This window comes from Chenopodium album, chromosome 21 (assembly GCF_948465745.1).
Source record: "Chenopodium album chromosome 21, dcCheAlbu1.1, whole genome shotgun sequence".
Taxonomy (NCBI): domain Eukaryota; kingdom Viridiplantae; phylum Streptophyta; class Magnoliopsida; order Caryophyllales; family Amaranthaceae; genus Chenopodium; species Chenopodium album.
In genome coordinates this window covers 10,882,117-10,989,671 of record NC_137854.1, presented here as the reverse complement: position 1 = coordinate 10,989,671, position 107,555 = coordinate 10,882,117, and the positions used below count along the sequence as shown (strand labels likewise).

Genomic DNA, 107,555 nt, shown 5'->3' with positions numbered 1-107,555 from the left:
GATTTTAAAATTTTCGACCAGAAATTGTCATTCATAATGTAGACAAGAAATATATAGCTATGCGAAATATTGTAATATTTTTCTCCATGTGTGATTTTTTAGTATCAATTTTTTTATAATTTTTATCAATGTACAATTAAAGATATTGATGTGCAAATACATGTCTTGAGACTGTGAATTGTATTAGCTTAGACACTATATTATGTATGTAATAGCTAGGGGTATTAGATATAATTTAATTAGAAGTACTATTAGCTTTTGCTTTTAGGATCTTGCTAACAAACGTCCCCTGGGTGTAGGATAAACATTTAACATATTTCCTAAAGTATTACCAATTTAGGATTGAATGCCAAATCACTTGTCGATCAGTGTAATTAATGTTTATTTGAATTGAATATTTCTACTTTTAGTTTTCTTATTTAACGCTGCTGGGAACGTTCATTAGCTTTTGCCCTTTATAAATTACTTTAATTACATATGTTTGGAAATTAAAAGTCAATGTGAATCTAATCAACAAAATCTCACATAATTGTATAGAGACATACATTAGGCCCTATTCTTTTGAGCTTATGGGCAGAGCAGAACAGAGATTAGCAGAGCATAGCAGATTTTAGTTGAGCATAGCAGGGATTCCAACACATTGCAAAGCAGGGCACAACAAAGCATGGTAGAGTCGAACAGATTTTAGCAAAGCAGAGTAGAGCAAAACATACGGTTCAAAAGAACAGGACCTTACTCCGTAATACATATCAATATTTTTTATACGAGTACAATTTTTGCTTGAAAAAAAAAATTATCCACCCACTATATAATACTCCCTCCGTCCCAAAAAGAACGACCCGTTTGGGTTGATTACGCGGGTATTAAGGAAGTTAAGTAAAAAGAAGTAAAAGTATATTGGAAAAGATGAATTTACATGGGGTTTGTAAAAAAATAGAGAGAGAAAGTAATAAAATAACATGGAAAATCAAATTTTTATATGGAGAAGCTAATTTTGCACAAATATTGTACAGCAAATTGGTCGGTGTTTTAATACAAATGGGTCATTCTTTTTGGAACAAAGTTTTGACCAAATGGGTCGTTCTTTTTGGGACGAAGGGAGTACTACTGTACTAAATATTTCCCATAAACTTTAGTACCTAGTAAAACTAAACCAATCAAAGCAAATGATTTTCGCAAGGTACAAGGAAAATATTGAATTAAAGTGCAATAATTTAATTTAATTTATAATTACATTAAGGTGTAATTAATTGGAAAAGAGAAGTGTGGGATAGATTCCATAATTCTATAAGGGTCTGGGTATCTGTGACGTGACTTCAAGTCCCAAGGCCAACTAATAATGACATGAGAGAAAGAGAGCAACGACAGTCCATTAAGTTTAAAATTAATACGAGTATTAAGATTTTTTTATTAATTCTCGTATTTAGGAGTCTTATTTATTAAGCTGCTCTTTTTCTTTTTCAATTTATTTCCGGTCTTCGACAACTTCAGTACGGCCGCTCTTTTCTTTAACGGATTCATATACCACGAGTCAACTGGACAAGTGTACTATCTTGGCTTAGACACCTTAAGTCCTTTTAGGATACGACCATGTATACAGGTGCATCTATCAAGCTTGTTTGGTGAAGATGGTGGGAACTCGACTTTGAAAATTCAAGATTAAACTCCACGTCCCCAATATCTAATTTTGTTTAGGAGTTACGGGTTTATTTCCCTCTCTATTTGCTCTCAAGTGTTGATCTGTATAGCTGACTTAGGTGAGACCATATTCTTTAGAGTCTGCTGAGTCCTGCTCTACTCTGCTTAAAATTAATAGTAATAATTAATAAAATAATTAATACTTAGTAATAATAATAATTTAATAATAATAAAAATAATAATAGTGATAATAAAAGTAGTAGTAATAATAAAAATAATGCCGTAGTAGTAGTAATAATAATAATAATAATAATAATAATAATAATAATAATAATAATAATGTGATAATAATAAAAATTAACATAATTAAATTTAATTTTTAATAATAATAATAATTGAAATTTAATAATAATAACTAATATTTAAAGATAACAATAATATAATTAATAATAATAATTATATTTAATAATTATTAATATTTAATAATAATAATAATAAATATTTAGTAATAATAATAATGCGATAATAATAATAATAACAATAACAATAATAATAATTACACCTTAATGTAATTGGAAAAGAGAAGTGTGGGATAGATTCAACTCTACTTTACTGACCCCTGCTTTGCTTTGCCCAAAAGCTCAAATGAACAGGGCCTAAACTAACATGTGAGATGTGCTGATTCAATAGGGTCACTCTCCTTACCAAGGAAAAAAAATGCATACGAGTTTATGTAGAAAATCTTCCAACAATAAACAACTTTAATTTTTGAAATTACTTGGTATTTCTTTCCAAATTAAAAAAAAAAACCAAGTTGAATTATTACACATCTAATCATCAAAAATTAGTTCAACTAATCAAGAATAGTTTAATTGGCTTTCCTCAAAAAAAAAAAAAAAAAAAAAAAAAAAAGAATAGTTTAATTGGTAGAATATAAACGCATTTTAGTAAAACCTAAGTGAAAATTAAGAGCATCAACGTAGGAAAAAAATTGATCTCATGGAATTTCATCCATGAGACCAGATAATTTTTCTCACATGTTGAGAAATTCTTTAAATTAAAACATGTGCAATTGAACCCCTTAAGGGGGTGTTTGGTTCAAGCATATTAGGTATAAGGTATGGATTTGGAATGATCAAAACCCATACCTTGTGTTTGTTTCTTGAAATTTCATTTTTCAAACCCATACCTCAAACCCCAAGGTATGGGTTTTTGAAACCCAAGGGGGGAGGTGGGTATGGCTCATACCCATATCTTTAAGTTTAAAATTAAAAGGAAAACTATCATTCCTAGATAAAAACCAAACACATGAAATCAAGTATCAAGTTCCAACCCCATACCACCCAGGTTTCATTCTTCATTCCAAACTCATACCATAGTTTGAACCAAACGCCCCCTAAATAGTCTTTAGTTTATTTAATTCTTTCACAAGAGCTTAATAGACGGAAGTAAAGGATGACAAACTTAACGACGGAATAGTTCGCTAGACTATTTAAAAGAGCTTTACTAGCTCCAATGTTACATAGATTACAATTTATTTTAAACTTAAGTACTTCCTCACAAGAAACCGCCTTGAAAAATCATGAATTTGCTTTTAAATAAACATGCCTCAGTAGATACAAAATTTACCTTTGTTGGCTTTCGATCCCCATTTTCCATGAGTTTTCTTAAAAAGAACGGAAAAGCAAAGAACACACTGTTGTTAGTATACATTTACTTGAGCTCAAAAAGACATAGAGTCTTTAACGTAAGGTAAGAGGAGTAGAAAACAAAATAAGACAACCAAAGATTAACGACACAATTTGAGTCGCTTTTACAAGCGACTCGTTATCCTTAACTATTGGGTGTCACCATTTTTCTAAAGAAAACACCATTACCATACTTAAAACTCTCAAAAGGTCTTTGTGGGAGCCCCCATTTGGAGAGTAGGGTTAAGATAATAAAAGATTTTTCAATGCCATTGATTAAGAATCCATTGCTAAGGTGAAACAAAGCTTACCAATAGAAAATCTTTCATTACTCCGTTGACAGTATATGTCAAAAGGAGTAACAACACACAAACAAGTGAAGACCATCCCTATATACCAAGGACTGACCATATGCTATAAAACAAAGCAAAATAAATTAAAGTTGACAATTTGAAATTACGCATTGAGATACCTCAAATAAGATCTTACAATTAATCCTTATGGTTCCTTGACATTGATTTTAATAAAATTATTTTTCTTAAACTTAATAATTATTTGTCCTTGTTGAAAGCCTAAAATTGTATGGGCAATATGTACTGCTCTTGAGCTTATTATTATAGTGTATTTCTTGAAATGTTAACTAACAAAGCTAGCTACCAAGTTAAGCTTGGTCTCATGGTAAGGATTGTACCTTCTAACTTTAAGGTTGGGAGTTCGATCTCCACTAGAGGCACTGTGAGGGTGGAGATCCCTTACTCTTTCCCCCTCACTCTCAAAGTATCTAACCCGCAAATATCGGACTAAAAAACCGTGAGGGTTGAGGTTTGGTCAGGATCCTGTTACCGTTAAAAAAAAAAAAAAAAAAAAACCTAACAAAGCTAGCTGACACCTTTAAATTTTGTATTTTCCTACATTTTCAAAAGTATCACTCAACTCTTATGAATAGTGTCGAGACTAATATATCCCTACCTTTTCAAAAGTATCACTCAATGTTGAGACTAAGGCCCTATTCACTTCACCTTAAAAAAAATAATATTAGATAAAAATAATTCTAGTTCAGTAAAAATAAGTTAAGTTCACTAAAATTTATTTCAGTTCAAATAAGTTCAGTTCATTAAAATTCAGTTTTCTTAAAGAAGAATTATAAAAGAAAATATATAAATAATTTCAGTTCAGCAAAAATAATATAATTTCAGTTCAGTAAAATTAATTTAAGTTCAGTAAAAATAATTTAAATTCAGCAAATATAATTTTGTTTCAGTAAAAATAATTTCAATTTAGCAAAAATAAGATGAAGTGAACGGGGCCTAATATGTCCCCTCAAAAAGTTCATATACATACTTACCCATATATTTTTGCTTTTACATTTTTAATAAGCATGATGGAGTAGTTAAGGAAGGCCAAAAGACTTGGTTTTATCGCTTAATAAAATTAGCATTTAAGTTGCTTGTGTTGATTTATTTGCTTTTTTAAAATTGTAATTGTAGCACTTGATTATGTAGGCTAGGGTGACCAACAAGCACTTAGTATTAGGGCAAATTTTTATAATTCGACCATAACAACTAAATATCTGCGCACAACGTGCACACAGGCTACCTTAGTTAAAAAAAAATACACTTATAATGAATGTCTTCTCTCAAGACTAGGGGCCTGTTCACATTTACTTAATTTCAATTCAGTTCAGTTCAGTTCAGCTCCAATCAGTTCAGTTCAGTTCCAATCAGTTCAGTTCAGTTCAGTTCAGTTCAGTTCAGTTCAGCTCTTAATTAATTTCCCTCTTACATAAAATATTCATTTCAGCTCAATTCAGTTCAGTTCCAATCAGTTCAGTTCAGCTCCAATCAGTTCAGTTCAGCTCCAATCAGCTCAATTCAGTAAATATGAACAAGCCCTAAATGTAAATGTACATTATCAAAAGAAATACGAGTACTAAAAAAAATTTTTATTACGAGTGAATTTATATCTTGATGGATTTGACAAAGATGACCAATTGGTGAAGATAGTCAAGACCTTTAATGAGCACCCTAAGGAAAACCAACAATGAAGAAAAAGGGGAGAAAAAAAAGAAATAGAAAAACAATAAAAGTAGCGTACTTGGGGTTTGGAGAAGATGGTCAAGACCTTTGTATGTTGACCAAACAAACAAATTATTCAAATAAAAGAAATGGTAATAGCTCTGCTCCCCAGATGGTTAAGAAGGACAATGCCATAAGATTACAGAAAATCTACAAATCTGAAAGTTGGCAATGTCAGTTGCTAGCCTAGACCTAGCAATTAGCATAATTACACTTAGTACGTTTTTTAATTTTTTATCCTAAAGTTCACACTTAAGAATACATACAATCAACTAGATTTTAATTATTTTTTTATAGTATCATAACGTACAACTAGTTCTTAATCTTCATATAGTCAATTATACTAGTAGTCTAGTACGAAACGAAACAAAGTGGTAATACTCCGTATACGGAGTACTTAACCTTTACCGTTGCGTGAATAATGTATACTCGTACTGATTTACTTTCTTTGTTTTTATTTGTTTGTCCCATAGACAAAATGTGCTTTACTTCGTATGCAATACTTATAAAGATTGAACTAAAACATTGCAAATATGATGAGATGCCTTTGTCTTTTCACTTTTACAAGTGTATGCAAATGAGATTAATGGTGAGACATTTTATTATACAGGTACAAAAAAATGAAGCAATATTCGCTCCAGCTAACACTCTAAGATCATATTGGCTTAAATGAAACACTACTTATAAAGTACAAATATGAGACAAACAAATAGGGACGAAGGGAATATGTTGCACTGCTACATACTTGCATAGTTGCATGTAAGATGTAACTATTGTAACGTTGAAATTTAATACAATATTCTTGTACTAAGAATGTATTGTAAAATCACGCATCGATCGATATAATTAATGTCTGATTTCGACTCTTATCTAGAGTACGCCATGTTCTTTTGGACTTGTTTTCAATTTAGCTTAGTTTATTATTCTATTTAAATTCAATTCAATTTAAGCTTATTTCATTATTCTATTTCATTTCAGTTCAGTTTAGTTCAGCTTAAACACCGCCTCATTAGCAAGGAGGCTAAGTACATGTACATGCCCACATCATCAATTATTTAAGTAAAAACTTGAGATTAATTATGTTGACAGTAGCAGTGGCGGTGGTTAATCATCAAGAGCTCTCTTTTTAATGCAGGCGTGGGTATAAATGCAGGACCTTTGCCATTACTCTTTCTCTTTTCTCTCTCTAGCTTCTCTTCTTTCTCTCTCTACTAAATTTTACATTACCTTTTGCTTAATTTTCTTTTCTTACCAACTAATTATTTTTTCCTGGACTTTTATTACACAAAATATCAGCTTCTGGGCAATTCAAAATTCATATAAAATCACAAGAAAAACAAAGAAGAAGGTGAAATTTTGAAGCACCCCCCCAAAAATAAAGCCAAAATTCAATAAAGTTTCTTCAGTAAAAAGCTTCAATGGAGGTCAGAGTACTAAAAGTAGCTCAGAATCTGAAATGGGTATCTTTTATCTTCCCACTTTTAGTTCAATTTCTTTATGATTCAGAGAAAAAAGAGGGGTATTAATTTGCTCTGACTAGGGTTTATGTTAATTTTGATTTTTATTTTCTTCAATTTCTGAGGGGTGTTATTTAATATGCTGAAATCAATGAATTGGTACAAATTGACTGCACTTATAGTCTTTTTTCTGCAATTTCTGGGTGTTTGAATAGATTCTTATTGAGTATTAATTGGTGGGTGCCATTTTTAGTTGCTGTACATGTTTAGTTCAGTCATTGCTTTTATAGAAGTTGTTGTTTGGCTGTTAACATTGTGGTGTTGATCTTAGTACATGAAGTGGGTACACTGGGGTTTCGTCTTAATGATGTTATGTTGCTATTAGACCTGGCAATTCGGGTAAACGAGTCGTGTTCGTGTTTGGTTTCGTGTTTTATTTCGGATAGATAGATAGGTACACTGGGGTTTCGTTTTAATGATGCTATGTTGCTATCACTTCATTGATTGAAGTAGGTAACATGACTTTACTCTTTCCTTCTATTATCTGGTTTTGCTATTACTAGCGCCGTAGCAAGTTTGTCAGTCTACAATAGTAGCATTTCTTTGGGTTCATTGAGCTTATTATGTTCGTTGTGTGTGGTGGTGGGGGATGGGAATCTTTGTCATTGTCTCCTTGAACTTTTTTTTGCTTGATTTTTAAATTTAATTTTCAAATGGTTATTTTGTATTGTTTCATTTGATTTTTGAGTTTGAATTTTTGGTGGGTTGTTGTTGGCTTTTCAGGCTTCTGATCTTAATTCAATTAGGAAATTGGGGTTCTGGTGAGGGTTTTTTGGTTCTTTCTCCCGCCTGTGTTAGAACTTAGAAGTTAGAATTATTGGAAGCAAAACCCGAAAACCTTGAAGGATTAAACAGGGTAGGAAGAAGAAAATAGGTCTGTTGTTGGTTTGATTTGGACTGTTGTTGATAGTTTGAAGTTGGTATGGAAATGAATGATAAAGATAAATCGGAAGTTGAGAAGAGGAATGAAGAACCCTTGAGTTACCACCCCCCTAGTATATCAGCTGATTGGCGATATGACATTCCTAATTACACTAATTCATCAATGGGTTTGGTATCGAGTGGGAATTCTATGGCTGTTTGTGGAGATGCAGTTGGTCCTTCCTGTTCCTCAGGTTCTATGGTGGATTCATTTAGTCCAACAGTTTGGGAGCATTCTGTTAACACAGCACCCTTAGGCTTCAGTGAAATGAATGTTCATAATGGCGCAGGCGTTTCTGATCCACTATCAATGCTCAAAAGTGGCTTGTTTTTACCAAGCATGTCAGGGATGCTGCCTCATAGCTTATCTCAGTTTCCTGCAGACTCTGCTTTCATTGAGCGCGCGGCTCGGTTTTCTAGCTTCAGCGGGGGGCATTTTGGAGATATGTTGAACCCTTTAGGCATCCATCAGGATAGTCCTTATATTCGAGGGGGGGCAATGATGCAAGGTCCACAAGAGGTCTTGCCAGGAAATGCCTATAAAACCTTGGCTGGTAGACACCCTCAAAATCCAGAGGCAAGCTTAACTGAAACCTCCAAAGATGTTTCCGTAACTCCAAAACATGGGGCTGTGGAAGGGAATTCGCCTAAAAACGAGACAATGTTAGAAAGATCTCATGAAGAGGCTAAACAAGCTGTTTCGATGTCTGGAAATGACTCTGATGAACCTGAGTTTAGTGGTGGTGCTGCCCAAGAGGAAGGGGTACGTTTAACAGCTAAAACTGCAGGTGCAAAGAAAAGAAAAAGGGGTAACCAGGTAACAGAAGCTAATATATGCCTTCATTTTTGCTGCTTATTGTCGATTTATATGGTATTGATTTGCTTTTCACTTTAGGATGCTGAGGCTGAGCGCTCCAATGGAACTCAACAGCATTCTGATGAAACTAGGAAGAACAATTCAGAAAATCAACAGAAGGTAGAGCAGAATTTAACACCAACTAGCAATAAGTCAAATGGGAAACATGTCAAACAGAGTTCTCAGGCTTCCGATTCAGCAAAGGAAGAATATATACATGTGAGAGCACGAAGAGGGCAGGCTACTAACAGTCATAGTCTAGCTGAAAGGGTAAGGATTTTCTTAGTGATTATACTAGTAGAATATTAGTGTCTCTCTTTCTTAATTACTGATGATCGATGATCATTTATCTTGATTATAGGTTAGGAGAGAAAAAATCAGTGAGAGGATGAAATTTCTTCAAGACCTTGTTCCTGGTTGCAGTAAGGTGATTTCTGAACCTATTATCCTGTGGGTTTCATCTTTTAAAACTCTCAACTAATGCTCTGTTTCGCAGGTCACGGGTAAAGCAGTTATGCTAGATGAAATAATTAATTACGTACAATCGTTACAGCGGCAGGTTGAGGTACAGAATTCAGAAAATATTTTTACCTTGTCTTACTTTCAGTTCTTGTCTTTCTTGGCTGTTTCTGTATACTTCAATGCACCAGTGTGTTAAGTGTTTGGTTCCAACACTGATCTTTCAGGATATTGTTTTTCCTTCTATTGGTTAGATAAATTTTGTGTAATTATTATGATGCATGAATTTTTCAACTGTCTACAACTATCGTCACTTTTGTTTCTTCAAACATCTTGATCATGGCTTATGTTTCTTTGTTTTGCTGTTTTTTTACCCCAGTTTTTATCAATGAAACTAGCAACAGTTAATCCTCGACTGGACTTTAATATTGAGCGTCTTCTCGCAAAAGATGTAAGTACAATCAAATGCTTTTTAGTTGCTAAATTGTCCGAATGAAGTGCATGTGTGAACAGACTTATTAGTTATAACAAACCTGGTTTTCCTGATCCTGTATATAAAAAATTTTACAGCAGATGTTTTCAGCAAGAGCTGGTCCTTCTTCTGGTCTTCCGTTTTCTCCAGAGATTCAAATGCCTTACCCTTCCCTAAATCAAACTCAGCCATCAATTATGCCTCCTAGTCTACCTGGCTCTGGAACCTCTTCTGATATACTGAGGAGGGTGATTAGTTCGCAATTATCAAATATGGGAGGAGGGTACAAGGAATCCGCTTTGCAGGTAAGACTGTTCTATTCAAGTGAATGTCTCTGACCCGTTACTTGATCTGAATCAGTGATTTACGCAACCTGAATCCAAATTGTGCCTTAATTGCAAACACAGATATAACCGTATTGATCCAGAAAATATTTCGACATATTATCTTTTGCTTTATCATACTGTAATATGTTAATTGATAATAGACTCAAATACTACCTGGCCAAAATAGTATCAAATGACTTACTATTGAAGCAATTGACTCATCATATGAATACAACCTGGACCAAAGAGTGGCCTGAACCAAACTTGATATGAATCTATGAACAAGCTGTTTTTCTTCTCAAGATAACACACAGAGCCTCCTTTGAGAAATCCTTTTTGTCCCTTCTAAAGTTGGTTATTAATTTGTATGTGTTCAAACAGTTACCTAATGCGTGGGATGGCGAGCTTCACAATGTTGTGCAGATGGGTTTCAATGCCAGTTCACCCCTTGACAACCAAGAAACAAGCGGTAAGAGTTCTCAACCCTTGGAATTGTTCTACCACTACTGTACTTGCCTGACGTTTCCCTCTAATATCTGCAGGTTCCGCGCCAACAGGTCAAATGAAAGCCGAATCTTGATCTTTGTTTTTGAGCAACCTTTTCATCAATATAAACATTTAAATGCTGTTCATAGGAGTTCCCTCGTCCACTCTTACCGGAGATTGGATGCCAGACGTTGAAGGAAAACCATGATTTGAAGAAGCTTCAAGAAATCCCCAACTTATCGCCTCAAGTACAAGTTGTATATTTCTAACAACTCTGTTTCTTGGAGAACAGATTCCATCACAAGCTTTTGATGCTCTTTGTACATTAAAATTTGAAGAATATATAATAATGGCTTTTAATGGTTAGCACAACTCAGAAGTTGGAGAAGCATAAGGTAAGGCATACCTTGATGAACAACCTCTAAAATGTCGGAATGTTGCAGAAAATCATGTGGCTAGTTATGGGGTTATTGATCCTCTTTTGCTTTGCCATGAGGGGAAGGGGGGGTGGGACTAGTGTTCAAATTTTTTTCTTTCTCATCAATTCATCATATATTAGTATGGAATGTAAAATATATTTATCATTCTCCTTAGTTATTGTAGAATGGTGTATTTTTTGGTTGTTTTGAATTATAGTAGCTATGCACAGTTAATTTGGTAATCCTACAAGGCTACAAGAACCGTGGACCAAAAAAAAAAAAAAAAAAAAAAGAAGCAAATTAATACTTCCTCTGTCTTTCACTAATTGTCTTCTATACTATTTTGGTTAGTCTCTAAATGATTGTTCTGTCACCTTAAGGCTTTGTTTGTTGTGATGCAATACATTTTATGGAAAAATGATTTTCCACGGAACTTTTTTTTCAAGGAAAAACACATTTGTAAAAATGATTTTCTTCTATCTGCTTCAAGAATATTATAGAGGGAGAGGAAAATGGGAGTGGAAGGAAGGTAGATGAGGAGAGAAGAAAATAGATGAGGAGAGAAGAAAATATAAGTGTCCTACATAAAAGTGGGCATTGTGCCGTGCCGGGCCACCGCGGGCCGTGCTTGGGGGTGGATCATGCCGGGCTGTGCCAGGCCAATTTTTGGCACACCCCAGCCCATGTGCCTAGCAGGCCACGCCTTGCCGGGCAGCGTGCCACCCTGTTTTTTAATTTTTTGTTATATATATATATATATATATATATATATATATATATATATATATATATATATATATATATATTATAAAAAAATCAATATGTATATTTTTTTGAACAACTTTAAAAATGAGTTTATATAAATAATTTTATTAATATATGTTTATGTTTTTGTATTACTATATTACTCCGTATTATTTAGCAAGAAACAACAAAGCATATAATTAAAAAATTTACGAGTGCGATAAGTCAATAAAAAAAAAATTGATGAACAAGTTATTTTATTATATGTTGGTACGATAAAATCGATAATACAATAATTTATAATGAATAATTAGTGAATAACTTCATTTTATTATATGAAATACAGGGTCCGATAATACAAAAATTGTACATTGTAAAGAGAAAATGGCTATTGGGGAAAACGGCTAGTTCTAACGGTTATAATGGCATGGGCCGGGCCGTGTCCGTGCCAATTTTTAAAATATTTGTTCGCGGCACGGCCCACGGCCCACAACTGGGCCACCGTGCCGTGCCGAAATCGTGCCGGGCCCATGTCGCCCGCGTGTTGGCGCGGCTCATGCCCACCTTTAGTCCTACATTGGATGAAAAATAGAGAGTTGATCACTTTATAATGCTAAGGGATTACTTTTTCTATTGCCATATGGGTTTGGACTTTTGGGATGAAACCTTTTTTGATCTTATAAAGTGAATTCTCTTTCTTGATGATGGGTGTGGTCCAGATCCATATTTAACAGGGTGCTTAATTGTTTATAGTGTGGAGGAAAACATGACATTCTTTCTTTTCACAAGTGTTTGATGGAAAATCACATTCATGGAAAATATGAGCTTAAATTAAAAATTCTCATCACCCAACTTTTTCAACTTTGTATTATATATAGGCTCTAGTGCTCTACCATTAAATCTTTCTCTTTCTATCGATTTTTTTCTTCTTATTGTTCCACTGTATACTAATAAGTTTATATATTGTTTAGTTGTTTTATCATCTATTTTAACAAGTAATATGTACCCTTAGGGATGTCAATGGGGCGGGACGAGGCGGATGTTGGCCTTCCCATCCCCATCCCCGCGGCGAGTCTAATATTCATCCCCATCCCCGCCCCGGCGGGTACAACTCCAAAACCATCCCCGCCCCACCCCCACTTGGATATCCATCCCCGCCTAATCCCCACCCAAGACCCACCAAATTTCCGTATCTCGAATACACAATCCTACATCTTATAATATTAAAAAAAAATTCTTAATATTACACATATTTTTGTTTATAATATAAGTGTAGTACAAAATATTATAATTAATATTTATTTCACGTAATTATTTTATAAAATAATATAAAAGTATATAGATGTGGGTATGAAGTGGGGATGGGGCGGGTACGAAGTGGGGCGGGTGGGGCGGGGATGGGGCGGGTACAACTTAAAATCCACCCCGCCCCATCACCCATGGCGGGTATCGTTTTCATCCCCATCCCCGCCCCACCACCCGCCAAATCGAGACCCATCCCCGCCCCATTACGGGGATGGGGCGGGTCTCCTAATTGACCCGCCCCACTGACATCCCTATGTACCCTCAAATGTAAGAGGACAATAACTTGAGAACGAAGGGAGTAAAGAAATCAATGCTTTAACTAAATTTAGGAAGCGACTTGCATCTCGACTTCCAATCTTCTATACATTTACTATGTATTATTTTTTTGCTAGATGATACTTGGAATAATAAGAAGTTCTAGCTTTGTCCTTGTAGGTTTGTAGCTATAAGAGTAGGCATTGTTATTTAGGATTTGTTTATCATTTTTTTAATTTCAGTTCAATTCAATTCAATTAAAAAAGTTTCTTCTCTATATTCCAATTAAAATTCAGCTCAATAAATGTCAACTGGCATATTTAAGAGGTACTTGTACTTATTGTTGAAGAATAAAACCTCTCAAGTCAGTCACCACATGTAAGTGTCCCACATTGGTTGAAGAAGAGAAAATTAAACACTTTATAAGGCTAAGGGGCTACTCCTCCTATTGCCATATGGTTTTGGGATGGAACCTCCTTAGACTTGTGAAGTGGACTCTCTCTCTCTTGGTTTGCGGGTGCGGCCCAAACCCGCGTTTATCACTTATCAAATTAACTACTAGGCGAGAAATGTTCACCAATAACTACAATAGTTGTTAGTTTATTAATAAATTTTTAAAATGGTAATTTAAGATCTTTGAGATAACATACACTATTTTTACAAGCTACGAGCCTACGGGTACACTAATTAGCACTTGTATTATGTTGAATAACAAGTTTAAATATTAAAATATTTTTCAAATGTCATTGCCAAATACGCCCTTAACGACAATATTATTTATGGCTATAGAGGGCCCCCAACTCCTAACCAAACTTATCAAGGGGTAAATTTGTAATTGCATAGTAACACCTATCTTGCTTCTTTAACAGTTAGCAAACGATATAGACAAATGCCTACACATTGTTAACTCAGGGTAACGGTGGGTAGCAGTGCCAACTTTGCATTTTTATTTTAATTATTTTATCATACAAAAGTTCTTTTTATTTTCATATTTACCACTTTTTTTTAATTCCAAACAAAATTTCTCTTAAAAATACAAATATGAAAACCAAATAATATTTCCCCGCCACATTTAACGGTCAAAACACTATGTCAACAACCTCAAACTACTACTCTTCAATCCTCAAAAAATGTTGCGAAACTCTAAACTTTAATCTTGTAAAGAAGCTTCATTGCTTTATCATCAAAACCCAGAAATACCCAGAAACTTTTCTGTCAAACACTCTAATCAGCACATACAATCACTTCGGAAATTTGGTTTATGCACGCCATGTGTTCGATCAAATGCCTCAGCCAAACCCCTTTTCTTGGAACATTCTATTGTCGGCTTATTCCAAAGCGGGCCGTCTTGTCGAAATGCTGGAGTTCTTTCATTCTATTCCAATCAAAGATGGTATTACATGGAATGCGTTTATTTCAGGTTATGCTAATTGTGGGAAATTTAATAGTGCTGTGATAGGTTACAGGACTATGTTGGAGGAGGGTACAATGAACTTGAATAGGATAACTTTTTCGACGATGCTTATATTGTCGTCGAATATGGATTGTGTTGATTTGGGGAGGCAGCTTCATGGGCAGATTGTAAAGTGTGGTTTTCTTTCTTATATGTTTGTGGCTAATCCGTTGGTCGATATGTATTCCAAGTTGGGTTTTGTTCGTGATGCACAACGGGTTTTTGAGGAGGCACCTGAGAGGAATTTGGTGATGTATAATACTATGATTGCAGGGTATTCGCGACTTGGGATATTTGATGAGTCGTGGTGTTTGTTGCATAGTATGCCATATAAAGATTCGATTACATGGACAACTATGATTACAGGACTTACTCAGAATGGGTTTGACAGGGAAGCTGTTGTTCTGATGAGAAAGATGCGAGAGGAAGGTTTTGCCATGGACCAGTTTACTTTTGGAAGTGTTTTAGCTGCTTGTGGGAGAATGGGATTCTTGAAAGAAGGGAAAGAACTTCATGCTTACATTATACGAACAGGATATCAAGGGAACATTTTTGTTGGTAGTGCTCTCATTGACATGTATTGCAAGTGTAATTGCATACAGTATGCAAGGACTGTATTTGAGAGAATGACCCACAAGAATACTGTCTCATGGACTGCAATGCTAGTGGGTTATAGTCAGAGTGGACTATCTGAGGAAGCTATTAAAACTTACCTCGAGATGCAAAAGAACTCAATTGAACCAGATGACATTACATTAGGAAGTGTTGTTAGTTCGTGTGCTGATTTATCCTGTTTGGAAGAGGGTGTTCAATTTCATAATCAAGCTTTATTATCTGGTTTAATATCCTTTGTTGCTGTTTCTAACGCACTCATTACCTTGTACGGAAGATGTGGAAGTATTGACGATTCTTTAAAATTGTTCAAAGAGATGAATGTCAGGGACGAAATCACCTGGACTGCATTAATTTCTGGATATGCTCAATTTGGAAAGGCCCGTGAAACAATGCATTTATTTGAGGAAATGCTTTCTCATGGACTTAAGCCTGATGAAGCTACTTTTGTCGGTGTTCTTTCAGCATGTAGCAGAGCAGGTCTAGTAGAAGAAGGAAAACAGTATTTTGACTTGATGGTGAAAAAACATGGTGTAGCTGCAACTCCTGATCACTATACTTGCATGATTGATCTTTTCAGTCGTGCTGGTAGGTTAGAGGAAGCCAAGAGTTTTATTTCTGAAATGCCTTACGTCCCTGATGCAATTGCTTGGGGTACAGTCCTGAGTTCATGTAGAGTCTATGGGAACATGGAAATCGCAAATTGGGCTGCTGATTCTCTATTTGAACTAGACCCTCAACACCCTGCAGGTTATGTCTTGCTTTCCAGCCTATATGCTGCTGAAGGGAAATGGGAACATGTTGCTCAGTTGAGGAAGGGAATGAGAGATAGAGGCATAAGGAAAGAGCCTGGTTATAGTTGGATTAAGTTTAAGAATAAAGTACATGTATTCTCTGCTGACGATCAGTCCAGCCCGTATTTGGACCTGATATATGCTGAGATGGAAAAGTTGAACCTGAAGATGATTGAGGAAGGTTATAAACCTGATTTGAGCTCTGTTCTTCATGATGTTGAGGATTCCGAAAAGATGCAAATACTGAAGCATCACAGTGAAAGACTCGCAATTGTTTTCAGCTTGATATTTGTACCGCCTGGCCTCCCCATTAGAGTGGTTAAGAATCTTAGGGTTTGTGGTGATTGCCACACTGCAACAAAGTTCATATCTAAAATTACACAGAGAGAAATACTTGTAAGAGATTCTGTCCGCTTTCATTTATTCAAGAATGGAACTTGTTCATGTGGAGATTTTTGGTGAACTACGTTATCAAGTATGATAGCGAGGATATTGAGGGTTTTACTTGGTTTCTTACATCTTTATTATGAAGTCTTTGCACCTGTGGGGACAGTGCAATGTGGAAAAGGTTATATGAACAGCCTAGTTCAGGTAACAGTCTGAAGCATTTGCTCATGTAAATGCAGTTTTTCTTGAGGCTAAAACAATAGAGGAATGCTTGGAGCTTGTCAGAGATTCGTGACTCTGATTGCTTCCATTCAGAGTGGTTTCACAATGAGAGTTTGAGATTTGCTTTCAGCTACGCTGTTACTCATGAGGCTGCTTGCTGAACTGGGATACAACTCTGAAAAAGGACTGCAAACATCGGTGGACAAGTGAGCCTTTATCCTTGTTTGTAACTTCAGGTCAAATTTTTTTTTTTTCATATTTCCATGGGTACTTATCTAGAGTATGCACATAGGTAGAACATCATTCGACTTTCATACTTCATAATAGTGTTCACAAAAGTACACTTTATAGTTTCATTAATACCCTGATCTATAAAGGTTAACAACACACATTGTTTTGGTACTGAGACTACTGACATGAATAAACATATGATTCTATCATCATCAATGAAAGCTGATTCAGTCAGTATCAATAAAATTGTTCAATTTTGGAATACAATGGACTATATAGTATATAATATGTGTTAATAATTAACTGTCCTATACTTCATAGCTGCTGTCAAGTAATAGGTCTGTAGAATGTCTTTTCCAATCTAGAGTTGAATGAAACATCTCTGCAATTGCTTGATGAGGTTTCATATGCTTCAATTTTTCTCTAGGCGAGCCGCGAGTGTCTTACTAAAAAGTATTATATAATGTAATGATTTGTATATTGTTTGGACAAATTAAAATTGAGTATTAATCTGTTATTTATAACATAAGTTGATGATTTGAAAATTCATGTACAGATGAACCTAACAAGATTCCTAGTGACTGGAAAATTCATGTACAGATGGTCAAAGTGAAGGATATGAATAGTGTCAAACAGTCAATATTTTAAAACTTAAAAAAAAAAAGAGGAGAAAAGCATAACTTAACAAAAACACATCTTAAGTTTACAGCTAGTGGATACTTAACAAAACTTGCCTGATGGTATAACCCTAAGTAACTCGGAAATGAAAAATCTGGCTATCCAATACTCAATTAATAGCTTGGAGCCTTTTGGCTGAAAGTAGTTTGATGGAAGAGATCAACTGCATTGTATAAATGTAAATATGATTCATGGTCTCAGTTCCTTCTTGATTGCCTGTTAAATCCAAAAGAAAAATAGTTTTATTTACAAGGGAAATAGAATTCCTTTCTCACAGTGATTTCCTGTATGCTAGAGAACAATAAACATCTAGTTAAGTCACCCGAGTCTATACAAGTGTTATTTTCAGACTAATATCTATTTTCTTCATCATTCACTTTATTTCTAGGATCACCGTGTACTTAATCTCTCTAAAATTTGAACTGTCACATTCACCATTGAAAAAATCAAGTGGTAAAAGTGCCAGTGAGACTTGGCATCTTATCTAGGTACCGTAGAATGTTTTCTGCCGTCTGTCTTGTGTATGCATCTCCATGATGGAAGGCAGTCACCACTGTAATATAAAATAACTTATCTTGTGATACAAGAGACAAAGATCTTTGCCCACCTTTCACTAAGAACCTCTCAATCATCCAAAATGCTTTCTGCCACAGAATTTCATTCTTATGATACCGCACTGCTTTTAACACTCGTTGTATCGTATTCATTTCATCAAGTATGTTCACACTCTGTTCCACATCAATGTTATCATCCAGTAATGTCGATAATGCTGATAATGCAGCTTCAGCCACCTGAACATTCTGATGATCCAGGCATAATAAGAGTCTGTCAACTGCCCCTGCTTCAATCAAGCAAAATGTATCTTTTTTGGAGCAAACACCTTTATGAACTACACAAAGTTCCACTTTGGTTTTCCTTGATGACCCAGAGGCTAAAAACTTGGGCTGGTAGAAAAGATTGAAAAACTTCTTTCTCTTTCTTTGTGATGGGCCTGGTGGCTTTGAGAGACGTGTTGATTGTGCTGAGAGTTTCTCTAATCCTGTGGAAGCTAAGATCTGTACCTCATCTCTTGATGTTTCCAATAACAAATCAGTTAAAATTGCAGTGAAATTGTGATTTATTGCCAAAAACAACATTTGAGAATCATATAATGTTGCTGTAAATCTGACTAGTACTCCCACTAGCCCCTCCAAGTACATACAGGCATACCTGTTTTGTCTTGTTCCGCTTCTTTGGATTTGACTTATTGATTGCAAGATTTCAGGGATTGTGTTCTTACTGAGTAAGGCCTGATTGAGAGTGAGGTTTTGATGAGGAAGTTTAGCCAGAAATGAGACTGATAGAGCTTGCCTTTCAGTGATCTGACTAGAGTTGGAAGGGATTCGGATAAGACCCTCAGGTTGGCCATTTAATTTGCAGAGTCTGTCAATTAGTAAATGCCCTATGTGGGATGAGAGTAGAATTAGAAGTTTTATTGCTGCTACTGCAATTTCATCACTTGGGTTGTTAATGAGTTCAATAAGTGTGTAGCTTGCTTCACCTTCCCTGACAGCTGACGTAATTGGGTTATCTGACTTCATAGATTTTGCCATGCAATAGAGGATTCTGATAAGATTCAGATTCAGATCATCCGGGGTGGAATTTTTGATCATGTAGACAATGTTGAATACGACATAGCCTGAAACCATGGTATGGCCTTGACTATTTACAGTCAGATTCTCAAATCCGATCCCAGATTCGAGGATATTTGCTAGAATTGCCGAAGCTTCTTTAAGTGAATCCATCGGTTCACTATATATTTTTTTGGTAAATATTTCTTCAATCATATCTCCTACAATTCCAGCTTCTACTAGTATTCTACCACTGGCTGAGTAAGAGGATATTTGAACAAGGGCTTTAAAGACCGCTTTTCTAGTCAAGGGATTTCCGTTGTGCAGCATTTGGATGAGAACAGGAGTTGTTCTCTCTGCCACGTAAGTCTTGCTGTCATCTTCAAGTACAATTTCACCTAGGTAGGTCATCATTTCCAACTTCCTCTCCTCAGATCCTGCTCATAGTTTCAAGATTTTTCATGGTTTAGATCATGTTTTCTAGATGCATTAAATACTTCTAGTTAGCTACCTTTACACAGAAAACTTAGGGAAACTGGCATGATTTGTGAATGATAACTCAAAACAATGAGAAGTAAATATTGGGTTACCTTCAATCAAATTGCTAAGAAGAGGTTCCAAGTATCCTATTTCTGCCATGAACTTGATATTGCTGGGACACTGCTCCATATTATTCAAAATTTGCTCTGCTGCTTCTGAAGCAAAGGTGTCAATAGATCTGTTGTATTTTGTTTGGAGCAGAATCAGGATTCCTCCAGTAACACGACCTATTTTCTCTGAGAGAAAATTAGACTTGGAAAACTCGATTAAGAGTAATAGTGCAGCGTGTCTTATTGGTTGGTAGCTGCTGGACAGCATTTTGATTGTTGCAGATATCGCTGGTGTCTTCGCAATTTGCTCCTGCTCATCCAGTACTATGAGTCAGATGAATAAAAAAAGTCTTGTTAAAAAATAATTAGCTGCTTTTTGTGCATTAAATGCAACTTTTGCTTGTCAAAAACTACTAGGCTGAAGAAATAAGGATTTATAATATCTGTACCATTTGGTTCATAAGCTTTGGATATCTGTTTTTCTTACAGCTGATACATTACTTCTCTTGGGTCTTTCTATTAGCTGATCACTTCTCTGTCCTTTTGCCTCTACTATCTACTTGTTAGCCAAATCTAACGTACATTTTACCTTGGATATTTCAATTCATATGGATAATAAGAGGAAAGTCTTCTTATTAAGGGAAGGTGAGGAAGAGGGAGAGAAGGGTCGTACTAACCTTTGCTTCACCTTGCTCAACTAATAGACGAATCATTCCCAATGTTACACATCTCACAGTTTTGTCTCTTAATTCCAGAAGCCTGACAAGCAATGGTATTATTCCTATGTTGTACACTTCCTTTATTTTATTGGGATTCCTTTGGCAGAGGTTCTGCAAATCCTTCAATGCTTCAAGTATCATACTCTCTGTGCTGCCAATGGACAAAGCTGCACGTATGACTTTGAGTCGTGCTAAATCATTTCTGTCTTTCCACTCATGTACTATGCTTCTTAAAGCTATATTGGGACTCATAGCCCTGCTCTGGAGCTTCTCCCTGGTGATAGGACAGTTAACTTCTTCTGAATTCCCAAACTTTTTGAAATACTCTGTGATTGCCCTCCTCTCGTACGTCAGTCCGCTACTTATGGTCACTGGGTCATCCATGACCTGGTTAGTAAGTGGACAAATGAAACTCTTATACATTGGCTCGATATGAGTATCAACTTCTGTCATACTTCTTGATAATCTGTTACTCATGTTTCCAACATGTCTATTGCTGCTTTCACTTGCACTTCTAATGGCTTCCATTATCTGTGGAATATCCGATACATGAGAGTTTTCTGAGCAGACTACCATGCTGGTTGAATAGAGGTCTGATTCTATTGTCATTGATTCTACATTTGGATGATCCTCCAGATACGGTTGATTTGTTTTCTGTTGATTGGGCTTGGTTTCTTGTACTGGACTGATCTCAAAACGAACATTTCTCATCTCCTCTGAGAGTGAGCTGATTGTAATATCTGCATACTCTTCATCCTTAAATGCAGATGGTGGTATTAAACTCAAGTCATGGCCCATTTGATTAATAATTTCTTCTAGCTGTTTTATCATGTTCTTCACTTCATGATCCATGATAGTTTGTTCATTTTGTTGAAGTTTTCCTAAGATGCCTTTCGCCATATCACTGCTTTGAGATAGAGATTGTAGTATCTCAGTTTCATTAGCTAGGCTGTTCTCTGAACTCTGAAGCCCCCTAATAGCTGAAGAAGTACGGTAGAAGTAGCTTGCTACAGCAAGGAAGTTGTTATGTTCTGGAGTTGCACTTGGAATGGATTCTATTATTTCTGAGAGCGATGCCAATAACTGTTTGCTAATACTCTTGAAATGCTTTACATCTCCGTCACCCTGAGGAAACAAAAGAAAATAGAAAACATTATACTGAATATGTGTGATTTCATTCTTTTCTTTGTGAATGTACTGTATGAGATGATTATAAGGCATTGGTTTGCTTCTCTTTCATCCATCTCTTTCATTGTAAATTTTAGCTGGAATTATGTTTGAACATATTGTGGCTACGTAATAACAGGGAAGTTATATGCTCTTGGGTTGGAATTGGGATGAACTGAATTATGAAAGAAAGTTTGACTTCCTTATTTTCATAACGGAAAACATGTTCAACTCTTTTCTTGAAAATGAAAAAATATTTTCTGTACAACCAAACTGATAAATCCTTTATGTGTGTTCCTATGTTTCATAACTTCTTCTGTTATGTTCCTATTTCAGCTGTATTCTCTTCTGCTTTCATAGTAAGATATCAAAGAAACCCCCTCCCTTTCTTTTTAGTTTCATCCTTTTGTTCTGCTGTAGCTTCGTGCAGTCTTGCTGAACTTAGTGCTGATCATTCTGATCTTGCCATAAATTGTTCTGCTATAGCTTCGTGCAGTCGTGCTTAACTTCCTTACATATTAACAAATTTTATCAACACAGCTATATTGTTTCTTATATGAAAATTTTTAATGCTTTTTTTTCAGTCCAAAAATATAAAGGAAAATGAAAGAATGATAAGAGTTCACACATATATACACACAATACCAACAGAGTAGATGGGCTGATGTTATGCTCATCTATATTGCAAACTACTCAATATCATTCCTTCATTCTCTACCATATTTTTGTTCCGTGTGATTAATGTTTGTTATGTATTACTTATCCTAACGTTTGTAATTTTGTGAACCATGTAATGTGTTTGTGAATTGCAGGATAGTTGAAGGAGCATACTGCATATATAAATGTAAGTAAAAATTAGAGAGAAAAGGACTAACAAAAATACGTACCAAAACTTCATCGGATCTGCTGGTTGACATGGTGTCTGTCAGCTTCCTTTATCAGAGCCTACCTTCTCATTTCTTACTCGGTTCTTGCTCTTGGAGATGTTTCTTAAGGTAAGAGAGTTGTTCTTGAATTAGTCACCGGTTGTTGTTTTCTAAACTAATTACAAAATTCTATTGAGGTAACTTGGTGGCACTCATTTTCACAATTCATTTGACTCAGTCATATCCTAGTTGAGCAAAGTCTAGGAGCTTACTTATATTGTTGGCTGTAAGACTTTTTTCTGATTTATCTCTAATTCTGCACTTTACTGTCATCAAAGAAGATTGTAAAATACTAACTGACATCAGGCAAATTCATATAAATAAACTGGTGTATACAATAATAATATGAACCTAGCCTGTTGTCTCATATCCTGTTAAAGTTTTCATGCATTCTCACTGTAAACCTATATCACTTAAGACTTGTTCTTGGTTCATCAAGCCTTGATTAATCTCAATGCACTCCATTTCTCATTCTATGGTTTTATGTCTGATGCATTTCTCGTTAACAGCAGTATCCATTCTTTTAGTCTTCAAAGTATAGTTGCACTTTTGTTGCACAATAAACTACTCCCTCTGTTCATAAAGTAATCACTTTGATTTATCTTTATTGATTTCTCATCTCAAGACCTCCCATTAGTATATCTTCACAATTCTTATTTCTTAGTTGAGCGAATTAGTAGGGGTGATAAGGGAAGTTTTAATTTTAACATACTAAGGTAAACGGTCTTTGCATACATGCATGGATTTTACTTTACAGCTTCAGCTTCACAATTAACCCCTTCCATTATTGTTGTGACAGGTTCTAGGCTCTTACCAAGCTTTGGTCTGTCGTGGGCGTCTCTTCGGATTACAGTGGGTAGTTCTATCAGACTTGAATGCTTAAACTGTGTAAGGAGACTTGGTAAGCGCAGCTTTGACATTTTAAGACTTTTCCTACAAAATTACTGTCTCATGACTTCATGAGAGGGTGGACATTATTCTAACTGATTTATTGATAACTTGATAAGCAAATTATATTTAAATGATCAAGTTGCTATCACCTTGTTGCATTCCAAAGTAGAAGTGCATAAGCATGTTTTATTTATTCAGTGTATAGTATAGAAAGTTCAAGTTTACCACCTCGATAAATAAAAAGTGTTTATCAAGTAACAAAAGTGTAAACAAATTAACAACTTTTTATAAAACAAAAAAATATATATCCCACAATCATTATATAATTACAACAATATCATGCTAATTAGAATTTTTTATTAATTTATTTACTATTTTACCACTTGATAAACTCAAGGTAACTTTAAAAATCCTAATCTAAGAAAAATTAAACTGAAACAAATTGGGGACTTGACCTATTCAATTGAAAAAGATATAGTGCAAATAATTTTGTAGGTCAAATAATCAAATGAGGATTGTTCTTGGGAACATATATAAAACAACAATGTCTTTTTCACTTCAAATTCAAATTAAATGGTTAATGATAACCATTCTAGCAACTAGGATATTGAAAATTTGAAACAGATAACAAAATAGGTAGGGAGGAAGAGGTCAAGATTTAATTTGAAAAAAAGGAAGAATTATTTGACATAATTACCTGCTTTCATTTGAAATTAAAAAAAAAAACTTGCAGGTCCAATAACTATCCTTTACTGGTTCAACTACATGCATTACAAATTTACAAGTTGTTCCGCAAACTTGTAACTTTGTACTTCCGTCATGATATAATTTTTTTTTTTTTTTTTTTTTTTTTTTTTGTCATAGTAAAATAATTTATTTTGAGATGGAAGAAGTATATAATAAGGTGATACTGTATTGCTTCTACATTGTTTGATTTATTTCAGCTTAAACAACGCAATCGACAAAGATGCAAAGAAAATGGATCAAATAAATTCATACTCATTTACGGGAAAGTACAATGTTCAAATTCATCCATTCACTATACAAAAAGTAACAACACAATTCAAGAGTTGCATCAAATGTGATGTTCAGGAAAACTCGAATATTCTTAATACAAGATACTTCCATGTCAAAAAATTTGTTCCTACAACAAAATTCTACATAGCTCGCAGAAAATTTCGTATAATTGATCAGAGAGTGAGAGAACACTATATACATTAGTAGCACAAAGGCGTATATGAACCTATGCAGACAACAATCCACCTATGGATATAGTCGCTCTTTATTCTGTGAACTGTCCCATAAATAAGTAATCGCTAATCAGTTACAAAAATGCCTGGCACCTAAGTATTTTTTACCTAAGGTGATTTTTGCATCACCACCCTGTTGATGCACCCGTTGACACATGAACAGCTGCTGTCTAATCTGCTTACTGCAACTGCCACAAGTTTCCTTTCCTGTTTTCCATCAAGGAGCTCTCTTTCTCTGTTTCTCTTTTTATTTTAGGCTCAAGATACATAAAAGCAGGATTCCCAGCAAAAAAAACACAGAGGGAACAGCTCTAATCCAAGAGACTAAGCAGATCTGCATCATCATCCAATGTGCAGGCAGATGGTCCAAAGAGACTTCTTTCCTTTCGCCATCTCCATTATCACATGTGGGAGGATAGGAATCCAACACTTTCCTTAGTTAATGAACGAACCAACAAATACCGGGAATTTTTTTTTTATTGGTTCATCATCATCATCTTTGTGTGTGATCAGGTGAAGGCTATATACTAAATAAATGAATCATGGACTCCTTTTTGTCAGACTAATTGAAGAAATAAGGAGACTCCAGAACCTCTCGTAAGTCAAAATCTCCACGTTCAGGGAGAGGAGGAAATTGTAATGTTGGGAAAGATTCTTGAAAGCTCTCCAACAACTGCACACATATATCCCTCAGTTATATATAGATATATCAATTAAAGCAAATAAACTAAAGGTTGGCTGCAATCAGCCAAGTTCAGGTCCAAGGGGTCCATTTGATGGAACAATAGATTTCTAGAGTTTATCAAGACAGTAAAATAATAAATAAAACCCTGAAAATGAAAGTTCTTTGCTTTTTCCTACTCAAACAGACCCAAATATATACAGAAAAAGAAACACAGCTTTTATGGGAGACCAAAACTTCATGGAGCAAAAGGGTAATCATATATAAAAACTTACATTCTCGAGTATAGGTTGTTCATAGAGCTCAACAAACTTCTCCCTTAAAATCTGGTTCATTTTGTCAACATCACATGCATGTGTCCAATATGAATCATGAACTCCTACAAAAACAAGTAGACCAAATTCCTTGTTAGAGTGAGATATGCATGAATCTCCTTTAGCCAGAATACTAAAAAGTGGAGCATACAAAACAGACCTGCAAAATTCATGCCAGCCTTTTTGCAGGCAATAGCAGTCATCATCATGTGGGAACCATCAAGGGAGTGAACAAAATTTGGAGGAAAAGCTGTTCTTTGGCGCTTAGCCATAACCTAGCATAAATACATAATAATATATCAGCCTTATACGAAAAAATAAGCACACAACTGACTGCCTGTGAGATGGGGGGAAATGGGGGGAGGGGGGATACTGGAATAGGAAAACTTGTGGACTATAACTTTACTTCTATAGAGTAAGGGTTACCTTATCAGTATCACAGCGAAGGGTTAAAACCTGAAGCGAAGTTTTTACCTGCAATCATACCAACTGCATGTTAGGAGGAAAAGACAAAACTTCAGAAACAACTAGTAGTCAAAAGGGCAGGAGCTTAGAATGTTACAAGTCGTCTTCCATGATTACGATAAGGTTGAACAACAGGGAGTCCAAGGGGTGTTGACCATCGCACAGGCTGGTTTTCAGATGCTATGATCTGTTTTACAGGCCAAAGATAGACTGACAAAATGAGTTTACAAACACTAAATGTCTTAAACACAACATGGAAAAAAAAAAAAAAAAAAACCCTAAACTAAACTAGATATTTAACACAATATTATTAAAATTAAAAAAAAAACACAATAATAATAAAAAAAAAAAACTGGCTCTTTGTTAAGTTAAAATATTTTCTTTCAATAACAGTAACAACTTACAGCTCAAAATCACAATTGCTTGCCTACATAAATTTGTAGCAGGCAGGTAGGTCAGAAATTACAAACCTTTGCACAGTCACCAAGCCAGCCCATTATGCTACGTGCTGCTTCAAACATTTCTTCTAGTGCAGTCATGGTCGTCTGCTCATGCAAAAGAACAAAAATACAAACAAATAATGTAAAAAAGGCAATTCAGGTGAAAAAATAATTCACAGCTAAATACCAGTTTGATTGATCACTGGAAGAATACCACACCAGCATGTATAATCTCAAGATAGGTGGACTATTATCAACTTTACACATTGTACATGCAGACTATAGATGATAGACCACAGCAGAATATTTTTCGCCAGAAGGGAAAGACCAATATTATCGTTCATCAATGCTTTTTACATCCTCTCTACTATTCACTCGCTTAAGTCCTGAATTCCTGATATAGTCCATTTCCTTTTTATTTCATTTCTATGGCCCAATCATGTTGCATTCCCCTTTGTCTTTTTCACCAAGTCTTAACAGAACATTATTCCTTTAACCTTGGTTTGATAGTGGGTGTTTATAGTGATTGTAGTACAATACTTGGGCTTCCACAACGCATGAAGCATATCCTATCTTGCCAGATTTAAAGGTTGAACAACGAGTGTCTGAATTAGACTAAAATATACATGTATAGATAACAAGGTGCCCTCCCTTGAATCCTTGATGAAACTTAAAACAAAAGCAACACAAAACAAGCATGCAGTGATTGCATTTACTGACCTTAGCAGCATAGCACGATGCAGCAAACAAATCATTATCATCTACAATGGCATCACGTTCTTTCAGTCTCCTTTTAATTTGATCACGAGCACCAATATAAGTGACACCATACACCGATGTCATCACAGTCTGCTTGACCAGCTTCCTATCCACCTAAGTTTTGGCATCAAATTGGCCAAGTGTTATTCAAGGTTATCAGCTATTCAGATAAAAAGAAAGAGCAGAACATAAAATGTAGAGATTATATGCAGCATAAGAATATTGTCCAAAACTATCATAATCAAACCTAAGATTTACATATTTAATGTCACAAACAAAGATTCTCAAACCAGCTGAATTCTTTAAGCAATAAGCCCCTTGTCAGAGTCTTTCAAAGTAGGATGAGATACCTGGTTTAACAGAAGCTTTGCATGGAATGCATTAGGTTCAGTTGAAGGATCTTTTTCAGCATCATCACGCATTATTTCAAAAACTCTGCATGGAAGCAATTGGGTGGCAGTTATGAGAAAAATTGGGCCACAGAGTTCCTCACAGCTATGAAGAGTACATATCATTAATCTTGTAGTAATATGAGATCAGATGCATCACTTATTTCCTTTAAACATCTATAATTAGGAATAGAACCCAAAATGCAGCTAGTTTCTCTACACAAGTAGCACAAGCCATCAGTCTAATTTTGGTACAAATGCCTACAGCAAACACGTGATCAACTATTAAAATGATTTGCCAGCCCAACAGACGGAAACAAATCTGAATCTTGGAGCTAGAGATAGAAGTCACAACACACAACTACGACTCAGTAATGACACATTCATTTAATTAGTTTTTTTTTCATTATTATAAGTTCACATAACTTAGCAGTCCAATTGATTTTTAGGAGTTACTGGCTTACCGAGCAGCAATCCCAGAGTAAACATCAGCTGGTTTACCCCCAGCAACAAGATTCACAGCCTCCGCTCCAAGCTGAACAAATAATGATCATCACATTCATCAGTAAGAAGAAAACTTGCATCAGTGCTCCAGGCATCGCTACTTTGCTATTCCTAGGTGTCATATTACTTAGAGATAAACGCCTGTCTCACTAAGTCAGCTAGCCATTAATTGGCAGCCGGCTGACTGGAGTCAGGGCACATATAGCATAGATGATCTACATCATAATGCCTATAAGTTTGCTTTTCTTTTGACTTTTTTCCTTCGTATTTTTTCCTGTTATTTTTTTTCTTTTTCCAATTATCTTTAGAATAAAAACGTAATAATTTATTTCATACTTATATTACTATAAATTACAAGATTTCGTGATTAAATTCCACCATAAAATTTTGGACAGCAGATAAACATTCTTCATCTTCTCTACGATTAAATCTTCTACTTCTTGAGGATTCTCAAGCCTAATTATAAAATGATTGAAGCTTTGTTATCTGTACCAAAAAAATATTCCGTATAAAAAAGCTTAGTCAAAATTAACGCAAAACATGTACACATCATAGCTAAGGCCTAAGGGCTTGTTTGGCATTGTTTTTGTTTTTTGTTTCCTATTTTTTTTCAAAACTAAAAACCAAAAACAGGAAACAAGAAACTAGAAAAAGGTGTTTCCACTTTTCTGTTAGTTTTTAAAATTATTATGATTTTAAAAAGTTAGACTAATTCTTAATTTATTATATGACATATATTATATGATTTTGAAAACAAAAAACCAAAAAACTAAAAACCATAGTGATGCCAAACGAAGCCTAAGAAAGCAAATCTGGTTTTCACCTGACATGCTAAGAAAGCAAAAACAATTTCTGAATTTCGTCTCATAACTAGCATTAATTCATCTAGGTCTGTGGAAAATGCATCCATCTTGCCATAAAACAGAACCAGAAAAAAAAGGTAGACAATGTAACAAGAGGCACATTACCTTGTCTCTTCCGAGGGCAGCGTAATGTTGTAAACCATTACATGAACCATCCTTGCGAAGATAAAACACCACAATAAAGAAAAAAAGGAAGTCAAGTCTCATTCGGTATAACCTTAAAAGACATTTATAGTAAGGAAGATATGGATTTGCAGCAAAAATACGCTCCTTAAAGGCTTAAATGTTGATTCCATATGAAATGAAGTACCTGATGGATAGGAATGTGAGATAGATAGTCTTCTGGAGACGAGCTTCTTAATGCATCGGTAAGATTAATGCATGCTGCCAGGCACTGGAAAGGATCTTCTGCAGTTAACCACCAACGTCTACCTTCCAAAGGCCTATCTGCAGAATCGAAAACATCATCCAGACGATTCTCCGTAAATGCTATCCGACCCTCATATGACAATTTGTCAACACCACCAGCATATAAATTTGCCACATGTACTTTGAGCCAGTTAAGTCCTGATTTTCCAAGAGGACGTCCCTCTGCAAACTCTAGGATTCCCCGACATAAGTCAGAACCAAGATGATTCAAATGAGGGTGCATGGGGTACGCACGGCCTCGGAAATCAAGGTTGTGTGGATAGTAAAATCCCTCCTCATCCTTCATCTTTCTGGCCACCTACTCTTATCACAAAAAAAAGAGGCATGAATATCCAAGTAACTACCATTTCTAAATATTGAGCAGGTGACAAAAGTTTATGCAAAGACAATGTCTCACAGCTAGCTTGAGTTCTGTATCACAACGTTGAGAGTGCCTTTCTGCATTATCTTTCTTGACATGTTTAACTTTCCACTTCCATTTTTTAATTTCTTCCGCATCATCTGTATCTGGTTCCTCTGGTAAGGGAATCTGCAACATGATTAACATTAGCAACAAGAAGAACAAACCACCATTACCAAAAGCAAACTTCTTGACAGACAAACATACATCTTCACGGTCAACTAAGTCGGCAAGGCAACCTCCACTGGCCCATATCCTGTCTATGATACTAAGCACCTTTTTATTGACCCTCCATTTGGTGTTACCAAGTGTATCAAGAGCCTGAATCACCGTAACAGAAACTAAATTATTTTTCAACATGAGAGTAAAACAGTTGGACGAAACTACGAAGAACATTCCTTAAATAGCATCAAACAATAAACCAAACCTCGAAAACGGTACATAAATTGTTGTCCCTTGCAACCCTTTTAAGAGCATCTCTTTGTTGTTTAACTCCATGAGTTCGCATAATATAAGACGGAAGATAAAGGTATGCTCCTTTGTCGTACCTAACAAAGCAAACGAGGTTCAAAATCTATAATCTAGATTACATATTATAAACATTCCTAAAAAGTATACATGCCACATGGCACCTTTTTCATGTACTAGAAACATGCCACACCATTCACAATAAAAATATTACATGCTAATAAAAACGCTTTGTTTAGTGTTTGAGCTCATGACCAACCATTGAGGTCTTACCATATTAACCACCTTTAATTTATGCTTTCAAATTTAACTCAAATTAATTATATCTAGCATTGATTGGGGTTTTAAGTAATATACAATATGATATTTAAAGTAAATTACCCAAGGCAAATCTCGGGCCACACACCAGTGTATACTAAGATGTATGTTCCGAGAAAACATGTCAAAGATGCAAGTAACATAATCTGATATTAATCAAACATCCTCTGTATTCTTTCCTCTCCACCCAAAAAAAGCACAAGAAAGCAAAACATGTTTGGATAGGGACATCAATAATCAATAAAATTATCTATAGGTAGGCTTGAGAACAAAACTCCAAGATCTCGCACTTGAAAAAATACAGTACAAGGTCAATTAGCTGTTGCCATTATCTAGAAAAGTAATGCCAGGAAAGGTCATTTCACGGGATTAAAAGAAGAAAAATGAAAAATCAGAAAGGCTTGCTAATCGGAAAAGGTACAACACAAAACTAAATATGCATACCCAGTCCAGTTCAACGGAGGAATCAACATTGGCATATAAGGAATCACCATGTGCCTTGCCTGATTAAACAGTCAACCAAAAAATCAATACCATTAAATCAATGAAAACAAGGACAAAATGGCAAGGCAACACTTGGGCGCCAGAATGTACTCACAGTTTTTTCCAAACCCCTGCGGACCAAAGGATCACATTCTATAACTCCATACCTCCTACGGAGTCCTTTTCTGCTCAACAGAAAACCAAAAACAGTAGCTTAATGATTCATCTTCTTTTTCTTTCTTTTTTTTTTTTTTGGGGGGGGGGGGGGGGGGAAGAGGAGGTACCACGTCGAAAATATTTTAAACTAAAACTTACTGTGATTCTTTACAAACAGTTTTTTGAGTGTGGATGAATGCAGGGCGAATGTCAGGTGGACCATCTGCTAATTGATCTGCTGGAGGTTGTATATATGCTGTTTCTGCTAGAAGTTGAATTAATTTGCAGCCCACCTAAAACAATAATGCACATTACCATAATTAATAGAAACGTAGTCATGAAAGTCAAATCTTCAACCACGGCCAAGAGTCTGTAGCAGGAATTACAAACCTTTACTTGGTTGTCCTGGCTCCATGGCTTCGAATCATCTTGTCCTCTCACTATTTCTCGAACTTGCTGAATTTTTTGCTTCTTCATCAAAATTGTGACCTTCTTTGCAAGCTTCTGTTGCGCTTTTGCTGAATCATCCTCATCATTGTTGTTAGCTGCAGGTTTTTTCTTTGATTTTTCCAAGAATTTTCGAATTTTAGCCTGACACAAACATCAAATTGAGTAAGCTAGTTTTCTTAAGTCATATACCCTCTGTCCCTTTAGGCCAACAATGTGTAACAAAATAGCAATTTAGGCTTTGTTCTCTTCACCTTCTTCATATTACTTATCTTGTTACAGCTACACCAAGACCGACCAGAGCAAAAGAACAAAAAAAACTAATCACCTATTATTTACTATTGCTAACATTATTATGATAAGAATTACATGTATTTCTGTTTTCTTTATTATCGATCATTATATAGTAATTATTAGCTACAAAATCACTATCTATCTATCTCTCTATCTATACACTATACTTAGTATTTAAAAACACAAACCACATATCATTCATATGCCACATGTCATCACAAATCACTTATATGCCACATGTCACCTCTCTTAATCTTTCATTTTTTGTATTCCCTTTTTAATATAAAAATTAAAATAAATATTATATAATGTTAAAGTCTTTATGCATTCCATAACTTGCAATTTAAGTAAGAAATTGAAGTGTTTCATTTCCAACATAATAAAATAAAGTTTAACTAATTAGTAAAATTACATAAATATATGAAGTATCATAAAAATAGTCTTTTACCCTCTTAAGCTTAAAATATAATTTAAACTAATATGTCATTTCATATCCCATAATATTCATGTATATATACCTAACTAAAATCCTTCAACTTCTTCCACAGTTTCACCCTCACTTTTTTTTTTTCTTTTACATTTTAGTAGTGAACTTCATTCACCTCAATGGTCATGAAACAATTACTTCGTATTTAATATCAAAGTTCCAACTATTGAAAAACATGCCTACATATTAAAAAAAAAACTAAGTAATAACCCGTGCATCGAACGGACCAAAAGGCTAGTTAGTAATAAATACTTCCTCTGACACATTTCCTTAGTCACGTGTGCCAATGCACAAATTCAACCATTAATATCATTATATACCAATAAGCAAAAATTATAAAACATATATCGTGAAGAATTCAATAAGATCCTACATGACTATTTTTAATTATGTATAAATCACAAAACACGGTCAAAGGGTAATGTGTGAATAGTGTTAAAGACAAAACGTGTAAAAAAAAAAAACGGAGGAAGTATTATTGTTACGAACTCCATAATATTTGATCTTGTCCACTTTTGTTGCCCTATTTGAATAATTTAATTTTTTCTTGGATGAAGTTGCTGAGAGAAAAAAATTGGAGGGACCTAATGTAGTGAATGTGATAATAAAGAGTGGCCCCTCATATCCATTATATTACATGACAAACTCAAAGGAACAAACTAAAAAGGGACTAAGGCAAACATAAAGGATGGAGAGAGTACTTCAAGATTAAGCAAGCATGAATCAAATTATAGTCAGTTATGTTTGTGAAAACCATTTAAAATATGATTTAGATGATTCACAGGTTTCTAAGAAGCTTACGCATGACTTGTATGATAATTTGTATACATAAGGTACTTTCTTCCATTAATTGAAGATTAGAAGCACTAATGTACATGAATTATAACCATGTAGACTCATTTTAATCAATTGACTCTAAAATAGCATATCCAAGTTATAAGTCAAATTGCAAATTTACAACCCGCAAATTTTTAATTGTTTGACTATGTAATTAAATTGCATATAAAGTCCAAGTATCAATGCCAAGTTTCCTTTAGGTCCCAATTCTAAAATGATCCCCGTGCCTCATTGGCTAGGTGGTTAAAACAAATACCAATTGCTTAAAAGATATATCCTAGACTAATGACACGATAACTTCAATTATCCAATTGCTCGACAAGTGTGACCATCAATAATCTTAAACAAAGGAGAGCAAAACATTTAGTTCAATACTCCCTATGTTTTTTTTTTAAGTTTACATTTGCTTTAATAGGCCCATCCTTTTTGTGTGTGTGTGTGTGTGTGTGTGTTACACTACCATTTGTGGCAAACCATCATATGTTAATATTATATCTCACTCCTCTCATGGTTCTCATCTTACTTTATATTTTTGTTATTTTTCTCCTCTCATATCACTTAGTTTGTAATATATTTCCTTACAATTTTTAACACCCCAACTAACCCACTTAATAACCACAATTAAAGCCTTAATCCCAATAATAGGGTCAGCTATATGAACCAAGAATTTAACTCATGTACTCACCAACCATAATCCTATCCGTATGTCCAATGTTATTTTGCTCCTGTGAATCCAACTTTGTCATGTCCATCTTAATTCCTTCCATCTCGGAGATCTTTGGTCTACCTCAACCTCTTCTATGATCCCCTTGATCACAACCCTATACTTTCCTTACTAGTGCATTTTTCGATCTCATCTTAACATGTTCAAACCATCGCATTGGTTCTACCTTATTTTAATCCCAATGACTGCACCTACAAATTTCCTTTTAATAACTTGATTTCTAATTCTATTCTTTATAGATCTAAACATACACATCTCTGCTCCTAAATAAAGTCCATTAAACACTTAAATCTCCTAAATATAATGTGATGGGAAATTGTAACATTTCAAAAAAAAAATTGTAGGAAGCGTTACTTTTGAAATCATGTGTTGAATCATATTGATCTAGGGCATGACCGAGAAACAATCTAGTATAACAAACAAAGCACCATAGAACCAAATCACTCTCAATCGCAGACAGCACGGCTGCCATCATCACATTCCAAGACAGCCAATAGACAGCAGGCTTACTAAGTTACTATAGTACAACAAAAGAAGTTTTCCCCATCACTTACAATTCAAATGGTTAACCACATTACACACCAAAACAATTGATGAATTGAAAAGCACTAATCTAAAAACTTTAACTTCTATAGTTTTCCTTTACTTTACTTAACCATAGATATCCACATTAATTGATTTCCACAATATGAAATAAAAATTACACTAGAGTTGTGAGCTGAGCATTACCTCCTGTTCAACAGCTTCGCCGATTTGGGTGGCCGCCTGGATCACAGTGGTACTCCCATTACCAGTGCCAGTCATCAACAAACCCATCAGCTTATGCATTGTGATAACCGCCATCATATCCGCCGGCAATTCATCGAAACACTCACCATAAAGCGGCCGGTTCCTCCCCACCTTACTCGCCTCCTGATGAGCCTTAATTGCATCCTTCAAAGGCTCAAACCAACCCAAGAACAAAGACTTCATGTAAGGCAAATTAGGGGCAAGTTTCTGCTCACACATATCAGCCAACAACTCCTGATACTCCCTCGCCGCCTCGTTCCAAGCTTCAGTCTCCACCTTAATCTGTCTCTTCCTAAGGACATTGTACCTCCCTGCAGTCATCCCAGCAACCATATTGATCGGCTCCTTACGCCGTATCGATTGCGGCTTTACTCTCTCTAATTTGTTGATTTCATCCACCAATTCACGGATTTCATCATCTTCTTCAGATGATGCTGTCACTATCTCTTCCGCCGCAGCAGCAGTAGCATACGAACAACTAATTGATTGGGCATTAAACCCAGAAAAACCAAAAGGGTTTGCATAAAACATGAAATTAGAACAACCCATTTCACTATTTCGACATAATAACTCACCATTTCGCCCAAAACCCAACAATGGAAACCTGGGATTTACACTATTTTGCCCTAAAAATTGCCTGATTTTTGCTGAATCTTGTGATGATTCCTTCCATCTAGAGACATTTGAGGAGGGTTTAAGCTCTCTTGAGTTTCTAATCTTCCTCAAAATCTCAAATTTTGAGGCTTTTTTCCACATCTTTTGACTGTTTTCAAAGATCCAGCAGAAATTTGAAGATATAAGTTAATACCCAGAAATAATTAGAGGAAAAAATAGGATTTGAAATTGAATGGGAGAAACAGAGGAAAGAGATGAAGAAAGGAGAAGGCCGGCGCTAAGACGGATATCCGCCAAAACCCTGCTTAAACCTAAGATTGTAGCACGATCTTGGTTGGAATACAATCTACATACGAAGTGTTTTTTGTTTGACTACGACAAAATATCCGACCCGATTTTCTCGACAAGTTGAGAAGTGTTAAGACTTGTGACTACATTTATTTGGATCTACGAACAAGGCCTATAAAACTAGAATTGTGCTTAGTGTGGGTATGGGCTAGGTCGATATGAAATTAGCAAGAGTCGTCGTGATCCCGTTGTAAGTCCGAAAAATGAGAGCTACAACAATGGGTCCTATAGATTCGACTTAAGATCCGATTCAAGGTTTAACTTTCGTGGACATAATGATTAAGCATGATTTGAAACCAAACAAGACCCGACCCAGATACCTAATTGAATCTTACCCAATAACTCGAATCGAGACCTTATATCATATGCTTTTGCATGACCGTTGTTTTCGAAGTTTGGAAACGTACTCAAATTTAACCAATTTATAAAATGTCTAGAAAATATTAAGGGAATTCTCTAGCAAGACATAGTGTGACGTGAGTTGTGCGTTGGTATTGTATATTCCCTCCATTTTTCGTAATCTAGGTGTTGCACAAGTTTAGGAATATAATAGGGTGAGGACCAAAAAGTGAATTTGATGATATAAATTATAGTTGGTGGAGATATATTAAATTGCTTGTAAAAGAGATAAATAATAGTATAATAAGGAGTAAAAAAGTAGTATAAGTGGGGTTAGTGTGAGAGAGAAACTATAAAATATTAGTGAGTTCTTATTAAATAAGGATGTGGTGCAATTATTACGAAACGAATGTAAAGGAAAGTGTTGTGATTGTTATTACGAAACGGAGGGAGTATGAAAGATGTCATGAGTCTAGTATGGCTCAAATATTCCTTGCCTTGTTTCAAGCATAGCCCACCAATACAACACATGAACCTGCACAATCATGCCACAATGATTTACTTTTGTTTTGAAAAGAAAAAGACGTTTATTAACCATATTTGGTACAGACTCGACAAAATCAACTCGAAACCTGTTAACCCTATATATAAAGTGAAATGGGGTTTTGGGTGATAAACTAGTTAGTGACCCGGGCTATGCCCCGGTTTATAGATGTGGTGATTATAGATACAGTGATATTTCAAGCGTTTGGATTTTTTTTAAATTATTACTCCGTACTACAAAAGTTAAGAGAATCAATTCTTGTATATAACTATAAAATTTCATTCCATGATGTTGTGTTGCTAGAATTTTCTACCTAGAATTTGAAATATTTTCTTAAAATTTTAAGTAGCATATATATTGAATAGCAAAGAGCAACAATTAAATCTCGTAAATGTAAATAGAGTCCTGTCTATATGTCTCATTTTTTTCATCTTGTTATGCATCTTTGTTATCTACTGGGAGTTGTTGTTCTTCATCTGCATCTTCTCCTTACATAAGTTTTTCAATTTCCCTGTACACATTTATATTACGATATCAGTGCTTTTGGGGTTTTTTTGTTCATAATAAACAGACACCCAAATGGAAATATATTCATTATATTTTTAAAATTTGATTTGCATAATATAAGAATAGAAAATGAAGTGTCATGTATCAATCATAAAATTTTGTTCCCGTAAAAATCTCAAGATTCTATCAATTCCATATCAATCAAAATATGAGGCACACAGAAAACTTAAACTTATGTTGAAATTTACTACCATTGTATTATAGGCAATTAGGCATACAAATCTAATCACATGATGTAAGATGACAATATAACAATGTAAGATGACAATATAACAACAATCAACTTGTATCTTTTAAAAAAGTTGTAGGAAGGCAACAACCAATACAGAAATTACCTTTCTTTATTCTGGTTTGCTGAATGAGATCAATGACGTTTAGGTGTTTTCAACAATAGTTACGGCCACAAATCAATAAAATATGGATACTTTCATAGTAAAACACATTTACTTGATCAGTCGACCGCAATAACTACAAACTAAAATCACTGAAATATGGAAACTTTTACAACGATTTCACACCTTTGCTGCATAATTTGGCTAGTTTTATACTGAAAGGTTAAGTGTTAGTAGTTAGTACTAATGTAACGTATATTAATTCAGCTATCAATGCCACAAATTTAGCCCTTTTTAACTGTTATAAGATGAGGCAATTCAATGGTTTTGACAATTTTTTTAATTTTTTTATTTTAAAGAATGGTTTTGACAATTTTAATTACTCTTTTAATGATTTTAATACTTTATTGAGTCAAAAATAATATTACAGTCACAAACTTCATATATATAACGATTACTTACTCAACTAATTTATAATCATCTCAATTTTTTCTATTAAATGGTTTAATTACACAATCAAGACAATTAAATGATTTTAATTATTACACAATAAAGACAATTAGAAACCCAATTTCACCTAGGATACTTCTCAAAATTATTGATGGGTTACCTTTTTTTAGGGGTTGCAAGTAAATGCATCTTCCTATAATAACTTATATTGACGGTTGAGTTCTTAATGGTTGTAATTTTTTTTTTTTTATATTGACATTGTTACTTTAATATGGTTTGATGATGTGGCAATTTTGATGATGTGGCTAATTAAGGGAAAAAAGTGACACGTGGCGGATTTAAGGGAAAAAAGTGACACATGGCGGATTGGAACATCTTGCCTTTGAGTTTTACTAATAATATAAATTTCAGTTTCTCAAAATACCCCTCTCAATTTTGTCAAAAAACTACCATCTATCTTGAAAAAAAAAAACTTCCATCCGAAAAAAAAAGAGAATCGAGCGTGATATATTCAAGCACACGAATTTTCGTGTGTCGCTTAGTGCGTATATATAACTAAAAATGATACATTTATTAATCAGCTACAAAAGTATTGACATTATAGCTGTATGGATGTTATTACATGACTTTATGCTTGAATGTGACCTAATTCAAATTAATCCAACCCAAATTGATTAATTTGTAGTATCTTTTTGCAATATATCTATATGGAAATTTTTGTTTAATTCTATTTTATGCAATTGTTAAATTCAATTGGGAGATGCTCAAAGATCCAAAATCTTTTGAGGATGGAGACTTAGGGAACTCAATAAGGGATGTTGTTTAGGTGTTTCATGCTAGCAGATCGGTTAATGAAGTTGCTGATAAACTTGCTTTCATGGGAAGAAATTAGTTCAAGGCTGGAGAATCTGTTCCTTTCACTTATCCCCCAGCTGACTGCTTTGATATTTATGCAGCTGAAATCTCAGACATGGCAGCTTAATGCTTCTGCTGCTAAGGTTCATTCAGTAGCTTATTTTGCTCTCTCAGGGTTCCTGAAGACTATCACTTGCTACTCTCAGCTTCTGCAGATCTTTAGCCTTTTGTTTATTAAGCTAGTTTACTTATTATGTCTATTTGGTTGTAAGATAAACTCTCCTATCTCGGAGTACTATCATCTGTACTCTGCTTGGTTTCCTTTTGCTCTGATGGCTGTTGTCATCAGAAACTATATGCTCTAATATAATATGCTCCCTTTTGTGTTAAAAAATTGTTAAATTCAATGTTATTTTTATATGTTATATGGCTTTTTATTAACAAATTGACTTTGAAAAACACAAAAACAAAGATCTAGTTGATATTGAAGCTAGAAGCAAAACAAGTTAAATGTTTCCAAGTTCCTACTTCTCAGTGTGTGCTAATTCAATTCCAGTTTTTAATCAAATAGCGGATCACATGAAAAAAGTTGTCAAATTTACTTTTGTATACTTTAATATCCTCCCCATGGAAACTCCCTGAAAGGCAAATTATATTCCAGAAAACAAACCGATATATTCAGAATTATTAAAACGAACATAAACTTTACTAAATGATGAATTCATTTTCGTTGCAAACACACATTAGGCTTTCGTAGACAATCATATAAGCACCTATATTAATAATAAGCTTTTCTAGATTATAAGCACCTATCCTAGCTAATTAAAAATCTTCTGACCAAGAAAAGGACTAATAATCGATTCCCTCAAAAAGTTGATGATATTGCACCATACTCTGCCATGTCTAACTATCCCTTCCTCTTCCATACAATTCCATGGAAGGTTTTACCCACAAATTGAGTAAAATATCTGAGCCAAAAATGTTCAATCAACCGAACAATGACTAATTTCATCAATCTTGCCATGGGTCATTCTCTGTAATGACTTCAGAGGGTTCAACCACTTGGGAATCTGTAGCTTCTTCAGCTGCAGCACCACTTTCTGATGAATTGTCTTCAGCTGGGCCTTCTGTACTTTCATCTAATCTTCCCCATCTCCCTCCAAGGGCCATTGTCATCATCTCATAGATCTTGTTTCCTAAGTCCGAAGGGCTGTCAGGCTGCAAACAACATACATAGCATGTTAAAACCAATCACATGAAAATACCAAGCTGATTTTCAATTTGTAGGAGTTTGTAACTCACCGTGAATCCACTGGATACAAGGGCTGTTTCATACAAGAGGTCAACAGCTCTTATGGCATCACTGCTGTCTGGTGCATTCTTGCAGGCAGCCTATAAACACCAAAAATAAAATAACCCATTAGTCAGCCACTCAGCATAGATATAACCTCTGACCTACTCTGAATCGTCCTTAAAAGATTGCCCAATTTCTTCTTTTGTTACTATGGTCCCCACCATTCCCCTCTACTTATTAATTACAAGTTACAACACATCATACAAATAACAAATACACCAACCTACCCAATACCACTCTTAAAAAATGTGAAGGAAATGGGATGGGGCAATAATAATTGAACAGAGGAAGTAATTTGTAGAAGCCATTACAATATAAGCATAAGATCAAAGTATACACTTGTCAAGCAAAAATAAAAGGAGGGTATACTGTATTCCAGGTCATCTAATTCCAATGGATGGATATATCAAACGGTACTATGATTGTAATTGCTAGCACTGAAGCCTGCAACTTAACAAGTGGTACATACTAAAAGTAGTTTAGTAAGGTTTTCCTTTTAAGATTTTTCTCTAAAAAAGGCTCTTGAACCACCCACTACTCTCTACTTCTTCACAATTTGTAATCTATTACCTATAAGCCATTCTTCTGTCTGTAACAAATAATAACATATATTCCCGTTTCATCATTGTGAATTAGAGCTAAATAAATATCAAACTTACAAAAAGGTCTTTAACAATGGGGTGATCAGGATTGATCTCTAATATTCTCCGGCCCCTCATGAACTCCAAGCTTGAAGTGTCTCCAAGAGTTTGTGCCTTCATCAACCTAAAGGAGAGCAGCATATGCAATCAAATTCATAGCACATAAAACTTTCCCAAACTTGAAACCAAAAAGACACAACATAATTAGCATACCTTTCCATGTTTGCTGACCACCCAAACTTCCCAGAAACAAGCACACAAGGAGATGAGGCAAGACGTTTTGAGACTTGGACCTTTGCAACCTTATCACCAAGTTGTTGCTTCATCCAATCACACAGAAGATTAAACTCTTGTTTAGTCTCCCGTTCCTTCACTTCATCCTCATCACCTGAGGAAATAAAAAAAACAAAACCAGGTTAGAAAGTTCTTTGACCATGTTAAATAGATAACATTTCCATACAGGCAAGCTGGAAAAAGAAGACTAACCAAGTTCCAGGTCTTCCTTGCTGATATCAACAAACTTTTTCTCTTTGTATGTTTGCAAGTTCTGGATGGCAACCTCATCTATAGGCTCAATCAAGAACAGAACCTGTAACAAATCACCAATGAGAACATTGGTACCACCAGTTTAGAAATATCAAACAATTACTGATACAATCAAGTGGAAAAGACTTTCATCTGATAAGCTAAGCAAGGAGAATCATTTTTAATTAGAAAGGGCTAATTTGCAGCAAATGCAAATGAAACTATAAAAATACATACAGGTCAGTTCATCCAGAGATTTGATATCTAATAGACCATAGTTAACTTAACAAACACAACAACATACCTCGATATCCTTTTGCATCAACTTCTCCAAGAACGGAGCACTCTTTGCACTTTTCAGGCTGTCTGTTGCCAAGTAGTAAATAGCATTTTGGTTCTCACCCATGTTTTCAACATAATCATCTAAGCTTATCAAGTCTTCCTCGCTTTTTGATGAGTAGAACCGCAAAAGAGGTGTAAGGCGTTTGTGGTTTCCAGTGTCCTCAATACAACCCAATTTTAGAAACTTGCCAAAGTTCTCCCAAAATTTTTTGTAGTCCTAAAGCACATTTACATTATCAGTTTTTGAGAAAGTCTTCAGTAGAGGATCATGCAATTAGATTAGAGTATTGCTAACCTCTTTATTTTCACTCTCTGATAACTCTTGCACCATGTCAAATGTCTTTCTTACTAGTCTTTTTCTCATGATTCTTACCTGCATCACAGTAAGAATGTAAGATTAAGTTCAGACCAATGATCATACATGAACTATTGAACTCCAAATATTATTATAATACAACCATATGAAGAAACCAGCAAGATCAACCAAAAAAAAATGGAAAAGGAAGTAGGCCTTACTATTCTGCTTTCTTGAAGAATTTCTCGAGAAACATTTAGAGGAAGGTCATTAGAATCCACCACACCCTTCACAAAACTCAAATATCGAGGGAACTGCAGAGGAATAAAGATATGGCAGTCAAAACTAAGTACTTGTCCAAGTTGCCTGCATGAATGTTATCCTTGAAAACTATTTTTAAGTGCCATTGACCACCTCACTCTACAGAACAATTTGCGAGCAATGTTTAAAACTCTACATCACTTAGTATAAAAAATCAGCTAGTAAATCTCCCTAAAATGCTCTGATATGGTTATCAGTGTCAAAACAAAGAAATGTTCACCCTTGTAAAAACTCAGTCATGTTATGAAAAAATTGCATTTCCTTGGTGCAAAATGAAATACATGCTTCCATACCCATGTTTGTAGAGTCAAATATTTGAGCAGAAATTCAAACTTCAACTCTAAACAAGATTAAACCTAATAAAAGATTAGATTATATCTCTTTATAGGTGTCTAGTTCACCCTGACTATGGTTTAGACAAGATGTAACTGCAAAGTATGATGTATGGGACATCTTGCCAAGCAAACTAGAAAAACGTGCTCAAAGCAGGCAGCAACCAAAAGGAATCATTCACTTCACAATTCAACTGCCAAAATCTAAGCCAAAAATCAACTAGAATGTCTTAAAGATGGCTTAGTGGCAAATGGACACCTCACGATCAACATTAAACAAAAATCACAGCTATGCATTGAAATTCAATGATTAGACCGGGGGGGGGGGGGAGGGGGTGGAGGGGTGAAATTAAACTTATAATCTAACTACTTCCTTCATCCTCAAATAATTGCATGTCTTGGATGGAAGGAGTTAGGAAGGATATGAAGTATATGGATGTGCATGAGGATGAGGCATTGGATCGTAAGGGATGGAGGAGGATCTTTGTTGATGATTACTCAAAATAATCAAATTTGGTTCATGTAGCCGACCCCACTTATGGGATTAAGGCTTTGATTGATTGATTGATTGTATACAACTTCAGACAATCCCCAAATAAGTGTGTAGCTACCTTATCTCATTATCTATCATGTGATGTAGGGCCCTCTTTAAATCTCTCGTTCAATCACTTTTTTTTTCTTTTTTTCCTTTTTTTTTATAACAGCGGACTTTAATGTTTAATCACAGTTTCAATATACTTACTTTTTCACTATCCACCTAAAATACCTATATTATCCAAGTATCTACTCTTAATATGCATGCTCATTCTACCTATGCCTAAGAGGACAATAATATGCACAAGAAAGGAGTATCTTCTAACTTAAATTCCAGGTTCATCACTTGTAGTTCCTTCTACGACATACTGATCAATAACTTCATTTTCATCCCTAGACATTTTCCCAAAAACATATTAGTTTCATGAAGTTTTGATAAATTGCTCATCAAACATGAGTTCCACCTGTCTTTTGCACTTATTAGACCATTTTCAACTTTCTGATTTGATATATATAACATATAAAATTAACGCTTTGTTTGGATAGGGAATAAGGAAGGAAAGGAAGGGGAGGGAAAGAAGAGGAAGGGAAGGGAGAAGAAAGGGAGGGGGAGGTGAGTTCCATTTTCCCTCCAAATCTCTCCAATTTTGGAGGGATTATGATTATTAAAGAGAGAGGGAAAATAGATCCCTCCCTCTCCTTCCCCCAATCCTTTACCCAAACAAGAGAATTTGTCCCCCTCCCTTTCTTTTCTCTTCTTTTCCTTCCATTTCTTTCTATCCAAGCAAAGTGTAAATGACAGCTGATAGAATTTTTATTTTTTTAATGAATAAAAACACAATTACACAGTTTATAAAAGTGACAGAACTGTAACTCTGCCTGAGACATCTACATAATTCAAGTGCCACATATAGCATGAGCAGAAAGACATAATGCCATGGATTTATATAGACCACCTAATTGTACAATTTGCAATACTCACACTTGCTTAGGTAGCTAAAGGGAATTTCCAAGAAAGCAAGAAATAAAGAAACAAGGAAGGAGTACGAACCAGTTCACCATCAAAATCATCTGAAATGAAGACACGTTTTACATACAGCCGTATGTTCTTTGTCTTAGGATTTATGACATCTTCGTTATTCATAGGTGCCATCCCAGGGATAAAGAGAACACTCCGAAACTCCACTTCTCCCTGCATTATATTCGCTCATGTCAAGTACAACCAAATCCGTATCAATTGAAGGCCAAAACAAAATAAAGCTAGATATATCATACCTCTGTTGTGAAGTGAGTATATGTAAGTGGGTCCAAGAATTCATTGAAAGTCTTCTTGTAGAATTCATAGTACTCGTCTTTTGGGACTTCTTTAGCACTTCGCATCTGAGATGTAAATTCAAAATGCATCATGTTCAGCAATTTCTCATAGTATACTCAGAAAGCAAAAGAGTCCATGATGCAACAATTGTAGATGACATTCCAATGAAAGAGGAAAGCACTCACCCATATGGGCTTAGTCTCATTGGTCAACTCCCAGTCCCAGTATTTTTCAGTGACAGTCTTCGTTTTCTTCTTTCCATCCTGGAAAAAAAAAACAATTAATTAAAGCAAAATACCACTACTCAACATATATCAACTTCAAGAGCAGAATGAAATCTACCTCTGGTTTCTCTTCTCCCTCTTTTGGTTCTTCTTCTTCCTCCACCTGCAAGATCAACAAAAATTCACATCATGCTAAACATCAAACAACTTTTTAAATGGTAGGGGTGTGTCTGTGCGAGTTGTTTAGACTAAATACATGCATGTAATCAAGTCAGGTTCACACTGAAGATTGTTAGAAAGATCAATGGTGGTGTTTTATTAAGTGTTACAAACATTTAGAATTTCAAATTCAGTTTACTGGAATCCAAAAATCCAAACCATCCCAAATACATCTATGCAATAACAATTTATTAATTAAAGTATTGGACTACATTATTTACAACCCTTCTCCAAACCCATCACCTCAAACCCCAAACGAAAAAAAATGCTTGATTAGAGTCTTTTGAAAGCCTCAACTGTGATATATACCCAGAAGGAAGGTATGTTGGGGGGAAAAGCATTTGCATTATAATTTAGATTGCAAATTAAGTTGGATTGATTGATTGTTATATTTAAAATCCATTGGATTCGGGATAACCTGATAATACAATTCAGTCAAATAAATTTCACAACTACCAAAAGGTGGCAGAGAGAGAAATCAATCCAAAACTTCTAAACCTTTACATTTCAAATTATTAGATGAAAGACCATATACAAAAGCGACAAGGAAAATTCAAGCAAATTCAAGGAGTTCAATCTGTTGTAAAAATCAAACATAACAAGCACTAATGCAGCACTTGTATTATATGTTTCTAATAAACTTAACAGTGACATTGCTACATGCCTACATATAAAAGTAAAATCATGTTACCTCCACAGTTCTTGACTTTTCTTGCCATGTGTAGATGGGAAAAGAAACAAATTGTGAATAGTTCTTCACCAAATTCTGAATTCTGGCAGGGTCTGAGAATTCATACTTGTCATCAGGCTGAAAAGATTTTGGGAAACGAAAAAAAGAATTAGCAGATATATGAGCAAGAAGACCCTCAAGTTTCCTCACGACACAAGCAATTAAGCAAATGAGCTTATGCAACTTCATAGGTAGTATAAAGCAATAAAAAGCCAAAATGCAGATTGCAGAAATCACATAAACAAATGTAAAAAGCACACACATCAAAGTTACCACAAACATGAAAGCATTTTAACCTCCAGTAGAAATTATTGTACACAACAACTTATGGAATCAGCAAGTAAAAATATATATACCCTTAGGTACAGTGTGATTTCTGTTCCACGTTTCAGGATCTTTTCAGGGTCAGTTTCTTCCCTGATTACATATGAGCTACTGTCAGCTGCTGCTTCCCAGATATACTGCTTGTCAGACCTTGGGCTCTTTGTAGACACAACAACCTGATGAGAGGTGCAATTTCTAGGTTAAAATTTTGTCTCCTTCATTAACTCCATAATCAAAGTAACAACAAAATAAAGTTTACGACATCTCAGTACCCTGTCTGCAACCAGAAAGGCAGAGTAAAATCCAACACCAAATTGTCCAATTAAACCATTGTCAGCACCAAGATCTTGGTTTTCCTGCACAGAAATAGGGATTTCAGAGATGAAGCTTATGAAAAGCACAATAGCTTTTTATTTTTTCATGCACAGATTACTCTAATCACAACATACAACTATATCACATGAAAGGTTTCGAGTACCTTCAATGCTTTCAGGAACTTGGAAGTGCCACTCTGTGCAATAGTTCCCAAACAATCAACAAGCTCCTCTTTTGTCATTCCAATACCAGTATCCCTAAAGATTGAGTACATACAAACTCAGAATTCGATAATTAATGAAATTGCAGCATATAGACAGAACGAATGCATACCTAATTGTGATGGTCCCATTATCTGGATCAGGTTTGATGCGTATTTCAAGCTCTCCAGCTTCCCCAAGTAGAGAGGGATCAGTCACACTTGAAAATCTTAGCTTGTCCAACGCATCACTTGCGTTACTGAACAGAAAAATCAATACTAATCAGCTGATATTATTCCTTTTGTTTTCTTCCTACTCTATGCAATATCAAACACACTCCATTATGTCAAAATATGCAAATGTATGTTTAGAGAAACCAAAATTCAACTGATTAAGCAACTAAAACTTCCTGAAAATGAATTCATTGAGGTTTAATTAACTCTTTGCTTTCTTGTCAAATTTTAAAAACACCACTACCCTAAGGATTTATGTACCCTAAAGCCGAGCCTAAAGCAAACGCCGGTGTAAATGATAACAAGATAACAATGAAGCCACCATGGTACGACTTGCTGGCTCATTAAAACCTTCAAGTTCTATCGCTTTTCAATAGCGGCACAATTTACAAACTACAATTACATGTCAAATGAAAAATTAGCAACTTCAATGTCATTCTTTGCAAGTGAAAGAAACAAACCTAACAAGTTCTCGAAGAAACACTTCCTTGTGACTGTATAAACTGTGAACAATCAAATCCATCAACCTACTAACCTGCAATCAAAAACCACAGCAATCATACTCAAACTTATCAAAAACCCTCCTATAAAACCATTGATTGAACTAAATTCTCCTAGTTTTGAATCATATATCAAATTATCAAATCCAATAACAAAATCCACTCAATTAACCAAATAAACAATATATAATACAAAACATGCATCGAAACATTAATTACACCAATCGACGCGTAAAAGAAAACCCACCTCAGCCTGGTACTCAAACTTCTCACCCTCAGCCTCAGGAGCCTCTTGTTCAGCAACAGCAGCATCACAACGAACAGAAAATTTATCGGGTTTTCTCTGAAACTTCTTTCCAATGCTAAATTTGGGGCAATTCCTGAGTAATTTATTATGTGGGCAAAAACTACTGCTCAAATTCAAAACTTTGTTGTGGGTATTTTTGAGGGTGAAAGAAGAAGCAGATGGAAGTGAAGCTAAAGATGCAGAAGCCATAGTTCTGCTAAGAACAGGTGCCATTGAAGAGGAAAAGAGAGAGATAAAGGAGGGATTTTGAATGAAGATAAGTGAAGAATGAAGAGTGAAAGCCCCTCTTTTAGGCTTTCAGTTGAAAGGGTTTAAGGGAGAGAGTAGAGGGTTCTAGAAAATCAAGGAGGAAATTGGAAATGGAGAAGTAGTAGTTGTTTGGAGTGTTGCGTGTGGGATATTGTAAGGTTTAGATGAGTCCCACATCATCATCTTATCGTTTACTATAAACGATTTTGTAATTAAATACTCCCTTAGTCCCTAATACATTGAAACAAAAATGTAATTTAGAGACAAAGAGAATTAAGTATAATACACGAAATCGGAGCGATTTAAGAGGTGTTGGGAGCTGGTGTTGGGATTTCACGGAATACTACGGGATGAATCCCGATATCATATAATATTGTGTGGACCCATATATGATCATTATCCGGCAACGTAAAGGCCCCGTGAGAGCTTACATCCAATACAACAGGCATGTACAAAAACGGGTAAAATGACCATTTAAAGGCAAATTGGATGGTTCCACCCACCCAATTAAACTCCCAGAGGTTATAAGGGACAATGGTAAACATCTCAGCAATTTTTAATTCAGGGCGAAAAAAGGACAAAAATTACAAAATTGAAAGCTATATAATCCACAGCTTTTGAGAAATTTTTGAAGTTTCAGGGCCCGGTGGCAAAAAGAGTTGAGACCCTAAAAGCTGTCAAAAACTGACCCGACCCGAGGACCCGACCTTAACCGACAATGATCTGAACCCAGCCTATACTCAAACAATGGGTTGGAATACAGCTTTCAATTTTGCCATTTTTCGCTACCAGGCCCCAAAACCTAAAAATTTCCTTAAAAAACGTGGATTATAGCCTTCAGTTTTGTAATTTTTTGACCTTTTTTCGCCGGAAAATAAAACTTGCCGAGATATTTACCATGGTTTATAATACCCTCCAATAGTCCAATTAGGTCGGTGAAACTATCCAATATGCCCTTAAACGGTCATTTTACCCGTTCACAACTTGAAGTGATTTCGTAAAATCAAGCCTATCATGGACGTTTATGACAACATATAATGATCATATTATGTGGTTTCAAATGGAATTATATGACCCGAGATGTATCCTTTAGGGCCTCGCTTTTCGCCACCGGGCCCCGAAACCTCAAAATTTCCTCAAAAAACGTGGATTATAGCCTTCAACTTTGTAATTTTTTGACCTCCTTTTGCCCAAAACTAAAAATTGCCAAGATGTTAACCATGGTCCCTAATACCCCTCCAAGAGTACAATTGGGTCGGTGGAACCATCCAATATGCCCTTAAACGATCATTTTACCCGTTTGCAACTTGAAGTGATTTCGTAAACCCAAGCCTACCATTGACGTTTTTTACTACATATAATGATCATATGTGGTTTCAAACGGCATTATATGACCCCGAGATTTATCTCTTAGGGTCTCAAGGCTTTTCGCCACCGGGCCCCAAAACCTCAAAATTTCCTCAAAAAGCGTAGATTACAGCCTTCAATTTTGTAATTTTTTGACCTTTTTTCGCCCGGAAATAAAAATTGCCGATATGTTTACCATGGTCCCTAATATCCTCCGGTAGTCCAATACTTTATGACCTGATCTTAATTGAATTCCCGGAGGGTATTAGGGACCATGGTAAACATCTCGGAAATTTTTATTTCCAAGCGAAAAAAGGTTAAAAAATTACAAAGTTGAAGTCTATGATCCACGTGTTTTGAGGAAATTTAGAGGTTTAGGGGCCCGGTGGCGAAAAGCCTTGAGACCCTAAGAGATAAATCTCGGGGTCATATAATGCCGTTTGAAACCATATATGATCATTATATGTTGTCATAAACGTTCGTGGTAGACTTGAATTTACTAAATCGGTGCAAGTTGCGAACGGGTTAAATGACCCTTTAATGGCATATTGGATGGTTCCACCGACCCAATTAGAATACTGGAGGGTATTAGGGACCTTGGTAAACAATTCGGCAATATTTATATTCGGGCGAAAAAGGTCAAAAAGTTACAAAATTGAAGGCTTTAATCCACGCTTTTTAAGGAAATTTTTAGGTTTTGGGGCCCAGTGGCGTAAAGTGGCAAAATTGAAGTCTATAATCCACCCCATTATTCGAGTACAGGCTGGGTTTAGATCAATGTCGGTTAAGGTTGGGTGCTTAGGTTCAATTCGAGCCAAATTCAGATCAGATTCAATTTCAGGTTCGGTTGTGTATGAGCCAGGTTTGATTGGGTTAATAGATGTACATTCGGGTTTAACACTACTACAAAAATGGCCAAAGAGACCCGTCCAAATTAGCCAAAGAGACTGCCTTAGAGGCGGTCTCTAGCTAATTAAGTTGATTGGTCTTGTTTAATTTAAACTATTAGTATGAGTTTTCGCATATTTATCATGTGTGTGTTTGTGAATTGTGATAATCAATTTGAAAGTCGAAAGCAGGCATCATGTTTCTTTCAATCTTAACATATTTATATGCACAAGTTCAATCATATATATAGCTATATAAGCTTGTTGATATTCAATTGTTTAAGAGAACTCTAGCAGTCTAGCTATCTGCATGCATAGCTCAAAAATCATCTAGATTCTGAAGTTTCCCCTATGAATTAGAGCATCAACTATCAGTCATTTGTATGTAAACTGTAATAGTCGATTACATCTGATGTACGAGTTAAGAAGTCTTTCGAATGATGGAGAAATCTAAAATATGTCCTGGTCAGTATCAGTATCATGCATTCATGCAGCTGATACTCTGAAACTGCACAAAGAAGAGACTAATCACAGTTAAGGGCTATGAGGAAAAGATCACTTTTCTACACTTTTATTGTGTAATCATGTAAAAATGGACAACTCGATCAACTATCACAGCAAAGAATAGCTTGCCATTAAGCATTTCTTAACACCAACACCAAAGTATACTCTTCAATGATATACAAATTTTCACCAATTAGGCGTAGTAATCTTCAGCGTTTGCACATCAGATTCTTTCTTTTCTTTTCCTAGTAAGAAATCTGCATAACTTGGAATACAACGAATTTTGACGATGTGTTATGAGATAGTACTAACATTGCAGTCTAGATGTCCTATGATCCACCTTAATTAAACCGCGGTTGCTGTTTGCTTAAAACAATCAACATTGCATAACCCAACCGATCTCACCATGTCTCCAAACCTGTCAGAATCACACATTACAAATTTAGATAATACGAAGTACTTTTAAATAAAACTCTTTCTAGATACTACTGCACTAGATGATCTTATGCACTAGCTAGCTTACCTATCAAAGCTCCTCCTCGGCTTCTCAGCTTGATCTGTACTATTTCTGGTTTTGCTTTGTTTGTCAATGCTCCTCCTGGCTCTTTCTTTCCTGTCACTGCTTGCCCTCGGCTTCTCCTTACCATCAACACTTGTTCTAGACTTGTCACGGTGCTCATTGATAAGTCGAGAAGAAGACTTTTCACTTTGATCTGTACTAGACCGAAAACTAATTCCTTTTACATCACCACCTGATTCTGAGAAATCTGCATTAATTTGCTCTGATTCTAGTATTATATCTTGAGAAGGCGGTAGTTTCTGAATAGCTGAAATGAACTTAGTAAGATGTCTCAAGTACTCTGGATAAAGCTCCAAATCGCAGTGATGTCCTCCTATCACCCATAACGGTTCATACTTTTCCTTGCATAGTTCCCACAATTTTTTACCATGGGAGTAATCCACTACTTCATCTGCTGTTCCCTTAAAAACCCCGAAAACAAATGTACTGTCAGACTGAACTGTCAAAATTCATAATACATCAGAAAATTATGATCAAATTAAAATTGGTACTTACATGGATCACTAAAACAGGACAATTGACTAGAGGAACTTTGTCTATGTTCTGTATCATAATAAAAACACACACAAAGCAACACCAAAGTTAGAATCACGACTTATAACCTCGAGCAATGACAGGTTAATCTCTTAGACTCGTAAACAGTTAGTAGTAATGTGGCAATGAAATGAGCATAAGAGAAAAACAATAGACCTTATAAATGTCAAACCAGTAACTTCGTTTGACAGGATACATAACACGGATGCCTGAGAGGATGGCACTATGTAGTATAACAGCCCTCAGTCGAGGCACACGAATAGCTAGCTCGAGAGTTGGACCGCTTCCTACAGACTGTCCATATAATATAAGGCTTTCATCTTTTACTCCATACTTTTCTCCAAGACATTTATATGCTGCTTCTATATCTGCATATGTATCCTGCTCACTTGGCTAATCAAACATTTACCAAAAACAAAAGTTTAAGCATGATTAAACGGTTCAATGATTAGCATATAATTATATTATCTAACATGCTTATAATTATAAATTTATAATAATCACATTAGATGTTACATACCTTCCCAGAAGATTGACCATAACCAGAGTAATCATACCTGTAAAATGTGTAACAACTTAATAAAATTGGAACATAATTGTATAATATAAGGTTTATAATATAAATGTGACACTAACCCCATAAGATTAACATCAAGATGAGCACTAAGCTCAGAGAAGATGTTAAAAATCTGGCCTAAATCAGCAGCATTACCATGAGAATACAGGACAGTTAATGTAGCAGAAGGGTTCTTAATAAAAACAGCAACAATTTGATTGCCTCTTTTTGTGCACAACTTCAACACATCAACATTTTCCCTCCTAAGAACATTCGAAAGAGCGGGTTTTTTAGTTGTTTCATCACTTATAATTCTATATGTTGGTGGATCTGGAGGATAAAAGGCAAATTTTGATGCCATTGATGATGTTGCAGACCCCATAATTTTTCTGAAAAAAAAAAAAAATTAAAATTTGATTAGGACAAATGAGTTTGATATTATCACATAATTTGTGTTAAATAGGAAAATAACAACTGTTAAGTGGAAAAATTGGCTGTATTTAGAGCAATAATTTTGGGTTTTTTTTTTTTTTTGGAATTTTGTTTGTTTATTGGAAGGACAAAGTAGAATGATTGGCCTAATTGTTAGTGAGAGTGATTATCGGTTTTAAGAAGGCAATAGAAGATTTTATGCAAATTTGTTTTAAGCAACTTTATGCAATTTGTAACACTTTTCCCTCTTTATCATTGTTTAAATTTGATTAATTAATACCTACCATTTGTATGTGAGGCCCATTGAATTATGAATTATGATTTTGTATATTTTTTTGGTGAAAATTATGATTTTGAATATGATATATTGCCTACTCCCTCCCTTTAATTAGATATAGGAATTTCATGTGTATATTTGGCATATTTAAAAATAATCATATTTCTAATAATTAATACATAGATTTTTTTACGCGGGGACAAATAAAATACATTTTTTGAGAATTATATGATGATGACATGTATTTTCTATAATGATGACTTAGCTAAAGTGAGTAATTGTGTAAAATTATATGAATTTTGAGGAAATTTTCTAGTTATTTTTGGAAAATTAATGTAATAGCATATTCTTCCTTCTGAAAAAAAAGTACATATCAATATTACATTGGTAAACACATACATGATGCTTAATAAATAATAATGGGTGATAATGTGATATGGCTTTTAAACAAAAGTGAGACGGAGATTATCTAATTCGAATATTTGATGGTCATAAACTCAAAGTCGTTTGGCTGGAATTAATCTTGTGACTTTAGATTCATAACAAGTTTAGGCCTAGAAACAAATGTAATATCGAGCCAGACAAATAACACGTAAAATACGTGAGATTTCTTCTAAAACTCATATGATAAATCGATAACCGGAGAGGCGGAGATACATTCATACATCTCACAAATCTTGTTGTTAGTAAATCACTATCATAGGTTCCTACACTCTTTCGATGTGAGACAACTATTCTTCATATACACACTAGCACACTTATGAAAATAACAAATATAGTCCTACGTAGTATTATACAAAACACAGTAATGATTCCTACAAATTCTTAAATATGTTCACACTAATTTATTGTGGACCGATAACATTAGAGAAACTATGGTTCTTAATTAATAAAAAAAAAGTCACTATAATTAAATATAGGTCACTATATTTAAAATAAAAGTCATTTTGGTAATATATAGACTATAAGAGATTAATTTTTTTAATGAAAAATTTTATAAGGTCAATATAAATAATAAAAGTCACTATGTTAAAATTCGGGTCATAACGCCGTACTTCAAGTTCACAATAATATTAAACGTTATACAAGTTTTAATAAAGGTTACTATGTTAAAAAAAGGTTACTATGTTAAAAATAAGGGTCACTATGTTTAATATAATGTCAGTTGCGCGTGTACAAACTTCGAGTCCACAATAATATTATTGTGGACCAAGTCCACACAAGTGTTTCTGATTCCTTTGTATGACCCATGACCGTATATTGTAGACCAGGTCCACACAAGTGTGTCTGATTCCTCTGTATGACCCATGACCGTATATATTATAACCGAAAAACAAAGCATTGATAACAAGTAATCTGCTGCTAATATACAAGGTAGTAATCATGTATGGCTAAATTAAACACGGAGATAATGGAATATGGAGTGGCCCACCGAGACCCTATCTAGCAAATTAGAATTAGAAATACAAAAGAGTGGAAAATGCTCATCTATCATGATTGAGTTGTTGTTTACCCGACCAACTTAAAGATGTCAATACACCTATTGAGGTTCTAAACTTCTAATAGTTGGACTCGAGCAATGTCTTCGGTCAAGACTATAAATTTGATATATGATTCAATTTTATATTATTAAATTCTATTTTTCATATTGTTAGTCATTGTATTTTAATTTATTTGTTTACAAAAAATACAAAAAACAAAAAAAAAAAAATAGCCTTAGGGCCTGTTCATATTTACTTAATTTCAGTTCAGTTCAGTTCAGCTCCAATCAGTTCAGTTCAGTTCAGTTCAATTCAGTTCAGCTCCAATCAGTTCAGTTCAGTTCAGCTCTTAATTTCACTCTCTCATAAAATATTCATTTCAGCTGAATTCAGTTCAGTTCAGCTCCAATCAGTTCAGTTCAGTTTAGTAAATGTGAACAGACCCTTAATGCAATTAATGCCTAATTGCCTCAAAAAAAAAAAAAAAAAAAAAAAAAAAAAAAAAAAAAAAAAAAAAAGCCTAATTGCCTATAGTTTATCATTGGAGGACAAGTGAAGATATATTAGCCATTTCTAACTAATAATTACGACGAAGTGAAAAGAAGAAAGAAAAAAAAAATATCGTATAAGGATGATCTAGTATGATGGAAAGATTATATATTCAAGTCCATTTGCTTTAATTTCAAAATCAGTACTTTACCTAAATGCCAATGTGATCATTTTCAGGAGATAAACGGGGACAAAGAGATATAATTTTATCAATTGTGGTGGAGGAATGATTAATAGGGTGGGAGTGGGACTTAAATTGAAGAGTGGACAACACCAATCTCATTATTTATTATCCATTAGCCGTGTGACTTTGAAATTTTGAAAGAATAGTTTAGGCCTGGATTTTTTAGACTGAATGGATGGAGCTTTAAATGAATTGATCCACTTATTATATTACGAGCAACACTTTTAGCTTGCCATTACTGGTACAAATATGATCAGAAAATTTTTAAGAATTTTATTAAAAAGGAAAAATTGCTCCAATTAATCTAAATTTTGCCTCGTCCTCCCTAATTAATCCCTACTTTGGATTATTCCCTATCACGGTATCACTCCCAACTTTAGGGGGTATTAATTTCTATTGCACCCAATGACTTGGAAGCGGTTGAAGAGGTAAATTTTGCTTACTTGTGATTAGTTGCACACGTGTCGCCGCATCATGATAGGTTCAAATTTTTTTTTTAAAAAAAAGAAAAAAAAAACAACAAATTAAAAAAAAAAACCACAGCTACTTCCACCACCACCACCCTCAATCTCGCCGAAACCCTAACCCAAAAACCCTAAACCCTCCTTTGTTGCCGGAAAACGGTCGGCCAACCTCCGACTTCAACCAAAAACCACCAACTGTCCTCCACCATCCATCCCAGACCCTGGAAACCACCCAGCCGGTTTTCGTGGCTGAGTGTCGGGGAAGGGGGTGAAATTGAGGGTACGGGATGGGAAAGGGGTGGGTTTCGAGGGCGGGGGAGGGGTAAGTGTGTTTTCCGGCAGCGAGAGAGGGGTTTTCGGGGTGGGGAAAGGGAAAGGGGTAAGTTTCGAGGGCGGGGGAGGGTTGGGCGTCATTTTCCGGCAGCAGGGGAGGGGTTTTCGGGGGTGGGGAAAGGGAAAGGGAAAGGGGTAAGCTTCGAGGGCGGGGGACGGCTGGGCGCCGTTTTCAGGCAGCAGGGGAGGGGTGTTTTTCGGGATAGGGTGGGGGGCTGGGTTTGATAGTTTTTTTTTATTTTTGTTTTTATTTTTTTGTATTTTTTTAAATTCTTTTTTGGACTTTGTGATATCAAGTTAGATTACCGGTTGGGTGCAATAGAAATTAATACCCCCTAAAGTTGGGAGTGATGAGGAATAATCCAAAGTAGGGATTAATTTGGGGGACGAGGCAAAGTTCAGATTAATGGGAGCAATTTTTCCTATTAGAAAACACATTGTAATTTTTTTTTTTTTTTTTTTTTTTTTTTTTTTTTTTGTGAAAATGACCATCCATTTTGAAAATTCTGTTATAATTCACCATCAACTACCGAAAAATTAAATATTGATAATGTTCTCCGACATTAACAATTTAACATAGTCACGCGCTAATCACATGACTTTGAATGAGCCCTAAGCCCCTAACTCCCCCTTTTCCCCCCTTCGATTTCCATCTTCTCCTCCATCCTCTATTTCGAATAAATACCCATTTGATGTATATATATAGATTGAAAGCTTCTATTTTTTACTTCTTTATATTATATTGAGGTTTTTGTTCTTCGATCATGGTAGGGTTTATCCTTTTCACGAATTTCAAAGGTTGATTGACGATTTTAACATCATAATTTTTATTGTTAAAATTTGGTAGCATACAACTAAAAAATGGTAGAATTTAGGGAAAATTAGGTCTTGATGACCATTTTTGTTACTTAAGACATAAGTATATTATATATAAGATTACAAAGACTACAACAAACAAAAGATAATCAAAGTACAAACAAACGATAATAAGTTAAAACATTACAATTATATAACATCATTTTTAATGGTGCAACCAAAACAAAAATATATAGAGATCAAGCTTGTATTAATTAAGTAAATTCTTTGATTAATTAAAATCCTTAATTGTTCCTTGGCGGATGGCGTTGCGGTCCACGATAATCAGCATAAGCAACAAAAGTATCCATATCTTGTTTTCTTGGTATAAGTTTTCTTCCAAGTTTTTGACATTTTTCATTACTTGAACCTTCTTTAACCGACGAGGATACTGATCTTGATGAAACCTTTGAAGATACATTTTCGCATTTTGTAACAACTAAATTGTTTTTTGTAGATGACTTCTCATTTGGAGTCTCTACTACTTCCATGTTCACTTGATTCAACCTTCTTGTAGGATTGATCATCCAGCTTATCGCCTCTCCTTCAAGCTTGTTTCGCTTATTAGTAGAGGTGCTAGTTATTATCATTGGTGTTACCTGTAAAAAACATGTCATTTTTTAGAGCTTTAATTTGCACATATCTCATTGCGAACTTAACTAATAAAATTCTACATATGGCTATACCCTATATATTTGTGACATAGAGATACATACAATCATTTGAAGGTAAATATAAAAAAGTAGTAATGGTAATGAATTTGACGTATGTGCATATTAATTCATATTGAATATTTTGATTGCATGATGTATATTGCATGATTTCATGCCATGCATGATGGTTTATTTACTACAGTAGTACATTTTTTTTTTATACCTGTAAAAAGACTCTTGTGCTTTTATTTGCATTATGTATTTTGTAATATATAAAAAAATTCATTGTATATATTGTAAATAAATAAATATTGTTGCATGCATGCGGATGAAGGTAATTGAAATTATACCTTTGCATAAGAAAGAGTTGTAATGTCTTTTCTGGAAGCAATTCCACCTAAGAAATGGAGATCAAATTAAAACATTTAATCAGCCAACAAATTAAAGCATTTAAGGAAGATTTACAAATAAATATCTCAATAACAGTATCAGTGATATACAAAGTACATATATAGCAATCTAAGTATATATTTCAATATAATAGCTAAATGATCTGACTTGTTGATATTGTGGATCAGGCTAATTAAATAAATTTAAGTCTAGAAAAAAGGAGCTTCTTGTGGACTGTTAGGAATGATACTATACATTGGAGACAAACTATTAAATAAATCGGATGTACAATAAAATATTGTACATCCGTTATAAATTAAAGTTACCTCAAAATGAGCAAAAGTTATCCTAATATGAAGTCCTATGAATAAAAGTTACCCTGACATAAATAAAGTTACAAAATATTTATGTTTATTGATAAAAGTTACCTAAAAAATTGTAAAAGTGACCCTAAATTTGATGAAAGTGACCTCCAATGTACTGTAAATTATTGTACAATGAATGTATACAAAAGTTACTCTACATTGGATTTCTTCATCACCTATGGATTTAACTAACTCTTTAGTCTCTACTAGTCCAAACCAATCTACCCACAAATAAATCTTGTTAATATATTTCTTATTTCATTCAAAGTAGGGGTTGAAGCCCCGCGTACTCCTTATCTCCATTCTTGATGTCAAATACTACGTCCATTAACTTTTAGTTGCAACTTTGGGGTATCATTTGTGAGATATAAAATATTCCAAAGTTGCAACTAATAGTTAATGGATGTAGTATCTTAATTGATTAAAGTATTGGGTGGTATATTATACACGTACTACCACTAAGATTAATTCCCTCCCTATCTAGTCTTCCTTTAGTGATGGATATTGTATGAGATTTTTTATACAATGATATAAATATTTAATTAAAAAAAAAGGTAGTAAAAATAATTAACCTTTGATATCAGTTTAGTATGTGTTGAAGTACAAGTAAGGGCCTGTTCATATTTACTGAATTGAGCTGAACTGAACTGAACTGATTGGAGCTGAACTGAACTGAACTGAACTGATTGGAACTGAACTGAACTGAACTGAATTGAGCTGAAATGAATATTTTATGTGAGAGGGAAATTAAGAGCTGAACTGAACTGATTGGAACTGAACTTAACTGAACTGAACTGATTGGAGCTGAACTGAACTGAACTGAAATTAAGTAAATGTGAACAGGCCCTAAGTCCATAAAAAGAGATCGAGAAAATGAAACGTAAGTTTTCTATATATATATATTCAATGTTTTGTGGCTAAAAGTTAGCTATTTAGCCTCAACTCCCTTAAATTATTGACAAAATCACCTTACTATTCACTATATATCTAAATCTCTTTGTTATTAATTTTTGAAGAAACCTATTTGGTATTAATTATATGAATTAAAAAGCTTGTTAACTCCCAGAGTTCCATGCATGTAATTTCATACCAACAAAGAAAAAAATCCATACAAAAACTAAATTAAACGACGTACCATTGTGAGAGATTGAAGTTGTGATCTTCGCGGTAGTGCCAACAAAGAAGCAGATGAGAAGTAGTGAAAGTAAATAGGGAGGAAAAACATGCATCATCTTGTGCTTGCAGAAAATTAAAATGGGTATGTTTGTTCTTTCAACTACACAAGGTGAAAGAATAATAATAGTATTGAAGAATACCAGAAGAAGATTTTATAGAGGTCCTAAAATTGTTACAACCTAGGTTGAAAATAATAATTTGATGGATTCAATGTAGTAAGTTTATTTTTATTTTGTTTATTTAATTAACGTCAAAGTCTTAGCTATATGAACTACAATCTCTATATACATGCGTATGTACTTCTTTCTCACGTTATTCTATAAATTAAATATAAAATATATATTGATCTCTCCATTTTATATGTAGTACGTCCATAAATTTATCTACACATTTTGTATATAGTATGAAGTATAATACAAGTATGTAAAATGGTTTTTCATGAAACTCTGCCTCGTGATCGAACTCTATAGGGATAGATTGGATTTAGAGCTAGATTTTGTTGTTGTTTGCTTCCTTTTCTTTATTTAGCCTTCCCAATGTACGAAGTAATGGTTGAACTATCATCCCAAAGTCAATAAATTAAATTAAATGAGGTTTATTATATTGCTTCTTTGGTATGCATTGCTAAATATCTTACCTAATGATAAAACTTAAAAATCCACGTGTGATTTATTGACAAGCTAGATATATTGAGTAAGAAATGTTGGATGATTAATGATGAATTTTACGAACGAATTATGAAATAATAAATTGAATATAGTTTTTTAATGAGTTCAGGTATAAATTAAACCGTTTGAAGTATATATAGAATATAATAACCTCTTTATGTTACATGCTAATATATTCTAACAACTAATTCAAAATTAATAATAATTACATAAACTGTTTTCAAATTAAAAAATAATAATTACATAAACTATTACGTTGTTAAATTGTTGATTGTGCCTTAATATCCAACATATATGGATGATTTCAAATGCATATGTATCTCAAAATACTTATGATTTTAATGTAATTCAAGTTTGTTGGAGGTAAAAAGCTTAGCTCGAATTTTCCAAAGACAAATCACAAGCTTGTTTTTTTGACAAAAAATGCTAAAGTTATGACTGTTTTACAAAGAGCTGCCTATACAAGCTCTATCAGCAAGTTTGTGTCAAAAATGGCATGTTCGGCCATCTCACCCCTATATTTGTTTGGCGCAGCACATCCATGCAATCTAGGAGCCTGAGACCAATCCAAGCTAGGTTTAAACTGAAATATTTTGATCTATCATGACTTGCTGCTTATAAGTCTTGATTTCTTGACCACTATTAGTTTATTCCTATTAGCGTAGAGAACAATTTAGGGTTTATTTGGATTCCTTAACTTGAAAAGAAAAACCTAGCTAGCTTTTGGGTTATCAATTCATCATTAGATAAGTCACATTAGAAATACTTCTTTTAATTCTAAGTTTATAAATCCATTGCCCATGGACTAGGTCTCATTAACTAAACTACGTAAATACACAATTTATGAGCCAATAATACTTTACATAACCGAGATCGTAGAGTGGATTATAATACACTAGTTTTAGATTTTTGTATTAACAAAATTAACAATGAGTGCATATATAAATGGTCCTTTACAATTTAAAAACATATTGATACAATTGGCACTTTAATAGATCAAATCAATGTAGCTTTGCATGAAGCTTCGTGAAAAGCATGTGTTTAAGTTGTATTTACCAATAGATCAAAGAAAATCACGAGGCAAGAAATTTGTTGACAGAATAAATTGTTTTGACAGATTCTATGTGCCTATAACAATGCAAAAGGGTTCCAAGGGGAGGAAGCCGGTGCACTTCAAGTGAGGCGGAGAATGACAGATTGGGTTCCTTAATTCCTCACATGTTACTCCTCTCTCCGTTTCATAATAGAAAAATACAACCAATGTAAAATTTACAATTACTTGAAAAGAATAATCTAAAGTCTTATAAGTAATCTAGTAATTAAATTTTAGATTAAATCTCGTCTAATTATTATTGTATTTTCTAGACTTCTATAAATAAATAAATAAATAAATAAAATCACTCCTAAATACTTGCATTCCATTTAAGGTTAATGAAATTATTTCCTCACACATATAATTATCAGACTAATTTCGTAAAACAAATTTACCGGTCATAAAAGGCACAACCCCTAGACAAGTTTAGGTGCCACGTGGTGCTCTCCTCACTTAATCGAGTTTAATTTTTTATTTCATATGTTCAAAAACATGGAACTCACAAGAATTAAACCCACAAGCTTAAGCTTTAATTCTAACATGTTAGCCATGCCACTAAACGATTACCAATTACCATATTACTTATCATTCTATCAAAATTAAATAGTATTAATAAGGATTTTTTTCATGGAAATAATGCAGTATCTCGGATATCGCCCGGGCCTAAAAACTAGTACATCTTTAAAAAGCAGCAACTACTAAAAAGCAAAACAACAGTAAAAGTGGCAAATATTTAAAAATTAATAAAGTACATATTAAGTACTACACTACCAATTGTTTAGTAAATAGTAATAACCGTAGTAGTTAATTTTTTGACAACGCTAAAAGGTGGTAAATTGATTTGTGTGAAGAAGATTACATAACGTAAAACGAAAGGCATTGGTGTTTTGCGCTTGTCTGCCGCCATGCACTCGACGAGAACAAAAGCTAACTTACTTGGGTTTGCCAAGTCTTTTTCACACCAACATAATCATGAGTATTTTAGTAATTACATGTATTTTATTATTTATTATTTCATTGGTTAACGAATTGAGAAAATATATAAATATTTAATCTATAATTCTATTGGTTTTATAAAAATAATTGACGTGGATTGTCCCCTAAAGAAGAATAGAAGCAAATGAACATAACATCAATGCATGAGAGTTGATAACATGTAAAACTTTGTCCCACCGAAAAAACATCGTTATACTAGAATTGTATGTGTGTGCGGTCTGCCTTCCCATGGTTGGTCAATTATAAAAAAAGAAAAACTTGGTCAATATGTGATTAAACGTGTATGGTAGATAGTGTATATGTGGGTAAATATGTATTGTGATAGGAAAAATTTGAAGGGTATTATAGCAATTGGTCAAGCTCTTGGATTAGGTATTAGGAGGCCAAGGTTTGATCCTCGTGATTTCACATTTGAAAATTCCTCTTCAATTTCCTTAGGGGTTAATTGGATGGGTGGTTAGAATAATAAATTGGTGCAAATTTCTAACGGGTTGCTTTAATTTGTAAATGGATTAAAACGAGTCGGATCAATGTATTGCAAGTCAATGTAATAGTGCTATACCAACATTACCAAGTGCAGCTTGCATTGTGCTGATCTTTCATACATTATCTAACGAAAAAGATGATAATTTTAGCCATTTAAAATTTGTTCTTTTTGAAAATTGCAGCCATTTAAAAAAATTGCAAATTACAGTCCAAAAGAACTAATAAATTGTAAATTGCAATTTAATTCAATTTTTTCATTGATTTGCATGCCAAAAAAGTGTTCCGTTTAGATTTTAAGGGTCATTTTAGTCTTTAAGAAATCAAATTAAGCTCGAAATTGACAAAAAATTAACGTAAGTACCTTAATTTCACGGCAAAATTAACAAACTTTAAATTGGGTTGCACGCAAATCTAACCCAAGTACTAAGTTGTATTACACCTAATTGTACCAAATAAATCTTAACTATATATATACTTATATGAGCTAAGCTAACGGTACATACACATACAAGATGAGTCCATCAATCTATATTAGGCTCATCTAGTTTTTAAAAATGTTGTCAATGCACCGCCCCTAGCCTCAGGGCCGTCTTTAGACATGTTTTTTCTCACACACGTAACAGGGCCCTCCAAAATCAGGGCCCCATAATTTAAAAAAATAAAAATTATAACCTTACAAATTCACCTTCTTCCTCGTAAAAGACCATCATTTTCAAACTAAAATCTTAAAATTTATCTTTGATTATGAAGATATATTTGTGGAATTTGCTTCAAAAAATATTAAAAGGATGACACCCTTTAAATAAAAAGTTTTTGTTTGTTGTTTTATTGAATTGCTATTAAACTTATTACTATGAATATTTAAGCTCGATAATAATTTGTAGTACTGTACTCGAGAAAAAAAAGCAATTTTATAATAATAATATTTTTTAACCTTTTAAAACAGTCCTCTAAAATTGAAGGCAGGGCCGTCCCAACCAATTTAGGGGCCCTGTGCTATTTTTAAATTAGGCCCCAGTGATTTTAAAACGTATAAGTTTAAATATGAAATAATGCTTTATAGTTTTTAACTCATTGCATTTAGCCTTCTTTTTTTTACATGATAAAACACATAAAACTTATGTTTTATTATTAAGTTTATGAATTTGATAATAGCATTTCAATTTCAAGTTTAACCCATATATTTCCTTTTTTTTTTAGAGAAACTATATATATATATATATTAATTATTTTGAATAAATATGTTTATCAATTAATTAACCTAAAATATAAAGTTTGATTAGTTTGCTTATTACATTAAAAAAAAATTAGCAAAACTGATCTGGCCTTTTAATTCCCTAGACTAGTGATTGAACAAACAAAAAAGAATAAAAAGAAAAAGAAAATTAAAAGTAAAAGTAAAATAGAGGCTGGAAAAAAAAAAGAAAAGAGAATGGCAGAAAGTTTTTAAATGTAAAATAAAATTATATAAAAAAAATAAATAAATAAATAAAAAATAGACATGGGGGCTCGAACCCTGGCACAATAACCCAAGACTAAATGTCTTACGTATTAAACTGCTACCAACAAAGCAAATTGCACTTACATAACATATTGCACATTTATTTTTCTTATATTAGTAACAATGGCTTTTTTCAATTGGGGGCCTCTCAATTTCGGGGCCCTGTGCTATGGGTCTCTTTGCACAGGCCCATAGCCGGCCCTGATTGAAGGGCCCAATTTTAAAAGTTAGAAAAGGGTCACCAAATTGTCGGAGACGACCCTGCCTAGCCTACTAACGTGCCTTTGTGGTAGGTTCATAATGGGCTCGATCACGTCATACTAAAAGTTGATTTTCAACTTTTGTTTCCGTCCATGCCCAACTCTAGAACCATGCTCAATAAAACCTCATTTACACTAACTCAACTTAATTAAGATGAGTCCTTCATCTAACCTTTATCCTCGATTTGTTTTCTTGTCATCATTTAGAGCTAAAATAATTTAGTTTGATTTAATTTTCCTTAATTATGGCCTTGCTTTCTTTATTTTATTATTATACAACATTTATAATATAGTTACCTATTAGAATTTATATATTACTTAAGGTTTAGGATCACATTATTAAAACTCACAGAGTAATTCATTAATTAAAATCGATTTCAACCAATTGAAAACATAAAAAAAAGTGCAGCGAATGCATCATTTTGCTTCATACAATAATAAAAATAAACTAGTCACTTTTAAAACGAGATTTTGTCACTATTTTTTCTTTGGTGTTTAGAGAGCCACAAGGGAGAGTGATGAGGATCAATTCCAATATCTACTAAAACCGGACTTGAGCTGCTATCCCTCTCAAATTTTGTCACTATTTTTGGTAAACTTAAATTAATTTTACTTAGCTTATTATCAGGCATTAAGACTAATAATGTACATTAGATAATGGACCAATGTGTTAAGGCCATATATGTTTATCTAGGTTGTATATAGACTTGAGAATACAGCAATACAACACAAGAAAAATTCATTCTTGACACTTGTGTTTAACTCTGTGTCAAAAAAAATTATGCTTCTATATATACATGTTCTTTAAGTTTACTAAATTTTATTGATTAAAACACAATTTTTAAGAAGCCTCAAAGTGGCATATGACATCTTCAATTGGCAATTAATGATAAAGAAAACATAAAATATAACGATTTATCAAATTCTCGATTTTTTGTCTCATAGAATTTTATGAGTTGATCCATTGCTAGTTCGTAATTTCGGGAGGAAGAAAATTCGTGTGATAAAATTGTAATTTGAATTCGAGTAATTAATATCAATCGTAACCTCGCATAACTTGTGACTATATCAATTGCTGAGAACGCCTTATAGGTCTTTCGAGAGAGATTTAAAAAACTTTATTTTCTAGAAGCAGGTTGGAAACCTTCCCTTTCAAGGAAGACAATTTTTTTTTTTTTTTTTTTGTGAAAAGAAGACAAGTTTCTCTCAAAAGGACGATCTATTAATAACTTAAAATCAACAAATAGCAAAAAAAAAAAAAAAAAAAAAAAAAAAAAAAACTAAACTTTAAAGACTCAAATATTAGGTCGGGCCACTGGAAATCCGAAGGAAGTCTCTTATATAAAATACTTTAAAAATGGATCGAAGCTTAGGGTTTAGGAGAGAGAGAAAAGAGATAGGTTAGGGTTTTTATAAAGTTTACCAAACTTTAATATTATATTTATTACCTATTTTTGTTGAATTTAACATATGTTGCTAAATTGAAATTATATATTTTTGTAAAAAATATTTATACTGCACATTATGTCTAAGGTGAAAAGAACAGGGTCTAAGATAGTTTATTTTTTCTTATAAATTTTTTTTTTCTCTAATATATCTATGTTAGCTACCTTTGTTTAATTTCGCATTACTAACAACATAGGAATATTTTATGTCTAACAAATAATACCCTTTGTTGCGAGTAATGCGAAGCGGATGTAGCATAGGTAAATTTTTATGTGAATTAACCAATTGATTATTAATTTAAGTGCATTGGATCTAAACTCATGAAGCAAAGTGTGAAAGAGAAGTGCTTAAGAGAAGAAATCGGTGGGTGTCCTTTGAAAGTAGTGATCATATCTTTCCCAACTTAATACCCTAAACCGTGTGTCATGCCATAACATATACAACTATACAAGTACAAGTGTACAACAATTCAGTATTTCAAGGTTGAAACACTATGCTAATGACATGAACGGATGAACCTAAATTAAGGGGAAAATTTTACTAGGAGGGAGGGTTGGACAGTAGTATGTAAAGATGGGCAACGGGCCGTGTCTGGCCGTGCTGCGGTGGTGGGCGTGCCGTGCCAGCTCCGCGGCGAGCCGTGCCTAAATTTGGCACACCCCAGCCCACGGCACGGCACGGCCCACGTGCCTGGCGGGCTGTGCCGTGCCGGGCTGCGGGCCAAACCGTGCCACTTTTTTTTTAATTTTTTTTTAAAAAATGAACGTAAATAAAAAAACGATATATAAATATTTTTTAGTACAACTTAATTTTATATAAATAATGTTATTAATTTATGCTTATGTTAATGTTAATATATTTTGTTTTGAACAAGGAAATTTTGTCAATAACTACCAATTAAATCACGTGTTTTGAAAACAACTACCTATTAAAAAAGTTTTTTAAAAGAACTACCATAAAGTTGTAAAAAGTTTAAGTAGCACTACCACTCTAACAATTTTGACTAGAATCTCTGGTATTTGAGTCTCATTTTTTATCACTTTTTATCTTTATAAAGGGTAATCTAATCAATTTAGATGATGATTTTATGAGGTAAAGGTAAAAAGTGGAACCTACATGCCAAATATTCTACTTGGAATTATTAGAGTGGTAGTGCTACTTAAACTTTTTACAACTTTGTGGTAGTTCTTTTAAAAAAAATATTTAATAGGTAGTTGTTTTCAAAACACGCGCTTTAATTGGTAGTTCTTGACAAAATTTCCTTTGAACAAACTTTATTTTAAATAAGGTTATATAAATTATTTATCTAATTATATTTAAGTTTATTTAAATAATTTTATTAATTTAGCAAAAAACAACAATACATATAATAAAAATTAAATAACCAGTGTCGTGCCAGGCCGTGCCACGTGTCGTGCCGACCCACGGGCCGGCAACCATGCCTCGTGCCGTGTGCCCGTGCCGATTTCCAGATTTTTGTTCACGGCACGGCCCACAGGTGGGTCGTCGTGCCGTGCCGTGTCGGGCCCGTGCCGGCACGACAACCAATTTGAAGCAATATATAATCTTGGGTTTCTTATGTGTGTAAAGGAAAATTTAATTTGTCTCATTGAATTGGTATGAAGGTGACAATTTTTTTTTTTTGGTGCACATGAAGGTGACAATTATAATACTTCGTATATGATAAAGGATCATGACTCGATATTATACATTGTATTAATATCGAGCCTTTCAAAAAAAAAAAATTATAATATCGAGTTTGTTCAAGATTTAAAAATTGTAAAAATGTGATAACGAGTTATTCCCTCCGTTTTTAAATGCTTGCTCTATTTTTTCATGCACGAAGTTTTACGAGAAATAGGAGAAAGTAATAAAATATGGATATAGTAGGGTTGGTGGAAGAATAAAAATTTGTAGAAAGCAAAAGTAGTGGAGAGAATTGGAGGAGAGAGAATATATGTTGAGTCCACTAGGTGAGAGAAATTAATTAAATATTTTAAAAGCTTTCCAAATAAGAAAATGGAGCAAGTATTTAAAAATAGCCGCAAATAAAAAGTGGAGAAGTATTTAAAAAACGGAGGGAGTAATAGTTTCTGAAAAAATTAAACGATTTGAGAGGGGGGGGGGGGGAGGAATTATAAATAATGTATGATAGAGTGCCAACTAGGAGAGGAGATAAATGATTTAAAAGTGGAGGATCAAAGAATGAGAGAGATATAATTTGATGTTTTTTGTCATACTACTACCTAATAAAACCTATATATTGTGATATAGTTTACCTAATAAAAAAATGTTGTAAGTATTATTAAAAGGTAATATGTTGAAAAGACTATCTTCGGAATGATTTCCACCATTGACTTAATTTTTCTGTCCGGCGTAGACCAACTACAAAACACCCCCAAACCACCTGCTTTCATCCCAAAACCAATACAACCCGCTTAAAATTGATAGTTCACACATATGGAAAGCATGTCAATTAAATTAAAAAAACAATCGATCTAAAAAAGTTTTTCACTTGAAATATAGAGGGTACCTATTAGTCTTTTCACACTTTTCAACTCGAGTCATTGATCGTTAATGTCTTTATTTAATTATATTCTGATTTACAAATTACAACTTGAACACATTTAAAGTGCTTGGTTGTTAATTCGATCTCCCATCTTCAACAGAATGGACCGGACTTCAAACAAGTTGATAATACCCAAGCATACAAGGTCCGTACATGTTACTCCATCCGTTTAAAATTACTAATTGCAACAATTTGATTAACATGCTTGTCAATCTACAACTTTGACCAGTAAAATTTTTGTAATTATATATTAGTAAGAGATGGTAAAAGTTAATATAATCAAGAAAAATTTGTCAAAAAAAAAAATCTTTTTAAAGCACCGTTTTGCTAAAAAAACCTTTTAAAAGATTTTTTGCAAAAGAAAACCCGATTTTAAACATTTTGTATAAGAAAACCTGATGAAAGCAATCTTCTCCACCACCATCAATCCTTCTCTTCTCCCACCCTTTCCCAAGATGAAAGCCAAAACAATTGCAATTTGCTTCTAAATCACCCTAACATCACATACATACATAATCAAAGCCAAAACAAGCATATAAATTGCAAGCAAGATGCACAAAATTGAAAACCCCCCACATCAATTTTTCTATGGTTTTCGAACAAAATAATTGCAAAATTCTAGCAAATTATAAATAAAATCGAAGCAATAATATAATGATTGTATGGGAGAGCTTGATTAAAGCTTCCAAGAACATACTAGCAAGTTTTTATAGTGAGAGTATCTGAGGGAGAATCTAATATATACACATATATATAAAGGGGAGTTTTTCCCGAGTTTTTAGAGAGCCATGTAGGATTTAAAACACGTAAGATTATAAATATTAGTTGTAGCCAATAAAATAAGAGATTATTAATTTTTTTAAAATTAAATAATTCAAATGCCACGTAAGCAAAATTGACGAATGAGATTTTTAAGTTTAAATAAATTAAATATAACATATTATCTTTTGATATTATGAATTTTATCCATATATATAACAAATTTTAGCACACGCATACCAAAAAAAAAAAAAATAATAATAAAAAAATTGTTTTAAAAAAATTCAAACAAACCATGCATCGCACGTGCTTCATCTAGTTATAAGATAAAATCGAAGCAAAAATATAATGATTGTATGGGAGAGCTTGGTTAAAGCTTCCAAGAACATACTAGTAAGTTTTGGTAGTGAGAGTATTTGAGGAAGAAATTAGAGTAAGAAGTTCAAATAGAGGTGGTGGTTGCTGGTGGGAATAAGGGGGAAATAGGGGGTTGGCTGGCGACCAGGTAGCTCGTCGAGGGAAAGGTTGTTGCTAGGGGAGGGGGTAGTTAGTTGGTGGTCGAAGGTTGAAGGCGGTAAGTTTTCTTTTATATATAAATTAAAATTAATTATTGAATAATTAGTTGGGTCAGGGGGTAATTAGTGAAAATGAGAGGAAATTAGAGAGTAATCAAGTTAATTAGAGGGTGATTAAGTAAACATGTTTCTTTTTGCCCAAAAAAAAGTGTTTTTTATTTTTATTTTTTTTTTTAAAACTAGAAATCTTTTATAAAGTTTTTATTTTTATTTTTTTTTTTTGTAAAATAGTGCTTTTAATATTTTTTTGACATATTTTTCTATAAACAAATATATATATAGAGTAATTTAAAAATATTTTACATAACATTTAATTTTAATTATATATCACAACTATATATTATAATATATTGAAGATGAGATGCGTGAGAAGCCAAACTAATATATTGAAAATGGACTAAAAATACATTGAAAACACCCTATAGGTACACCGAATATACGTTACAAATACATCAATTTCCTTTTTCTTTCTATTTACAAATACATACTTATGGAAAGTACATATATATACCCAAATTTACGTAATTTGTTTATTTACAAATAGTTTTACATTATTTGTAAATTTACAAATAGTTTGTTATGTGATGCGAATTGGTAATACAACTAAAGTTGCCGAATTTAATGCGAATTGGTTTTTCCAACACTAAAGGTTCCCACAGAATTTAAATTGGCAAACAAATCCTTCATTACCATCAATGCGCGTTTGTATGCTAGTGTGAGTTTTAAAAAACTTATATTAAGTATTCTCAAGAATGTTGTAACATTTAAGGACAAAACTTTTAGGTAGATACTAGATTCTCAGCATATGTATATTGATGCAGACAATAAAGTTGTTTTCACTAATTATGAAAAAAGATGTACATATTAGTTTATCTTTCTTTCTTTAGATTCAATAATATAATATAAGATTGATTTATTTTTTTCATTCATTTTAAATTTGTTTTTTTAGAAGCATATCATGATTGGATGTTTGAAGCAAGTGAATTGTCCAAATTTTTCAAAAGCATAGAGCAATATAAGGTAAGGGGTTCAGCTACTATATGTTATCAACTGAAAGCCTTTGGTGATTGGTTGATTACAACTAATCATAGTGATCTACTTGGGTGAGTAAAACGAGTTATTCCTATTTTATCTAATTTATATTTATACTTCTCAGGTAATCTAGCTTGTATTTATTTATGTTGTATGTTAAATGTTAATATAATATACACTACGCATGCTAATTAAAGTATATACTTAATTTTTGTAAAAAGTTATTATTTTATAACAAAAATTCATTATTGTCTATTCAATTAAAAAAGAAATGAAAAGTTCAATATTGAATGACATTTATATACACTTGAGTTTGTTTATTTACAAAGACGCTAATATGGTTTTTAGAAATGTGATTGTTTGGAATGATAGAATGAGAATCGAGTATATCATTGAGTTGTATGATGCTTTGGAGAGTGGTCGATAATCTATCCTGATGATGCATTTGCGAATACTGAAAATTACAAGATGTCAAGGCCGATAACTAGAAATTTTCGTAATATTATTAGTAATTCAAAAAATGCAATCTTAATACATGCGCAAATGAAGGCTAACGATGACTTTTTGGAAAAATGTGACAAATGTTTTCGAGGAATTCGGACTACATATCCTAGTTGGCAGCGTTCAAATGTAATAGGAGCAACTCCTCATATAATTGTAGCAACTCCCCAGTTAATATAAGAGCAAGGATTGACTCATTTACGAGACATGTATCGACATGCCTTCCAACTCACTTTTCATTTAACTATTGCTATCAATATTAAGTCTATTTAATTATAGATTTGTAACGATTAAATAAATTTTTTTCCTCTATAATATAGGTACGATGTCCACTTGAAAAAGTGCAACATATGTATCAATATGTTTTTCTATACATATGAATGCTTCTGTAAAATCAGATTCAGTTTAATGCTAAAAGCAATCTTCAATTATTAGGGATGCTCAAGGAAGGAGATGATTGAAAGGGACCAAGTGAGAACAACAAAGGCGGTTTAGCAAACTAGATTAGGAAAGAATTTGTCAATTTTAATCCGTTTTGTCAACAAAGGCGGTTTTGCAAACGAAACTAAAAAGCATAACAAACAAAGAAACAAAAACAGAAATAAAACACCTAAACTAGCTAAGTCTCATGCACAAATCTAGCCCAAGCCACTCCACTCAGGTCCTCCAATAAAACGGCATGAAGATCCTTTGGAAACGCCTATAGAAGCTCGAACTCTTGCTCCAACTTCACTTCAATTTATAGTTAGCTATAGTGGCAGAGCCAGTAATCTCAAACCGGGGAGACAAATAAAATTCGCTTAGCTAGACAAAAATGTTAGAACATGCATATACTTAAATTGTTAAAGTATTACAACTCGAAATTTCTAAAATACGGAGTACTTATTAGTCTAAATAATCCAACATTATTATGTACAAATTCTTCCTCCATTAATGGAAAATTTGTTAATTATTACCTCAAAAAGGGGTCTTTGAGAATTACTACCCCTAAAAAAAAAGTTGTTAATTACTACCCTAAAACTAATGAATTCTATAGATTGCTACCCTTTTCCCTAATCAACCCCTAATTAGGTTATTTAATCTATTAATGATATCATTATCCGGCTAATTTGTAATTAGTTGCTTTTAAACCTTAAATAATTAATTAAATCCTAGAACCACCTCTACACCACCATTGCACCATCTCCGGCCACCCTCCACCCACTATCGAACCTACCTCCTCCAACTCCCCACCCTAAAACCACCATCTGCCTACCCTAAAACCACATTCCTTTCACGATACCCCCATCCCCTACCCGCGGCGGCCCTGACCCCCTACCCCTCGCCGGAAAACCTTGCTCGACCATCCCCAATCTTTCTTTATCCCCTTCCTCCCTAATCACCATCCTAGGGTTTCAATTTTAGGGCTTTAGGGTTTTAATTTTAGAACATTATGGTGGTGATTAAAGGGGGGGAGGGGGTGGAGGAGGCTTAGGGAGGGAATAATAGGGTTCTCTAGCAAGGGGGAGGGGGCTAGGGTCGTCGGTGGGTGGGGAGCGAGGAGGGATTTTTTCGAGGGTTGGAGGGATTGTTGGGGGGTTTAGAGGTGGTGCAATGGGTAGTTTAGAGATGGGGTGGATGCCGGGGCGGGGGTAGGCTGGCGGAGATGGTGGGGATGGGGTAAGGGGGTTGCCGGAGGTGGTGCAGTGGTGGTTTAGAGGTGATGTTAGGGTTTATTTAATTAATCATGCCTTAAAAGTAACTAATAACAAATTAGCCGGATAATGATATCATTAATAAATTAAATCACCTAATTAGGGGCTGATTAGGGAAAAGGGTAGCAATCTATAGAATTCATCAGTTTTAGGGTAGTAATTAACAACTTTTTTTTTAAGGGTAATAATTCACAAAGACCCCTTTTTTGAGGTAGTAATTAACAAATTTTCCTTAATGGATATATGCTTATTTGTTTAGAATTTTTGAAGAATCGACATTAAGTAATATAGCTAATTAAATGCAAGGTTCATAATTTGATCTCTATCATTATAATTAGAATTTTGGGGGGGGGGGGGGGGGTTATTATTCATACAAAACTACAATTTGAATTATTCAAATAAATATATTGCATAATTGTTAAGAAAAAATAGGAATACTATATATAACATAAAAAAATAAGGGAAAAAAGAATGAAAAAAAGAAAATGGGTGCAACAAGAATTTGGGGGTATTGTTCCTATAAAACAATTTAAATTATTCAAATAAATATATGGCATAACTGTTAAGAAAAAAAAAATGAAAATAATATTATATTTTACATTATAAAATAAGGGGGAAAAAAAAGAAAGAAAGAAAATGGCTACAACAAGAATTTGGGGGTATAATTTTACAATATTATTTTACATTAAAACTAAGGTTTAAAAAAAAAAGAAAAGATTAAGGCTGTAAAAAGGTTTGATCTTGTGTCCTTCCTACATCAAGTCTCTATAGCAAGACCTATGACTACTGCTCTAGCTTATTTAGTATTAAGAAAATAGCAAAATTAATGTATATAAACATTTTTTTTAAATAAAGTGGGGGGACAACTGTCCTTCCTTGTATCTTTCTGCCAGTGGTTAGGTAACCAGTCTGCTGCACTGTTAGGCTCTCTAAAGCAGTGGTTAATAGTAACCTCCTATTCCTCTCTAGAAATGAGAGCTTTACAACGTTGGATAATATGCACATAAGGAGAGTTGAAAGGAATTTCCTCCAACAACATTCGAACAACCACTTCGGAATCAACAGAAAGTTGTATCCTTCTATGCCTCGAGTCCCACGCAACTTGCAGCCCCCTTTGAACAGCTCGAAGCTCAGCTCTAGTGCAAGTGGAACGTCCACATCTCATAGCAAAGGCTTCATAAAGCTCACCTCAATGTCCTCTAATAATTCCCCCTACTCCACCTTCACCAGTGTTGCCTTTTCCTGCTCCGTCTATATTCAATTTCACCCAGCCTTCCCTAGGAAAAATCCACTTCACCAAAATCTCTTTACGGTCTCTCGGCTTAGCTTGACCCTGGTGCATAGCTCTTCCATAGCTCGTTTGAGGCTATTCAGTGCCCATACCTGCCATCTCATTTTATGCTCTTTTATGTCTCTTTTTATTTTTCCATGCGTAAAAAGGACTGCCTTTTAAAAAATAACTAGCTTTAAGTCCCGTGCAATGTACGGTTTTATACATTTATCATATTTTTTATAAAAATTTGCAACAATCTGTAACTCAACAATGTTCTTACAAATTATTCTCCCCTAAAAAGTATGATAAAGTTCCATATTTTTTAAAATAGATAATTTAAATTATACGTACCCGTATGGTTGTATGATGTAAACATGAATATATTTTTAATAATATATATATCTGCTTATTTTTCTATATGAGTAGCTGTTAATAGACTTATTGATTTGGGAGAGAAATATTGCATTACAATGAAATAATTTTTTTCGTAATGTAAAAGATGTGGAAGAATTGAAATAGGAAGAAAAAGTTAAATTGAATAAAATATTTCCTAATATGCTTTGGCAAAAAAAAAAAAACGAATTACATATTTTTTTTTGGAGGGAAAATTTTTAACCAAATGCTGACTTGTGTCACTTTTTATTTGCTTTTAGTATATAGTTATAGATTAAATTTCACGATGAAATAATCGTACTAATATGGAGAATTCTAAACATATGTCTCTAATAATATATAAGCCAAGCCAGGGTAGGGTGGTGGTGTCGTGGTGGTGGTTGGTGTCAGCCTAAATCTACCTAATTACCTTAGTTATCCTTCTACATTTTTTAAGTGAATTAGTATATTATTTTACTAAATTAGTATATTATAATTGCATGAGATTACAATACTATCTTTTTTTTTTTTTTTTTTGAAAAAATTACAATACTATCTTCAATCCTTCTTTACTCTTTATTGGAGTAATGTTTTATTAGTAAATCATCAATCAATCATCAATCAATAACTATATACTAAAAGACACACCAGCAATGACACATGTCATTTCTTGGTGTATCCTTAGTATTGTATTTTATTTTATTTTTTTTGAAAAAATTCAATTATTGTATAATAATCTTATACAAAAATAATTTTTTTATATACATTAATAACAAAGATAATTACTTTACATTAAAAAGATTTGGTATACCTTTTCATACAAACATTTATGACTAATATAATGTGCAGCAAATTTTAATTTACTTCAAGAAAGTATTCATATTATTTCCCTAATAAAAATAATTCATTGTTTATTTATTGATTAGAATTCACATCAAAGTAGTGTGTATATTTACTAATTTTATTTAGATTTTTTTTAAATTATTGAAAAACAACCAATTATATTGAAAACTTGATATCATTACCATGCATAACACGGGACCTAAACTAGTTCAATATATTATGACCACGTGAGATTATATTACTACCTTTATCATTTTTCATTCTCTAAATTCCAATCTAGAAACAATCAACTTAAGTAATTTTAATCATTTTCATAACTGTTATGGGGAAAAATATTGATTAACCCATAATTTTCATCAATTATCTCTCAACAAACCAATAAAAAGCACCCCTAAAATCATGGTTTCACCATTGGGTTGGTGAGGAGCCTCTTTATAAAATCATGTCAAGAGATGTTCCCCAATCCAAATGCCATTGGAGAGTCTCTGATATATCATCAGGAATGGAAAATGGTGCATTGACAGTATCAAGCACCTTTTACCAGCTCATATCTGTACTCTAATCCTAAGTACTCCAATCTCTATTAATGATCTTAGCTCTTCCCCTGATCAAATTAGATGGGAGCATCATGACTCTGGTGTCTTTACAATCAAAACAACATACTTTCTCCAAAAAAATCCAATACCCTACACTTTACCTTTCTCTTTCAACTGGAAATCGTTTTGGAAATTAACAACACCTTTCAAGTACAAAATGTTCATGTGGAATTGCATTCATTCTATTCTTCCAACTGCTTCAATCTCTTCTTGCCTCTCAGAAAACTTTTATTCACCTATTCAGAGATTGTTATATTCTAGCATTCTTTGGAAGATGATTTTACCGAAAATCAAGCCACCTCCAAATTTTAATTTGTGCATCTTCATGAACTCCCATTGGAATGATTGGCTTCTCTTCAATTTCAGTCAAACCCCAAAGTGGAAAGCAATATTTATTATGGGACTTTGGCATATTTGGAAACTGAGAAATAGGTTCACTTTCAATAATGAAGTCTATAAATGCAACTCTGTGTTTAACAGATTCATTAAAGATTATCAAATCAACTCATTTGTGTTACAGAGAACTAGAGGATGTAGAAGCAAAAATACTGATGAAGCAGGTCCCTCAGTGGTTAGAAGCCCTTGCTAGCGCCCTCCAAGGATGGGTTGGATGAAGCTTAACACTGATGGTGCATGGGTCTCTAAGGATGAAGGTGGTGGTGGAGGAGTTCTCAGAAATGACAAGGGGCAATGGTATTTTGGGTATTCCAGCAAATACAATGCCCTAAATGCTTTGGGAGCATAGCTGTATGTCCTTAGGGAAGGTCTGAATTTTGCTCAAGCTATGCCTCTTCAATACTTAGAGGTCAAGACAGATGCGCAGAACATCAGGAACCTTCTTAACAGGGAGGGAGATTGCATGCATAATGAGTTAGCAGTTGTTATCATTGATGTTGCCATGGCTATCAACAACAACAAAATGGTCATAGTCCTTAACACTATTCCAAGGGAGCTTAACTCCTTAGCTTATTACTTGGCTAGGTATGCTATGACTATGAGTTTGGGTCCTACTCCCCACTATGTTGTTCCTACCAGTGTTGTTGCTGCATATGAAGAAGAGCTCAAGGGACTGCAGGATCGCCCTGCTCTTTAGCTTGCTTTATGATCTGTATAATATGTTAATCTTAGTGAACTCTATTTCTATTTCTGTTTTACAAAACTATGGTTACTATGGTGGTCAAGGTGTGCATTTTGCCTTACACACAACTTTGAAGGTTATGATGTAATTATTAGGGTTTTGCCCAAGTAATATATGCCTCTTTTGTGTTAAAAAAAAACCAATAAAAAACATTTCTCAATTTTATAAACACAATTGTTTATATAGCATAATTAATTTAAACAACTTCTCACTTACATAATAGAGATTGAGAGATGATCTACAATATAATTCTTTTAGGCACAATAACACACACATATTGCTTGCATAAAACACTGGTAAATATACAAGCTAAGTAAAAATTCCCATCACTTAGAACTTATTATTGATTAGTAATTAAAATTTATTGAAAGTTTTCATCAAGTTCTGATGATCGATACTTTAATGTTATTCTTTTTGGCTATATGCAATGTGATCAAACCGAAGAATTTGATGATCTCGGATGATTGGTACTTTGGAGACCATACTATTAAGCTCTTAAAAGAACGTCTTGAGATACATAATGGATCCTAGTGGTACCCCTTCCAGTGATTAAACTTTTAAAGTGATAGTCTTTTCTTACGCAGTCAACCAGGCTGTAGCGTTTTAATGAGAAGAGAAACAAAAAAGAAGGATATTTCATATGGTACCATTGAATTTTGGGTTTTTCTATAATTCCACATGGTAGTACCATATGAAAATTACCTAGAAAACTAACATAGGTAATAATTAGTTCTTATACTACTCCCTTTGTTACATTTTACTTGCAACAATTGATATTATTTGTGAGATATTCAATTGTTGCAAGTAAAACGTAAGTATGTAACGGAATTAGTCCTACTAAATCTAAAAGGAGAAGAGACATCACCAAAGGGCACATCATAAAAAGGAAATGTCATTAAAATAAGTGACACTTTTGCTTAGCCTTCAAGTACAAAGACACGATGACGCAAAAGTGTAAATGACAAAAAAAAAAAAAAAAAAAAAAAAAAAAAGAAGGAGAAAAAAAAAAAAAAAAAAAAAAAGAAGGAAGTCGGCAACATATCCGAGAGTTACTACAATAATGGAGTTCATACATACCCCTTATCACCCCCACCTCGACAGGAGAATGATAAATATCTAACATCATTTCAATGGGGAATGATAAATATCTAACATCTTCTATCATGAATTTAACAATATTTTACTTGACTATGTTTATACTCTCTTCATTCTATAATGCTTTATGTATAAATTATTTATGGTCTACGCTTTCAAATGCACATTTTATATTATTGATTTTTATAATTAGTTGTTTGTAAAAAGTTTTGAATATTAATGATGTACTCCATACTTATTATCTTAAATCAATCAGATGAAATATTAGTTTATTACAAAAAAAAAAAAAAAAAGAAAAAAAAAATGAAGAATCATTATTGAAAATTTAGGTTTAAAATTTGCAAAGTTTGACTTAAAAAATAAAATAAGTAGCAATTTAAGTTAAACTGAGAGAAAACAAAACTAGAAACATCATAAAAAATCTTTTTTAACGCACGTAATAGAATCCAATATACGTGTTGTAATCCACTACTTTTCGAGTCGTAGTAACTACTATAGTACTATGTATGTTAAAGCCCTGTTTCTTTGGTTTAAAGTTGACTTAAATTGAGATGAAATGAACTAAATTGAATTAAACTGATTTAAACTAAATCGAATTTAAATGTAGCGTAAAAATAAACTAAACTTATATTAACTGAATTGAAGTATCATAAACTTCAAACCAAAGATATGTAGAGGGCCTACGTACGTGGGACTTTTCAGAGGGCCGACTTATGGTGTAGTGGCACTAATGGTCACCTTGCATTCTTAAGGTGCGAGGTTTAATTCTCATCATTAATTGACAAAAAAGTACTTGTGCTTTTCCACGTATAAAAAAGACACTTCCTCTACTAGCTAGTGATCATTCATTCACCAAATTCAACCAATAATCAATCAATCTAACTTGCAGTTGACATTATTCCACAATTATACAACCCTCCAAATAAAAGAAGGTAAAAATGGAAAGAGGCGGTTCTCAGGAGGGAGGTGGGTATGGCTCAGACACTGGTCGTTATGGTTCGGCCGATACCAACCGCTATGGTACAGACCCCAATAGCGCATATGGCGGCGGCGGTGGTGGTTATGGCTCATATTATAGAACATCGGTTGGTGGCCCCGGTGGTGGCTATGGTTCAACTGAGACTGACCGCTATGGTAGAACAAACTCGGGTGGCTACAACAACAACGGTAGTTATGGCTCAGGCTACAAAAACTCTGGTAGTGTCTTTAACAACGATAGTTATGGTAATAATAAGGCGGATGGTAACCGCTATGGTTCAGGCTACGCTGCGGAGGAGGGTTTTGGTGCCGGTTATGGTTCGAACCAGGCTAACCTCTATGGGTCAAGAAACTACCAAGGCCCAGGTGGTGGGACTGGTGAGATGGTAGGTAATATATAAAATTAAATACAGTCAAACTTACAATCAATGTGAATATAGTGTCACCCTCTCAAATGAAACAACAAAATAAATCCATGTGACATTATATTCAAAATATCTATATGCACTTCACCAAACAAAAAAAAAAATATCTATATGCAAAAGTATTATACTCAAAATATCTACTACTACCGCCGTTACATATTATTTGCAATGATTTGACATAAAGTATAGAGGAAAAATGTCTAATCGTTGCAAATAATGTGTAACGGAGGTAGTATATGCAATACAAATTTATTTGGACTTTTTGCATCTTGAATCTTGATTAATCTTTTTCCTTATCTATCTTATCTTATATTCCTAACAACTACACATTGATCATCAATTGTTTTTTTTTTTTTTTTTTTTTTTTTTTTTTTTTAAGGGATCAATTGTTATTAGTTACTTCATACTTGTAATTATTTATGCATATTTCTTTGTGTATTGTATTGAAATATGGAGTATAGTTACAGTAATTTTCATGAGGCAAATTTGATCATTTTCTTACAACTCACTATTCAAAGCTTAACTTTTATGGAGAAAAATCTATAATACAAGTATTAATTTACGTTACAAGAAAACTTTGTACGTAAATACTCCCTCCGCAATCTAATTCCACCCTTATTCTAATATAGTAAATGCACACTTTATTATAGTATGGAGGAAGTATTTATTTCCAAAGTTTTTTTTTATACTTGCAACACACCTGATATCACGCTTTTCGAGGAGGTGATTAAACTAGGTAAACGGATGAATTAAACTATGAAATTTAAACTGTGACAACTTATCTCTTTCTTCTTATAGGTGGTAGAATTTTGTGAATTAATTTATTTGTTTACCTAGTCTAATATCTTCCTTAAAATGCGTGCTAAAAGACTGTGTTGCAACTAAATAAAAGTGGAGGAAGTATGTGATACAAAGTAGCCTTTTGAACCCATTTAATATGGACCTTGGCCTTAATACACATCTCTAAAATTTCAAATCCACAGTGCACAATTCCTGGATCCTCCACCGGGGGTGGCGGCTATGGCTCGACTGAGACACACCACTATGGCTCCACCGGGGATGGTTATGGTGAGTCCGAGGCGATGAGGTACAAAAGAGATAAAGGAAGGGGCTACAAGAGGAGTGGTTGCTTCCCGTTCCGGTGCTTACGCTTTGGTAACTATTTAATTCTTGCAAGACCTCTTTATTTTATTTTTAGTACATAACATAGATATTAATTCCTTTGTTTCGTTTTAAATGCAATATTTCCCTTTTTTGACAATTTCAAATTAAATGCGACAAATGTTTTTTTTTTCCTTTTTCTTTTTTTGTAAGTCGTGTTTAATTGTTTATAACATAGATATTATAAACTAAATCAAATGATTATAAAAAGTCATGTTCTATTTCAATAAATAAATAAATAAATAAATAAGTCATTTTTTTTTTTTTTAATACGGAGTATTTAATTTAATACAAGTAGTTTATTTGGTTGTTGTTGACGATATTACATGGAGTTAATTACAATCTAAGGTACACAAATTTGACAAAAATTGCAATCTGAGTATATACCCAATTACGGAGTAAGTTGTAAAAGTTGCAAATTGGGTACCAATTAATTGCCAATAGCAATTTCTGTTAGTTTTATGGAGATTCCGTTAATTCTTCAAAAATTGAGTACGTAGATTGTGCTTAATATTAACTCATATTATTACGTCGAGTGACTTTTCTCGCGGCAATTCGAATTATTCTTCGTTTCTTTCCTTTCTTTTTTTGGGACAATTTTTAAGTTAGCACAAAAGTTGGACAACTATAAGTATATATGAAAGAGTAATTGAGTTTTTTTTTTTTTTTTTTTTTTTTTTTTTTTTTTTTTTTTGAGGGGAAAGAGTAATTGAGTTTGAGAGGTTACGTACATGTTGTACGTAGACGAACTCTTATTAAATCCTTGCAACTACGTTACACAAATGCTTGTTTGAAAAATCTATACAATTCTATTTTATATTTTTGTCAGTAAATAATTGGAATTATATTGATTATAGTCTCAATCTTTGTCTTCGCATGTAAATTCATAAGGTCGCTGAAGGAATCGTACATAGCTGGCGCGGTGGCATCTGGTGGTTTTGCCTTCCATAAGCATCACCAAAAAAATCTATTAAGGAGCCGGGGACAGAGAAAAGGACGAGGAGGATATATTTCCTCAGTTTCTTACCATTTGCAACACACACTTTATTACGGTATTTAAGAAAAGTAGACCTCACATTTATAAATTATAATACATATAAAATGGAGTTTGGTTGTTATGAGTATAATCAAGTGAGCTATGTGCTTTAATTAAAGGTAATAGTACAATTCTCACTGTAAAAACCTTCCTTTTATATGTTGTGTTGCAACTATTGTGACATTTCCATTTTAGGGAAGTGTTGCAACTAAAAAAAACCCGGAGGAACTAGTGTTGATTGGGAAACAATAATAAAATATTTATAATGTAAATAAAAATATATACATTGAGTAGTACTTTTATTTATATTATTTCACATTGCTTTAAGTTTTACAATGACTTTTATATAGCAATATAGATTACATTAGAGGGTAAGGTTAGCTCAAGTGACAAGCAATTTGATGCCGCTTAAGCTATTATAGGTTCTATGTTTCATGAATTGTGTAAATGAGCACAGTACAATCTACCAAATGAACATAGTACAACCACCCATTCAAATCCTTCTAGGCAATCACCGTGCATCATATGAGAGAAGGAAATTAGGGAATGAAACTGAAACGAACTAAACTAAACTAAATAGAAATTGTATATGAGAGAGTGAAGGAAATTAGGGAATTGAACTGAAGTAATATATAATTAAGTCCAAAGAAACAAAGCCTTACTAGTACAATAATAATATTGGAGGCTACTTATTGAAGAGAGTGATTGACCCTTTAGACTATTGGAGGTTAAGGAAAGTGTGCAACTCAATTTATATTGCCGTTGAAGATGACGACCCCACCCAAAATTGTCAATTTGTCATCCATGCATGCATATGATACTAGATAAAAAACTGTTACACTCAAATTGACCATTCAATTTAAGCCTATTACTTGTAGTCGTTCTGTCATTGTAGATAACAATCATTCAACAAATGGCACTTAGTTGAGAACTAAACAAATACCACCGACCAAAATACAACAAATGTACTTTTTGAACAAATAATAGATTCAATCTAACGTTCACAAATCACAATAATTTCATGCATGCATCCATATAAAATATACAACTTGTTACAACACAAAACTAGTACAAATCTAAATACAAACATCTCTAAGCTCCCCTACACCAATTCAACCACCATCAACCATGACTGTGATTTCAACCACCACCGCCTCGAAACCCCATATATTAGTGTTTCCCTACCCGGCACAAGGTCACTTGCTACCACTCCTAGACTTAACCCACCAACTTGCCCTACATGGCTTAACCATAACTATTTTAGTCACCCCAAAAAACCTCTCTTCTTTAGACCAACTTCTCTTAACTCACCCAAATTCAATTAAAACATTAGTTTTACCATTTCCACCTCACCCTAAAGTCCCTTTAGGTGTTGAAAATGTCAAGGACATGGGCACACATGGAAATGCACCCGTTATAGCGGCTTTGTCAAAACTCCGTGAGCCTATTATCGAGTGGTTTCGAGCTCAACCATCCCCTCCTCGAGCCGTATTGTCGGATTATTTCCTAGGGCGGACTCACCACCTTGCATTAGAACTTAATGTACCAAGGGTAACGTTTTTTTCTTCTAGTGCTTTTAGTAATTGTGCTAGTGTACAATTGTGGCTTAACATGGATAATGTAAGGAAGTTGGAGGTAGTTGAATTTACGGATTTGCCCCGGTCGCCGAGTTTTCCTATGTGTCAAATGAGCACCATGTTTACCAAGTTTAGGGATGGTGATCTAGATTGGGAGGTTGTCAAGGATGGCATGCTTGCAAATTTAGAGAGTTTTGGGGTTGTTTTTAATTCTTTTTCTTCATTAGAAGGAGATTATTTGGATCACATGAAGAAATTATTGGGCCATGGAAAAGTCTATGGAGTAGGCCCATTAAGAAGTAATTTGGGCCTTATTCGGCCCAAGAAAGATTCGTTTTTTTCGGACTGATGATGGTGAACTTGTGTTGGATTGGCTTGACAAATGCCCAAAAGAGTCAGTTTTGTATGTTTGTTTTGGGAGTCAAAAGTTTATGAGTCCGGCCCAAATGGAGGGTTTGGGCTTGGGCCTGGAGAAAAGTGGGGCTCGTTTCATATGGGTCGTGAAAAACGAGGTCCCAAACGGGTTTGAGGATCGGGTTCGTGGTCGAGGCTTGGTAGTTAAAGGGTGGGTCCCACAAGTAGACGTGTTGAGTCATGAATCAATAGGCGGGTTTTTGAGTCATTGTGGTTGGAACTCAATGTTAGAGGGCATAGTGGCTGGGGTGATGATATTGGCTTGGCCTATGGAGGCTGACCAATTTGTGAATGCAAGGTTGTTGGTAGAAGATATGGGAGTAGCCATAGGGGTGTGTGAGGGGACCAACTCGGTCCCCGACTCGGGTGAGTTAGCTCGTGTTATTGGTAAGACTATGGGAGAAACAATGGCTCAAAAGGAGAGGGCTAAAGCACTTAGAATAAAAGCACTTGAAGCAGTACAAATTGGTGGGAGCTCCATGAGAGATCTCCAAGACTTTTTTGAAACATTGAGTCAAGTTTGAGTCTTAGGGTGACAACCAATTTTTATTTATATATATATCTATATATTTATCATCAAATTCAATTAAATTGTTTTGCATGTTGTTTCATTGGTAAATTTGGGTCTCCTATCAATTAGTGTATCGTATTTTGAAATCAACCTTACTAATACTACCTCCGTTAATTTTTAATTGCAATAAAAGAATTTTTTATATCTCACGAATAATACTCCTTTATTGCAACTAAAATTTTTTAATGGAGGTAGATTTTTTTTTTTTTTTGAAAAACAAATGGAGGTAGTAGTATTTTGATATTGAGTTAAGTATCATTGCGCATATGTGAGAGAATTAATTAAGAATCAAGGTTGTTGATTGATGACTAATAAAGGATAATCTAATAAATGTAGTGTGGAGCCCGAAGCTTTACACTATTACTCATAGCTAGAGCTGTCAATTCGGGTTTTTAAGTCGGGTTTGGGTCGAGTCAAATTAGGACTCGGGTTAAATCAAGATCAGTTATGTTGGGTCAATCTAGCTTCAGATCAGGTTCAGGTTCAGGTTCAGGTCGGGTCAATTTCAGTTCAAGTTATAACATGTCGTTCACCTTTTCGGATATAGGTCGGTTTCAATTCAAGTTAAAATCAGATCGGGTTCAAAATTAGATCCAGGTTGTGTTGAGTCAGGTTTGGATGGGTTAACAAGATGGTACATTCAGGTTCGGGTTAGTGTTGAGTCGGGCTCTGGTTCAAGTTCAATTCTAATAAATATCGATGTGGCCAAGTTGAACTATATAATTACGCCTTCCATAATTTGATCAAGTATCATCAAGATTTTATAAAACCTATACATGAGTAATAGAGAACAAAAGTTATATAAGCTGAACAAAAGATTTTATTAAATCAGATTGAGGGTTTACAGAATTATACCAGTATATAAGTTGAATAAAAGGTATATAAAATTTTATTAAACCTTCCATGACTCGGGTTCATGTTTTAATTGGGTCGGGTACTAGTTCAGGTTCGGATTGTTTACGGGTCGGATTAAATCGGTTGAAGGTTACTATTAGGTCGGGGACGGTTTGGGTTCAGGTCATAAAGTATTGGATCAAATGGGTTTTCGGTTAAAATCAGGTCAGGTTCAAGTCAAGTTACAGGTCACTAGTTTCACCCATTGTTCGGGTACAGGCTGGGTTCAGATCTTTGTCCGTTAAGGTCGGGTTCTCGGGTCGGGTCAATTTTTGATAGCTCTAGCTATAATCCACACTTTTGGAAATTTTGAGGTTTCGGGGCCTGATGGCAAAAAGTGTTGAGACCCAAGGGGATATATATAGGGGTAATTTAATGTCATTTGAAACCATATATGATCATTATATGTTGTCATTAACGAACCGACTTGAGTTTACAAAATCAATGCAAGTTGTGAACGGGTAAACTGACCATTCAAAGGCATATTGGATGGTTCCACTGACCTAATTGGACATCCGAAGGGTATTAGAGACCATGTTAAAAATCGCGGCAATTTTTATATTCGGACGAAAAAAGGTCAAAAAATTACAAAATTGAAGGCTACAATCTAAGCTTTTTGAGGAAATTTTGAGGTTTTGGGGTCTATTAGCGAAAAGCCTTGAGACCCTAAAGGATACATTTCGGGATCATATAATGTCGTTTGAAACCATATATGATCATTATATGTTGTCATAAACGTCTGTGGTAGGCATGAGTTTACGAAATCGGTGCAAGTTGCGAACGGGTAAAATGACCGTTTCAGGACATATTGGATGGTTCCACCGACCCAATTGGACTCCCGCAAGGTATTAGGGACCATGGTAAACATCTCAGTAATTTTGATTTCTGAGTGAAAAAATGTCAAAAAAATTACAAAATTGAAGGCTATAATCCACGCTTTTTGATGAAATTTTGAGGTTTCGGGGCCTGGTGGCGAAAAGTCTTGAGACCCTAAGGGTACATCTCAGGGTCATATAATGTCGTTTGAAATTAAACCATATATGATCATCATATGCTGTCATAAACGTCCGTGATAGGCTTGAGTTTACGAAATCAAGATTAGTCTTACCCTTCCCTCCTCACCCCAAACTCCCTTTAGGTATCGAAAATGTTAAAGATTTAGGAAATTTCGGAATATCTCCCATCATTGCATCCCTTAGCAAACTAGAAGGAGAAGTTATGCAATGGTTTCAATCCCACCCATCTCCTCCTCGAGCAATTATCTACGACTTTTTCTTTGGACTAGGGCAGCTATCGCGCGCATTGCGCGCGCATAGCTAGTCATATCTAGAAGCTCTTTTAGCTTGTTTTAAAATCACAAATTTAGTTGTTGGCAGAATTAAAATATGTAAACAACTATGTTTATGGGTATAAATGTCCAATATAACTAACATTAATGCATGAGAGCAAATAAGTACATAATTAAATATTTTAGAGGGTATAATTGTCAAAACACAATTCATTAAAAAAAACTTATACATATTAATGAGGGTATATATGTAAATACACATTTTAAAGGGTATAATTGGCGTTACACTATTCATAAGAGTAATTTTCTACTTTTTATAAGGTAGGGATACACTCAACTTTGGGCTAAAACGCTCAACATACCAACAATCACTTTTTTAAGAATGAAGGTGAACACACGGTGCCCGACTCGAATGAATTGGCTCGGATCATTAGCAAGTCTATCAGTGAGAATGTACCACAGAAGGAGAATGTTAAGGTGATGAGGCAAAAGGCTTTATAAGCGGTGAATGTTGGTGGCAAGCTAAGTCATCAACTGATCTTAATGAGTTGGTGAAAGAGTTGAGCCAATATGTTGCATCAAATACTTGAAACTCGTTGAATATATATTATCCACTTCATTTTTTAAGAATTTGTGTTGTGTGTAAGAAGTTCCATTGTACCAGGCACCAGCATATAAATAGAAAAACCAAAAGCAAAACAATTACATGTATTTGTCAATCGTGCATGGATGATAATTTTAGATGTGTACCATAGTTTCATTTACAGTGTGTTTGGATAACATTAGAGGAAGGAAAAGAAGGGGAGGGAGGAGAAGAGGAGGGGAGGGAAAGGGAGGGGAGAGAAGAATGGTAAATTTTCCTTTCAAACAGGGGCGAAGCTAGGAAATAAAATTTAGGGGGGCCAAGACTTATACAACATATTAGGCAAAATAGTAATGTAATTGTATGTACTGCTTTTCTTATTGTAATTTTTTTTTTTTATGTAGTGGTATTAATTAAATTTGACTAGTCCTCAAAAAAAAAAAAAAAAAAAAAAAATTTGACGGTAATTTTTACTAGTTAGTAGTTAACAAAAAAATAAAAAAATAAAAAAATAACTACTTAAGCTATGTAAATTAGGCAATTAAAATTATAGGGAAAATTATAAAAGTAAGGTTGAAATAAAAATTATAGGCAAAACTATAAAAGCAAAAATGGGTTTTTTTTTTTAAAAAAAAGGCAATTGAGGCTTATGAGATTTGATCTTGGGTCTAGTATCGATAAGTCTACGGGTATAACCAGTTGAGCTAATAACTTAACATCACTATAGTGAAGAAATTAACATTTTATACTATTTATTTAAGGGGGCCAAGTTTTAAAACAAAGGGGTTGGCGATTGGGCCAGGGGGGCCGGGCCTCTACCAGCCCCCCCTTTGGCTCCGCCCTTGCTTCCAAATCTCTCCATTGTTGGAGGGATCATTTTCCTACAATTTAATACCTTCATTTCTCTCCCCTCCAATTCCCTTCCTTCCTCATTTGTTATCCAAATGAAAGATATCACATCTCTTCATTTCCCTCCCCTTCTTTTCCTTCCATTTCCTTCTATCCAAACACACCGTTAGGGAATTGTTGAATTTTAAAATTAGAAGATCATCTAAGAAAATTGAAGGATTACTCAGCTACAACTGAAAATGAAAGTGAGGGATAGATCAAGTGGTTTAAGCTCCCCTCCCGGCTGTATTATTTTTCTTTACTAAACTCTAAGGAAAAGCTACAACAGTATGACGGGATGCTCCAATTACTTTTTAATAATTTTTTTGAAAAACAACATAACCTTATTACTAATTCACTATATGTATTTATTATTTACTTCATATCCCCTAACTTAATACAAGTACAATTGTTACTCCTTTCTCTTCCTTATAAACTCTTCATTTTTTTCAAGAAAAAAACATTTAATAAAGTAAAATAACATTAAGAAAAAAGAACATATATGTATATATATATATATATTTTTATTTTATTACTACTATCACCCGTGCGTCGCCGGGCCAACATACTAATGAATAATGAATTACATACGTACAATACATATGGTACACACTTTGAATTTTAAGATAGAATAATTAATAACGCTCAACCAAATACGTAGTAAAAAAAAAAGAAACGTAGTATATAGAATACAAATTGCTCATGTGCAAATATATGAGAGAATTGATTAGGAATTGTGGTAGTTAATTGATGACTATATATTCTAATTAATCACATTTAACACAGTGCGGATCCTAACTCCTAACCCTTTATTACTCCTAACAAACTCCATAACAACTCATTGTACAATACTCTCTCCATCCTGACCCTTTATCATATGTGACTAGGTGTTCTACTAACGTACAAGAAATCAATATTTATTTAATTAAGCACAACAGAATGGTGTGACAATTTAAAGGCGCCATTTGCATTATAAAGAAAACCATACATTCACTAGTTTTAGTACCATCTACCATCCTCCCACCACTCATTTACATCCATATACAACCACCACTAAAAGTCATGTCATCTCCCTCTTTCCCCGTCGTAGCCACCACCACCACCACCACCCCCGCCATGAACAACATTCACATATTAGCCTTTCCATTCCCGGCACAAGGCCACATGCTTCCCTTCCTAGACTTCATTCACCAACTAGCACTCAAAGGGCTAACTATCACCATTTTAGTCACTCCTAAAAACCTACCTATCATAATCCCACTTCGCTCAATGCACCCAAATTCTATTCATACAGTAGTCTTACCCTTCCCTCCTCACCCCAAACTCCCTTTAGGTGTTGAAAATATAAAAGATGTAGGTATTGACGGAGTTGCTCCTCTTCTTGCAGCTTTTAGCAAACTAGAAGGAGAGGTTATACAATGGTTTCAATCCCACCCTTCTCCTCCTCATGCAATTATCTATGACTTTTTCTTTGGATACACCCAACGTTGGGCAGAAAAACTCAATATACCGACAATTACTTTCTTCACCTCAGGAGCATTCTTTACTTGTTATTTTCAACGACTAATGACAAACATGGCCAAGTTTCGTACTCTAGACATTATACAAATGCAAGACATTCCTCGATCCCCTTCCTTACATAAGGAGCAACAACCTACTTTATTTAGAAACTATAGGGAGGATGACTCTGATTGGAGGATTTTCAAAGAATGTTATCTTACAAATCCTAAAAGTTGGTGTTATGTTTCAATTCTTTCTACTCGTTAGAAGGGGAGTATATTGATCAAGTGAAAAAAGATTTAGGTCATGACCGAGTATTCAGTGTAGGTCCATTAAGATCAATAAGTGGACCGAAGAGGGTTAACCCGGATTCTGATGCTGGTTATGGTGTGCTCAAGTGGCTTGATAGATGCCCGGATGAGAGTGTTTTGTATGTCTGCTTTGGGAGTCAGAAATTACTATCAGAACCCCAAATGGAGGCTCTTTCATTAGGGTTAGAACGAAGCAAGACACGCTTTGTGTGGGTGATCAAGGCAGAAGGTAGCCAGTTGGTCCCAGAAGGGTTCGAGGAGCGAGTCATGGATCAAGGTTTAGTAATTAAAGGGTGGGCACCACAAGTTGAGATACTGAACCACAAAGCAGTGAGCGTGTTCATGAGTCATTGTGGATGGAACTCGTTACTAGAGAGTATAATAGCAGGAGTGATGGTTTTAGCTTGGCCAATGACTGCTGATCAGTTCCACAATGCCAAGCAGTTTGTAGAGTATGCAGGGTTGGCTGTTCATCTATGTGAAGGTGAACACACAGTGCCTGAGTCGGATGAATTGGCTCGGATCATTAACGAGTCGATCAACGAGAATATACCACAGAAGGGGAATGCTAAGGTGATGAGGCAGAAGGCATTAGAGGCAGTGAAACTTGGTGGCAGCTCATCATCTAATGTGAATAAGTTGCTGAAAGAATTGAGCCACAATATTGCATCAAAAACTTGAAATCTCTTAGCTCTTACCATCAACTTTATTTCAAGAATTTGTGATGTGTGTGCGAAGTTTCTTTGAATCTCCATCCCAAGCTAATAAAACAGTTTTTCTTACCTTAAAAACATACATATGAATTTGCCATCATTGATAATCAGTCCCTTCACTTATTTATCGAAGGAAGAACAATGTATATCATACAAACTCAATAGCAAGACATTATATTATGGCACCCTATCAAGTCTAATAATTTATTTACATAAAATAAACGTGTTTACTCGCATTTGGAGCGATTTCCATGAATAATGCTACATTGTAAAACAATTCCTTTCATATGTTGATTTAAAAAGTATTTCTCATAATACCGTCCAAGTAATCTCTGATCCAAGCTTGGTTCTATATCACTTTATATAGAACCGAATCTTAATAAAGAGCCTCTTATACCATTAGAGGTTCTATATGAAGAATATCTATTACCATTAGAGGTTTTATAATAATGCAATTCTTGGGAAAGTTCTATATTTCTAGTTAAAGAAATATTGAATAGAGAACCTCTAATGATATTAAAGGTTCTTCATATTGGAAAAAATCAAAGCTAAAATCCGAGTCTACATGTACGGATGCAAGGAATTAGTTTATTCATGGACATCATTTAGAGAAATTCCACTTGATAACCTTGTATTTATACTTAAATAGTCAATGGTAGCTATTTTTTTCTCTTCAGATTATCATTGCCCTTTTAAAAAAAAAAAGCATTAATGAAAGTATTTAGTTAAAAAAAATCTGTTGAATAACTAACCCTCATCTCCCCCTCATTTTTCCATCCATACATACCCAAATCCCCCACCCCCAACCACCACCCCCAAAAATCAAACTGGTTTTGCTTGGACCAGACTCCGAAACCGCCAGTCCAAAAACTACAATGTATAGATGAATAATGTAAAATTCAAAATGTGTCGAATTATTGAAATGATGAAAAACCTATATTTACCTAATCTCATTTTTTTTTTTTTTTGTAAAAAAAAAAATAATCTCAGTTAAAAAAAAAATAAATAAATAAAATTAACCACAAATTCACACTAATGTAAAATAAAAATTTCATCTTGGTTTCAATAATAATCATGATGGATAGTATTCAAGAAGTATCTTTTCACAATTAATTATTACATTACGGAATAAAAATGTTGACAAATAAAGCACATTGGTACACCACAAGAAAAAACAAAGAGTGGGCCAATCGAATATAACCATGAAATAAATTTTCTATACTTGAGTATGTTTTTCCGAACACGAGCACACATACACCCTAAACAAAAAAAGGACTGCAAGAAACAGAACAAGTACGGTGTTTCAAAAAATCAACAAGAAGAATTCATGTGAATCATATCATCCACAAAGGCAAACACCTTCCCAATAGACCTGCAGTTGAATTTTCTTAATCTACCTCTACTCATATAGTCATATACAACGCTGCAAAAAACATGGCCGACACCGCTACCACCGCTGCCGCTGCCACTTCCGCCACCGCCACCCATATTTTAGTCTTTCCATACCCAGCACAAGGCCACATGCCTGCCCTGCTAGACCTGACCCATCAATTAGCTCTCAGAGGACTTAAAATTACAGTCTTGATCACCCCAAAAAACCTCCCTGCTTTAACTCCACTGCTTTCGGCCCACCCAACTTCCATTGAAACCTTAGTCTTACCTTTACCTCCTCACCCTAAAGTTCCTCTAGGGGTAGAAAATCTAAAGGATATTGGGAATTCCGGTAACGCGCCTGTCACTGCTGCACTTAGCCAGCTAGAAGGGGAAGTTAGCCAGTGGTTCCGGTCCCACCCTTCTCCCCCTCAAGCTATAATTTCTGATTTCTTCCTTGGGTGCACCCAACATTGGGCAACACAGCTCAACATACCTAGAATTGCATTCTTTTCAGTCTCTGCATTTTTAACCTGTATATTTACCCATCTATGGCAGCAATCAGACAAACTGAATAATTCAAACAATTTTGAATTTCCAGATCTGCCCTCGTCGCCTTCCTTTACTCATGAACAGTTACCTTCTCTATTTAGGAAGTTCAAGGAGGGTGATCCTGACTGGGAGATTGTTAAGGAAGGCATGTGTGCAAATTCCAACAGCTGGGGATATGTTTACAATTCTTTTTACGCCTTGGAAGGGGAGTATCTGGATCATATAAAGAGGGAGCTGGGTCATGGCCGTGTATACAGCGTTGGCCCGTTAGGCTTAATAGGCTTATCCAAGAGGGTTAGCCCGGGTTTAGATACTAGATATGATGTGCTTAACTGGCTGGATACATGCCCTGATAAAAGTGTGCTGTATGTCTGTTTTGGAAGTCAAAAGCTGTTAACAGAACCTCAAATCAGAGCTCTGGCTTTAGGTTTAGAGCAAAGCAAGACCCGGTTCATATGGGTGGTCAAGTCTGTCTCAAGTCAGCAGGTCCCAGATGGGTTTGAAGAGCGGGTCTCTGATCGAGGTATGGTGCTAAGAGGATGGGCTCCACAACCGGAGATACTAAACCATAAAGCAGTAGGTGGGTTCATGAGTCACTGTGGGTGGAACTCATTACTAGAGAGTGTAATAGCAGGTGTGATGATTTTAGCTTGGCCAATGGAAGCTGACCAGTTCCAGAATGCCAAGCAATTAGTTGAGTATGCAGAGTTGGCAATTCGAGTATGTGAAGGTGAACACACGGTGCCTGACCCTAATTCATTGGCTCAAATCATAAATGAGTCAATTGGTCAAGACATACCACAGAAGGCAAGGGCTAGGGCAATGAGGGAGAAGGCATTAGAGGCGGTTAAAGATGGCGGAAGTTCAGCAGTTGGCCTTGATGAGCTAGTGAAAGAACTGAACCAGCTTGGAGTACCAAAGACTTGAAAATGAGGCAGTTTCTGTAAGAATAATTACACCATCACCGGTTATGAGCCTAAGTATTAGCAATCATAAGCCTTAATAGTTTATTAAGAATAATTACACTATCATCAGTTATGAGCCTCTCAAAGCTGAAGTATAAGCAGTCAACAGCCTTTATAATTTATTATGAAAAGAATCTAAGTTTTTAAAAGAAAAAAAATGCCTTTGCGGCTGTTGCAGAGGTGATGTAAGCAAACAGGAGACAGGACTATCTTTGTGAAAATTAATATATAATTAGTAAATTTATTCAGGTGTGTAAGATGAGGTTTTCAGGCGTGCTAATATATATGGTTTTATTAATGACATGCAGATAGCTGACAATTGTCAATCCTTATAACCTTACATAAAAGAAGCTAAGGCAAATACTATACTAATGAAGAGTAACTTCCAAGAATTTGATCCGCTCTCATATTTACTCTGCAAATGAGAGTTTTAATTTTGTTCAGCCCAGTATTTACACTAAATCTCTCATGTGTTCAAGTACATACTATAGTGAATGTCAATTTGTTGCAAATAGTTCATAGTGCCTCTTTTGGCCATTGCATGATAATTGCACCATTTTCAATCTTGATACCTTTCCGCACTTCTGGTATGCGTTTGCACACAAGCTTTTATTCTTTATAGACCATTTTTTTTTTTTTTTAAATGATGATTTAACGACATTTAATACAGTTCCTTCATTAATATTTTAGTTAACATATTTTGACTTTTGACACTATTCACAAATCTACTTTAATTGAGTTTTATGATTTATAGGCTTACAGCTATAATAAAACATCGTCGTGGAAATATATTTTTACATTATCAACATTTTATAATTTTTCATCATTAATAATTAGAAATTAAAAAGAATGGGGGGAAGTACATTACAACTCCACTCTCTCTACTTTGTAATCACATGAGAATTTATAATATCCCCAATACTTTTCTTCATTTCTTAAACTTTAAGCCAATAGGTGCTATTTGGGCAAAAAAAAAAAAAAAAAAAAAAAAAAAGTAAGTTCTATAAATCTTGAAATTCTGGTGCATCCTATATTTTATGCACATAATAACAGCCAATAAGCTCGACTATGATTGGATATTTTTATCTATGGAAAATTAATCTCAAACTGTTAGAAGCCTCAACACAAATCAGAATTTAAGAACTCACACTCGTCACAGGCTATTAGGCTCATAGGTCTTATCATAAGAGGTTGTAGAAAATCTCAGAAAGGAATCTACCCTGTAAACAAGCTGAATCACCTGAAGAAATGTAATCTTTGATCTGCGTTCAATCTTCTGCTGGTAGTACCCATAACACTATAACAGCACCTTTCATGCTTGTATATCGTATGGAAGGAAGTCTTTATGTCGGAGCCCTGAGGAAGTAAACATTTCTTAAACATGGTAAGTCGGGAATTCTTACACATTCACTTATGTGATGTAATATTACAGATGCTTCAAAAGTACTAACTAAATGCAATAGAACCTGCAATTCAATAAAACAATACTAAACATTGAAAGCCTAAGCAGATACTGGATTCCATTATGTGATCTTACTCCATTTGTACAATCAACTTAAAGTTTACTCAACATGGTAGTGAGGCACATGGCTTCCCATGTGAACATAATGACTACATTTAAAAGTAGATATCAAAATACAATTGATTAATAGGCTTCAAGTTATTAACTTAATGCATGACCAAAAAAAACAATAGAATAAACCTTCTCCTCTTAACTAAGAAATTTATAAATTTAAAAAAAAAAAAAAAAAACAAAACAAAACAAAACTGCATTGGTTTTTGTTTTTTTATGATATATAACTTCAATTTAAAAAGACCAGAGACTTGGATCTACCAAATGAGTATTTTCCATCCGACTACATTAGGTTTACCTTACCATCTCTATTATATACATATATCCAATCGAAAGAGACATAAAAACAGCTACAGTAGGTTTACCTTACCATCTCTATTATATAGATACTACGTATATCCAATATAAGCAGCACTAAGGGGTAAAGAAAGATTATTGTGTTGTATTCAATTGGCTTGGCAAATGCCAAGATTGGAGTATTTTGCATGTATTTTTTGGGAGTCAGAAAAAGTTAAAGGAACCCCAAATTGAGGCTCGCTCTACCACTAGGCTTGGAGCGCAGAAAAACTCGCTTTGCATGGGTGGTAAATGGATTTGAGGAGTGCATCTCGGACCAGGGTTTGATAATTAGAGGGTTGGCTACACAAACAGACTGCAGACCTGTTCAATGGATTGGGTCTGGGCCGGGCCAATGTTAAATGGATTGGGGTTGGACCGGGCTGCTTCTACATTTTGACAGGCCGGGTTGGGTCAGGCACTACTAAGCCCGGCTAGTAAGGAGATAGAATGTGTAAAAATAATGTTTGAGGTTTTCCTTTGATATTAAAGTTGATGGTTTCTTCTGGGTAAAATGTTTGAGGGAAAATGGAGATGGGGAGAGGGAGAGGAGCAGGTGGGTCATACTAAGTCTTGAACTCTTTAAAAAATGGCTTGACCCTTTAACAGCCCGCCCCGTCCATGAAAAGGCCATTTATAATCGACCCGTTAATGAAGTTTATGGAGACTGATCAGTTCGAAGCGCAAAGCTTTTGGTAGAGTATACAAGCTTACCAGTACAGCTGCGCGAGGTAAAACATTCAGCATAACATCTGCAAGTCACTGTCGAATCAAAAATCAAGAGGAAGGAGAGGGGGGAGAGGGGTCCATGTATCATATCTTTTTCGACAAAGATGTATCATATCATCACAAGAACGTAGAATCCAAAAAACCTTTCCCAATAAACCTGTAGTTAAGTTCCTTCAACCTCTACTCATATAGTAACATACAACCAAAAAACATGGCCGACACTGTTACCGCCACTTCCGCCACCCATATCTTAGTCTTTCCATACCCAGCTCAAGGCCACATGCCTCCCCTGCTAGACCTGACCCATCAATTAGCTCTCAGAGGACTTAAAATTACAGTCTTGATCACCCCAAAAAACCTCCCTGCCTTAACTCCACTGCTTTCAGCCCACCCAACTTCCATTGAAACCTTAGTCTTACCTTTACCTCCTCACCCTAAACTTCCTTTAGGGGTAGAGAATATAAAGGACATTGGAAATTCCGGTAATGCGCCCGTCACTGCTGCACTTAGCAAGCTAAAGGGAGAGGTCATTCAGTGGTTCCGGTCCCACCCTTCGCCCCCTCAGGCTATAATCTCTGATTTCTTCCTCGGGTGCACCCAAGATTGGGCAGCACAGCTAAACATACCTAGAATTGCATTCTATACATCTTCTGCATTTTTGACCTGTATACTTGCCCATCTAGAGCAGGACTTGGGAAAACAAAATAGTTCAAACAATTTTGAATTTTCAGATCTACCCTCATCGCCTTCCTTCACTCCGGACCAGTTACCATCTATATTTAGGAAGTTCAGGGAGGGAGATCCTGATTGGGAGATTGTTAAGGAAGGCCTGCATGCAAATTCGAAGAGCTGGGGAAATGTTTACAATTCTTTCCACGACTTAGACGGGGAGTATTTGGATCACGTAAAGAAGGAACTGGGTCATGACCGTGTATACAGCGTTGGCCCGTTAAGCTTAATAGGCTTATCCAAGAGGGTTAACCCGGGTTTTAATACCAGATATGATGTACTCAGCTGGCTTGATACATGCCCTGGTGATAGTGTGCTGTATGTCTGTTTTGGAAGTCAAAAGCTGCTGACAGAACCTCAAATCAGAGCTCTGGCTTTAGGTTTAGAGCAAAGCAAGACCTGGTTCATATGGGTGGTCAAGTCTACCTCATGTCAACAGGTCCCAGATGGGTTTGAGGAGCGGGTGTCTAATCGGGGTATGGTACTGAGAGGTTGGGCACCACAAGTGGAGATACTGAACCATAAAGCAGTAGGTGGGTTCATAAGCCACTGTGGGTGGAACTCAGTACTAGAGAGTGTGATAGCAGGAGTGATGATCTTAGCATGGCCAATGGAAGCAGACCAGTTCCAAAATGCCAAGCAGTTAGTAGACTATGCAGGGTTGGCAATTCGGCTATGTGAAGGCGAACACATGGTGCCTAACTCGGATTCATTGGCTCAAATCATATACGAGTCAATTGGTCAACAAATACCACAGAAGGCAAGGGCTAGGGCAATGAAGGAGAAGGCATTAGAGGCAGTGAAAATAGGCGGAAGCTCAGCAGTTGGCCTTGATGAGCTGGTGAGAGAACTGAACCAGCTTGGAGTACCAAAACCTTGACAAAGAAGCTGCTATGGTAAGAATTACGTAGTATTAAACTGTCACCACTCACCAGTTATAAGCCTCTCAAAACTGAAGTATAAGCAGTCATAAGCCTTTATAATCTATTATAAGAAGGATCAAAGTAGTTTTAAAAATAAATAAAAAATGCCTTTGAGGCTGTTGCAGAGTTGATGTAAGCACACAGGATTATCTTTGTGTAACTTTATATTTTATATTTATCACGTGTGTGATGCTTAGGTTTTCAGGCATGCTAAACATTATTGTTTTTATTAATGACATGCAGATAGCTGACGATTGACAACCCTATTGACCTTGTATGAGCAGCTAAGATGAATACTGTTTTAACAAGAGTAATTTAAGAATTTATCCCAGAATTAAATCTTTAAATGAGAATTTCATTTTTGTTTAGACTAGTACTAGTATGTACACTTATACTTCCGGATTGTTGCAAGATATATAATACAGTGAATTGTGCTTCATACTCCCTATTTTTGGTCATTTGCATAATAATAGGACCATTTCCAATTTTGATATGTTTTCACACTTTTGGATTTTTGGTATGCTTTCACACATCAAACAATTATTATTGGCAGTCTTATCGACATTTAATCTATAGAAACCCCACTTTCTCTCTCCTTTGTAATCACATGGAGATTTGTAATATCCCACACAATTTACTCCACTTTTTACCAACAAAGGTGCAGTTAGTTAAAAAAAAAATAGAAGTGTAATTTCCATAAATCTTGAAATTTTGTATTGCGCGTAAATCCTATATTCCTATTCACATAATGACATCAAATAACCTCTACTACAATTTGATTTATTTTTTATCTATGGAAACTTAAGAAATTGTTAGAAGCCTAGACACAAATCGGAACTTGAGACAATTAAAGAATAAAGATCCCATAACAGTATATTTACCTAATTCTTGACTTCAGCTTTTGTGGCACAGCTTGTTCCACAGAGAAGTTACTACCTGAAATTTACGCAATCATGCGTCAAAAAGAAGTTTCTTCATTAACTTGGATTCTCATTCATTCGTTTATGATTTCATAAAAAGGAGGCACCTTTAGTAAAATTTCTAATATCCAACTCAAAGACAAACTACCTGGACACCCCACTCGGACCTTACCACAGATGAACTATAATTTTCATTATTGGATGAAAAGCCAACTTATGAACCAATTGAAGAGACACTAACCAATTGATTTTTTTGATAAGATAAAAGGAAATATCCTATCGGAATGATCACTAAAAGTCATATACTAAAAAAGTCCATCTTACCTTTCTCCTCCCATAATAAATTTTCCTTGGGGTTGAAAATATACAAGAATAGAGAGCTTACTATGATTATATTTGTTTGAATTTGATCAGTCATTACTTTAAGCAATCAAATGAAACTACTCTGCCCAGACATTGAAATTACTCTACCCAGACAAACCAACTAACAAATTGAAGTAAACAAGCTACGTGGTGCAATTGAAACATACATATTCAAGCTCCATAGAGCATAGCTACACTAGTATTGAAGTTCATATACAGGCTCCTCAAAGCAGTATAGTATGTATTTAGCATATTTATTATGAAGCCATTTTCAATATCAGGGTCGCGTTGATTTTCCAAGGTTTGTCTAGGCAACTACGGGCATGCTTTGAATAAAGGTAATGCATTAAGGGGGTAATAAAAGTCAAACAAGAGAAAATGAAGGTGGAAGATTATAAAACCATTTACTCTATCCGTGTGACTGCATAAGGGAAATGGACTGTTGAGAAATGTCAGTCATATATGCTAGAGCCTAGAGCCAACTCATTTATCAAGAGCCAAGACATGGACAACAATGTACATCTTAAAAAGGGTACACTAACCTGCAGATCAACTCTTTCTGAAAATTTGGATCAGAGCACAGTTCATTGAGCTCAATTGCAGAAGTAACACGGGGCTCAGAATTACAGGTGGCCTTCTGTATTGTTCCAACATCTAACTCCGAAGAAATACAACATTTTATTCCTGAGGAAACCCATTGAGTTGTTCAGAACTTGAATTGGCATATTTGACATTGGGTAAGATCAAAGTTTAATTAAAAATATTTAACCACAAGTGGGGCACTCCATCATTCATTCTTGAAAAAACAAAGGTGGGTGTGAGAAGAAAGCAGATAAAATCAAGTATAAACCAATGTGAGAAAAATAAAAACTAAAAAATCTAGAACACTTCATTTTTCGTTTGTGCAGAACACCATTCATGTCTAACCAAACATTACACCAGAACCCATATTAGTAATCTCTATTTATATTCTTCCTCCGTTACCCTAATATTGCAACAAAGGGAGGTAGCAGGTAGGCATGAATTTTAAGATGGGGAAAGAGAGAGAAAATAAAAGACATAAACCCATGTATTGAGAAGAGAGATATAAGGAAAGCATATGCAAAAAAGGAGTTGTTGCAATATTTGTGAAACATCCTAAAATGGTAATTGTTGCAATACAAGAAAACGGAGGAAGTACAACATACCAGGAGGACCCCTACATGTAATCTTATGCATGAACCCTGACAAATGCCACATTGAATGACAGGAGTAGTGCAATCATTCTACATTTAGATGTCACCATAGAATCTCATTTAGTTGCTCATGCAACTGATCACTGGTTAGGTATTAGATTACATCAGTACCAATTACAAGGATGCTACAGTGATGGCTTTGCAACATGACTAACAAAGTCAAAACGGTTAGTGACTGACAGTGACAAAGTACATGACAATCAAATATCTTAGTATGATTAGAATTACTTCATTACCTAATTTTAGAAGATAGCCAAGGTACATCTTGAACACACAAGAATTCCAGCACAATGGCCTCATACTGAACATCCGTTGTCGTAACTATAGCCAATATCAGCTTGCTAACCATAAAACACATTCCACAATTTCTTCAAATGCAGTTACTATTGCACAGGTCCAGCTATTAATAGTAGCCTTTGCAGGACATTGTCCAAGTAAAACCGGAAGAATAGTTTCAACAACAGCTACTCAATGATTTTCTCTTCTCATGGCAGCCATATATATTCATATCTTGAACACATCAGTCTTGCAAGCATAAGTTCTCCTGCATGATGACCGGATAAACAATAAGATTGCCTCCTAAATTTCACAAGCTTGCAAAATTAGGCTTGATGATACAAATGCTGAAAAGTAGTATAAATATTTTATATATGAATCAAGGCCATTTATTTAAGATATCAGCACACACAAAGCACTTAAGATCATTAGATACACTGCCCCTTATGGCTATCCTTAGGAATTACAGAATGTTTGCTTGATCTCCACCCATCACATTGCCAACAAATCCTAGCCTGTATAATAACATCCATCCCTACTTTGTAGACATTACACAAAACTAAGATGATATATCCTGAATGACCAGGAGGAATATGATAATTATTCAATGTCCAGGAATATCAGGCTTCATCCATCATATGCATGATACACAAAGGCACAAGGCTGTGTAACAGTTAAAATTTCATATTAGATTAATATTAACATTAATTGTATTATTTTCCGATTGACATATATCCATAATTCTAATTTCAGAAAGATGTCCAAGATAATCCTCATGCCTTCATGAAATCTGCCAATCATGCTCTTCAAAATGCCTCAATAATAATCAAGAATTAAAATATAATTTTATCCCAAATAAATAAGATACAAAGCCAGAATTCACAAGGCACTTATCATTCAGGATTTCAGGGTCCCCTTTAGCATTTGACTGGGTCAAATTCTATATAGCTATGGAAGGTTGCATTTTAGATTCTCTAGGGAGTGATAATATTTTAGATCAGACCCATGGTGCGAACTTAAGGAGCAATGCTCTAGTGAGCATCTTTTACACCAGCATTTTGGCCCCTTAAGGAGCTAACTGCTACATCTGCAATTGAACAAAGCACTTCTTTGTTTTATTAAAACTGCTAATTGCTAACGGTAGTGAAACTTTGTATTACAATGTGTGTAGCACTTAATTGCTAGAAATTATAGATTCCAAATAAGGCCAAGGTGTTTTCGCACTCTATGTCCACCAACGGATTCTCCTTGCAACCCAAAATAAGAAAGCATATCCAGTAATTTCACTAAAGAGTCAGTTTAATAAACAGAATAAATAAATAAACATGTCAAGACAGTTAAGAAAACCAATGTTTAAAAAAGGTAAGATTTCCTCCGTATACCCTTAACTAGGGAAAAGAAAGGGAAAAAAATTTTAAGAGAAACTGTGAATTTTTTACGACTTGAGCAAATTGAGCGACAAAAAATTATATAATGATAGTTGATTGGTAATTTTGCAAGAAACGTCTTGTGACAATGTCAATGTCATGGTACAGCTTCTCCATATCCCCAAAAAAGTATTGCAGTGCATAACATAACAATGAACTTTCAAAATACAAGGGTTGCTATAACCGTATAAGCTATAAAAATAAATAAATAAATAAATAAATAAACTTTAAAAAAAAATTGAGATATGTTGCCAAGTATTATTCTTTAGAAAAAGGAAAATTTGATAAAAAATAATCTCAACTTTCGCCGGTTCGCTCAAAATAATCCCAACTTTGTATAATTTTTAAATAATCCGAACTTTGGGGGTTATTCGCTTTAAACGGTCCCAAAGTTGGGATTATTTTTATCGGTTTGTCCTTAGAAAAAAGGAACAATTAAAAAGGTTAAAAAATAAATAAAAAACCTTACAATGAAAAAAACTTTGAAAACGCCAGTTCATTAATGCTCTTAGTTTATGGAGCACATAAATTATTCGCTTTCCATTGCCACTGAGGCAAACAGAAATTTTATTTTTAATATTTTGTTCTAAATTATAAAATAGAGCATATATGCAGTTTGCAAATCAGCGTTCAAATCAATGAATAAATGAAAGGTTTACAGAGCAAATATTTTTCCACACCAAATGCAAAAGCCAACTTGTAAGAGATATCACCTAGCCATCTATACTTAGAAGGGAAAATATTGGACAGATCATGCCAGTGGTTGCATTAAGCAAAGTGTAAGCTAAATGTACCAAAATTAGAAATAAAAACATGAACAAAAAATGCAAGTTCTGCATACCTGACATGAAAACTCATAGCAACACCATCTCAACGTTCTGAGAGAAAGGAGCAAACAAAACTTCGCTTCTCATAGATTATATTATAGAAAGGTCTCATCCAACACTTCGTAGAGAATCTTATCAGGTGAAAGTCCCTCATATAACATTATGCAGAGAAAAAGCTTTGCTTCAGTTAAGAATCCCCTTTTGCACAACCTATTTATAATAGCACTAAAATCTTTGATGGAGACTTGATAACCATTTTGCAGCATGCTATGAAAAGTTACGATTGCAGCTGATGTATCTCCCTTGACACAATGTGCTTTTATCAACGTCATGTATGCAACCTTTGACAAACTGATCTGCTGATGTTGAAGAAAACACATTAAATTGTCTGCAGCCTTTAAACCACCACATAAGCAGAGGCCATTCAAGAGAATATTGTAAGTGACAGAACTAGGCTGAAGATTCTCCTTTATCATCTCATCATGTAGCCATAAAGCTGTACTCATGTCCTTAGCTTTGCAAAGACATTGGATAATGGTATTATAAGTTACTTGATCTGGTTTTAGACCCTTGCTGTACATATTTGCTAGTACTTGAAAAGATTCCTGCCATCTTCTTTGATTGCAGAGACCTTTAATCAGGACAGTGTATGTGACATGAGTTGGGTTTACGTTTTCTGCCATCATCTCCCGGAGCAGCTCAAGCATGGCATTTATATTTTCATCTTTACAGTAACCATCCATTAGTGTGGTGTAGGTTATAGAATTTGGTACAAGTCCATGTACTTTAATTGCCTCAAACCATGTTCTGGCCTCCACTAGTCTTCCACTTCTACAAAAACCATGAATCAAAGAATTAAATGTGATTATCGTTGGATCAATACCCTTGTCCAACAGTTGTGTATATAACTGTACAGCATCTCCAATATTACCAAATTTCACAAATCCATCAATCATTATATTATACAAAACAACATTGAAAGATAAATCACATCTTGTTAGGGTCTCAAAGTACACTATTGCCTCTGGCATCAACCCCTTCTCACATAGGTTCGAGAGAATTGTTCCATGGGAGACAAAATTTGGAAAGATTCTTCTCGACTGCATCTCACCACAGAGTTGTATAGCTCTATCTACTTCCCCTATCTTGCAAAGGCCTTGTATAAGAATAGAGTAAACAACTAGATCGGGTTTTAGCCCTAGGCTTTCCATCTCCTCAAGCAATTTAATTGCCTTGTCAAATTGCGCCGTCTTACATAGACCATCAAGCACAATACTATAGGGGATAATGCTTGGTGGAATACCCTGAGAAACCATCTTATGTAGCAGTCTACGTGCTTCATCCAAGTTGCCACCCTGACAATATCCACATACCAATACTTTATATGTAAAATTATCTGGCTTCAAACCCTTGACCATCATATTCCGAATGATCTGATCAGCCTCACTTACCAAGCCAAGTCGATGAAACCCTTTGAGAATAGTATTATAGGTCACAATATCAGGATCAACACCATTCTTCTCCATGTTATCTATAAACATCAAAGCTTCTTCTATAGATCCTTCCATACATAATCCATCAATAAGGATATTATAGCTGTATATATCAGGGAGAATCCCATACTTTAGCATCATGCAAAAGAATGACTTTGCAATATGAACAAGGCCCATTCTGCAAAAACCTGACATAAGGGCGTTGAATGAAACAATGCACGGCCCACTCTCCTTTAGTTCAGTCTCCAGCCAAAATTTTACTGCTTCATGAAGCAGTGATTGCCTGCAAAGGCCATCTATAAAAATGGGATTTGTATATCTGCTCTGTATATCTCTGGACTTTATTTCATCATAGACATTCCATATTATATCAGTGTGTTTCATGTTTTGCAACAAGCTATTATAGGTGTATATTGATGGGTGCAAATTCAAAATCTTCATCTTCGCTAAAACAACAAGGGCGTCATGGACCATATCACATCTTGAATAACAAAAGGCCACCATGTCCCAGACAAGACAAGTCGAATTCCAGTCACTAAAGCTGTTATCAAGAAGATTACAGAGAAAAGGCGCAGAACCTGACCCTAATCACACCAGAAATAACCCATAAACAGCAGTGTAAGATTCATAAGCCACTTCTCTAAGCAGAGAATAACAACAATAAACACTATAAGCTTATAATCACTACATCAGTAAATAGTAACCTAATATCGATGTAACTAATGGAAGATTGGAAGGTCTGGAAAACTTAATGCCAGCAATCTTATCTCTAAGAATTCAACCAACGGAATTCAGTAGAAAGACTGCTTCCTCAGGAATGTTATAGGTAATTGATGATTATATTATTAGTAATTCAAAATTGCAACCCATCGGTAACCCTTTTCGGTCAGAGGAATACCGTGATTGCTTTTTCCAGTAGGGTGATAGATTCCACCAGCAAAATGTAGTGATAGTTGGCTTGAATGGAAGAATAACACATTGCTAGTGGATAGTTTATAACAACTTTAAAAACAGAAGTGTCCTACAGGTTCAGATTCAATCGATTTCTGAAGAATGACTATTTGAGGAAGGAGTCCATGAATACTTTTTCGAACATTAAAGAAGATATTCACTGCAAGAAATTTAGATGACGTATATAAAGGAAGTCTATCTAATCCTTATGCAAGAAGATGTATCACGTGGCTACAAGGAGGATGTATGGAGAGGTCAGTTCTTTGATAACTATGACATATTTTAAGCGTCATTTCCATGGGGGTGTATCTTACAATCCTACTTACGTCATAACTCCTCTATCTAGAGCAACCTGAGACAAATGAACAACCATTCTTCGCTTGTAGATTTTCACCAAGAGTTTGGAATATTTAGCCTAAATAGATGATCATTCAAAAATTTACCCTACAGAGGCGGAATGAACTGTATAGCTTATGCAAGTTGCAACTCCACACTAACGTTGAAATTAATCATGACACAAGCTTTAAATTCAGTGTGACGAGAACGGAATGCAAAATGGTTGGATAATCTAAAGCTTAAAAAAAAGTCATAACTTGCGCTCTGTAACTTGCTCTTTTTTCCGGCAGTAACTCAAGGCTTGCAGAAGATTGATTCTACTCCTAGAGGCACAGAAAGGAGCAAAACACGATTCGGATTCATTTAGTGATTGCAGGTTTCCAGATGGTAATATTCAATTGCTCATATAATGTAAACTATATAAAAACAAGTATAGAATTGCAATCAATTGCTTAAATTCTCGTCATACCGACACGAAAACAGGGAAAATGTCAATGTTCCCACATGAAATTCAATCCCAATAAGAAAATGAGCTATTGAATTGCTAATAGCTATAAAATGATCAATCGTAAATCTTTATATTCCTCCAACATAAATTCATTGATCAAACAAAATAAAGCTCCAAAATAATTACTCATCAAATTAAAACAACTGACCTTCATCTTCTAAAATCTTCTTAATAAGATCCTGCAAATGCCAAATTTGCCGCATATCAGCAAGAATATGAGCCACAATAAACATACATTTGATCGAATGGCGAAACCCATAATCAATCTTCAAAAGGGAATAAAACCCGATAGCCGAATCCGGGTTTTCTACCCTCAATCTATCAATAATCTGATCAACTGTATCAGAATCCAACTTAGAACCAAAAACGCCATGAAAATAACCACCAGACACAAATTGATGGAGTCCGAAACGTCGTAAATTGTAGAGGATTTCAGAGACAGTGTTATTGGGGGTTTGAATTAGGGTTTTGGGGGGAAATTCGTCGGAAATAATGGCGGCTGAAGTGGAAGTGAAGGGATTAACGAGGCGGCGAGGAAGAAGGCGGCGGAAGGTGCTACATTGATGGAGACGATAAAGCATGGAAATTGATGAGCTTGAAGGTTATCAATGGCGGATTGAAGGAGGAGAAATGGTGGCGGAGGAGAGAGAGAGAAGGAAGAGGGCATTTGGGGTTTAGGGTTTAAGGAAGCCGTTGAATTCCCGGCAATTTCAAAGCTTATGGGGTATTAGGACTCAGAAATTGTTTAGGGGAAAAAGATGACACAAGATTTTGTTAGTCACTCATTTTGTTGAATCTAGTGAGAGAGATACACTCATAAGTCATACATACGGTGAGGTCATATACCTAGTGTCGAGCCTACGTGCCATGGGTTGTCAACCCGGCTTATCGTCTGATTAACTTTGATTTTGATTAGGATGATTCTAAGTTTTGATTAGGATGACTCTAAATATAGGTCAAGCTTACCGCCGTGCTCATAATATAGTCATGTTGAGCTTGAGTGAGTCTGGGCGCATAGCACCTATGGGCGAGTTAAGTAAATAGGAGGGTAAGGAAGTAATTTCCGCTGATTCAATTTTTGCTTCTATAATAAGCTGACTCTCTAGTGGTACATTATAATGTACCATTATGCATGTATAATATACCATTAAAGTATAATTTGTCTGAATAGTACGTTTTGTGGACTATTACGAGTATAGTGGTATTTTTTACCATCCTATAAGTTTCAATTTCTGGATAAAGCTGAATTCATTTTACCCAGCAACATTTTCACATTTTCAAGTTTTATC

At 34.5% G+C, this 107,555-nt stretch overlaps 7 protein-coding genes and 5 pseudogenes across 9 annotated transcripts; 7 read left to right on the top strand and 5 right to left on the bottom strand.

Moving 5' to 3' along the window:
• The first annotated feature begins 6,552 nt into the window (after positions 1–6,552).
• Positions 6,553–10,928, top strand: LOC145601726 (transcription factor bHLH49-like). 2 transcript variants are annotated; one of them, XM_081657791.1, is made up of 10 exons: positions 6,553–6,861; positions 7,642–8,656; positions 8,735–8,965; positions 9,057–9,122; positions 9,192–9,260; positions 9,534–9,605; positions 9,728–9,931; positions 10,334–10,421; positions 10,495–10,509; positions 10,588–10,928. In XM_081657791.1, the coding sequence occupies exons 2-10, from the start codon at positions 7,841–7,843 to the stop codon at positions 10,644–10,646; spliced, it is 1,620 nt and encodes a 539-aa protein (XP_081513917.1). In that variant the 5' UTR covers positions 6,553–6,861; positions 7,642–7,840; the 3' UTR covers positions 10,647–10,928. The 2 variants fall into 2 exon arrangements, with proteins under 2 accessions (XP_081513917.1, XP_081513916.1); XM_081657790.1 differs by having other exon boundaries at positions 9,725–9,931.
• A 3,322-nt stretch (positions 10,929–14,250) lies between these two features.
• LOC145603142 (putative pentatricopeptide repeat-containing protein At1g68930 pseudogene) lies at positions 14,251–16,482 on the top strand (annotated as a pseudogene).
• A 1,502-nt stretch (positions 16,483–17,984) lies between these two features.
• Positions 17,985–23,470, bottom strand: LOC145600354 (putative U-box domain-containing protein 42). Its single transcript, XM_081656260.1, has 4 exons — positions 23,306–23,470; positions 20,416–21,582; positions 19,739–20,048; positions 17,985–19,585 (listed from the first exon to the last, which is right to left on the bottom strand). Exons 1-4 carry the CDS (start codon positions 23,468–23,470, stop codon positions 17,985–17,987), a joined length of 3,243 nt encoding a protein of 1,080 aa, XP_081512386.1.
• A 973-nt stretch (positions 23,471–24,443) lies between these two features.
• On the bottom strand, positions 24,444–35,871 carry LOC145600886 (DNA-directed RNA polymerase 1B, mitochondrial-like). Its single transcript, XM_081656744.1, has 19 exons — positions 34,880–35,871; positions 31,752–31,952; positions 31,521–31,654; positions 31,321–31,390; positions 31,167–31,225; positions 30,364–30,484; positions 30,144–30,257; positions 29,934–30,065; positions 29,418–29,834; positions 29,213–29,263; positions 28,205–28,275; positions 27,702–27,786; positions 27,313–27,465; positions 26,623–26,697; positions 26,250–26,339; positions 26,114–26,161; positions 25,848–25,962; positions 25,649–25,752; positions 24,444–25,364 (listed from the first exon to the last, which is right to left on the bottom strand). Exons 1-19 carry the CDS (start codon positions 35,693–35,695, stop codon positions 25,254–25,256), a joined length of 2,967 nt encoding a protein of 988 aa, XP_081512870.1. The 5' UTR covers positions 35,696–35,871; the 3' UTR covers positions 24,444–25,253.
• A 3,802-nt stretch (positions 35,872–39,673) lies between these two features.
• Positions 39,674–48,062, bottom strand: LOC145600074 (heat shock protein 90-5, chloroplastic-like). Its single transcript, XM_081655924.1, has 19 exons — positions 47,641–48,062; positions 47,355–47,428; positions 46,794–46,919; positions 46,624–46,717; positions 46,418–46,501; positions 46,178–46,321; positions 45,783–45,899; positions 44,991–45,035; positions 44,834–44,911; positions 44,609–44,713; positions 44,385–44,525; positions 42,368–42,460; positions 42,147–42,224; positions 41,814–42,068; positions 41,471–41,573; positions 41,198–41,372; positions 41,003–41,108; positions 40,292–40,381; positions 39,674–40,207 (listed from the first exon to the last, which is right to left on the bottom strand). The coding sequence occupies exons 1-19, from the start codon at positions 47,911–47,913 to the stop codon at positions 40,001–40,003; spliced, it is 2,388 nt and encodes a 795-aa protein (XP_081512050.1). The 5' UTR covers positions 47,914–48,062; the 3' UTR covers positions 39,674–40,000.
• Positions 48,063–50,779: 2,717 nt separating this feature from the next.
• On the bottom strand, positions 50,780–52,917 carry LOC145601210 (uncharacterized). Its single transcript, XM_081657166.1, has 6 exons — positions 52,438–52,917; positions 52,322–52,358; positions 51,958–52,194; positions 51,763–51,810; positions 51,211–51,668; positions 50,780–51,105 (listed from the first exon to the last, which is right to left on the bottom strand). Exons 1-6 carry the CDS (start codon positions 52,737–52,739, stop codon positions 51,033–51,035), a joined length of 1,155 nt encoding a protein of 384 aa, XP_081513292.1. The 5' UTR covers positions 52,740–52,917; the 3' UTR covers positions 50,780–51,032.
• A 26,413-nt stretch (positions 52,918–79,330) lies between these two features.
• LOC145603110 (uncharacterized) lies at positions 79,331–82,230 on the top strand. Of its 2 annotated transcripts, XM_081659241.1 has the most exons (3): positions 79,331–79,777; positions 80,800–80,971; positions 81,869–82,230. In XM_081659241.1, exons 1-3 carry the CDS (start codon positions 79,352–79,354, stop codon positions 81,874–81,876), a joined length of 606 nt encoding a protein of 201 aa, XP_081515367.1. In that variant the 5' UTR covers positions 79,331–79,351; the 3' UTR covers positions 81,877–82,230. The 2 variants fall into 2 exon arrangements, with proteins under 2 accessions (XP_081515367.1, XP_081515366.1); XM_081659240.1 differs by lacking the exon at positions 81,869–82,230 and having other exon boundaries at positions 80,800–81,111.
• Positions 82,231–83,141: 911 nt separating this feature from the next.
• LOC145600353 (UDP-glycosyltransferase 89A2 pseudogene) lies at positions 83,142–84,528 on the top strand (annotated as a pseudogene).
• A 4,762-nt stretch (positions 84,529–89,290) lies between these two features.
• LOC145600352 (UDP-glycosyltransferase 89A2 pseudogene) lies at positions 89,291–90,786 on the top strand (annotated as a pseudogene).
• A 1,223-nt stretch (positions 90,787–92,009) lies between these two features.
• On the top strand, positions 92,010–93,888 carry LOC145601736 (UDP-glycosyltransferase 89A2 pseudogene; annotated as a pseudogene).
• Positions 93,889–94,616: 728 nt separating this feature from the next.
• On the bottom strand, positions 94,617–107,002 carry LOC145602382 (uncharacterized). Its single transcript, XM_081658576.1, has 6 exons — positions 106,415–107,002; positions 102,993–105,055; positions 100,685–100,992; positions 99,756–99,897; positions 98,812–98,866; positions 94,617–94,996 (listed from the first exon to the last, which is right to left on the bottom strand). Exons 1-2 carry the CDS (start codon positions 106,845–106,847, stop codon positions 103,074–103,076), a joined length of 2,415 nt encoding a protein of 804 aa, XP_081514702.1. The 5' UTR covers positions 106,848–107,002; the 3' UTR covers positions 94,617–94,996; positions 98,812–98,866; positions 99,756–99,897; positions 100,685–100,992; positions 102,993–103,073.
• Positions 96,490–97,887, top strand: LOC145600350 (UDP-glycosyltransferase 89A2 pseudogene; annotated as a pseudogene).
• Positions 107,003–107,555: the final 553 nt, after the last annotated feature.

Coding starts and splice junctions, on each gene's coding strand:
- LOC145601726 (XM_081657790.1), top strand. CDS start 7,841: ATGGAAATGAATGATAAAGATAAATCGGAAGTTGAGAAGAGGAATGAA. Junction 8,966..9,056: donor GTCATAGTCTAGCTGAAAGG/GTAAGGATTTTC, acceptor TCTTGATTATAG/GTTAGGAGAGAAAAAATCAG. Junction 9,261..9,533: donor CGTTACAGCGGCAGGTTGAG/GTACAGAATTCA, acceptor TTTTTACCCCAG/TTTTTATCAATGAAACTAGC.
- LOC145600354 (XM_081656260.1), bottom strand. CDS start 23,470: ATGTCAAAGCTGCGCTTACCAAGTCTCCTTACACAGTTTAAGCATTCA. Junction 20,049..20,415: donor TTGAGCAAGGTGAAGCAAAG/GTTAGTACGACC, acceptor CTGGATGAGCAG/GAGCAAATTGCGAAGACACC. Junction 19,586..19,738: donor TCTTAGCAATTTGATTGAAG/GTAACCCAATAT, acceptor AACTATGAGCAG/GATCTGAGGAGAGGAAGTTG.
- LOC145600886 (XM_081656744.1), bottom strand. CDS start 35,695: ATGTGGAAAAAAGCCTCAAAATTTGAGATTTTGAGGAAGATTAGAAAC. Junction 28,276..29,212: donor CTGCCCTCGGAAGAGACAAG/GTAATGTGCCTC, acceptor TTATTTGTTCAG/CTTGGAGCGGAGGCTGTGAA. Junction 25,365..25,648: donor AACAACCTATACTCGAGAAT/GTAAGTTTTTAT, acceptor ATATGTGTGCAG/TTGTTGGAGAGCTTTCAAGA.
- LOC145600074 (XM_081655924.1), bottom strand. CDS start 47,913: ATGGCACCTGTTCTTAGCAGAACTATGGCTTCTGCATCTTTAGCTTCA. Junction 46,920..47,354: donor TTTCTTCGAGAACTTGTTAG/GTTTGTTTCTTT, acceptor TTTTCTGTTCAG/TAACGCAAGTGATGCGTTGG. Junction 45,036..45,782: donor AAAAGTCAAGAACTGTGGAG/GTAACATGATTT, acceptor TTGATCTTGCAG/GTGGAGGAAGAAGAAGAACC.
- LOC145601210 (XM_081657166.1), bottom strand. CDS start 52,739: ATGGGGTCTGCAACATCATCAATGGCATCAAAATTTGCCTTTTATCCT. Junction 52,195..52,321: donor ATGGTCAATCTTCTGGGAAG/GTATGTAACATC, acceptor ATGTTTGATTAG/CCAAGTGAGCAGGATACATA. Junction 51,669..51,762: donor GTCCTGTTTTAGTGATCCAT/GTAAGTACCAAT, acceptor GGGGTTTTTAAG/GGAACAGCAGATGAAGTAGT.
- LOC145603110 (XM_081659240.1), top strand. CDS start 79,352: ATGGAAAGAGGCGGTTCTCAGGAGGGAGGTGGGTATGGCTCAGACACT. Junction 79,778..80,799: donor GTGGTGGGACTGGTGAGATG/GTAGGTAATATA, acceptor TCAAATCCACAG/TGCACAATTCCTGGATCCTC.
- LOC145602382 (XM_081658576.1), bottom strand. CDS start 106,847: ATGCTTTATCGTCTCCATCAATGTAGCACCTTCCGCCGCCTTCTTCCT. Junction 105,056..106,414: donor GAAGATTTTAGAAGATGAAG/GTCAGTTGTTTT, acceptor TGGTGTGATTAG/GGTCAGGTTCTGCGCCTTTT.